Genomic DNA, 144,179 nt, shown 5'->3' on the forward strand with positions numbered 1-144,179 from the left:
CATGGGGCATCTGATCCTGGTCCCTTCCCCTACAGCCCAACCTTGATGCTCTGCCGTGTCCTCAGTGAGATCAGAACTTCCTCAGACTGAGTTTCTGTACAACCAGAGGATGTCCCCCTGGACAAGGGACAGAAGAAAGAAGAACCACAAAGCAGAATCAGGGGATGGATATCTTCCCTAGTCAAAGAAGAAATTAAGTTCCATGAGCCAGGTATATACAGTTATGGTACATCAGAGCTGGGAGTGGAGGGAGGGATGCCACAGGCCTTGGGCAGCTGGGAAAAAGCACTGGACAGACTTGGAGGACTGTGATGTTGGGAGAACAGGTCTGAGCTAATTAAGTGTCCTCTGGAAAAGGATCTAGGAAGATGAGTTTTATCTAAGCACTTGTCACTGAATGGAGTAGAAAATGGCCATTCCATATTTCCTTCCTTCTGACTGATATCTCCCCCAGGATGGAGGGAGCATGGATGCTTAATCTCTTTAACATCAGTTAATATTAAAGGGACTAGGGTTAGATAACAGGAATGACTTTTTCTGGGATAGGTGATCAGGAAAAGCATATTCCAACATCTCTGTGAGCCTGGGCTGATGAAGAGAAGACTGTTGGAAGAGCATCATCTTTAGTCAGATGAGTTTTGCTTCAAATTCCAGTTCCTTTATGTACCAGATGTATGACTTGGAGTAAGTTTTTTAGCTTCTCAGAAACCGATTCCTTGATCCATCACACAGAGGGGAACATTGACAAACTCACAGACAATTAGGGAATTTGTAGGTTGTTCAGTTCAGTTCAGTCGCTCAGTCGCGTCTGACTCTTTGTGACCCCATGAATCGCAGCAGGCCAGGCCTCCCCGTCCATCACCAACTCCTGGAGTTCACCCAGACTCATGTCCATCGAATCAGTGATGCCATCCAGCCATCTCATCCTCTGTCGTGCCCTTTTCCGCCTGCCCCCAATCCCTCCCAGCATCAGAATCTTTTCCAATGAGTCAACTCTTCGCATGAGGTGGCCAATTAGTGTATGCCAAAGCCCTAGAACAGTGCCAGACACAAAGATAGCTCTCAGCAAATGCTGTAGCATCCTTAGTCCCCATCCTCACCTCCACCTGTCTAAAATCTCTGTATACTTGGTGATTACCTCGGAAAGATCTCTTTTGTTTCCTACAGTGACAGAGCCAAGTGGAACCAGGAGATGGAGCTGGATCCCACACTGCCTGTTCTCAACCAGACCTGGCTCAGCTTGGGGCCTGGGACCTTTGTCCTGCTGGGGGTACCTGGAATGGAGGCCTTGCATGCCTGGCTTTCTGTGCCTGTGTGCCTGCTGTACCTGGCAGCTCTGATGGTCAACGCCCTTCTACTGGGGCTGGTGGCAGCTGATAAAGCACTTCAGAGACCCATGTACCAGTTACTGGGGCTTCTGGCAGCAGCTGACTTGGTTCTGGCTACATCCACAGTGTGCAAAGCTCTGGCCGGGCTGTGGGGCCTGTCAGGTGAGATCTCCTTCCAGTCCTGCCTAGCCCAGCTCTTTGTTGCCCACGTGGCCTTCACTGCGGAGTCCTTGGTGCTGTTGGCCATGGCCATGGACGGCTACGTGGCCATATGCCAGCCTCTGCGACATGGGGCGCTGATGACTCTGCGTGTGGTAGGCATCATGGCTGTAGCTGCTGTGGCCCGTGGGGCCTGTGTCATGGCACCCCCGGTGGCCCTGCTCCAGAGAACTGCCTTACTGTGGGCAGCGGGCCCTGCCCCACACCTACTGTGAGCACATGGGCATGGCTCGATTGGCCGGTGGCGACACGTGCCCCAGTGTCTGGTACGGGCTGGCCACTGCGCTGCTCTCTCCAGTCCTGGACCTAGGGCTCATAGGTGCTTCCTACGCCTTCATCCTCCACGTGGTCTGTCACCTGCCCTCCCACAGCACCCGGCACAAGGCCCTGGGCACCTGCGGGGCCCATGCCAGTGTCATCACCCTCTTCTACACACCCGCTCTCTTCTTCCTGGCTCACAGTTTTGGCCGCCACATGGTGCCCGGCCATGTCTACATGCCCCTGGCTAACTTCTACGTGGTGGTGCCCCCTGCCCTCAACCCCATGGTCTACAGAGTGTGGACCCAGCAGATCGCTCAGAGGCTCAGGCACTTGTTTTGGCTCTGCTGGGCAGGACCAGTGAGGGATGTGGGCCCTGAGAGGGCCTCCCCCAGGAACAAATGAGCACCCTGTTTTCTGCAGCATTTTCCCTCAGTTGGTCAAGCTGGCCTGTTCTAACCAAGGCATTGCCATCATCTGCCACTAGGTGGCCCTATGCTCACCCCAGCCCTCTTCCCATAAAGGGAGAGCGCGTGGTACTGAGTGCACATTGAACTGACCTCTCCCTGCCTGAGTCTACGATGCCAAGACTATTCCTCCTCTCTCTAACTCTGTATGATCTCCATAGATGCATAGCATACGTTGGGCCTGGATTGTGGCAGACAGAGAGGCCTAGGACTCAGGGTCTTGTCTTTTTCTATCATTCTATCCAGCCAGAACCAGATAAATGAAAGAAAGGTGGCTCTGAATAGGGCCTGTGTACACGGTGTGACACTGAGCAGGAACTCTGTGTTGACTGAAGGGATGAAGACAGGGGAAGCTGGGGAAATGTCACAATAGGAATAAAATAGAGCTCAGCTCTGGAAACTGACACAGTTTCTGACCTGGGTGATTCATATCTAAATCTTGAGAGACATTGTCTCTGGGAGCGGAAGGGAAAGGACAACACTGTGGCTGTCTCCCTAAGGTGTTTCCTAACTTTACTCAGAGGCTTCTCCTGCTTTTCTGTCTAGTACCACACATCAGCTTTAGCACTAAATACAGGGAGATGATCCAGCACAATTCGTCCTGTTTCACACTCGATTTCTTCTTCCACTTTTCCTGGCTCCCCAAAGCTCTGTTAACATCTTCCTAGACACTGATTCTGGATAGGTTTCCCACTCCATGCAACTTAGGGCTTTCAACTCATTCCTCTTTTATCTCCCTAACCTCTATCGTCCCTCTGGACCCCATGGTTATAGCAAGGCCCAGCCAGGGGAGTTGATGGGAGATGGATCCCTGGCCTTGGTCAGAGAGCCAGAGGATGATAATCTATAAGTGAAATTTGAGGGTATGATCCCTCATTGAAGATTTCCCAACAGAGCCCTGAGCATGTCTTTCTGGAGTTATGCATTCACCTAAGCTCTTGGATCCTTTCCTTAAAGGGGAAGTGGTTCCTCCATAAGCTAAAGCAGTCTTCCCAGATATGCAGCTTGGCCCTCATCCAAGAGTGCATGGCTAAGTAAATGAAGTCAATAGGAAGACCATAATCTCCTCTGAAAATAACTCATCTCAAGGCCCCCAGAAGATGTCTCAGGTTTGCCTTAATCTTTTTGAGCAGGAGGGCCCAGCAGGACTGGTCAGATCTCAGCTTGGAATGGATGAGAAAGACCATGTTTTTAGTGAGAAACTCACTCCCACCCCGTCTTTGGAGGCACTTATCTGGCTGTCACAGCCCTTTTCGTCCACACCGTACCCCCAGATCCTCCCCACACCCTCACTTACTCTCAGTGCCTTCAGATGCCCAAACCTGGACCCCTCCTTCTGGGACTGTTTACTCTGACCAGAGATAGAGCCTAGGGACGTTCAAAGGTCTTACTCCACTTCTACAGCTAGTGCAAGAGGCAGCCTATCCCAGCCCTCCCGACCATGATGCTGTGGCTGCCACAGGTGTCCCCAGGACAGCCTCAGGTATAGGTGGAGGGGAGAAATGTCACAAGCAAGTAGAAACAGGGCTCTGTGCTTTGGGATTGCTTTCTCCACTGCCCTGATCCTTTTCAAGAAGCTACAGGTTGTGGGAGAAAGTGAAGGTGGAGAGACCTAGGGACATATGGGAAGGGGTATGAGATACCCTGCCTGCTCTGACTATCCTTTGGTTTGTGTGGGCATAGGGTGATAGAGGGAAACAAGGAGGAAGCGGGCAGAGAGAAGGATTCTGCTTTGTACTCCTGCCATTTTCTGAGGCCCTGTCTTTTGCAGAGGTCTGCCGCCCCTTCCCTGAGCTCAGGATGCTGGACATAAAGGAGGCTCCCTGGGCTATTGTAGGCTATGTAACCTCTGCTTTATTATCTGAAAAAGCCAAGCTACTGGGTTAGGGTTATAAGCTGAAGACATAGCCAGATTAACTACCAGGGCCATAGAAGCCTTGGGTGTGACTATCCAGAGAGCAATGGCCACACATGTTAATTTTTAAAGGTTCTGTAAGGAAGCTCCAGCTGGCAACACAGGCCTAACCAACAATTTGGGAAGGAGTTTTCCATCTAGTTCTGGTCCATCTAGCTTCAAAGTGGGACTGGAGAGATGAATATAGGGAATTATAATAAATGACATAAATGACTCCAGAGTCTTTTTTAAATTGGAGTGTACTTGCTTTGCACTGCTGTGTTAGTTTCTGCTGTACAACAAAGTGAATCAGCTATATGTATACCTGTATACTCTCCATCTTAGATGCCTCCCTCCCCATCCCACCTTTGTAGATCACAGAGCACAGAGCTGAGCTCTTTGGGCTATGTAGCAGGTTCTCACTAGCTATCTATTTTACACATGGTAGTGTATTTGCTCAATCCCAGTCTCTTAATTCATCCCACCCTCCCCTTCCCCTATTGTCTCCACATGTCTATGTCTCTATTCTTGCCCTGGAAATAGGTTCATCTGTACCATTCTTCTAAATTCCATATATGTATGTGTCAATATATGATATTTGTTTTTCTCTTTCTGACTGACTTCATTCTGTATGACAGTCTCTAGGTCCATCCATGTCCCTGCAAATGGCCCAATTTTGTTCCTTTTTATGGCTGAGTAGTATTGATTGTATATATGTACCACACCTTCTTTATCCATTCATCTGTCAGTGGACATTTAGGGTGCTTCTATGTCCTGGCTATTGCAAATAGTGCTGCAGTGAACACTGGAGTAAATGTGTCTTTTGGCGTTATGGTTTTCTCAGGGTATATGCTCAGTAGTGAAACTGCTGGGTCATATGGTAGTTCAACAAAGATAGTCTTTACATACATTTATAATTCTTAAAATAAAAGTAATCATCCTCATTTACACACAAGGACACTGGAGCACAGAGAAACTAAGTGATTCACACAGTGTCATGGAGCCAGATGTTGAACCCAATCGAACTGGCTCTGGAGTCAGTGGGTTTGGACTCTGAGTGACAATGTAAGTAAGATGATAGGCAAGGGAGATAGATACACATCTCTCATCACTAGAAAATTCTCCTTTCTCCCTATTCTGCTGAGGCAAGAGAGCTGCCTCCCACACTCACCATGTCTGCTACATCACACACCTCCCTTAACAGAGCTTGGAGCTCTGCTCCTCAGGAGTACAGGGCCTAGACCTGGGGGCACTTGTAGGCTGGCCACCTACTAATCATGTGGTTTAGTAAAGTTGTTTTTTAGATTCTCAGCACCTCAGTTCATTCAGCTATAACATGTCAATTACAAGTCATACCTTGTCACTTTAACTCTGGTGCCCCATGATGCTGTTAATATTTACTTTCCTTCTTTGACAATAGAGAACTCCTGCCATCTTCAAGACAAAGTGAGTTTGTGGGAATGTACTAAAACTCTATAACGGGATTGCTGAAGCCCTAACACTAGATAACTTTCGGTGAACGGTGTTGGATTCATGATCTTTGAAGAAGATTTAGCTTTAGGACCAGGGACCAGACTTGGTCACTCAAGAGCTTTTGTGTAGCAGAGTTTTATTAAAGTGTGAAAGGAGACAGAGAAAGCTTCTGACATAGACATAAAAAGGGGGCCAGAGAGTGCCCCCCTTGCTAGTCTTAGCAAGGGAGCTATATACTTTTTAAATTGGTTATTACAATAAATCAAAAGAGTGTCTCAAGGTTTTAAAGATTTTATGAGACCCACTCCCACAATATACATTTTAAGATAATAGGATTAGAACTAACAATAGAAAGATCTTACCAGAGCCCCTCACACAACATACACTTTAAGATGACAGGATTATTCAGAAGGTTCTTAAGAAGAAGAAAAATGTCCTCAAGCAGCATACATTGTTGTCATATAATCCTTGGTACAAAGTTTAAGGGAAAACATATCCTTGAGCAAGATGAGTTGTTCGTTCTGCAATTATCAGCTCTGGATTTATTTGTTTCTTTCTCCTCCTCGAGAGCCCCAGACCCCTTTCTGCACCTTGGGGACCCCAGACTTCTTATCAACCTGTCTAGGAATTGACTCTCTCATCAGGTCACTTCAGTTCAGTCGCTCAGTCGTGTCCGACTCTTTGAGACCCCATGAATTGCAGCACGCCAGGCCTCCCTGTCCATCACCAACTGCAGGAGTTCACTCAGACTCACATCCATCGAGTCAGTGATGCCATCCAGCCATCTCATCCTCTGTCGTCCCCTTCTCCTCCTGTCCCCAATCCCTCCCAGCATCAGAGTCTTTTCCAATGAGTCAACTCTTCGAATGAGGTGGCCAAAGTACTGGAGTTTCAGCTTTAGCATCATTCCTTCCAAAGAAATCCCAGGGCTGATCTCCTTCAGAATGGACTGGTTGGATTTCCTTGCAGTCCAAGGGACTCTCAAGAGTCTTCTCCAATACCACAGTTCAAAAGCATCAATTCTTTGGTGCTCAGCTCTCTTCACAGTCCAACTGTCACATCCATACATGACCACTGGGAAAACCATAGCCTTGACTAGACTCTCTCATACTCTCTCATACTGGTCCCCTAAAACTTTTCTTTAGATCAGTTTTCCACTCAACTACAAAGCATCAGGAAAAAGTCTGCTTCCATTATGTGAAGATCCAGCCAGTACATGAAGTAGGGTGAGGGTGGCCCTACCAATAAGAGCTGGAAGGGAACTGCACTTTAATTCCAAGAAATCAAGGCAAGGATCTCTCCAACCCATGACAGAAGGATGCCTGGATAGTCAAGAGTAACTTCCTATGCAGAGAAAGGCACTTCAGAGAAGGGCAGCCTTCTCTCCCACTTTTTTATGTTTAATATACTGCTGCTGCTACTGCTGCTAAGTCACTTCAGTCGTGTCCGACTTTGTGTGACCCCAGAGACAGCAGCCAACCTGGCTCCACCGTCCCCGGGACTCTCCAGGCAAGAACACTGGAATGGGTTGCCATTTCCTTCTCCAATGCATGAAAGCGAAAAGTGAAAGTGAAGTCACTCAGTCGTGTCTGACTCCTAGCGACCCCATGGACCGCAGCCCACCAGGCTCCTCTGTCCATGGGATTTTCCAGGCAAGAGTACTGGAGTGGGGTGCCACTGCCTTCTCCGATTTAATGTACTAGTGGCCATGTTTTACAATGGCTGAGTAGTATACCAGTCTGTGTGCATGAGGATGGCTTATGCCATGGTGTGGTTTACCCTCCAAACTACCTCATCCCCCTGAAGCAGTTGGAGCAGCTATAAAGTACAGCGCAGAAGCTTATGGGCATGTATGAGCAGGAGCTGTCCAAGGTGAGTGCTGGAGGCTCGAGTTGGGGCTGCCAAACTGTAAGTTATACAAGCACAGCCTCTCCTGGACCCAGCATGGGTATGAGCCTGGATGATAGAGGAAGAGCTGAGGATGGATCCTGAGTACTGTTTTGGGATCCTCATTGGTCATATTTTATAAAAAGTCTCATGCAAGAAGTACTTTCTATGCTAATGAATAAATTAATTGCTAGAACCACTGGGAAATGGGAAGAGCATATAGAACAAGAGGAGGCTTGGAAATGGAAGGACCAGTACAAAGGAGGGGCTTCCCTGATGGCTCAGACAGTAAAGAGTCTGCCTGTAATGCAAGAGATGTGGGAGACAGGAAAGTTTGAGCTGAAAAGTTAAAATAGGGGCAATATGTTGAGAAACTTGTGATCCAGGCCAGTGAGCTTGGAATTGATGCTGTGAGGATGAGTGTAAAAATATTGCATTAGCAGTGTGATATGGGCAGTCGCTTTCTGTAATGGTTACCCGTGGACCTTCTGGGAAAGGCTGCTGGAATAGGATCAGATTGCAAGCTATGAGTCAGTGCATTCATTAACTCAACAAACTACTCCTGAGAGTGGGGCTCTAACCAGGTAAAAGAACAGAGAATGTGGGTGGTGCAGGATCGAGCTTTTTAAAATTTTTTCAGTGAAAAGAATATGACTGTCCTCAGCTATGAGATGGGGATAGCACCTTGGGCTCACCTCGAGGGCTCTTATTGGAAGCAAATTAGGTGGCAGATATGAGGGTGTTTTGTAGACTGTGTGGCACCAGGAGGATGAGCCACAGTGTTCCTCCCTCCATGTCCAGGTCAGTGAGCATGCATTCGCCACTGAAGATCTGAGTAACCAGGCCTTGGAGATGAACCACATCCTAGAATCCAGGAATCCTGCTGCCCTTGCTGCCTGCTGTGAGACTCCAGCTTTCACTCTGCTGTGTCTGGAGCTGGAGGGAGTCCAAGAGTTGGTTTTCCAGCTTAAAGTCAGGGGAGAAGTGGATGGGACTATGGACCTCCTCTATCAACTGGAGAGCCAAGTATGTGGATGGATGAATAAATGTTTGTTGCCTCTACAGCCTTCCATTTGATCTAATCTCAAGAATCTGACAATTTCTGAAATCTCCTTTCTGGAGCTGAGAAATAAGGGAAACTGAGTTCAGTTCTGAGTAACACTGTGACCCACATCCCTGGCTTTGCATTTCCATAGGTAGCTAATGCCAAGCTCACACTCAGGCTTCTGGCTGACTCTGACCAGTGCAGCTTTCATGTTGTCCATTAAGACGTGGATGTCCTTGAGAACAAGCTACGGGAGTGTGAGAGTGAGAAGGAACAAGAAAAGACCTCCAGACACCTTGGTTCACCCCTGCACCCTAGTGAGGCCTCAGACTGAATTTCCCAAGGTCTCCTCTCCCCAAGGGCAGAGTTGGGGATGCAGGATTCACTATGGTGTACTGAGGGGACTGAAAGGTGGGCAGTAAAGATCCTGATGGAGAATAAAGCTTTCATTTCCTTGTTGGTATGTCTCAAAGGGATGCAGACTGAGACAGATGTACTCTTGAACGTAAGCATACCTATACACAGACATATAAACACACCCATAATCAAGAGTTGGACACAACTGAGTGACTAAGCACAGTATAGCAATCAGACATACACACTAACCTTTATTCTTGCAAATCATTTCTCTTATACACATATAAATGCATTCAAGTATATGGACACTCACTCAAATGCGCACATAGTTATTATACTTTCATAGTCTGATTCCAGTGTGCTATATGCTTCACTCCTAGCTCATACCTTACCTGAACTCTTCTCTAGGTTCCTGTGCCCATGGAGGCCTCCAGAAAGTCAGCAAACCCCTTGTGGTGGTGGTTTAGTCACTAAGTCGTGTCTGACTCTTGTGACCCCCCTGGACCTTAACCTGCTAGGCTCCTCTGCCCATGGGATTCTCCAGGCAAGAATACTGGAGTGAGTTGCCATTTCCTTCTCACGGAGATCTTCTCAACCCAGGAATTGAAACTGGGTCTCCTGCATTGAAGGCATATTCTTTACCAACTGAGCTATGAAGGAAGTCTGTCAAACCCCTTGTGGTACAGCTTAATTGGAGAGACTTCTTATACAAGACAAGTGCCTGGGACCAAGACTCGACACCCAGCCCAAACTCTTCCCTCTACTGGGTGGCCCCTCTGCCTGCAGACTCCAGGTGAGTCCAGGATAATTTCTCTTCTGCACCAGGTTTATTCCAAAGGAGCTCTACTCTACCCTAAATGCAGGTTTCTTTGTGGCCCCAGCTCAGCTTCCTCTACTTTAAGCATGCCCCTGGATAGTCTTGGCCAAGATCTGACAGGTCACCTCCTAATGCTCATTTCATGAGTTAAGGATGGTGCAGACTGCCCCAAGCTTCCTTCATAAACCCACTGTCTGGAATTTCTAATCCCATCATAATACAAAGCAGTTGTATCCCCAGCCTGGTCCTATCTCAAGAACAAATTCTTCTATACCCAGGGCTCTTTAAACTTTCCTTACAGTGCTTTTACTATAATTAAATGAGATAATGCATGTATAGTGCCCACTGGGCATCATTGTAGTTGATTTTAATATTATTACTGTTATCACATTTTTTTTTCTTTACAGATATATGTTGTCATAATATATTATAAGTAAAAGAAGGGAGATTATAAGTCAATTCTGGTTGACTCCCAAAGCCCCGACTGTTAGGACACTCACTGGTCTTTTTATTTTTAGTATTTTACTTATTTATTTATTTGGTTGCATCGAGTCTTATTTGGGGTCTTTCATTGTGGCGCTTGTGCTCAGAAGTTGTGGTGCACAGGCTTAGCTGCCTTGGGGCATGCGGAATCATAGTTCCCTGACCAGGGATCAAACCCATGTTCCCTGCATTAAAAGGCAGATTCTTAACCACTGGACCACCAGGGAAGTTCCAGGCTTCTCTCTCTTGCTCTCTCTTTTTTTTTTTTTAAACTTTTTTTAACCCTGATGATCTTGGTGTGAGGCTTGGCCTAGGTACTTTGACTACTATTGGCTATACAAATCCTGTGAAGGTCTGGTACTGCTGCAGAACTATGAGGAGAGGAAAATGGGCTATGGCAATGGCGGTGGCAATACTTTGTACAAGAACTTCATGTACTTTAACTACTATGGCACAGCCGCCATGGCCAAGGTGGACCTTTCTTCTAACACCCTGGTCAGCTGTGCAGTGTCAGCTGTCCAGTGCCACCTACAACAACTGCTTCTCCCACGCTGCTGTGCCCTGGAAAGATTTATATTTTGCTAGTGATGATAAGGGGCTGTGGGTGCCCTGTGCCACTCAGGTGGCCAAGGGTTACCTGGCATGAGTCATTTCAATGCCAGCACTCTACAGGTAGAGGAAATGGTACACCAGCCAGTGCAAGCCAGCCGTGTCAGGGACCTGCATGGCCTGCAGGCGCTATATGCCTTACGCCCACTGAGCATTGGCCAAGAGGAGAGTTTTTATGCTTTTGATACCACTGGGGTGCCATCTCAGCATCATTCTGGATAAGATGCTGGAAACACCATAAGGCATTAATTACTAACCTTCTGATCACAGGTTCTATGTCTACAGCGATGGTTTCCTGATTATTTATGCTTCCTGGCTTCCTGGGACTGAAGCATAGGTTACCAAGACCACCATCCAAAAGGCCCTTTGGGGCTTGGGCACCTCCCAAAGCTGTCAAACTGAAAAAACCCTCCAGACCCTGAGACCTCAGGAGAGAGTGTTTATAGAAGTGTGGCCTTTACCTCACCCTCCAGGGGGACCATTCCTCAAAATGGCCATCAGCTCTAATGATTGGGATATATTGATTATATCTAGTTAGTTCTTGACAATAAATATCTCAATCAGCACATTAAAGTGCTCTTTAATAGTGGTCTGGGGAGATCTGATTGAAGTTTCATTGGGAAATGAAACATTAGCTGGGCAATGTTACCCCCTCTTTACCAGAAACCTAGTGTAGGAGCTGGATTCATAGTTTTTTAAACAAATCTCATCCGTGTTTTGAAAACTGTGATTCCAACCCTTCCAGTTGTGGAAGTCTGTTGAGCTAGGTTTAGAATTCTCTATGTCTGAGGCTGAGATCCTCTGGTTCCAGTGCTGAAGATACAAGGGAGTTGATCATTAAAGTGAGATGGGCAAGTTTCTTATCTTATCCCCAACCTCCTATGCTGTACCTGGGGAGAAAAGAGGCAGTATCTTAGTGTGAACATTAATGTTTCACTGTCCTGATCAATTTCACTTCGAATGCAGTTGAGAGATGGCCTTAGACCTGAATCCTGCTCTAGGAATTAAGCAATGGAAGGCTGAGACATGACCTCTGACATGGTCTGGGCTAAAGGCCCAGACCTTCTATATAAGGAATCATTTGATATGATAGCAGAAAGTCTGCTAGCTGACTGTCATTAGTTTCTTTGCTCAGACTAAGATCGTCTGCTTGTACTTATCTGATGTATGTATCTGATGATGATATGATGTACCTTCTGTCCATGCAGGTACATGGAATGTTCAAGATTTCAGACTCTAAAGTCTTCTGAATCACACAGAGGATACCAGAATACTTCACTCACACTGTCTCATGCTTACACTTTCACGTATACATACATTTACAAATCTTGTATCCAAATCAGACATGCATTCCCACTCTTACATATACAATATTTCCATCCATACCCAAATATCAATAAACAAAAACATTTTAATTTGTCCTTTAACAGAAAATTCATCTGCTAGCCAAATAAAAAAGAAAAGATGTTGGCTTATAGATGCCTAATCCTGCCCTGTTAGGAATTTCACTGCTAAACCAACTCTATGCTCACTTCTTGATTTACAGACAAATTTCCCCCTTAATGCTTCAACACAAAGGTAGGCAACTCATGACTGGGCCAGGACATTGAAAGAAATTATTTTAAAAGTTCTGCTGTAGCACTGTGTAGAAAAGACCAAGTGATAAGCAAATAAAAAATACTTAGCAAGGAAGGATTCATTCACCTTCAGTGTGTAATGCTTCTAGGAGGATTTTCCCTGTTTAGCCCTACTCCTACTTCTAGGATAGAGGAAATCTTTTCCCACTGCATGGGAACACTCTCAGTTAAGTCTAGAATCCCAGAATCTTGACACAGAGAAAAACACAGCCTTCTCTTCCACTTAAGAAGCTTTTGTCTTGCTCCATTTTCCTTTCTATGTGCTAAGTCGCTTCAGTCATGTCCGACTCTTTGTGACTCCATGGACCATAGCCCGCCAGGTTCCTCTAACCATGAGATTCTCCAGGCAAGAATACTGAAGTGGGTTGCCATGCCCTCCTCCAGGGAATCTTCCCAATCCAGAAATCAAACTCGGATCTCTTACATCTCCTTCACTGGCAGGCAGGTTCTTTACCAATATGCCACCTTTCCTTTCTAAGGCTTCACTTTTTCCAGATCTCCAAAAAAGGAATAAACTCCTTCTTGTGGAAGAAATTTCTTTCTTACCTACAGGTATATGGTTTTACCTATGGTTTTAATAGACCTAGCTTTTCATTCACAAGCCTGATATCCCCACAAGGGACTCACACACAGCACCACAGAGAAACATATGGACTATGTAAGCAGTCTGTTGGAGAAGGAAATGGCAATCCACCCCAGTATTCTTGCCTGGAGAATTTCATGGGCACAGGAGTATGGTGGGCTACAGTCTATGGGGTTGCAAAGAGTCGGACATGACTGAGCAACCATGACTAAGCAGTCTGTACTTTTAATAGCTGTATTCTGAGAACTTTGCCCTCTATTTCCTGTAAAAGTGTCTTATTTTCTTTTATTATGAAGACCCAGAGTCCCCAAATAGGTTTCCTTTCCCAACTAGTTCAGCCAGAGACTGTGAGGCTTGGGTTGACATCACAATATCCCTTTTCTCAAGAGCTGTGCTTTTGGTGGGTGGGGCTGGGGGAGGGGCAGCCCTGGCATGAGTCATCTCCACTTAGCCTACTTTATATCAAGAATGAATTAGTAGCCACAACAGGCCTCAGCTGGGCCGTATCTGGAGAACTGGGGTGGGGGTACAACATCACAAAATACCTGGCCCCAGTCTGGTCACTCATCCCCTTTGGGGCAACGAGGAAACCAGCCTGTGGCCTGAGAACGCAACACCTGAAACAGAGGCCAGAGGAAGTATTTGCCCGCCCTCACCCCTCTGCCCCTGCTTCCACCTGCTCCCCATCTGCCCACCCACTAAGGTCCATGCCGCATGTCATCGCTCGAACACCCAGGATGGCCCAGTGTGGGCATCATTCAGGGCTGCCTGCAGAGAAGAAGATCTCTCCGGTTGTCACTAGGGTGATAGTGAAGACACCAGGCAAGCAGGAAGACTTTGTGATAGCCAATGATACCTCGGTGAGGCAGTTCAAGGAGAAGCTGTCGGCTCACTTTAAATGTCAAATGGACCAACTAGTGCTTGTCTTCATGGGCCGCCTTCTCAAAGACCATGATGTGCTGAGCCAGAGGGGCATCCTGGACGGTCACACCATCCATGTGGTCATCAAGTCCAAAAACGGCTCCAGATCCCTAGCCCATCCCTGCCACCAGGACAAAAACACAAAAGGAAACAGTAGTGGGGTATACCAATCTGTTGGTGTGGGTTACACACCAGTGGAGTCAGCTCTCTCAGAGGATGTGCCCAAGGTGCATACCCAGGACTTGAAAGTGGGTAGTCCAGAGCGCATAGCACAGATACTGGAGAATCCTAGCATCCAGCAACTCCTGTCCAACACAGACTTCATGAGACAGTTCATCTCAGAACACCTAGACACTCAGCAATTGATGCAGCAGAACCCAGAGGTCTCACACTTCCTTGACAATTCTGAGATCCTGTGGCAGACTCTGGAGCTGGCCAGGAACCTGGCAGTGATTCAAGAAATAATGCAGATCCAGCAACCTGCACAGAATCTTGAGAGTCCACCGAACCCACAGTCATATGTAGGCTTAGAGACTGTCCCAGGATGGGACAGTGCCTCAGGTCAGAGTTCTGCTGATTTCAGTGATCAGATGCTCAACAGCACACAAGATCCATTTGGGGGCAACATTTTCACAGCTCTTCTGGGAGGACAAGTGCCAGAGCAAGTCCAGTTTTCACTCCCATCTCCACCACCATCCCAGGAACAACAGGAACATCTCCCACAGCCCCCTACAGCCCGAGTCATCTATGCTAATTCTCGAGGTGTATCTTCAATCACTTCAGTCAATTCTACCCTCAACATGGCAAATCATACTTCCAGGGCCAGTACTTCTAACTCCACTAATGGTCAAAGTCATGCTAGTGCTGTGGAGCAGCCAACTGGGATACCAGCCTTACCTAGCAGAGAGCTCAACCAGCTGCCCCAGGCAGAAGACAAAGATGCCACCATTTCTCTAGATAGCTCTAACCAGAAATTAGATGATCTCCAGCAATCAAATGAGCAGACCAGCTCCCAGATCCAAGGAAACATGATGCAACTGCTCTTGAACAACCCTTCCCTGGCAGACCAGATGATGTTGTTCATGAGTGTGCCCCAGCTGAGTGAACAGTGGAGGCAGCAACTGCCTGCATTTCTGCAGCAGACTCAGTTTTCCGATATGCTTTTAGCTCTAGCCAACCCTAAAGCATCACAAGCAATACTGCAGATTGAGCAGAGTCTGCAGCTGTTGGCCACTGAGGCTCCTGTTCTTCTACCCTGCGTTGCTCCCTACCTATGGGGCCTGGGTTGGCTTCCTGCACCCAGCTGCAGCTACCCTGACACAGTGCCCTGGACCTGGGATGTGTCCAATATGGCTGAGCCTAAAGGACCTGAGTCCTGTCCCAAATCGGGAGCAGTCCTACAGAGGCTACAGTCCCTAGCTGGAGACCCCTCCCACCCTCTACAAGCCCCTGAGACTCGTTTCAGCAAGCAAATGGAATATCTCCAGGCCATGGGATTTGCAAACCATCATGCCAATCTGCAGGCCCTCATTGCCACCGAGGGAGAGACCAGCGCTGCCATCCAGAAGCTCAGGAGATCCCAGGGATCCTAACCACTGGGCATACCTATTTGCTTTGCTACCTGCCTGCCAACCCATTTGACTACCTCATCTGCCTTCATCTTTTCTGGTGCTTCTGGTTAGGAGAAGTCCTAGAATGGGAAAAACCAAACAGTGCTTTCTTTACTGAATAATAGACCATTGGCCATAGCTGAGAGATCTGTCAATAAAATGGCTACATCAACTTGACCCCATCTGAAGTTTGGCCTTTTTTTTTTTTTTTTTTTAATGAAAAATTCAACTGTCAATGTGTAATAACCCTACCTCATGTACCATACATGCGTGAGCACACACACACCACAACCACATGCATATGTTAAAATAGAAAAGCATATTTGCACCCACAGAATTATATGTCAGACATCATGTCATGCTCACATATCCAAGAACATGCACATATAACCTCAAACACATATGCACACATGGCTAACAGCCCAAGATTCACATATATAGGCATATAAAGTCACCACACAGTACACATAATCATGTGTATAGACAGCTGCACACAAATGCTTAGAGACCAAAATAGACCCACATGTAGGGAAGACAGTCATAACATACTCATATGAAAAGAGGGAAATACGTGTATGTGTGTCAGTGGTGTCCAACTCTTTGCAACCTCATGAACTACAACTTGCCAGGCTCCTCTGTCCATGGAATTCTCAAGATAAGAATACTGGAGTGGGTTGCCATTTCCTACTCTAGGAAATACAGCTGAATGTATAGCTACATGAGGTGTTTATAAGTGCTATAAAGAAAAATGCAGTGGATAAGCTGTTCTAAATGGGGGATCATAAAGGAAGGCTTCTCTGAAAGGAGACAGTTGAGCAGAAATCACGACTTGGGAGAGCAAAACATACAATTCCAGGCATTGTTCCAGGCATTGTTCCAGGCAGAGAAGGCTGCATAAGAGGAAAAGCTGTGAGATAAGAGTACTCTTGTTGTGTTTGAAGAATAACAAGGGACAGTGTAGCTGGAGAGGAGTGAACTAAAAAATAAGGGGGAAAAGAGAATTATTAGAAATCACGAAGAGCTTTGTAGATCTGGTGATCACTTTGGATTTTACTATGAATACAAAAGAAAATCATTGCTAGGTTTTAGCAAAGGAATAGAGTAGTTCAGTATGTCAGTCTGGCTGCTGAGAGTGGAACACTGTTGTAGAAGAGAAAGCTGGAAGCAGGAACACTAGTTCTAGCATGTGGGAGACAGTGGTGTCTGGGAATAGGGCAGGAGCAGTGGAGGAGGTGAGGGATATTCAGATTTGTGTGGTCCTCACAGGTCACCCATCCTTCAGCCCCGACGTGACCATCAGCAAGAGTAAAGAAAGCTCCATTAAGCTCCCAGTGCTTCAGTAAATCTGCTGCCAAAGGTCCCACTCCACCACCATGACCTATCAAAAAGAAACAGGTCAAAGAAATGAAGTGAAGTGATAGTCACTCAGTCATAGACTGTAGCTGGCCAGTCTCCTCTGTTCATAGAATTCTCCAGGAAAGAATCCTGGAGTGGGTAGCCATTCCCTTCTCCAGGGGATCTTCCTGACCCAGGGTGTCCGTCATTGCAGGAGGATTCTTTAACTATCTGGACCATCAGGAAAACCTGACTCAGTGGGTAAGGAATCTGCCTGCAATGCAAGAGACACAGGAGATGTAGGTTCAATCCATGGATAGGGAAGATCCCCTGGAGAAGGAAATGGCAACCCACTCCAGTATCCTTGCTTGAAAAATCCCCTGGACAGAGGAACCTGGTGGACTATAGTCCAAAGGGTCACAAAGAGTCAGACACAGACACAACTGAGTGACAAAGACTAGAGTTGGAGAAATGCAGGACAAGTTCCAATCTAACTGAGAATACTGGAGCAGATTGCCATTTCCTTCTCCCAGAGATCAAACCTGGGTCTCCTGCATTGCAGGCAGATTCTTTACCATTTGAGCCACAGGGAAGCCCCCTCAAGAAAGAAAATTATAGCTAGAAACAGATTTTTCACTTCCCCATTAAGATATCTCTATTAATCCAATTAAATATTTTATCCTCAGTTTACATAAGGAGCCAAAATTCTCCAGATTATCTTCCTGATTCTGTCAATATGCTCTGAAATTCCCTCATGTGACTCAGTTTCCACTTGTCGGTTTTTCCCACTCTACCTTTTAGGATTCAATTTAGCAACAGTGAAACTCATACCTACAACCTTATCTCTCAATGTTCCCTCACCTTTTTGCTGTGATTAATATCTGAGTGTTCGCTGAGAAGACTGCTTCTCCAGCAGTGATGACTGTTTCTTTCCTTCTCTGTGAACTTAGAAGTGGGGTACATGTTCTTCATGTACCTACTTTAGGTTCCCAAACATAGTTTTCTAGCTTCAACACTACTCAATCTATCATAATTATTCTGATATAATACCCACTTAGCAAACTCACGATGGTTATAACATTTATATCCAACCCTGCCTAATCTCTGTGTGCTGCTAAGCCGCTTCAGTCGTGTTCGACTCTGTGGGACTCCATAGATGGCAGCCCACCAGGCTCCCCTATCCCTGGGATTCTCCAGGCAAGAACACTGGAGTGGGTTGCCATTTCCTTCTCCAATGCATGAAAGTGACAAGTGAAAGTGAAGTCGCTCAGTCATGTCCCCATGACTCAGTCTTAGCGACCCCATGGACTGCAGCCTACCAGGCTCCTCCGTCCATGGGAATTTCCAGGCAAGAGTACTGGAGTGGGGTGCCATTGCTTTCTCCAATCTCTGTGTAGGCAAAGAAAATCATATAACTGTGCTGACTAGTCTTATTTAAATTCATTACCAAGGCTTTAGTTGGTCTGTTTGTATGCCTAATACATTTTCTTATTTTAATGCTTTTTTTCTAGAATTTACATCAGAAATCACCTGGAGGGTGTGTCAAAACCCCCAGATTTCTGAGCTTCATTCCAAGGGTTTTCAATTCTGTGGTTCTACAGGAAGGCCCCAAATTCTGCATAGCTGACAATTTCCAGGTCATGCTGATGATACTGATTTAAGGACCACACTTGGAGATCCAATGCTCTAGCCATATTCTTTGAGATGATTATTTCATACCTTATATGCTCTTCTAAAACTTTCAACAGCCCTTTAATATCTATTCTCAGTCTCAGATGATATTTTCCTTATTCCAACAAGAAGACAAAAGTGATCAAAAGTGACTTTCACCTTTGTCTGCCACTAATTCAACCAACTATCTTGCATCTATACCTGTATACTCCACCCTGCATCCTCTTTTAATGAATAAACTGTCCATGATCCTAAATCAAGCTCTTCACTTGGGCATTTGATTCCAATCCCTCTATCTTCTCAACAATTTGCTCTTACAACTGTTTCTCTTTCTCCTGCATCACTGTGCTCTTCCTCACTGGATTGTTTCCATTAAAATAAAAGTATATTATAATTGTCTTGTCTTAATAAACAAAGAAACAAACACACACAAAAAGATTTATTCCCCATTTCTGTGCAGCCATCAGCCTTTTCTCATTTACTCTTCTTGGATCCACTTCCTTTCCAACCCATTTACTTTAAAACCCACTCCAATCAGATTTTCTGGCCTCACTACTCTTCCAGACTTGGTCTCATCATGGCCCTCAGTCTAACTGGTCTCTCTTGTTCAAACGCAGTAGCCAATTCTCAGTCCTCACTTATTACCTACCAGAATCATTTGACACATTTGTTTACTTTCTCTTTTTTTGAAACTTTGTCCTTTGACTTCTTTCTCTAATTTCCTTTTCTGACTTAATGTTTTATTTCTTTTCAATTTCCTTTGCTGAATTCATCCAATCTTTCAGACTTCTAAATATCGTACTGTCCACAATTCAGTCTTTTTACCTCTGTCCTTTTACTATATATACACACACACACCGCTCCACATACTCTGTTGATGCTGATGAAGTCAGCCTCACAGTGTAGAACTACCTTCTTAACATTTTCATTTGGATATGAAATAGACTGAACTTAATTTTCTATTTAACAACCTTATTTCCTGGTCTTTTACCTCAACAAATAGCCAATACATTCCTTGAATTTTTCTGGGGGATAATAATAATAGGGGAAAAAAGGTAAAATAAAAGTTTATTTCATCTTGAACCTCTCTTTTATACTCTACATCCTACTCATCAGAAAGTCAATATGTTGATTGATTTGTCGTGGCTAATGTTGAATCAGAGAGGACATAGGAACATAACAATGCCAAGAAGAGGCTCAACTAGCAAGTAGCTGAATTGGGGTCTTCGTGGGGACATAAGGGCTCAAGAAGCCTTTCTTAATTGTCCACCCCCTGTCTGAATTTCCACATACCACCTACCAGGTTGTGTGAAAGCAGAACACTTGGCTTGAGAAAGAAGGGTCAGCCCAGAACCCTCACTATGAAGAAGGCAATTGAGATAAAGGAAGTAGAAGAGTTGAAGGGTGGGGGGAGATGAAGCCCCTAAGAATCCCAAGTACCTTGGAAAAGTCTCAAGAATCCATTGTATGAGGCCGTGATGTCAGTGCTGAGGTCACAGAAGTGACCTGGGGGAGTGGGCTCTGGTGTAGAAGGCTTCAGGGGTGGCTGTTCAGCAAGATGAGGGCAGTTTGGAGTCCTATTTAAGAGGAAGGACGGGGCCACAGCTGATCGGTATGTATTCCCCAAACCAGGTCCTTCAGGCTGCCCTTGCCCTTCATTCATCAACTATCAACCTCTTTCCTAGGGCTCAGATTTCCCTCCCATGATCCGCACCGTCTCTCCAACCCCAAATCCTCCTAAGGCATCCTATCCCATGCCCTCATAGCCCCTTCTATGTGGACCCTCTAGTTCCCCCACCCTGAGACCCCAAATCCTCCCCCTGCTCACCTTTCCTTTCACCACTGCCCAAAAGGATGATTTCGGTCTCCCCTCCGCCTCCCCGCAGCTGTGTCCCCTGCTGGGCCTCCTGCTGCCCACTATGGCCAAAAGTGGAGAGGCCCTGCCACAGGGCAGCCCAGCACTGGTCCAGGATCCCCACCTCATCAAGGTGACAGTGAAGACGCCTAAGGACAAGGAGGATTTCTCAGTTACAGACACTTGCACCATCCAGCAGCTGAAGGAAGAGATATCCCAGCGCTTTAAGGCCCACCCTGATCAGCTGATCCTAATCTTTGCTGGCAAAATCCTCAAGGACCCTGACTCGCTGGCACAGTGTGGGGTCCGAGATGGCCTCACCGTCCACCTGGTCATCAAGATGCAGCGTCGCACCATGGGCAACGAGTGCCCAGCTGCTTCAGTCCCTACCCCAGCCCCGAGCCCTGGGTCACTCCCTCAGCCAAGCTCCATTTACCCAGCAGATGGGCCACCTACCTTTAGCTTGGGTGTCCTCACAGGCCTCAATGGGCTAGGCCTGACCTTGGGTGGTTTCCCTGACCAGCCAAGCTCACTGGTGTGGCAGCATGTATCTGTGCCTGAATTTGTGGCTCAGATCATTGACGACCCCTTCATCCAGGGTCTGCTGTCCAACACAGGCCTGGTGCGCCAGTTGGTTCTTGACAATCCTCGTATGCAGCAACTGATCCAGCACAACCCCGAGATTGGGCACATTCTCAACAATCCTGAAATCATGCGGCAGACACTGGAGTTTCTACGTAACCCTGCCATGATGCAAGAGATGATGCGCAGCCAGGACCGGGCACTCAGCAACCTGGAGAGCATCCCGGGTGGCTACAATGTGCTCCGAACCATGTATACAGATATTATGGACCCCATGCTCAATGCAGTCCAGGAGCAGTTTGGTGGCAATCCCTTTGCCACCACTAATGCTAATGCAACCAGCAGCAGCAGCCAACCCTCAAGGACGGAGAACTGTGACCCTCTCCCCAATCCCTGGACTTCCACATATGTAGGCTCAGCTGGCAGGAGGGGCAGAAGGCCTGGGGACCAGGATATATCTGAACTTAGAAATAGGGTTCCCAATATTCTAGGGAATATAGGGCTCTATGACTATCTCCAACAATTGCATGAGACCCCCCAGTCCCTGGGAACCTATCTGCAGGGGATGGCATCTACCCTCAGTCCAAGCCAAGAACAACCACCTCCACCACCAGGAAACCAAGTTCCTCCAGCTTCACCCTCATCCCAGGAACCTGAGTCAGGCCAGGCTCTCCCCAAGGAGTCAGTTGCAATCAAGGGAAAGCCCTCCTGCCCAGCCTTACTGAGATATCCCACGGAGAGCAGTGCTAGAAAAGATGGAGGTCAAGATGGTGCAGGGAATGGTTCCACTGGCCACAGCATCCACATGCCTGATCTTGTCTCTGGGCTGGGGCCTGCTGCCAATAGGACCCAAATTGTTCCTTCCCCACCTTTGCCCACAGCAGCTGCTGCTGGAACCCCTGAGCGTGTCTGGCCACCGCCACTGGCTTATCCAAGATCTCTGAGGCCAACCAGCATGAATCAGGCCCCACAGCTGCAGGATGAGATGCACTGGCAACTGCCACTGCTGCTGCACCTTCAGGCAGCCATGGCAAACCCACGTGCCATGCATGCCCTGCTGCAGATTGAGCAGGGTCTGCAGATCTTGGCTACTGAAGCCCCTCGCCTCTTCCTCTGGTTCATGCCTTGTCTAACAGGGCTGGGAAGTATGGCGGGAGATACAGAGCCTCGAGAGAGTCCCCTTGTGCCTGAGGATCCTTTGCCTCCCCCAGCTCCTGAGGTTCCCTCAGCACAGGGCTCTATGGAGCTGGGCCTCCATTCTACCCCCTTCCTCCAGATGTTGCAAGCCTTGACAGGCACCAATCCTCAGCAGCCGACACCCGAGACTCACTTCCGGGTGCAGCTAGAGCAACTGCGGGCCATGGGCTTCTTGAATCCTGAAGCCAATCTCCAGGCCCTCATTGCCACAGGAGGTGATGTGGATGCTGCTGTGGAGAAGCTAAGGCAGTTGTAGGAGCCGTAGTTGTTCAGACCGTATCTTTCCCTCTGTGCCTTTCCTCCCATAGCTCCAGTCCCTAACTTCCCCCGCCCCCAGCCATTCTTGAATGCAGCTGCACTATGAAGCAAATTTACTATGATACTCTTTACTGCAGAGACAATGTTGTTCCAGAGTCAGTGAGGAAGAATGAGAGCCAGAACAAGGTGGGGGTGCTATAAGTGACCCAACCACCCCTGTCACTGTACCATCCTGGGGTCACAGTCTGAGTTCTGCTAATGCCTATCTTGAGATGTAATTACATCCAGTCTCCAATGTCGTCTGCTGCCTGAGTCTGATTCTTTGTGGGCTATGGGAAAAGAGGGACTGTATAGGAGGAAAGGTGGTGATAAGAGCTAGCTCTGCATGGATGGGAGGGCTTGGAGGGGAAACTGAAAGGTATGAGGTTAGAAGAAAAAGGCCCAGGGAACACAGGAGGGTGAGCTGAGAACTGCAGCCTTTCATGTGCCCTTCCAAAGGTTCCCCAGATTTGGTGTCCTGTTCGAGCTGCCACCACATTCTCTGAGGCTCTCTACCACCAGCCAGACTGAAAAGTGGACACAGCTTCTTATTTTTATTGTCCATGAACTCTATCCTACAGTTGGCTCTCAATTTTTGGATTTGATCCTGATCCCTGAGACAGCAATAGAGCAGGAATCAGGCTGAGTTCTAAGATTCCCTGATCTCACCGTGTTTACAAAGCTACTGTCCTTGGTAGCCAGATTTGTAGTTGATTCCACTGCCATGGATCCAGATTGTCCTGGGTTTTGTCTTTCTTATACTACTGCACTCAGAAATTGATTACCTAACCTGTGCTAGGCATTCTGCCAGGGGTTGGGAATTCAATGTGAGTAAAAGAGGCATGATACTGACTTCATAAATTTATGATGGTAGCTGGAACTGTTCAAACAGTACTCATTATATATAATCACAAGCTATGATAAGTGTTATAAAAGATGGGGATCTGTGAAATAGCAAAACAGAGGCTTGATCTACTCTATGGGGACAGGCAAGGCTTGTGAGTGTGAACTCTAAGCTAAAAATCTAAAAAAGTGCTAAGAATTAAGTAGGTAAAGTTTTGAGGGAGGAGGGAAGAGTATTCCAGTAAAAAAGTCATTATGTACAAAGGCGCTGAGGGAGGGTGCGCATAGCACACAGGAGGTGCCTTCGGTCTCTCAGACCCATTTGTACTCGGGGATGCTTCCCGATACCCACATGCTTCTGGGGCAGAAGTGTTACAATTCACTTATCAAGTGAGTAAACCATGGCTTCCAGCCCATAAATGTGCCCGTGGGTTCACATGGGTAAATACATCATGGAGTAATGCACTAACATAAAATGCATATTCACACTTTAGTACACTTTCACATGGTCAAACTTTTAGGCATGTGTCTGAGCATACACACAAAACACAGTCTGTTAGAGTTTTATCATAGATGTGTTAAAAAAAAGATAATGCTATATTCCTGTCAGGGCTTACCAGGTGGCGCTAGTGGTAAAGAACCCTTCTGCCAATGCAGGAGACATAAGAGATGTGGGTTCCATCCCCATGTCAGGAGTATGTCCTGGAGGAGGGCATGGCAAACCACTCCAGTATTCTTGCCTGAAGAATCCTGTGGACAGAGGAGCTTGGCAGGCTACAATCCATAGTGTCTCAAAGAGCTGGACACAACTGAGTGACTTAGCAAGCACACATGCTTAATCCAGTCAAGGAAAGAAAAGGGTCTTTGAAAGAGAATATCACTATAATAGAAAGTGGCCATGGTGTGTATATGTGTTTAAATGTCAGAGATTCAGTATTCAGAGTCCTTTTAGGGAGAAACAAAAGCTCTGCCTGGAACCTAGGATACTTGGATCAAGCTGCTTTTACCTGTTAGCTACCATCTTGTGCCTTAGAGATAAAATAAGCTTTGAGGGCAACTTTCTCCCATTGTTTTAGGTTTTAATCTCCAGTGGAGCATGAGGCTTCAAGACTCCTTTCTACTCCCTCTTCACTCCCCATGAGTGAGGGGTTCTTGTCCACATCCAATGAACTGTTGTTTATGGTGGTGCTAGGCGAAAGGCAGAGGAAAGTCTTATTTCTTGTAACTAAGAAGGCTCTGGGCTGCTTTTGACTGCCAGAGTTATACATTGTAATCTCTAATTTCAACCCTTGGAAGTCAGACAGGTCTGAGAAAAAGCTCAGGGAGAGAAATGTTGCTTTTATCTGCCTTTCATATGGGCCAAGAAAAGCCTGAGGGTTCATATGACATAAATTCCAGCTTACCAGAGAAGGCTGTAGGTGGAAATCTGGGTCTAAAAGTTCTGGGTAGGGAAAAGAGTTCTCATTTATTGGATTGTTTTATTTTCCTGGACTATGGAGAGCCCTTTACAGTTGACTGGGTGTTTGGAATCTTTGCTCGGGTCTCATCAGAGACTGAACTCATCAGCCTATGTTCTGCTCCATGGTGAGTCCAAAGGAAGCAGATTCCTGGGGTGGGGAAGGTCACTGTCCACCCAGTAGCTGATGTAGGAAACATTCAGTAAATTATTGAATAAATGAATGTTGAATGATGAGTGAAGAAGTGAATGACCCATAAAGTGGTTGAGGAGGCTAGGTAGATAGGAATCAAATAAACAATCTTAGAGGAACAGGCCTTCTGCTAGGGAAAAATACAGTTTTAGAGTTTGAGATAGAGGAGATGCCTGCAGGCTGAGGTTACTGAAAGGGCAGGCCCCCAGAGATGTCATAGTTGCAGTCTCTGCTCTGACTCTCACACTGCATCAGCTGGGCCTTGGAAGGACTCTATCTAAGAGGTTGGGTGGAAGAAAGAGAAGCAGACTCATAGTTTTGGTTATACTGGGCCTAGTATGACCTGAATATTCTTGAAGAAAATGTACCCCTTCCTCAGACCAAGAGGTTTTCTAGAAGGCCAAAGAGCAGTGAAGCTTGAAATGCTGATCTGCATCATAAATAGCCAGCCAGGTAGCTGGACAGCAATTTAAGAGAGAAGTATTAAAAACCAGAAAGTGTTTTTATGCATTTATGTTTTTTTATCATTTGATGATGTTTCCCTAATATCTCTGTTATAAATACATGGGTACATTTTTTTCTGGATATCTTAAGGTTTTATTACTTACATTTAGTTTTAAACAACAATTGATGTTATTGAGGCTTTCCTCTAGCCAGCCCCTCATCCAAGCTCTTTACATCTGAATCCACACAATTATCTTTTATTCCTAACTTCAGATGAGAAAAACTGAGGCATAGACAGAGAGGAAGTATAGTGCTTAAAATTGTACAATTTTTGCATAATAGAGCCAGGATTTGAAATTAGACAATGTACTTCCAGAGTCTACAATCTTAGCTGCTGTAGTAAATCAAGTTAATTAATGCTTTAATTCTTACCCATGGAAAGTGAAAAGGGGCAGGATTTGTGGTATTTGATTGGAATTTTTACACCTCTGACTCCTGCCACTATCTACACTGGATTGAAATATTTTCATTACTATATCCAGTGTATGTGTACATGTGTATTTCTGGCATAAAAAAATGAACAACATGAGAGTCACAAGATAGCCGGGGACACAGCATTTCAGATGTTAATCACTCTGAGAAACTGCTCCAAAGAGGTAGGGGGAAGGCAAGTGTATAGGTGATTTTGGTGAATGGGTGAATGGTGAATTTGGTGAATGGTACATGCAAAATCAAGAACATATTTTTACAGAGGGTCTGATAAGGGTTTCTGCTAGTCCTGAGGAACAGACATCATCGTGAAGAAATTTAGTGCTTTTCTAGGTATGAGGAGATGCAAAAACTGGGCTAATTGGCTCCAGAAAATAGTTATCTGAAGACCTGTCTTGCCACTTTTTCCAGAGCACAGAGTGCCTCATTTCTGTTCTCCACCCTGAACTCCCTTCAGGAGCTGTTGCAGGTCAGCAGCAGCACACAATTTAATCCTTGTAGAGGTAGATGACATGTGCCAATGGCAAGTGTCCATTTGTAGCTGACTATGTTTTTTTTTTTTTTTTTTTAAATTTAATCTGCTAGTTCTACATGAAAGAGTTAAAGTTTAAGCAGGCAGTCCAAGGCCTTTTAAGGAGAAAGTGAACATCCTCACTCATGCTTTCCTAGCTTTGTGCAGCAATATATCTTACCCAAGAAGTGGCCTTTCTTTAGCTTAAGTCACACAGCACACTAATGATCACACAGCACAATGTCTTACTCAGGGAAATGCTTTTCTTAGGCTCCATGCTAATGATTATAATTGTAACAACCCTTGTCTGGGAACCTGTTTCTTAAGACTTGTACCCCTGATTATACAGCAACAGTATATCTAGCCCAGAAACATTGCCTGGAACCGTTCTCCTTGGCTAATCTTGTGCCAAAGTTATCTCAGGATATATGCCTTGGGAAAGGGTCTGGTGGGATTCTTACAATCTTGAGGTATTCTTTTTATCTATTCTCAGCAGCTAGTTGAAAAGTATATAAGGCCCTGCTTAAACTAGTGAGGCAGGTACTCTCCTGCCCCCTTCTGATGTCTGTGTCAGAAGCTTTCTCGGTCCTGTCACTCTAAATAAAATTTTGCACACAAAGCTCTCAATGACTGAGACCTGTCTTTGGTCTCGGAGTTATATCTTCTTCAGAGATCACGAATGTAGTGGCACTTTCACAATTCACTGTAAGCTATCATCCTGGGGACTCATCCAGGATCTTCAAGACAAGGTAAGACTACTCAGAGCTGGGACTCTTTTGCTCTTTTACTGTAAAGTCTCTACTAACTTGGAAGCATACGCACTGAACTTTTTTCCCCATCAGCTTTACCTGGTTTCTCTGACCATTTCATAACTGCTTGGGGAATTAAAGCTACTGACCTAATGTGCCAGATTACAGACTTTCAGGGGACTTGCAATCCATGCTGTTATTGTGTTTTTCTAGCAAGACCCTCATTCCAAGTTTTATAGGACACTGCAGGCAGGAACACATTAGGGAACTAGCTGGAGCTCTAGTTCCAGGGTCATCTCTCATCTGAAATCACCATCCTGACCCCAGAGACCCAGAGGCAAATTCTCGTCATGGCTATGCCTCCGGACTGCATGGAAGGAGACATTACTGGTGAGCATGAGATTCCTGAGGACACAGATCAGGGAACCCCAGATTTGGGCAGATTGGAAATGCAGCAGGCTTTTTCCCTTGGTAGCACTAGCTCTTAGAGGACCACAGAAAGCCCTCCAGTGGCTCTTGTTTCAACTCATTAGGTATTCTTTTTGTACAATCTGCTGGACAGGAATAGAAAGATTGGCCTTGAAACTTCATGAACATGAAAGATTACTTTTTCCTCACAGGCTGGCCTTCTATCACCTCCTTTGTTATCACATAGACTCATGTGGCAACTCTCAGAAGGGACATCTTGGGTTTTCTCTTCATCCCTTTGTGACTCCCTTTTTGACTTACAGCTTCGACTGTGGTCAGGAATATGCTCAAAGACATGCTGCTGCTGCTGCTGCTGCTAAGTCGCTTCAGTCGTGTCCGACTCTGTGTGACCCCATAGATGGCAGCCCACAGGCACATAAAAGACGGATGTTTCCCCTAGTGGTGTTAGCTTGGGAGACATTCCAGAAGGCTACTCTGTTCCACCCCGGGTGGCACCAGAGGAAAAGAGGAAATCAAGGCAAGGTTTTAATAGTGAGAAACTGGACATCAATCTGGGATGCCATCAGGCCTACCCCTGGTGCATCTCCACCCCTCCTCAGTGGTAGAACAGGGAGGGATGATAGTGAGACACCTGTGTCAGTAAGAGACAGGTTAACTTTGGCCAGGGAAGGAAGCTTGGTGGAAGACCTGTCTCCACACCATCTAGAGCGTGGAGGGACGCCTCTGGTAGAAAAAAGCCACGGCACTGGGCACTGCTTTTTTCTCTCATACAAATGGGAACTAACAGTTCCAGAACCACCCCTTTGAATTGTATCTTAGAAAAACTGGGGTAAGTTTGATCCCCGGAGCCGAAGAAGTCCCTTATATACAGGCTTTCTTTGTTATAAGAGAAGACCTCACCTGCCCAGAGAGACAACCCCTGCTGGTACAACATCTCATCAGCCAGTCTACCCCTGTCATCAGAGCCAACTTGAACACACTCTGGTTTAAAAATTTTAGACATGAAATTATGACTACAAAAAGGAAGGATGACATTTTTGACATTGAATGGCCATGATATTCTTCAGCCTCTGGAGAAAACTGGTTAAAATGAAATCTTTTTGAAACTGCAAAGCAAGTATTTTTTGCATGTGTAATTAGGAAAAAGCTGGCTTATTAAAATACTTTTTTTGGAGCTCCAACCCTGCCTGAGAAACAGAAACATACCTGGGAAAAAACCTGAAGTTAACTCTTGTCATGTCCTTGAGATACATAGCCCACTCTGTCTGGGACTCCTGCCATGACCAAATTGGTAGAACTTCAAGCCAATGGGAAAAAAAGCAGGGGGGAGGGGGGGGCATGCAAAGAGACATTTTAAATTTTAAGCAGAAAACTGTGAGGTCTCTGTCCAGATTTATGTGTCTTAGTGTATCTCCATCCTTGGACAAAATTGCTTAAGGTTAATTGATCAGTGAGCTGTATTTAATTGGCCTAAGGAGAAGAGCTTAGAAAGCAAACAGTTCTAAATTCAAGAAAATTAAACAAAATGAATTTCAGTCTTGTATGAACTGGGAAATATTCACTATTGAATTGACACCTGGTATTGATGTCTGTTTATTGATCTCGTTAACACAGATTGTGAAGATACTTTTACAAATGACATAACTTTGGGTGATTTATATTTTCCAATCTACAAAATGATGATATAAAGTACTGTTCATGATTGCTAAAAGAAAGTAAGATTTGTGTTTTTAATAAAAAGGTATAAGAAATGGAATTACATTCTATTAAGGAAAAAGAAAGTAAGTCTAAACCTACAGGTGACTCATCTCTAAAACTGGCAAAGGATGTAATAAGTGCAGAAAGTATTAAAAAAAAAATGGTTTGTGACAAGTGGAAGAGAGTTTTGTGCTTGGTACATGTTTCTTAAGACATTAACCTGAGCTTTGAATTCTTATTGTTACTTTAACTAATGAATAACTATTGCTTCACAGTGAATTAAGCTGGAATTTGGTTTTCTCTCCCTGTTAAAAGAACAAAGTTTTCTTGAAATATGGCTTTTGATAACAAACTATGTCACACATAGAAAAAACTCACTCTGCTTCTACAAAAATTAACCCCTCATCAGGGAGCTTAAAATGGATAAACAATGGCTATAAACCAAATAGTTGGGGCTATGGGAAATCCAAGATGGCCACTTGGCTTTTCCCAGCTCCCTGACAAACTCACTTTCGTTTGACAAGAAAAAGCCTTTCCTGGCTTCAGGGTTAATGTCTCACAATGGAGAAGACATGGTTAAAATGTGTTTTCTATAATCTCCAGTGATTGGAGCACCCACTTTGCTGGACAGGTCATACCGACTTTGGCAAAAAAACTTCACAAGTTGAGAGACTATCGCTTTCACTGGCATCCTCTGTCATTGGGCAAGGATGGCAGAACAGAAGGATCAGTTGCATGAGATTAAATAGATGCCTAAATATGATGGCAAGTTTCATGATTTTTTGTCTGACATATTGCTGGCTTCTAATCTTTGTTTTCACATATAAAGAAATTCTTCTTAAGTCACTGATGGCTTAAAACAGTTCAGTGATTTGCACCTGTGGGTAAAATTAAAGTATTTTTCTTCTCTCTGCCTTGTCCCTCTAGAAATTGAGACACTTGGGTTCTGAACAGCCTCATCAAGGTAAAAAAGACTGTCTCCCAACATACACAAAAATCTCAAAGTATACTGGGGACCTCTAAAAGAAAAATCCACCCAACTGATATCAGGCCAATAGCATCTATTATGTTTCACTGCATATTAAGTTCTAGTTTTATGAGTTAAGGACTGCATTTACTAAGATTCACTTTTGAGTTCCTTGTGGTTCTGTTATATTGCTAAAAGGTTTAATTCAGTTATTAAAAATGACACCCTGAGTTTGTTTCTAAAGCTTATTTCAGTAACCCATCTTTGAATAAAGGTCAGATGCTCCAGGATCTACAACCAGAAGAATAACAGCAGGCTATAGTCATTTAACAAACTTAAGTCGGATGACCCGGAGATGTCACTAACCTATACCTAAGTTCTTGACTTAAGTTCTTACTCATGATTTTACTATTGCTACCAGCTATATTGTTTTCTATATTGCTTGTTTCAACGTGTTGTCCCTTAGATGATCAAGTATGTGACTGAGCCACTGATATAATGATGGTATACAGTTCTATATGAAATCCATAGCTATAATGGTGTGACTCTGTATATAAGAAGAAACAACAAGCGGGAATATTTTCCTGGACCAAGAGACTAGTGAGACAGGTGCTGTCCAGAGACTTTTGCTAGTTACAGGGCCTAGTCTGGTAACAGGACATTGAGTGGTCTATCGATGAAATCTGTGATAGACTTGGGAACTAGCCTTCCCAGCACCATAGGACAAGATGGTCATGAAATGCCCCCAACCATGGTCAAACTCATGGCCATAAAGGGGCCCTATGACTGGAAACTGGCACTTGCCATCTGCCTCTACAAAGATTAATCATGGACACTACAGCTGCTGACCATCAACATCCCCTGAAAGGGGTTCAGGGTGAAAACCAGAAATTAGGCACTCAGTCTGTGTTCTGGAAAAAAAATGGACAAAGCAGGCCTTTGGATGGTTAAGTATTTTCAGATAAAGATTTTCTTGCACCCAAATTCTTGCATCTTCTCATACTTAGAAAAACACTAAAATTGTTAATGGTGACAGCTACTTTGGCTTATACGTTAATACCACAATAAGAGGCTAAAGCCTACTTGGACAAACTTAGACAACTGGCTACCTGGCTATGCTGCTAAGATGTTAAGTCACTTCAGTCGTGTCCGACTCTGTGCGACCCCATAGACGGCAGCCCACCAGGCTCTCCCGTCCCTGGGATTCTCCAGGCAAGAACACTGGAGTGGGTTGCCATTTCCTTCTCCAATGCAGGAAAGTGAAAAGTGAAAGTGAAGTCACTCAGTAGTGTCCAACCCTCAGCGACCCTATGGACTGCAGTCTTCCAGGCTCCTCCGTCCATGGGATTTTCCAGGCAAGAGTACTAGAGTGGGGTGCCATTGCCTTCTCTATGTCTCCTTAAAACAGCTGTGTATGTTGTGGTTCAGATTAATTCTCCTAAAATGAAATGGTAAAATTTATTTTGTCTGTTAAGGCTCAGGTTGTCACTCTTTCAACTACTAACTGGGTTTGTTATACCTCTATTCAAAATGTATATGAACATGCCAAATGGCTCCATTCTTATAAACAGGGAAGCCCAAATGTTGACTGTATCTAGACCAAGATCAAAGTTACTACCAAATGTAACCTGATTCCTATTCTTGCTTGGACTGATGATTACAATAATTCTTTTACTGATTTTTGGTCTCTGCTTTTTAATCTACATGTCTAGTTTGTTCCTTCTAAAGGATACAATGACTTCAAAGACAAAGTAATGGTGATGTAGAGATTCTGGTATGGACTCTCTTGGTATGGACTACCTTGATGTTTCACTCTGGTCACAGATGCAATCATGGTTTACAAGCTCTCCTTGGTGGAAAACTATCTTGAGTGTAGTAATTGTAATCATCTTATTCTTGCTGTTTGCTCCTTATATCTGTAACTGTATAATGGATTTTGTATCTAAGCAGTATGAAGCATTTAAGGTTACAAATGATTATTCAAGCTCCTATGATTGTCACAGACTCTTCCAGCTATTACTTGGGGCTCCTGGATCAGAGATCCTCAATATAAAGGCAAGGAGAATATGCTGCCTCAACAATTTATTGTCTGTGCCCCTTACCAGCAGGAAGAAATGATAGAATGATTTCTCTACCCCTTTCCCTGCCAACCGTATTCTCCTAAATAAAAAAAGGGGTGAGGAAAGAGTTAAAGCTTAGGCAGGCAGTCCAAGGCCCTGTAAGGAGGAGGTGAACATTCTGGCTCATGCTTTCCTTAAGCCTTGTGCAACAATGTATCTTACCCAAGAGCTGGCCTTTGTTTCCCTAAGGAACTAATGATCACACAGCACAACCTCTTACTCATGGAAATGCTTTTCTTAGGCTCCATGCTAATGATTATAATTGTAACAAACCTTGTCTGGGAACCTGTTTCTCAAGACTTATACCCCTGATTACATAGCAACAGTATATCTCACCCAGAGATGTTGTCCAGAACCATCTTCCTGGCTAATCTTGTGCCAAAGTTATTTCAGGACATATGCCTTAGAAAAGAGTCTGGTGGTAGTTTTAGGAGGATCTAGCTGTTCATGTTGCCCACATCTAACAATATTCTAGAGGTGGGCGTCTAGGCAACCAAATCCTACCTTTGTAGTCCTTTGAAACTCTAGAATCGGAAAAAAATGGTCAAGTATATAAAGGAAAAAGGCTCAGACAGCTTGATGTACCCATCTTCACAGTGAAAAAACATTATTTTTGCAGGTATTAGAATTTACTCTTGGGGCTCACCCCAAGCATAAATTCTTGGGGTGAATTTACTCCCCAAGTAAACGGGACAGTCAAAACAGTGCCTTAGACAGTCACTGTTACCTGCTTTTACAGCTGAAATATGTACTCTCCCTAGGCACAATTCTATTTGTCATATATACCTCAAATTACGTAACTTCAGTCAAAGATGAGGATCCATCCAGTCCATCCTAAAGGAAACCAGTCCTGAATATTCATTGGAAGGACTGATGTTGAAGCTGAAACTCCAATACTTTGGCCACCTGATGCAAAAAACTGACTCATTTGAAAAGACCCTGATGTTGGGAAAGATTGAAGGCAGGAGGAGAAGGGGATGGCAGAGGATGAGATGGTTGGATGGCATCACCAACTCAATGGACATGAGTTTGAGTAAACTCTGGGAGTTGGTGACAGACAGGGAAGCCTGGTGTGCTGCAGTCCATGTGGTCACAAAGAGTCATACATGACTGAGTGACTGAACTGAACTGAACTGAAGTCAAAAAGACCTTAAGTCAAACCGTTACTTTTTCATTAATTTCTCTTGTTTTAGCTCTGACCCTCTGGGATTTGAGATCATAGTTTATCTCTCTGGGAACAACTGCATTTCCAAGTTCTTTGCAAACATTATGCCGTCTTACTTAAAACCGTGTATAACAGATGGGTTACCCAGCCTGGGGAGCCTCAGAAATGCAAGCTGCCTCAAGACCCCTGTGAGGCTGAGTGGATTAATTATACATATTTTGAGTCTCTTCATATAGAAATAGAAACTTTATGCCTGACTAGGGCATAGGTAGTATATAGTGACTTAGTAGAAGTTGTGTGTGTGTGTGTGTGTGTGTGCGTACACACATGCTCAGTCTTGTCCAACTCTTTACAACCCATGGACTGTGTAGCCCACCAGGCTCCTCTGTCCACGGGATTTCCCAGGCAGGAACAGTGGTTTGTGGATTGTCATTTCCTATTCCAGGATATCTTCCTGACCCAGACTGAAGCTTTGTCTCTTTGGTCTCCAGTATTGGCAGGTGGATTCTTTACTACTGTGCTACCTGGGAAGCCCTAGTACAAGATAGGTGACTAGAATTAGCCCTTCCTAAGCTAATAACTAGATCATTCAGGTATGACCTAAATCAAATCCCTTATGATTATACAGTGGAAGTGAGAAATAGATTTAAGGGCCTAGATCTGATAGATAGAGTGCCTGATGAACTATGGACTGAGGTTCGAGACATTGTACAGGAGACAGGGATCATGACCATTCCCATGGAAAAGAAATGCAAAAAAGCAAAATGGCTGTCTGGGGAAGCCTTACAAATAGCTGTGAAAAGAAGAAAAGTGAAAAGCAAAGGAGAAAAGGAAAGATATAAACATCTGAATGCAGAGTTCCAGATAATAGCAAGAAGAGATAAGAAAGCCTTCCTCAGTGTTCAACGCAAAGAAATAGACAAAAACAACAGAATAGGAAAGACTAGAGATCTCTTCAAGAAAATTAGAGATACCAAGGGAACATTTCATGCAAAGATGGGCTCGATAAAGGACAGAAATGGTATGGACCTAACAGAAGCAGAAGATATTAAGTAGAGGTGGCAAGAATACACAGAAGAACTGTACAAAAAAGATATTCATGACCCAGATAATCACAGTGGTGTGACCACTGACCTAGAGCCAGACATCCTGGAATGTGAAGTCAAGTGGGCCTTAGAAAGCATCACTACGAACAAAGCTGGTGGAGGTGATGGAATTCCAGGGGAGCTATTTCAAATCCTGAAAGATGATGCTGTGAAAGTGCTGCACTCAATATGCCAGTAAATTTGGATAACTCAGCAGTGGCCACAGGACTGGAAAAGGTGTTTTCATTCCAATCCCAAAGAAAGGCAATGCCAAAGAATGGTCAAACTACCGCACAATTGCACTCATCTCACATGCTAGTAAAGTAATGCTCAAAATTCTCCAAGTCAGGCTTCAGCAATATGTGAACCGTGAACTTCCTGATGTTCAAGCTGGTTTTAGAAAAGGCAGAGGAACCAAAGATCAAATTGCCAACCTCCACTGGATCATGGAAAAAGCAAGAGAGTTCCAGAAAAACATCTATTTCTCCTTTATTGACTATGCCAAAGCCTTTGACTGTGTGGATCACAATCAACTGTGGAAAATTCTGAAAGAGATAGGAATACCAGACCACCTGACCTGCCTCTTGAGAAATCTGTATGTAGGTCAGGAAGTAACAGTTAGAACTGGACATGGAACAACAGACTTGTTCCAAATAGGAAAAGGAGTACGTCAAGGCTGTATATTGTCACCCTTCTTATTTAACTTCTATGCAGAGTACATCATGAAAAACGCTGGGCTGGAAGAAGCACAAGCTGAAATCAAGATTGCCGGGAGAAATATCAATAACCTCAGATATGCAGATGACACCACCCTTACGGCAGAAAGTGAAGAGGAACTAAAAAGCCTCTTGATGAAAGTGAAAGTGGAGAGTGAAAAAGTTGGCTTAAAGCTCAACATTCAGAAAATGAAGATCATGGCATCCGGTCCCATCACTTCATGGGAAATCGACGGGGAAACAGTGGAAACAGTGTCAGACTTGACTTTTCTGGGCTCCAAAATCACTGCAGATGCAGACTGCAGCCATGAAATTAAAAGACGCTTACTTCTTGGAAGAAAAGTTATGACCAACCTAGATAGCATATTCAAAAGCAGAGACATTACTTTGCCAAAAAAGGTCCATCTAGTCAAGGCTATGGTTTTTCCTGTGGTCATGTATGGATGTGAGAGTTGGACTGTGAAGAAGGCCGAGCACCAAAGAATTGATGCTTTTGAACTGTGGTGTTGGAGAAGACTCTTGACAGTCCCTTGGACTGCAAGGAGATCCAACCAGTCCATTCTGAAGATCAGCCCTGGGATTTCTTTGGAAGGAATGATGCTAAAGCTGAAACTCCAGTACTTTGGCCACCTCATGTGAAGAGTTGACTCATTGGAAAAGACTCTGATGCTGGGAGGGATTGAGGGCAGGAGGAGAAGGGGATGACAGAGGATGAGATGGCTGGATGACTTCACTGATTCGATGGACTTAAGTCTGAGTGAACTCCAGGAGTTGGTGATGGACAGGGAGGCCTGGCATGCTGCAATTCATGGGGTCACAAAGAGTCGGACACGACTGAGTGACTGAACTTAACTGAAGCTAGTTATTAGATTAGTATCATTTTGGCTGAGCTATATTCATCTATCAAACTCCAGGTGGTATGATTTTCAATAGTGAGATAGATTGGCACCAAACATGTTTTTAGACGTGCTGCATGCTGTCGCTTCAGTCGTGTTTCAGTCTTTCCTATGGATTGTAGTCCTATGGCTATGGACTGTAGCCCTCCAGGCTCTTCGGTGCATGGGATTTTTCCAGGCAAGAATACTGGAGTGGGTTGCCATTTCCTCCTCCAGGGGATCTTCCCAACCCAGGGATAGAATGCCCATCTCTTATGTGTCCTGCATTGGCAGGCAGGTTCTTTACCACTTGTGCCACCTCGGAAGTCCTGTTTTTAAACAGGAGCATTTAAATTATTTTTACTGTTTTTTAAATTAAATCTGATAGAAAGCCAACTTTAGACAGGTGGTAGAGACTACTGCCCTTCCCCCATTCAGGTCTACTTCTCAACTGTGACCTCATCACTGACATCATCTCCCCTGAGCCTGCTCGGGAGAGGGCAGCTGCCACCCCATGGGAGCTGGGTGGCTCCGGGACTACACTTGGAGGTGGTGTCCACAGGACTTGGGTGAGAAGACATCACGGGACACCTACTGGTCTCTGTGCTCAGGTGTGCTCAGTGCTACATCTAGATTTCTTAAGGTCCTCGGGGGGCCTTGAATTCTGCTCTCGAGGAAATATGTCACGGGCTAGGGAAGAAGCAGGGGACAGTCAGCTGGTGTCTGGTCGGGAGCCACCATCACGCATCATCAGAGTGTCTGTCAAGACCCCACAAGACAGCCAGGAATTTATGCTGGCAGAAAATAGCAGCATCCGCCACTTTAAGAAGCAGATCTCCAAACGCTTTCACTGTGATACTGACAGACTGGTGCTCATCTTCACTGGAAAGATCCTCCGGGATCAAGACATACTGAGCCAAAGAGGCATCCTTGATGGCACCACGGTCCACCTGGTGGTGAGGAGCCGTGGGAAAGGCATTCTGCCCGGTCCCAGCACTCTGCCCAGCCCTGCTGGCCACTGCACCCATCGTCCGGATCCATCCACCTCAGAGAGTACTAGGATGCTAGCCAGGCTGGGCCAGCTGGCCCGGACCTCTCCTGAATTAGCTGACTTCTTTGGCCAGCTGGCTCAACTCCTCATGGTTGTGCCTGAGTCCATGGGGCCATCACTGGAAGACCCTGTGGTTCAAGGTCCGGTGAGTGAGAAACCAGCCAATGCCAGCTATGTTCCTGAATCCTCAAGGCCAGTACCGAAACCTGAGCCAGCTCTCAAGGCTCTGGAAAACTTGCAGAACCCGGCCCGGCAACAGGAACTCCTGCAGGTGGACAAGCGGGGGCTGGAAGCCTTGAAGGCAGTGCCAGGTGGGGACAATGCTATGCATCTGGTCTGCTCTGATATCCAGCATCTCATGCTGTCCACTCTGGCCCCTCTGGTTGCCTCCAAAGGCCACAACCCAGATTCAGAGCCTTGCAGAAGGGGCATCAATCCTCACAGTTGTCCTAACATCACCACCACGGCACCCACAGTCTCCATACCTGCCAGGCCACTGGCACAGGAAGTCAGTGCAGGAGTAGCTGCTCAAGCAAGGGCTGTGATTTCAAACCAGGCCAATGCAGTTTGTAGGACAGGACTATCAGACTTATACTCAGGCCAGGATCTTCCCTCCCAGGAGAGCCAGCAGCCCATCGGGAAAGCCACTCCAGCAAGTCAGCTGAGACCATCACCCTCTGTCTTGCGCAGAGGCTTACATGTCCTGCAGCAGAATCCAGCTCTGCTACACCAGCTGACAACAGGCAGCCCTCTGCGACATCATATGCCACTCCTTCCCATACTCACTAACCCACGGGCACTGCAGGCATTGATCCAGATAGAAAAGGGCCTGCAGATATTGTCCAGGGAGGTACCTGGGTTGGGACCATGTTTATGGTGTCCAGGTAGACCACATGGGGCCAGAGGAATTTCTGAAACTAGGGGCGGAGGACAGGGTCACAGAGCAGACCCTGTGCAGCCCACCTTGGCTGTTCTTCAGCTCCTCCATGCTCTGGCTAATGCCTGCCCTCAGTCTACCCAGTCCTCATCGTCCTCATGTCCCCTCGCTGAAGACCACTACCAGCAAGAACTGGAGCATCTGAAGGCCATGGGCTTTGCTAATCGTGATGCCAATCTTCAGGCCCTCATGGCCACAGGAGGAGACATTCATGCTGCCATTGAGAGGCTTCTGGGAATACCGGAGGCCTAGGTGCCTCCAGCTGATGTGCCAATGCACCATCCCATGGAGAGGAGGGGGGAAAGGAAAGGGAAAGAGAGGGAGGGGGAGTAGCTTATTTTGGGAATTTCTCCTGTTCAGATCACGTGCACACTTACACAGCCTCCCCTCACATCCCAAGCCTATTCCACATTAAAAAGGATTGCATGGATCTTGTGTCTTGTGTCAGTTTCGGAGCAGGTGGGCAAAGAGAATGTTGTTTGGGGGAGCGATGGATCATGTTACATAGCCTTGGGTCTGGGCTTCACCTATTCTCATAACCATCTCCTCAGAGTAGGGGGAAACCCTGAGTTCTTTTTAGTATCTACTCCTGTCCAATGGGCAATGCAGTTTTCCACCAACATTACCATCATCACCACAATTCCAATTCCACGGTGATTCTGAAGGAATCCTGACGTTTGCTCTCCCTGGAAGCCATGGGTTTCTTCACAGACTCTGAAAGCCACCTATTCTTTGACAATGTTTCTCTGTCTTGAGGTTGTCTCCGATATGTCAGAAAAGTTGTTTAACTTGCCTTTCAGTTAGGGCTTCTCCTTTGCTATCCACCTCAATGGAATAACAGACCTTAATAATAATGTTGGCAGTTCTCCTGGGAGCTGGACTTGGCTACCTCCCAGCTGGTAGCAGCTACTGGTTTCTATAAATTAATTTCTCCTTCTAGGAACTATTGCATTCTATCCTTAGAATACTATTAGAACAACAGAAACCCCCACCCCCCACCACCCAAACTCCTAGAAGAACTTCAAGGAGTAGAGTTTGCAGCCAGGGCTGCAGAATCCTCTGTCTGTTACTTATTGTATGTGAAAGCTGAACTTTGGTCAGAGATAGGAAACTATGGAGAATAGTCCTGTGCTACATCCACAAGTCATCAGCCCAGAGTAAAGGCCATAGCTAGATCCATGTACCCGGCTATTAACAAGTGCGTGGTCCTTGCATCTCGTATTATTTCTGTAGACAAAACATGGGGAGGTGAAATGCTGCTGAAAAAGCCACAATTGGAGAAGAGGGTTGGATGGAGGGTCTTTGCTGAAACAATTCCTCCTTTCTGTAATATCAGTGTTGGAGTGAGATTAAAGGTTTAGGGAAGAAGGAAGGGTGCTGGGCAGAATGGGTGAATCAATTCCCACAGTGTTCACATGAGCATATACCAATCCCCAGAATAACACAAGGAAATATACAGTTCATGAGATGTATAGTTGAATCCTAAAGTCAGACTAGAACACATGGAGGATATCACACAGTCCTATCATCATAATACTGTAGAAAATAAGCTTGATAGCCCTATGCATAAATTTTCAGTCAGACACAAGAATTAGAGGCACAAAGATAAATGATCTGTACTCAGTACCAGCTATTGATTGGATGTCTACCAGTTGTAGATGTGTATCACAAAATCATACACAATTTCAATCTGACACACAGCCAACACACAGACCTCTATTCACACACAGAAATGTAAAAAGAATTGAAAACCACAAATTAAGATAAACTGGCTTTTCAGTTTTTCTAGGAAATGAAACTAAAATTATTGACTGTATTGCTTAATATAATACAGTTAAGGACTTAAATGTCAGTGTTAGTTTTCACTGGGAGTAAAATATTGAGAATTTCAGAAGTTACTCCTTGGATTTCTTTCAATGTAGAGTACTTGAGGGAGTACTCAAAAACCCAGGGAGCTGGGGGATAAAAATAAAACTAGCAACCACTCTGTCAGAATGAGAAGCCATTCACTTTTGAGAGAGTATAGCTATTCCTTTGAAATTCCTGAAAGATATGAAAGTTATTTTCATCTTAAAGCTAGAGAAACAGACTCCAAGGGGTTAAGTGACTTCCCACACACCTGTGGTTGAAATTCTAAGCTGATTTTCCTGGTTCCAGCATCCTTATTCTGTGCACAGGATAGTCAGATGATGAGAGTGTGGGATTCAGAGTGACGATTAAGGGAAAAAAGATCTGGTCAGATTGGAAAGGCTTGAATTTATTTTATTATTTTTAAATTAATATTAATTTAATTTTTATTTGATATTGGAGTATAGTTGATTTGCAATGTTATGTTAGTTTCAGGTGCACAGCAAGTGATTCAGTTATACATATACATATATCCATTACTTTCAGATTCTTTTCCCAAATAGGTTATTACAGAGTATTGAGTAGAGTTCCCTGTGCTGTATATGAGATCCTTGTTGATTATCTATTTATATATATAGTAGAGTGTATATATCAATCCTAAACTAATGTATCCCTCCTTGCCACATTTCTCCTTTAGTAGCCATAATTTTGTCTTCAAAGTCTGTGAGTCTATTTTTATTTTGTAAATAATTTCATTTGTATCACTTTAATCAGGGTGATGGAAAGACTTAAGGTTCTGCCCAAAGTGTGGAATCTTATGACTGCTAAAATCAATGGATCATAGTTGTGGTCTGTGGAGTAACTTCTTCAGAAGGATCACTAGAAACAAGACCAAGGGTTGAGCAAAGGACAGATATTCAAAGGAATAATGCAGAAGGCTGGAGTAGGTCAGCTACACAAGGGAGCTGAGGAAAAAGTAAGAGATATATGTTGAACTTATTTAAAAGCATGTAGATATAGAAGTGAGAGAATATAATCCAAGAATAAAAGTGTAGTGATTAAAGAATTAAGATGTGTGTATCTCCCTGCTGTGCACTTCTATCTGCTCTATGTGGAGAATAATATCTAGGCAGATATCTTCCAACTCGACTTTATATAAAAAAAAAAATTATAGGGGCTATGCAACATTGGATAAGAGAGTAGACAGGAATGAATATCCAGATCACTGCCACTGGAGTGGATATACCTTATACAATTCACTCAATTTCTTGGATTCCACTAAAGTCAAAAGCATCCAGTTCCCATTTTACTGAGCTGCTGATTTTGCAGAAAATGCAGTTTAATGATCACTATTCATATCCCAAGCACTAAGCATTTTAATATAGTTATATAGCATAATTATCACAATAAGCCTGAGAAGTAATATAAAAAAGTCCTAAATATGCTTCAATGTAGCTAGCAATATTAGAGAGATTGCATAGCTTTCTCATATTTATTTAGTGAGCATTTTACATGTTAGACACTGTCTTAACTTTTTGACATTCATTGATTTCTCTATTCCTCACTGCAACATTGAAGTGAAGTGAAGTGAAGTGAAAGTCACTCAGTCGTGTCCGACTCTTTGTGATCCCATGGACTATACAGTCCATGGCATTCTCCAAGCCAGAATGCTGGAGTGGGTAGTCTTTCCCTTCTCCAGAGGATCTTCCCAACCCAGGGATTGAACCTAGGTCTCCCACATTGCAGGCGGATTCTTTACCAGCTGAGCCACAAGGGAAGCCCAAGAACACTGAAGTGGGTAGCCTATCTATCCCTTCTCCAGCAGATCTTCCTGACCCAGAAGTCAAACTGGGGTCTCCTGCATTGCAGGTGTATTCTTTTCCAACTGAGCTATCAGTTAGATGTTAACATTATTCTCTATTTAGTCATTGCCCAAACTGAGGCACAGATATTTAGCAGCATGCTCAAAGGTCAAAAAACTAGTAAGTGGAGAAGGAAGATGAAAACCTAGATATTCTAATGTAATTTATTTATTTTTTTGTGTGTGTATGCACACACATTTTTTTTAGTCGAAGTACAGTTGATTTACAATATTTCAGGTATGTGGCAAAGTGATTGGCACATGCATTATTTTTCATGTTCAAAGAAATCAAAGAGGACACTAATAGATGGAGAAATATACCATGTTCATGGATTGGAAGAATCAATATAGTGAAAATGAGTATACTACCCAAAGCAATTTATAGATTCAACACAATCCCTATCAAGCTACCAACAGTATTCTTCACAGAGCTAGAACAAATAATTTCACAATTTGTATGGAAATACAAAAAACCTCGAATAGCCAAAGCGATCTTGAGAAAGAAGAATGGAACTGGAGGAATCAACCTACCTGACTTCAGGCTCTTCTACAAAGCCACAGTTATCAAGACAGTATGGTACTGGCACAAAGACAGAAATATTGATCAATGGAATAAAATAGAAAGCCCAGAGATAAATCCACACACATATGGACACCTTATCTTTGACAAAGGAGGCAAGAATATACAATGGATTAAAGACAATCTCTTTAACAAGTGGTGCTGGGAAATCTGGTCAACCACTTGTAAAAGAATGAAACTGGACCACTTTCTAACACCATACACCAAAATAAACTCAAAATGGATTAAAGATCTAAACGTAAGACCAGAAACTATAAAACTCCTAGAGGAGAACATAGGCAAAACACTCTCTGACATACATCACAGCAGGATCCTCTATGACCCACCTCCCAGAATATTGGAAATAAAAGCAAAAATAAACAAATGGGACCTAATTAACCTTAAAAGCTTCTGCACATCAAAGGAAACTATTAGCAAGGTGAAAAGACAGCCTTCAGAATGGGAGAAAATAATAGCAAATGAAGCAACCGACAAACAACTAATCTCAAAAATATACAAGCAACTCCTACAGCTCAACTCCAGAAAAATAAACGACCCAATCAAAAAATGGGCCAAAGAACTAAATAGACATTTCTCCAAAGAAGACATACAGATGGCTAACAAACACATGAAAAGATGCTCAACATCACTCATTATCAGAGAAATGCAAATCAAAACCACTATGAGGTACCATTTCACACCAGTCAGAATGGCTGCGATCCAAAAGTCTACAAATAATAAATGCTGGAGAAGGTGTGGAGAAAAGGGAACCCTCTTACACTGTTGGTGGGAATGCAAACTAGTACAGCCACTATGGAGAACAGTGTGGAGATTCCTTAAAAAACTGGAAATAGAACTGCCTTATGATCCAGCAATCCCACTGCTGGGCATACACACTGAGGAAACCAGAAGAGAAAGAGACACGTGTACCCCAATGTTCATCGCAGCACTGTTTATAATAGCCAAGACATGGAAGCAACCTAGATGTCCATCAGCAGATGAATGGATAAGAAAGCAGTGGTACATATACACAATGGAGTATTACTCAGCCATTAAAAAGAATGCATTTGAATCAGTTCTAATGAGGTGGATGAAACTGAAGCCTATTATACAGAGTGAAGTAAGCCAGAAGGAAAAACATACAGTATACTAATGCATATATATGGAATTTAGAAAGATGGTAACAATAACTCTGTATACGAGACAGCAAAAGAGACACTGATGTATAGAACAGTCTTATGGACTCTGTGGGAGAGGGAGAGGGTGGGAAGATTTGGGAGAATGGCATTGAAACATGTAAAATATCATGTAGGAAACGAGTTGCCAGTCCAGGTTCGATGCACGATGCTGGATGCTTGGGGCTGGTGCACTGGGATGGCCCAGAGGGATGGTATGGGGAGGGAGGAGGGAGGAGGGTTCGGGATGGGGAACACATGTATACCTGTGGCGGATTCATTTTGATATTTCGCAAAACTAATACAATTATGTAAAGTTTAAAAATAAAATAAAATTAGAAAAATAAAATAAAATAAAAGTTAAAACAAAAAAGAATTTAATTTTTATTCTTTCCATTCTTTTTCAAATTCTTTTCCCATTTAGGTTACTACAGAATATTGAGCAGAGTTCCCTGTGTTATACAGTGAGTCCCTGTTGATTATCTATTTAAATAGAGCAGTGTATATATGTCAATCCCAAACTCCTGTCTATTGCCACCTCCAACCTGTCCCCTCTGGTAGCCATAAATTTATTCTCTAAGTCTGTGAGTCTATTTCTCTTTGTAGATAAGTTCACTTGTATAATTTTTCAAGGTTCTGAATACAAGTGATATTATATAATATCTGTCTTTCTCTGTGTGACTTACTTCACTTAATATGATAACCTCCACATCCATCCATGTTGCTGCAAATAGCATTATTTCACACTTAAAAATTTTTTTTTCTTTTGAAGTTCTTTTATTTTATTTTTTTATTTTTTAACTTTACAATATTGTATTGGTTTATTTCACACTTTTTTATGGCTGAGTATTATTCCATTGTATGTAAGTCAGATACTCTGACTTTAGACCATGTGTTTTTAATCACTGCCCAAATTTCTTGGATTTGGATTAGATATACATTAAATGTTCTTGTCCTTTTCTACTAGGACTCACAGAAGATAGTCCCACCGTGGCACCTAGACACTTTTTAAGAACAGGAACTGCTTTGCTTTCTAGTAAATCACAGATGCGTTTAAGGCAAAGGTAAAAATATTAGGAGTTTTGTGCAGTAGCAGTATCATAGCTAATGAGGTTTATGCAACACATGATTTTTTCTATTTAAAAACTTCTTCTAAAAGTAAAAATATTATTACCTTTCTGGGTTATTCATAATTGCTCAAGGAGCCTCAGAAGTAAGGTATCGTCAATGTGATTATCAACAACTTCAGTTCATTCCACCTTTCTTTAGCCTTCCAGGGCTTCCTCCCATGGAAACACATTCCACTTATATCAGAGGTCTCCATCCAGGAAAATGCATTCAGATAGCCATACATACTTTTTTCCCCCCTCATTTCTGATCTCTGCTCAGAATTCATTTTGAAATTTTCCCCAAGTGAAGCAGTCTTGGAAGTCGACTCCGAATCTCCTTGGTCCTAGCCCCATAGATGATTGGGTTGAGCACAGGAGGCACCAGAACATAGAGATTAGCCAGAAAGATGTGCACATGCCTGGGGACTCGGTGTTGGCCAAAACGGTGGGTGAGGAAGGAGAAGAAAGCGGGGATGTAGAAGACCAGGATGACCCCAAGGTGGGAGCCACAGGTACTCAGAGCCTTGTACTGGGCATCACGGGATGGAAGGTGAAAGACAGCATGGAGGATGAAGCCATAGGAGACAGAAATAAGAATAGAATCCAGACCCATGGCCAGAAGGGCCACGGTTAGCCCATAGACTATATTGACAGTGATGTTGGCACAGGCCAGTCGAGCAATGCCCATGTGCTCACAGTATGTGTGTGCCATGACATGGTGCTGACAGTAGGGCAGTCGTCTCAACAGGAAGATGAAGGGGGAGACAATGGCCACACTACGAAGTATCCCAACAAGGCCGATTCTGCCTATGACAGTGTGGTTGAGGATGGTTGTGTATCTCAGTGGGTTGCAGATTGCCACGTATCGATCAAAGGCCATGGCAAGAAGAACCGAGGACTCTAGAGCATAAATAGAATGGACACAAAACATCTGGGCCAGGCACCCATCAAAGGAAATCTCACCTGCTTGGAACCACAAAATGGCCAGCATTTTTGGCACAGTGGTGGAGCTGAGAGCCAGGTCAGTGAGTGAGAGGAGGCAAAGGAAGAGGTACATGGGCGCATGAAGGGCACTGTCTGTCACTATGACCAGGATGAGGGTGGCATTCCCAGCCAGTGCTACCATATACATGGCACAAAAGGGGATGGCAATCCAGACGTGAGCCCACTCCAGCCCTGGGATGCCCGTCAGGAAGAGAGTGGCTGGGAGACGGTCATCACTGATGTTGGAAGCTGGCATTCTGCTTGGCAAATAAAAGGGGTGATGGAACACCTGTCCTGTAGCATGAGAGATCTGGTTCCTTCACATAAAATGATGACCTTTCTGTGAAGTAGTCTTTCTTAGGCTGAGAAAAATATTTGTTATTAACTTGCTTAAGGATCTTAAAATACTCCTCCACATATTTTATGCTTTGCCTTCTGCTGATTTCTATACTCATCAATCATATTTTGAATTCCATATCCCAAGCAGCAAGCTAAGTATTTAAGCATCTGTTCAACCTGATGCTTCAGGGGTCATCTCCTGTGTTCTTTTCCCACGCCTACAGAGACTTCTTTATTTTCCTTTTTTTCTATGTTTTTTAAATTTCAGTGAAAGTTTCCCTGTCTTCCTGACACCCTTTTATTTTTTATGTCCATACTTGTCTCATTCTTTTTTCCATTCTTCTGCTTACAAAATTCCATTGAGTGAGAGTATGTCTTCGCTATGGTATCTTCTACACTGGCTGTAATAGTATATCTAGTCATTTTGGTCACTGTTCATTAAGCCTCAATTTTGACAACTTAATAACATTGCATTGCTTTTTAGACTTAATGATATAATAATGTGTTCAGTTTTTGTGTGTGTGTGCTTGTAATGCACCTTCCCAGATATATACCCAAAGAATCTCTTTGTATATCTCACTTGAAATGCCTAGAAAAAATATAGGAAATTATGAATATGCTTATATATCTCATGATTGAATATGTACAGCAAGTTGAATATTCAAGAAGTATAATAGAATAAAGCAAAATATACATCAACATGCTAGTTGGCAAAACAGCCCTCCCCACTATGGCAAAGCCAGCATGCCCACCAGTGTAATGTCTGGATATCCTGGCTAGATCAGAATACCAAGTGCTCACAGAGGCTGACTAAGGGATAAAATCTGTGGCCCCAAGGTTGCTAACAGTGAAGATATCCTGAAAGAGAATCTGTTTCTGGCTGTTGAAGGCTAGCGAGTATTTACAGACACTCTTCCTTGATAGCATACTGTTGACCCTTGAACAATGAGGGTGTTATGGATGCCAATCATCTGGGCAGCTGAAGATTCTTATATAATTTATTACCTGCCCTCCATATAAGAGGTTTCTCATAAAGTGGCTCATCATATCTACTATTTAGCATTCACGAATTCAACCAACCACTGATCAGTAAGTAGTACTGCAGTATTTATTATTGAACAATCCACTCATAAGTGAATCTGCACAGTTCAGACCCTGTTATTTGTATTGTGTCCTTAAGTCTGTGTAGAATTTGGAAAAGCTTGAATTTTAACCCTGCTTCTGTAACAAAGTTGATATGTGAGTGGAAACAAATCTCTCTCTTTCCTAGCCAGTCTTCATTTGGAAAGAACAATGACTCTCTCTTTTCTATCTGCTCATGTTGCTGCATTGGAACAATCGCTGCAACACTTTTTGCCTTTAGTTTTTTGTCTCTAAATTGGAAATGGCATCACTTGATCTACCAGCTTCACAAGATTTTATGGTAGAGCTTAAAATAGTATTTATGTGATTACAAATTTGGACATCCCAAATAATCTTCTCTTCCTTCCTTTCTTTGTTTCTTTAACACTTTCTGTATACTACAAAGATAATAGACTATACTTATCATTTGAACCCCTAATCACTGGGAAGACCAAGTCCAGAGAGGTGAATATATGTAGTCCAGATTTCAAAGCATGTTAATTGCAAAACTAAAATTAGACTTTATGTGTTCTGATTCAGAGTTGCAAGCTTTTACTTCACCCAAATGTCCATTAATATGAGCAATATCTGAATTCCTATGTCTTTTGATCAAGGCATTATGTCAATAATTCAAAACGCTGCAATCACTTTATTACTTATCTGAATTCCAAAGTGGCAAAGAGAATTAGGAAGCCCACCCTATTTGTGTAGAGGCTTCCACTGAAGACACCAGATGCTTTTGGGCTCCGTACACAGGACTGAGACACCAGGGGAGAGAAGCTTGGATGGTAGAGGGCAGAGGGCTGGAATCACTACCGTCTTCCTGCCTCCTTTCTTCCCAGCTTTTTCATGGCCCCCTAAGGAAGATATCAAGTGGTTACAGTAAGACAGCCATTACTCTGTGTCCATCTGTGGGTCTGAGGATGAAAAAGATTGAGATAAGAATTCAGCTGGATTTTTCCTCCTTGGGAAACAATGGGATAAGGATATTGGACTGGAGCTTCATTCTAGCCCACAGTGCGAGCATCCTTCCCAGATTGTCCAGGATCTGGTTCTTTGAGGTTCCTTTCTCTCATAAGACCTCAATAATTATGCTCTGTGTCTTTCCACTGAGCACAGACACCAGGCAATCTGATTTCAAGAACTGTGTGGCAGGTGTGCATTTGCAGGTAGACCACACTGAGTTTGAATCCTATGAGCGTGTGTACTATGTGAGTGTGAGGCTGTATGGATAGAACGCAAGGTTGTGCAGGTGTGTATGTGAATACAAAATGTTACTTAAGTGTGTAAAAGCTGTTTCTGTGCAGGTGCAAGTGGGAGCAGTAAGGAAGCAAAGGGCTCTGAATGTGCAATCTGGGCTGAGATGTGTGACCTTTTATCTGATGTGTCTGGGCTCAGTATATGTCCTCAGCTCATCTCTGTGTTCCCACCTCCTCTGGCCCAGGGACTTGTAAGTAAGGTTATTTATTGATTCTCCCCGTGATGCTCAGGTGTGAAATCAAAGAGGACTCCTCTAGGGATTTGGTGCACCTTTTGAGAGACAGAAAGAAAAGGAAGGTAGATAAAGTAACTGAGGTAAGAAAGGGAAATTTTCCTTCATGACTTTTCAAAGAAAGTGGAAATTAAGCATCTAGTGTATGATGGATTATATTTTATCCTCCCTTCTAATTTTTTGCTTCCCTCTCCCCCATCCTCTCATTCTCTTCTCTTTGCTTTATTCCTGTGTGTCTCCTTGAACTCCCTCTCTTGTGGGTACACCAGAATTCTGTGCTTATGAGGCGTGGTGAGATAATCATGAGAAAGGGACAGCAGGTAATGGTAGTGGGCCTGTGCACACATCATTGTGCTATCAGATTTCACTTACAAACACAAGTTCAAAGGTAAAATTATCATGAATTTCATGATGATGACAGCAGAGTGGTCAGGAAAGCCAGAGGCCATTCTGAGCATGGATGTTATGTAACTGCCCAGGTCATATGCCCATGAAGCCAGTCCTGATAGGGAATGACATCAGTGCTGCAGGTAGATTACCTAAGATCCCTTGACATCAACCATCTGTCATGTCCTGCACAAGCATCGCTTCCATCAACCCCTTCCAAGACTAGTTATTCTCTCCTCCTAACTTCAGAATACTGTAACTTTCCTTCTAATAGACCTCTCTTGAATAACTTTAAACTGTGGTCTTCATTGGAGTGTCTAAAAGAATATTCAAAACACTATATGCCCCCTTCAGAACTTTGACAACTAAAAATTATCATTCAAAGTTTAAAAGGTAGAAATAGACATAATTTTCAGTATATTGTGAATATTGACATTTAAAACTCCCATATGACCATTTAAAGTGGACCGTATGGACTCTTTATGCCCTAGAAATTGTTAACTCACCATTATTTATTTCAAAGTAAATAAACAAGCTTTTCTTAACTGTCAGGAATTTAATATACTGCTTTGTTTCCTTGACTCTGCTTCATTTTCCCACATATATTTTTACACGAGTCTTTCATGATAATTACTCTTTTATTCATGTAATAGTAATTTTTATGCGTGTTGGAATTTTTGTTTCCTTTAACATTAGGCTCAAATGTTTAGCCAAGTTGCTCAGTCATGTCTGACTCTTTGCAACCCCATGGACTATACAGTCCATGGAATTCTCCAGACCAGAATACTGGAGTGGGTAGCTTTTCCTTTATTCAGGGAATCTTCCTAACCCAGGGATCAAACCCAGGTCTCCTTCATTGCAGGTGGATTCTTTACCATCTGAGCCACCAGGGAAGCCCTAAAATGCTTAAAATATTATTAATTAAAAAAACAGATATTATTGATTTATAGCCTATATAAGTTTCATGTGTACAACATTATATTTCAACTTCTGTGTACACTGCAGCTTGCTCAGCATCAAACTTTAGTTTCCATCTGTCAGCCAACCTTTTCCAGTCACTTTCCTCTTTGGTAATCACTATTCTTTTCTCTCTATATATGTGTTTGTTTTAGTTTGTATTGGTTTGCTTCTCTGGTTGTTTATTTATTTGTGTATTTCACATGTGAGTGAAATCATATGGTATTTATCTTTCTCCGTTTGGTTTATTTCACTTAGCATGATACCCTCAAGGTCCATCCATGTTGTCACAAATGGAAAGATATTATGTTTTTTTATGACTTAGTAGTATTCCAGTCGACATACACACTGCATCTTCCTTATCCATTCATCCATTTATCAGAAGTTAGTTTCTATATCTCAGCTGTTGTAAATAATACTGCAGTGCACTTAGTGGTCTATGTATCTTTTGGTCACTCAAACGGGAAAGAATCTGCCTGTAATGCGGGACACCCAGGTTCGATCCCTGGGTCAGGAAGATTCCCTGGAGAAGGGAATGGCAAACCACTCCAGTATTCTTGCTTGGAGAATTCTGTGGACAGAAGAGCCTGGTCGGGTATAGCCTATGGGATCGCAAAGAGTCAGACACAACTGACTAGCACACACATATCTTTTCAAATTAGTGTTTTTGTATTCTTTGATAAATACCCATATTTGAAAAGCTGGATCATATGGTCTTATTATGTCTTTGAAGAATTTCCATACTGTTTTCCATTGTGACTGCATCAATACACATTCCTAGAAACAATGCCCCAGGGTTCCCCCTTTCCCTGTATCCTCACCATGTTTATCTTGTCTGTTTTAGTTTTTAGAACAACTTTTTACTTGTTACTTGATTCATCCTGAAGCTTTTTATAAAGGTAAAAATAATTTTAAGGATAAATATTATCATCATTTTATTTGATCTCTTTTGATTTTCTATGAGCCTTGGGAAAACAGACTGTGTCTTTTTTTAAAAAAACATGTATAATATCATATATGAAACAAGTCGCCAGTCCAGGTTCGATGCACCATACTGGATGCCTGGGGCTGGTGTACTGGGAGGACCCAGAGGGATGGTATGGGGAGGGAAGAGGGAGGAGGGTTCAGGATGGGGAACACATGTATACCTGTGGTGGATTCATTTTGATATATGGCAAAACCAATACAATATTGTAAAGTTAAAAAATAAAAAAAAAATTATCTATAATTGATATACAATGCTGTGTTAGTTTCATGTGTACAGAAAAGTGAATCTGTTATACATATGCATACACAATACATATATCAACTCTTTTTAAGATTATTTTCCCATATAGAGCATTGCAGAGTATTGAACAAGAGTTCCCTGTGGTACATAGCAGGTCCTTATTAGTTATCTATTTTATATGTAATAATGTCTTGTCATTTTTTATATTAATCATCCTAACAAGTGTGATTGATATCTCATTGTGTTTATAACTTTTATTTCCCTAGTAATTAAGTGACACTGAACTCTTTTTGTATGCTTGAAGGCCATCTGAGTCTCTTCTTTGGAAAAATGCCCATTCAGAACCTCTGTCCACTTTTAATATATTTGTTTGTTTTTCTGCTGTTGAGTTGTATGAGTTATTTATATACTTTCAATATTAACCCCTTATTGGATATATGATTTGCAGATATCTTCTCATTTTGTAGGCTGTCTTTTGTTTTGTTTGCTGTGCAGAAGCTTTTTAGAGAAGCTTTTAATCATTTATTTGTTTATTGAGCATTTTCAGGCATTGTTCTACATGTTGTACATACATTCAGTAATTTACTTAATCCTCACTGTAATTCAAGTGTTAGATATAATTAATCATTGTCCCAATTTTACAGTTCACCAAAATAGACATAGAAATGTTTAGTAACATGCTCAAAGTAGAAAACCAACAATAAAGGAGAAAGCATTCAAACTCAGGCCCTCTGATTTCAGATCTTGTGCTCTTAACTACTATCCAAAGTTTTGAAGTTCAGATTCAAGTTCACTCCAGATGTTTCATCTTTGGTTTTCTTTTTTTGTCACTTAACATTCCAATAGAAAAACCCACTGTGAGATGCAGTGTCCACTCCAGAACAGAACTGACTAGCATTTTGGAAAGCTACTGTCCCTTCTGAGATGATACAGAAACTACCTTATTACCTTGTTCTGAGCAATTCAGAATTGCTCAAAGAGCATATTCAGTGTAATCCTTAACAAGTCCCATTTATCTGATCATTCTTCATAAAGCGCTTCCTTCCATATCACCATTTCTCTCACATCATAGGCTTTATCTATGTAAATGTAGCTGGATAATTATCCTTCCCATTTACCTTTCATTTTCATTCCCAACTGCTGCAAGAACTCATACTGAGACCTTCCACAAGTGAGGCAGTCTTGGAAGTCGACTCCGAATTTCCTTGGTCCTAGCCCCATAGATGATTGGGTTGAGCACAGGAGGCACCAGAACATAGAGATTAGCCAGAAAGATGTGCACGTGCCTGGGGACTCGGTGTTGGCCAAAACGGTGGGTGAGAAAGGAGAAGAAGGCAGGGATGTAGAAGACCAGGATGACACCAAGGTGGGAGCCACAGGTACTCAGAGCCTTGCGCCTGGCATCTTGAGATGGAAGACGAAAGACAGCATGGAGAATAAAGCCATAGGAAACGGCAATGAGGATGGAATCCAGACCCACAGCCAGAAGGGCCACAGTTAGCCCATAGACTATATTGACAGTGATGTTGGCACAGGCCAGTCGAGCAATGCCCATGTGCTCACAGTATGTGTGTGCCATGACATGGTGCTGACAGTAGGGCAGTCGTCTCAACAGGAAGATGAAGGGGGAGACAACAGCTATACTCCTGAATATACCCACAAGGCCGATTCTGCCTATGACAGTGTGGTTGAGGATGGTTGTGTATCTCAGTGGGTTGCAGATTGCCACGTATCGATCAAAGGCCATGGCAAGAAGAACCGAGGACTCTAGAGCATAAATAGAATGGACACAAAACATCTGGGCCAGGCACCCATCAAAGGAAATCTCACCTGCTTGGAACCACAAAATAGCCAACGTTTTGGGCACAGTGGTGGAGCTGAGAGCCAGGTCAGTGGGTGAGAGGAGGCAAAGGAAGAGGTACATGGGCACATGAAGGGCACTGTCTGTCACTATGATCAGGATGAGGGTGGCATTCCCAGCCAGTGCTACTATATACATGGCACAAAAGGGGATGGCAATCCAGACGTGAGCCCACTCCAGCCCCGGGATCCCTGTCAGGAAGAGAGTGGCTGGGAGATGGTCATCGCTAATGTTGAATGCTGGCATTCTGCTTGGCAAATAAAGGGCTTTGTCCAAGGGCTGAAGGTACACCTGTCCTGCAGCATGAGAGATCTGGTTCATTCACATAAAATGATTTTTCTGTGAAGTCATCTTTTTGAAGCTGAGAAAAATATTTATTGTTATAACTTGCTTAAGAATCTTAAAAGTTTCTATAACATAAATCAATTTTTCATCTGCAAATTCCTATACTCATCAATCATGCTTTGAGTTCTAAATCCCAAGAACCATGATAAAGATTTAAGCATTTGCTCTGTCTAACCCCTCTAGACTTATCTCCTACCACATTCTGCTCATCATTCAGTTGTTTTTTTTTGTCCCGATACATCTAGGAATATTTATTCTCTCTCTCTCTTCTCTTTTTTAAAGTTTACAATATCAGTATTTCCTTTGCCCAAGGAGACTTTTTCTTTTTCTTTCTCTCTAATTTTTAAACTCTGGGCAAGTCTCTTTGCCTTCCAAAAGCTTTTCCTCTCTAACTTAGTCCTTAGTTGTCTATTTCTGTTCATTCATCACTTTCCAAAATCCTATTGAGCTAAGACTGCATCTTCATGCAATTGCAACCTCCAGACAACATGACTGTGTGTCTGTACCTAGAAAGTTTGATCAATATTCACCAAAAGACTTAATCCTAGTAACTTCTTAGCAACATAGTATTGACTTCTTGTCTTAATGCTACAATATTTTGCTTACTTACTCTGTTTTTATAAGATAACTGCCCAAATACACACCAAATGACTTATTTTTATGTCTCACCTGAAGTGCCTATAAAGAGATTGAAAATGAAAGTGAAAGTGAAGTCGCTCAGTCGTGTCCGACTCTTTGCGACCCGCTGGACTGTAGCCTATCAGGCTCCTCCATCCATGGTATTTTCCAGGCAAGAGTGCTGGAGTGGATTGCCATTTATTAGGCAGCCTGAATATACACAAATACTCAATAACTGCATATCTACATTATTTTGAGTACATATGTGAGTTCAGAGGAAGAAAGCAAGAGGTGTAGTCGGCATGCTATCTAGGGAGACAGCACTTCAAACTATGCAAAGGCAGCCTGAAATCTTATAGTCCCACCAGTTAATGGTTGCATGTAACAGCCAGATCAGAATGCCAAGTGCTGATAGAAGCAGATTGAGGGAGGGAGTAGAGTGTCCTAGAATTCACCCACGGTAGACATCCTGAGTGAATACATGACTATTATAGAGTGATAGTATTATATACATCTTCCCTCAGTAACATTGTACACCTAAAAACATCCTTTGTAAAAGGCCAGGAATCCTGAGCTTTAGTTCTGAGTTTGTCACAAGAGTGTTACTTAATCTTAAGAAAATCCCTTCCCTTCTCTGCTGCTGCTGCTGCTGCTGCTAAGTCGCTTCAGTCGTGTCTGACTCTGTGCGACCCCAGAGACAGCAGCCCACCAGGCTCCACCGTCCCTGGGGTTCTCCAGGCAAGAACACTGCTCTGGGAAGTCTCAATTTATAAAAGCAACAATTCTGGAATCCTCATCTTAGCTTTTCTGCCTATTCACTATTTAGCATTAAAAAGTACCACAACCTTTTTGAGACTCAATTTTTATATTTATAAATTAGAAATGGAAACACCTGGCTGACTTTTTAAATGGGTGGTAAAGAGTAAAGCGTATAGTCTTTTAAAAATTTATTTATTTTTAATTGAAGGATAATACATATAGTCTTATTAAGTTTGTACACCAAAAACAATGTGTTCCCCATTTTTTACAAGCTCTTGGTCCCATAGCCACATATAGGAGTGATACAGAATATAATAATTGTATCTCTGTCTTAGCAAAATGAAATCCAAGTTCAGAGAAATGAACTGATGTAATTCAGATCATAACATATCTTACTTTAGAAGTGAAATTAAGTCTTGGGTCTCCTGATTCAAAGTATGGTGTTTTTCCCTCACTTAACTGTCCATTTATATAGCCGATACTTTACTTTCTATCTTTTTCTTTCAAGGCACTCCAGTGTCATTATCTGCATTGCTATACCATTATTTATTACCTGCACTCCAAACAGTCACATAAATGTGAAAAGCCCCTCTTATCTAATTTGAGTTTTTCACAGATGGCCGCAGCCACTAAAGGAAAGAAGCTTGGGTACCACACAAGGGAGCTAGAGTCTCTTCTCTTCCTTTCTTTACCCAGTCCAGTCTTGCCCATAGAGGAAGATTTCAAATAGTTATTTTAAGGCACCTGCTACTCTGTGATCATCTATAGATAGGATGACCAGAGAGATTAGGTATAATCAAGATTGCTTTCCAGGTAAAGTCATAGAAAAGAGACATTGTGCCAGAGCACCACTCTGGGTGGAATGAGGGAATTGTCTCCAACTTTTCCCGCTCAGCCTTGTTTCTGGGTCACTATGATGGCTATGTGTTTGAGGTCTTCTTCTAAGATATAAAATTCAATCACTGAACTTGGAGTTCTTTCTCAGAACATAATATTTTCAATTCAAAAACATACCTGTGTGATTAGCATGCATTCACAAGTGAAGCGCACTGAAGTTGAACTCTGTAATGCATGTCATAAATGAGTGTGAGGTTCTGTTGGAGGGTGTGTGGAGGTTTGTGCAGGTATTATGTTCCAGAATGTAATTTTTTTTGAGATGTGAAAGTTGTGATTTCATGCATGTGTGCAAGTATGATTTAGAGGATGGTGGGATCTGAGTATGACATCTGAAGTTTGATCTCTTCTCAGTTTTAAGTCTTATCTGTCCTCAGTGAGTGTGTTCATCTTAGCTTGGGGATTCCAGCCTCCTCATGTCAACAGCCTTGGTAAGTGCAGTTATTTATTAACTCTCTGTGACTCTCAGGTATGAAAACCCAAGGGGATTGCTCTAGGGATTTGGAAGAAGCAGGGATAATTGGATATCCATATGCAAAAGACTGAAATTGGGCTCCTCTCTCAAACTTAATTCAAAATGAATCAAACATCTAAATGTAAGACGAATCTACAACATCTTTAGAAAAAACCTTAAGTGTAAGTCATTGTGTGCTTGTGTTACATGGTGATTTTATGACACACCAAAAGCACAAGGGACCAAAGGGGGGAAAAATAGATAAATTGGACTTTATAAAAAATATATTTTTAGTATTTAGTCAGTGTCAAGAAAGTGAAAAAGACAAACCACAGAATGGGAGAGAAGTTTTACAAATCATATACCTGATAAGTACCATGGTTGATTCATGTCAATGGATAGCAAAAACCACTACAGTGTAAGAGGGTTCCCTTTTCTCCACACCCTCTCCAGCATTTCTTGCTTGTAGACTTTTGGATCGCAGCCATTCTGACTGGCATGAAATGGTACCTCATAATGGTTTTGATTTGCATTTCTCTGATAATGAGTGATGTTGAGCATCTTTTCATGTGTTTGTTAGTCATCTGTATTTCTTCTTTGGGGAAATGTCTGTTTAGTTCTTTGGCCCACTTTTTGATTGGGTCGTTTATATTTCTGGAATTGAGCTGCAGGAGTTGCTTATATATTTTTGAGATTAATTCTTTGTCAGTTGCTTCATTTGCTATTATTTTCTCCCATTCTCAAGGCTGTCTTTTCACTTTGCTTATAGTTTCCTTTGTTGTGCAGAAGCTTTTAAGTTTAATTAGGTCCCATTTGTTTATTTTTGCTTTTATTTCCAATATTCTGGGAGGTGGGTCATAGAGGATCCTACTGTGGTTTATGCTGGAGAGTGTTTGCCTATGTCTTCCTCTAGGAGTTTTATAGTTTCTGGTCTTACATTTAGATCTTTAATCCATTTTGAGTTTATTTTTGTGTATGGTGTTAGAAAGTGTTCTAGTTTCCTTCTTTTACAAGTGGTTGACCAGTTTTCCCAGCACCACTTGTTAAAGAGATTGTCCTTTCTCCATTGTATATTCTTGCCTCCTTTGTCAAAGATAAGGTGTCCACAGGTGCATGGATTTATCTCTGGGATTTCTATTTTGTTCCATTGATCTATATTTCTGTCTTTGTGCCAGTACCATAGCGTCTTGATGAAGGCAGGTTGATTCTTCCAGTTCCATTCTTCTTTCTCAAGATTGCTTTGGCTATTTGAGGTTTTTAGTATTTCCATATAAATTGTGAAATTATTTGTTCTAGTTCTCTGAAAAATACTGTTGGTAGCTTGATAGGGATTGCATTAAATCTATAGATTGCTTTTGATAGTATACTCATTTTCACTATATTGATTCTTCTGATCGATGAACACGGTATATTTCTCCATCCATTTGTTTCCTCTTTCACTTCTTTCACCAGTGTTTTATAGTTTTCTACATATAGGTCTTTTGTTTCTTTAGATAGATATATTCCTAAGTATTTTATTCTTTTCATTGCAATGGTGAATGGAATTGTTTCCTTAATTTCCCTTTCTGTTTTTGCATTGTTAGTGTATAGGAATGCAAGGGATTTCTGTGTGTTGATTTTATATCCTGCCACTTTACTATATTTATTGATTAGCTCTAGTAATTTTCTGGTGGAGTCTTTAGGGTTTTCTATGTGAGGATCATGTCATCTGCAGACAGTGAGAGTTTTACTTCTTCTTTTCCAATCTGGAAGTAGAACTGCCATATGACCCAGCAATCCCACTGCTGGGCATACACACCGAGGAAACCAGAATTGAAAGAGACATGTGTACCCCAATGTTCATCGCAGCACTGTTTATAATAGCCAGGACATGGAAGCAACCTAGATGTCCATCAGCAGATGAATGGATAAGAAAGCTGTGGTACATATACACAATGGAGTATTACTCCGCCATTAAAAGAATATATTTGAATCAGTTCTAATGAGGTGGATGAAACTGGAGCCTATTATACAGAGTGAAGTAAGCCAGAAAGAAAAACACCAATACAGTATACTAATGCATATATATGGAATTTAGAAAGATGGTAATGATAACCTGTATGCAAGATAGCAAAAGAGACACAGATAATATAGAACAGTCTTTTGGACTCTGTGGGAGGGGGCGAGGGTTGGATGATATGGGAGAACGGCATTGAAACATGTAAATTATCATATGTGAAATGAATCGCCAGTCCAGGTTTGATGCATGATACAGGGTGCTTGGGGATGGTGCACTGGGATGACCAAGAGGGATGGGATGGGGAGGGAGGTGGGGGAGTGTTCAGGATGGGGAACACATGTACACCCATGGTGGATTCATTTTAATGTATGGCAAAACCAATACAATATTGTAAAGTAAAATAAAAAATAAATAAATAAAATTAAAAAAAAACACTACAATATTGTAAAGTAATTAGCCTCCAATTAAAATAAATTAATAAAAAAGAATTTAATATCCAAAATATATGAAGAGCTCTTATAACTCAACAACAAAAAGACAAATCAATTAAAAATAGGCAAATGATTTGAACATACATTTCTGCAAAGTGAGATAGACAAATAGTGAATAAGCACAAAAGAGATGTTCAGCTTCATTAGTTATTGCTGCTGCTGCTGCTAAGTCGCTTCAGTCATGTCCAACTCTGTGTGACCCCATAGACGGCAGCCCATCAGGCTCCTCTGTCCCTGGGATTCTCAAGGCAAGAACACTGGAGTGGGTTGCCATTTCCTTCTCCAACGCATGAAAGTGGAAAGTGAAAGGGAAGTCGCTCAGTCGTGTCCGACTCTTAGCGACCCCATGGACTGCAGCCTACTAGGCTCCTCCGTTCATGGGATTTTGCAGGCAAGAGTACTGGAGTGGGTTGCCAGTGACTTCTCCATCATTAGGGAAATGCAAATCAAAACCACTATGAGATATCACTCCATGCATTAAAAAGGTTATAAATGAAAATAAAATAAAAAACAAAATCAGAAAATAACAAATGCTAGAAACATATGGAGAAAATGGATTCTTCATACTTTGCAGGTGGGAATGTAAATTTTGGTGAAGCCATTTTGGACAATAGTTAGGCTTTTTTTCAAACAGATATACATTTCAAACAGTTACTAGTGACTCAGAACTTTTATTGCTAGGTATTAATAAATACTCTAAAGAGCTAAAAACCTATTTTCACATAAAATTTGTTTACAAATATTTTAAGAAGAATTATTTCTAATAAATAAATAATTTGCATTTAAATAAAATTTTCAGAATAGACAGGCCTACAAAAACTGAAAGTAAATTAGTTATTGTCAGGGTCTGGGATAAATGAGAATGAGGAGTGACTGCTAATGGTAATGGGATTTCATTTTAGAGTGATTAAAAATGTTCTGCAAACTTTGCAAATATGCTAAAAAAAACAGTGAATTTACAACTTTTATGGTATATAAATTATATATTAATAACAAAATTTTAAAAAATCATAGAATTGTGTAATCATTGAAACTTGAAAGTTCAACTGCCTAGAATCCATTTACATATGTGATACTACAGACAAGGCAAGCCCTGGATCTGGGTGAAGGGTACAGAGGAAGGGGCCAGGTTTGTATTCCACATCTTAGCTGGTAGCCCTGTGGGAAAGCCAGAAATTTATGGTCATGAGAATGAGAAAGATTGATTTAGCTTCTTTTATTCTTTTCCTTTTTAGTTTCCTCTACTTTTGAGGGATGTTGCAGAGAGAGGCACAAGCAGAAAGACAATCAATTAAGTAGGAAAAAAAGGATAAAAAGGAAAAAAGGTAGAGATGGTAAAGATTAACAGGTAGATGAAACATGTTCCAGGGTCTTTACTGGATAAAAATTCTTATTAGGTTTTCTGAAAATGTTAAGTGATTAAATGAGTGATCTATGTTTGAATGCAGTTCTGCTTTTGCTCAGTCACTTCAGTAATGTCTGACTTTTTGTGACACCATGTACTGTAGTTCCCCAGGCTCCTCAGTCTGTGAGATTCTCCAGGCAAGAATACTGGAGTGGGTTGACATTCCCTTCTCCAGCATTTCTGCTACACTATGGTATTATAACTTTGAACTTAATTTGACCTCCTGGGCAATTAATTTCTCTCACCAGTAAAATGGGAAGATAACATTTCTCTCCAAATTTGGTTTTTAAGATTGAAAATGACAATGCTTAAGAACTTCTTGATGGAGTCCAAGGAAAATTATAAACACGGAGTATTATTGAGGATTATTGTGTTTCTATCACTTACAATTCTAACCAACTCTACCTTTTGGCTTCTGAAAATTCAGAAGAGAAGGGAGACTTAACATGGAGAAAAGAAACCCCAGAGCTGAAGGTCAGGAGGAATTAGTTATATTCTTGGCACCCATACTCTTCATCTTTCAGAGCCCTTGGAACCCATCCTGGAGAAGATCTAAGGGGTCATGAGGACCTGGTGTGGGGGCAGCTAAGCCCTGCTCAGCTGGGAGGAGAGAAGGTGTTACTGAAGGTAAACTTAAGTGCACTTGCCTACAGGCAGTAAAGCCAGTCCACTGATACCTACTGACACTGGCTGGTGGTAAAGGAAGGTTCAGCATTTATTGTTGGAGGAAGATGCCAGGCAGGAGTCTGGGGCAGCTAGTGCTCAAAACCCAGAACTCCCCGATGGGTTTCAGCAAAGCATTTTTAAAGGCAAGGTGAGGGAGGGGGATTGCAGGGTCTGTGATCAGCTTGTGCCCAATTCTCTGATTGGTTGATGGTGAGGTATAAGATGGTGTCACAGTGTTAACATTATCAGTCTTTGGGCTCCAACCAGTCTAGGGGCTACATGCTCATGGTCATCCAGTAGTTAACTTCCATTTGGTGGGGGGTTTAGCATCTGTTTAACCACTCAGGAAATGTGCATCAGATACAGTTGTCTGTGTATTTCAGGGAGGAACTAAAGATTCTGTAATTGCCATAGGACTGATTGAACTGTTACCAGTTCTCCTGGCCCAACTGCTACTTTTGTCACTGCATGCTCATATCAATTATTATTATTAATTCTTGAGCCAAATTTTTTGTAACTCAGGGGAGTCCTGGGACACTACAGCTTTTGTACAAAAAAGAAGCAGGCAAAGGACATGGGGGAGGAGTCTGCCCTAGGAAGGCCCCACAGGGTCCTGCTCAGTTACAGTTGTGTTGCCTTGGCCTTTGCAGACAGGTCTGAAACAACCTTGGGAATAGATTGCAAGAGGTGTCTACTGGGATCCCACTGTGAGGAGCCTATTCCCAAATGGGTTTAGCTGGGGACATTATGGCTTTACTATAGCTCTTCCATGGCTCAGAGCCTGAGAGGCAGTTCCTGTAAAATGTGGTGTGCGTAGCATCTTCTACAGGCTTGCCCTTGCTTGGAGAAAACATAGCCCAATCCTCTTGGAGCACCAGAGTCCAGCTGGGGCATTTTCCTATCACTGTTCTTCTGTCTTCTTTTTTATTTTCTTTTTCTTCTCCCTCTCTAGCTTTAATTTTCCAACCACTGTCTACCTAAAATCCCTTCTCTGGTCTTACACTTCCTTTCTCTCACCCAAGCTGTCCCTTTTCTGTGTTACTTCTCCTATATTTACCCTCTGTTCTCTGCCTCCTCCTCATTCTCTGTCTTTCTTCCTGCCCTTCAATCCTTCTCCTTCTATCACTTCCCTCTCCATCTTCTGCCCCCACTTTCTATTTGGCATGAACGTTGAGAAAAAATATTAAGGAACAGAGATGAGCACTTGCTGAACTCAAGCAACATCTCTAATTAGGACAGGAAAGAGGTACTAAAACTGGCCCTATTCTGGAGCAGGAGGTTTTTAGTTAAGGAAATTCTATACTTCCTTATAGTAGAACATGTGACATGATAAAGTGGAACTCAAGAGTGGGGTGCTCAAGAAGTGGGTGACCCACGCATGTCCTTAAGATTGTCTCCTCTAAAATCTTCAGTGACAGTTTCTCTATGTGTACTAGAGAGGTCATTACATTATACAGGTTTCCAAGGGCTTATCTGGCTCATCTTCCCTAATTCTTCAAACCCAATGCTGCTACTCAGCATCCCCATTCTTCAGCAGTAATTCCCTGAAAACTTTGTTCCAGACACTTATCACACTGATAGAGAATTTCTCTCTGATTTTTTTTTTTTTTTTTTTTTAAGAGTTAGCAAGCAGTCCCCGCCCAGTCTGAGCTCCACCTCCTTGGTTTAAGGCCGCGCTGCCGCCAGGCCGGTTGCTGGGAGGGAGGTACGCAGCGTGCCATGCGCAGTCTTCTCTCTGATTTCTAATCTGATTGTTCATTGATGTGATACTAAGCTTCTGGAAGAAAAAAAGCAAAATTTCCCCCAGGGGTCACTTAAAATAATAATCAGTGGTGGGTAATTACACTTAAGTGTTAGAAATGATCCATGAGAGACAAAGGGGAACTAACAAGTTCTAAAACAGATAGGCAGAGTCACTTATCACAGTGTATTAAAGGGTTTTGGACATGTCACAGAAATATTATAAAATATTCCTAAATATAGTTTCTTTCCCAGATAGTTGAAACTCCCCTGTGCGAGAGACCAAAGGAAAAAATGCAAGATGCATTGATTACCCTTTTAGCACCCCTTCTCACAACCTTATTTGGTCCGGCGTCAAGGAAACATTTCTCATCATCTACTCTGGTTGAAATTTGAAAGTCTGTGAGATGAAAAAATATGATCTATTGTGGAAATTAAAGAATGCTGTTTTTAACCACCCATAGGAAAAATAAGTTAATGGATAGGATGTTTTTAATGTTATAATTTTTTCTCTCCTAATTTTTCTCAAACTTTTACAATTTACTTTTGCTTGTCTCTACCATAATTTATTATGTGATAATATGTGACTTAAAAATGCATATTTAAGTTTAATGTAAATATATTCCATGAATCTTGTCAAAGGAAGCATACTATATAATTTATTTTCCATCTAAAAATGATTTTAAATGATAATAATAGCAGTACTTCTATAATTCTTACTATGGATAGGACATGTTCTCAGTTCAAGTTTTTTTTTTTTCTCTCTCCTTTTATCTTATATAGCATATATGCATATGCATAGGGCAACTCTATTTTATCTTTATCTAAAAAATAAAGAAACCTAAGAAGAGAGTTTAAGAAATCTACCTAATGCCACAGTGCTATTAAGTGAAAGCATTAGAAATCAAACCCAGTGTGTTCTGATTCTATATGCTGTACTAATAAAGCTATGATGCCTTTTGAGACATGCTGACTTCCCAGGCTTCCTTCATGTATGCTTCCAGTGTGAAATGTGGGACTCTGGATCACAAAGTCACCTCAGGATGGGAACTGAATTACTAAGTTACAGCTCTAGCCATGTAACTGCTTCCCAAGAAAACCTGGAGTAATTCCTTTTCCTTCCTTGCACCCTTGGTTCCTAGTCTGTCAGGCTGGATATTAAGTGTTTACATCTCTTGGGAGGTACCTAAGATCATGACTGTGAAATTTGGGGACATTTGAAGGGGAGCTGTGATAATGATCATAAGGAAGTCAAGTAGAAGACTACCAGTAAGACTTAAAGAGCTGGTCAACCACCTTGAGTACTTATTGACTCTTTTCTGAAAGATGTCTAAGAAAGAATTCTTTTTCTCAGCTACTAGCATTTCATGACCTCCTGGTCATCCTCCCAGTGTATTTTAAGAATAAAATCTATGAATAATCATGATTTATGAACCTAAGTGTTTCTTTTCCTCCCTGGGAACAATATAGTCTTAGACATATGATGTAATTTCTCCAAAAAGTCATACTGGCTGATGACAGTTGTCCCCAGCCTCTCATGGGCAACTTCAAGATCAATGTCTCTGATGCTCCCTTCTTTATCTTGACGGGCTTCCCAGGAACGGAGGCCATGGAGCCCTGGCTATCTTTTCCTCTCCTTCTGCTCTATGCCATCGCCATTGTGGGAAACATCCTGATCCTCCTCATTGTTAAGGAGGAGCCGAGTCTGCACCAGCCCATGTACTACTTCTTGTCCCTACTGTCTGTCAACGACTTGGGGGTATCCTTTTCCACACTGCCGACTGTGCTGGCTGCCCTCTGCTTCCAGGCCCGGGTGATTGCCTTTAATGTCTGCTTAGCCCAGATGTTTTTCATCCACCTCTTCTCTTGGACAGAGTCTGGCATCCTCTTGGCCATGAGCTTCGATCGCTACGTCGCCATCTGCAACCCACTGCACTATGCCGCTGTGCTCACCAATGCCCGCATTGTGGCCATGGGCCTGTGTACTGTCCTACGAAGCTTTGCTCTCATCCTGGTCTTCCCACTGCTGCTGCACAGACTACCTTTCTGCCATCCCCAGAACATCCTTTCCCATGCCTACTGCCTTCACGTGGATATGATTAAGCTGGCATGCACTGATGTCTCCCTCAATAGCCACTACGGACTGTCTATTGTGCTTTTCACCTTTGGCCTGGACTCTGCCCTCATTCTTCTCTCCTATGTACTTATCTTTCGCTCAGTGCTAGCCATTGCCTCCCCAAGGGAGCGCCTCAAGACACTCAACACATGTGTGTCCCATGTCCTAGCTGTGCTCATCTTCTATGTGCCTATGGTGAGTGTGTCCATCGTACATCGCTTTGGTGCTGGCCTGCCCCATGCTGTTCACACCCTCATGTCTCTTATCTACCTCTTTGTGCCTCCCATGCTCAATCCCATCATCTACTCCATTAAGACAAAGGAGATACAGCGCAGGCTTTTAAAGATGCTCTTCAGGGTCAGGTCCTGACTGGTTTATCTAGAAGCCCTGAAGGATTTGGTGTTGGGGGGCAAAATCATTTGGATACCCAAAGAGGAGAGGGCCACTCTGGAGGATGCTGGTTCTGCCCTTTACATGTTATGATCAAACTTGTAGTATATTGGGCCAGTTCTTGCCTGGACCATCTTGGGTTTTATCCAGAAATCAATTATATCAATGTTCTCTAGAGACATAAAAATGGTCTCTTTTTAAGAATAAACTAGAGAATGACAAACACCACTACAAGGTAGGGGATTTTTTCCTTGGAACTCATTTCAGGACACTTGGTGATATGGCTGAGATTTCTGGTTATGGGCCTGCACAATTCTGAAAAGGACAGAGGCACAGTTGGAATAATTATGGGCTGTTTATCATTTCATTACCAGTATGCAAGTTAGGCTTGGGTGATTGATTTTCAATGTTGTCAGAAACCAGAGACCTTGTTATGGTGCTGTTTGAAAAGTTTTAGAGTACGACAGTTGTGATGGTTAATTTTATTAATTTGACTGGGCCTCTGCCGGGGTCCAGCCCCGGCTGATCCAGGGTATTCGAAGGAGAGACAGCATCGGCAACCTATTATTTAAATATTCATCAAAGATATAAAGAGTAATAGAATGAGGATAGCTCAGTGAGGAAATTCAGTGGAGAAAAGAGGCTGAATAATTCAGCCAGAAGATGAGAGAAAGAATGACATGGGGAGACCAAGTTTCGGTGAACAAGGCCCGCACTTTATTTTCCAAAGTAGTTTTTATACCTTAAGTTATGCATAGAGGATAATGGGGGAAGGGGTAGAGTCATGCAGTAAGCCAGGCTTTCTTCCTGCAAACTTATCATATGCAAAAGTTTAGGTGATTTGCATCATCTTCTGGCCCAGAGGCCTGTTAACATTTTAAGACCCTTTCTTCAGAAAACTTATTTTTCTCTAAAGGTGATTATTCTAAAGTCAGGCGCCAGCCTCCAAAAAAGCATTGGATAAAGTTGCATTCCTATAGGGCAAAGGTGAGGTGGGCTCAATCAAGAAAAGAATTAACTCAAGGGTCCAAGGTTACAAACATTAAAGCTACTACTTACACCAATTATATTAATCAATACACTGCCAGGGACACAGCAGGTAAGGGATATGGAGACTTAGCAGCAAACATTGGCCCAAAAAATGAAAAACCCTTCACCAATACAATTTCTAATCAATCTTTTAACTGCTCAAAGGACTCTGTATTTAGACAGTTTAGAACATCTCATGCCTCTCCCAGTTGGGAGGTTCTGAGCAATCACATGTGGCCAGAAAAACCTATTCAGGCAGGATGGAGGACTTCCAAAGGAGTTTGTAGGTTGAAACACTATCACACCCAGGAACTTTATTAACTGGAGCTATAAGTCAACTCTTTTTTCAGAGAGAGGTAGTGGGGGACAGCCCCCTCCGTAAAGTCAGAGGTGTAGGTGAAAGCACAAAGCAGAAAGTAGGCAGACTCTGGTTTTGGGGGTAGATGCTCGAGAATTTCCAGGGGGACTCCTGAGGCTCGATCCCGCCTTTGCATAAGCCGAGCCTCCTTCCTCATGACCTTTGCCATGGGCGGAGTTCCTCACGCTGGCTCCCGGCAGTGATAGAATTCCAGTTGAGCTATTCCAGATCCTGAAAAATGATGCTGTGGAAAGTGCTGCACTCAATATGCAATATGCCGGGAGATGGCTCCTGGCAGGCCTCAAGGTTAGGTATTTGGTTGAACATTATTTATGGGTGTTTTAGTGAGGGCATTTCTAGATGGGTTTATTATTTGAATTGGTAAACTGAGTAAAGCATACTGCCCTCCCCAGTATGGGTGGGCCTTATGCAAACTGCTGAATTCCTGAATAGAATAAAAAGCAGAGTATATAAGAAAGGAATCTCTGTCTGAATGTTTTTGAATTGGGACATTAGTCTTCTCCTGCCTTCAGTCTCAGATTTGTACTGAAACTTACACCATTGGCTCTCGGATTCTCAAACTTTCAAATTTGGACAGGAACTATACCATTGACTTTCCTGGGTCTGGACTTATTGGTCTCTGTAATTGTGACAGCCAATTCATTATAATAAATTTAAGATATCTAGTTACACACATATTCTATTGGTTCTGTTTATCTGGAGCACCCTAATACAATGTTACAATATTTAGGCAGTCAAAATTAGATTTTAGGATTCCTGGGCATGTTCTTTTCACATGGGAGACCCTGAAATATGTAGGCACTTGACCCTGCCAAAGTCCATTGAACTTAATGACCCTTTGTTTATATCTCTCCTGAAACTTTCTCCTACTCTTTAATATCTATCTGCTTCCCTTCAAGAAATCTGAGCTCCCTAAAGGAGCAACTGTGTCAAAACCTTTGTCCATCCACACTGGACCACTATAGAGCCTTCATTAAAATAGTGTCTAATGATGTGACAGCAATATAAAAGAATAAATGAAAAAAAAGGATGAGTAAACAATAATGAATGAATAGCAGAAGGAAATCAAGAGTGAAAAATTAATAGATGAATATATGAATTATTAATGAATTTCCTTAAGTCAGAATCTCATATTAGGAAATGTTTCCTCTCCTTCTGTGCTCCATAATTCCCTGCACGGAGAGAAATGCAAATGAAAGGTGACATATTTTCCCCTTATTCTTGTATTCTCCCAGATTTATTGAGATGTAATTGACATATACTTGCAGTAAGTTCAAGGTGTAAAATGTGATGATTTGCTGCACATATGTACTGTGAAATCTTCACCACAGTAAGGTTACTTAATCCATCCATAGAGGTGACGTCTTGAATAAGTGAACTAAACTCAGTCTTAATTTCCTCATCTGTAAAATGGGATCTCTGATTCATCTACCTAACATGTTTGTTTTAAGGAGTACATAAAATGAACTGTTTTAAAATTTTTAATTTTAAAGTAATAATAATAATTTTAATAATACACATGACTTATTGATTCATTATTTTTATTCAGCAAGAATCAATGTAAAATTCAATGTTTGGCTTCAAAATATCATGTGCATCAGCCATAGTCTGAAGAGGTATTTTGTCTAAGATTTTCTTGAATCCCGAGTAGAACTGTTCTATATATGCTTTCTGTCTCCATTGTACTTGAAATGTACTATAGTCATGTCAGATAGTTTGGGTACTTTGTCTCCTCAACTAGATTGTAAGCAATTTCTTGGCAGGGACTGTTTTATTTATCTTTGTACACTTCAGTCTCTAACAAAGGGCTTGAAACATACCTAACATATAAGGTAGTTGAGGAATGAGTTAATAAATGATTATATTTGCATACCAACCATCTCTTTATGCTTCACTGAATTACCATATGGTACAATGTTTTACCCTAAAACTGATCATAATCTCATTAAAGAATAATTTTATATAATGATCATATTGTTTATTATATAAATACTATATGCATTATAATCTGAATATAGTGAATAAAAAATAAATTGTACTTGAAATCTTCAAACATGTCATAAATGTATCTTATATTTTTATATTGCTCAGACTTTATATACTATAGAGAGTATATCCATAGATTAATAGAGTGCTAATATTGTGTCTCACCTTTAATAGGTGCATCAATAAATATTCTTTGAAAGAATGTTACTGTATAGTGATTTTGGCTCTGTTACAAGTATGACTTATAAAGAAGTTGCTGCCATAATAAGTGGATGATATGTTTTTAGTGCCAATATTTTTCTTGCTTCTTTAAATCTGAGGGACTTGAAAGCAACACTTTGGCTCATTTAGGTACCTGTTTGGTTGTAACTGGGCCATTACAGTTACAGTTCCCAAAGCTGTTTGGGAACTTCTGGGCTAATATTTTCCACATCACATTCTATAAATTAAGATACTCAGTATCCTTCTCTTGACTTTAGAAATCTGCATCATCTGAAAGAGGAACAACAGATGATTTCTGGTGACAGTCTTTATCTATTTAGCACATTAAGTAGGAAGTTAATGGCTCTGCCTGGATTTATAACTTGCCAGCATGGAGAAAAGGCTCAGAGTCTGTTCCACTTTCGCTGGTGTGGACTGTGATTACAGTGATTTGCTCACCATCATAGGGCTCTGCTCACCCAGCTCATCAGATACATCTGAAGAGAGCTTTGGGCTTCTTTGCTGCTGCTGCTTAGTCACTCAGTCATGTCTGACTCTTTGTGACTTCATGGACTGTAGGCCAGCAGGCTCCTCTGTCCATGGGATTCTTCAGGCAAGAATACTGGAGTGAGTGGCCATTCCCTTCTCCAGGGGATGTTCCTGACCCAGGGATCAAACGCAGGTCTCCCACATTGCAGTCAGATTCTTTATCATCTGAGCTACCAGGGGAAGACCCTGGGCTTCTTTAGCCTCTTCCTATTATTTAACTTCCACTGTTCATGTAGTTTTATTGGCTTAATATTCCATTCTTTTAAAGTTATAAGATGAATTATACCTAGTCTCTTTAAGCAAGATTAGGGTCACCCATCTTTTATGAGCTGGAAGTGGGTCCAGAGTCCATCTAGTCTATGTGTCTGCTTGAGCCACTGGAAGCAAATGCCAGAATATTTACTTTATGGAGCAGAAAGAGAAGACATTTTCTCCATTGCTGCTGGTTCTTGGAGAGCCTTCAGGAACCACAAGATTGGAGGAGTATAGAGCATAGGAGGAATTAGTGTATTGGAGCTGGGTCCTGTGGAGGGTTATTCGACCTTTTGCCTTTTTGAATATATAGCTACACAATTCTATACCCACTCTTCTCTGGTGTTTCCTTTTAAGGTCTCATACCTATGTTCATACTTTTACATCTGCCATATTTTGACATCCTTTGACATTCTTCCTACTGCATTTACTTTAAAAATATCTGCCCATTCTTTGAAAATCAGGAGAGCTATTACATGCACCTAGAAATCTCATCTGATTGCCCTAGAATATTGCAGATTCCCTTCCTTTGTTCTTCTCTAAAATCTCCTTGTATCTATTATTATCGCTTTCACTGAGATATTATAAATGTTTCCTTAGAAGTCTCCCAGACCTGACTATGAATTATTATATTGATTCATCTATAAATTCCCAGGAATAAATTTGTGTCTAGTACTAAGCGAATAACTTGATTTATAGTTACTTTTGTTAACATATATCTACTGTAGACCTGTAGGGTAGGGATTGTGAACTTGTCATAAATAAAAATGAAGTATATATATTTTTTTAATTTGAGAAAATTAAAAAAAAAGACCAATGAAAAATGAACAATAGAGAATTCACATAAATCCATGCCTGTTGATTAGGGCTTGGGTGGTTCCTGACCTTTTCCCATGACAATCAGTGTGACTATGAGAAAATCTAGGGGTATATTAGGTGATGCGCTAAGTCCTTTGATCTGACTTATGTATGAGTGGGATTGTTGAGAAGCTATTGCATTTTCCCACCTGTTTAGTTTCAGATCAATATTAGGTATATGAGAGGTTCTTTCTAATCCCAACCCTTTATACCCTCCCTGATCTGGTGCAAGTATGCATCTCTTGCTACTAATTACTATTCCTTCTAGGTATATCTGCCAGTATCTTCCTATAACTGGGCTATTTAAGCTATTCAATAACTTATTGTTTGGTATACTTAGGTTAATACCCACTCTCAGTGGTTTTACTTTCAGGACATAATGTTTGAGTTTCTTTTTATATTATATTTTATTTTTAAACTTTTTATTTTGTGTTGGGCTATAGCCAATTAACAAACAATGTTGTGATACTTTCAGGTAGACAGCAAAGGGACTCAGCCATACATATACATGCATCCATTCTCCCCCAAACTCCCCTCCCATCCAGCCTGCCGCATAACATTGACCAGAGTTCCCTGTACTATACAATAGGCCCTTGTTGGTTATCCATTTTAAATAGAGCAGTGTGTACAGGCCCATCCCAAACTCCCTAATTATGCCTTTCCTCCTGGCAACCGTAAGTTTGTTCTCTAAGTCTGTCTCTATTTTGTAAGTTCATGTTGTATCACTTTGTAGATTCCACATGCAAGGAATATCATATGATTTTTCTCCTTCTCTATCTGACATACTTCACTCAGTATGACACACTCTAGGTCAATCCGTGTTGCTGCAAATGGCATTAGCTTATTCTTTTTTATGGCTGAGTAATATTCCATTGTATATATGTACCCCATCTTCTTTAAAATGTTTAGGGTTTAAATAACCACTTGTTGTTCAGTCACCTAGCCATGTCTGACTCTGTGACCCCATGGACTGTAGCACACCAGGGCATCTTTGTCCCTTACCATCTTCTGAAGTTTGCTTAAGTTCATGTCCATTGCATTGGTGATGCCATCCAGACATCTCATCCTCTGATATCCTCTTCTTCTGCCCTCAGTCTTTCCCAGCATCAGGGACTTTTCCAGTGAGTCAGCTGTTTGGATCAGGTGACCAAAATACTGGAGCTTCAGTATTTTGGTCACCATCTATTAAGTGTTATATGGCAGCCAATAGGTTAAATGTTTTTGCCTATTTTCTGTTGCTTAGTCATCCTGATCAGTCTGTGACTAAAGTATAATTACAACCTATTTTACAGGTGAAGAAATGAGGCTGCATGTATGTTGGAAACTTTCTCAAGGTAAGTGGACTGAAGCTCAGGTACAGTGAGCTCAAAACCTTATCAGTTAATCCTCATTACCTGTGTTGTCACCCTAGTAGGTGTCCAATAAATATTTGTGAAGAAGGCAGCTGTATACATTAATACTTTCTTAATCGAGCTAAATATATTTTATAATTTTACCTGTAATTATGCAATGCGTGTGGTCAGCCACAGTGAACCAGTGCTTCTTATCATGCTTGGGGTCAATTTCAAGGATAACCCAGGAGAGAATTTCACAAGATATAATAAATCCAAATGGCTAACTTACATGGGTTTTAAGCACTTTTTATAGGATATAGCATTTCTTGTAGGTATTGATCATAGTTGTAAAGTGGAAAGGCCATAAACTAACCTAGAAGATCTAGTTTTACATGTTCTGCCACTAACAAGCTGTATAAAATTGAGATGCCTCTTTTCCTTTCTAGGCTCTAATGATCTCTTTTATAAAATGAGCAACTAGATACAATATCCTGCATGTCATTTCCAGTTCTGATCATTCCTATTCCCACATACCCATGTATTAAGTCAGAGAGGAAAGAACACTGCAGATGCTCCATATTCCCAGCAGTCCACGAGCTCCTGAGCTGATAAATACTCAAGGGACTTCCTGGATGCAGCCTTATATTGCTCAGCCCAGGGAGTTGGCAGAAGAGGCAGGGGTTATGGGCAGGACCTCCACAACTGCTCTTGCTTCCTCTGCACCCTCCATGAACTCTCTCAGGTAGGTAAGGTGGAGTGTCAGACACTCCAGACTCAGGCACTAAGGCACTCTGGCTCAGCTTAGAAATCCTGAGTGTTATGACAATCTGAAGACAGAAAGGCTGTCCCTATAGGAGTCAGGTGTTTTTATTTTTTTATTTTTTTATTTTTCTGAATATTTTCACTTTCCTGGTTCTATATTTTCTCCTTAGTCCTCTTGTTCTCTGAAACCTTCCCATGCTTTCAGATTCAGACATTCATTTCTCTGCAGGGATACTACAATGGGCTATAGTTTGGAGGTAGATGTTCTGCAATAAATAAGCACTCTTACTCATTTCTCAAAACAAACTGGTATGGCGGTGGGGAGGGGGGTGGTCTATACAAAGACACTGGCTGCTTTGGAAGCCACTTGGCAAGATTCTATTTAGTGCTTAAAAAATTATCCAAATCAGGGATATTGCATATTGCATACAGAGGCAAACAGAAATGTTTAGGAAGAGCTTGCATATAGGAAAAACAAAGAGATTTTAAGAATGCAGAATGGAGGGAAAAATGCACCCTGAGAAAAAAGGATAGAGGAGTCCTAATACAGGTGGAGAGACAAAGCCAGATGAAAGCCTGGAGGTGTGCATTTAGAGCAGGTTTAGAACTCAGAGTTGCAAAGTATTTGATCCTAAGGGTTTTCACAGTAGTTTACTTTTGGATCTTCACTACCCCATTAGCAAAGTTCCTTAGCCTCTCCAATTTACAAACAAAGAGAATCAAAATCCTGTGGGATCAGTGACTTACTGAGTGCATCTCCTGTGTTTGGCCTTGCACTGAGCACAGCAGGGACTGAAGCAATGAATAAGTGTCATTGTTGATCTCTTGCAGCTGGTGAGTCAGAAGGGGAGATAAGTTTCATAATTCAACAGGAACTATCATAACTCCATAACAGGAAGCTCTAATGCAGAACAGGCAGAGAAATAGGCACAAAAAAAGATGCAAATCTACAGCTTCTGAGAGTGGTGAGGAGAGAAGAGCAGTTATCTCCATTACAATGACTGGTCAGATTTTAACAGAAGAGGAGGGCATCGTTGATCCTTGGCCACAGATGATGGGTTAAATAGATATGTTCAGACATTCTAGGAAACTCTGGGAGCTGGGGAGCCGTAGTTAATGTTTGAATAATAGTAAAGAACATTGCTATTATTAATATGGATAACCAGTCTGGGTGTTTGAGGTACAAGTAGGAAGTTCTGAGAATTGCGACCAAAACTATTGATATAGTACTGGACTACAGAGTGCCTTTAACTCTAGACTTGTGAGTTTGGTTTTGACACTTTGGTAGTGAAGAGGCATTCAAACTTTCTAATCAGAATGGTCCCATTTGCAGAGCTGCCCTTTGAAAATATTAGACCTATTCCAGATTAGAGAATGACATAGAGGAAAGAGATTCATTAAGAGGGCATTATTATGGGCATACGAATGTAATGTCTTGGATACAAAGTATAAGAATGTAAGTGGAAGGAAATGCAGAAAAGTGCTGGCAGATGCACTTAGGGTTCAGTATTTTCATTGACTGTGGTCTAATTTAATGTAGTAAGTAAAGGAAAGACAGAAACAATATAATGTTTGGATTTCTGAGTCTTAGTCTCAGGCACAGTTACAGTATTACTCAAAGAAATGGAGAACACAGTTAAGAATCAGTTCCATGATATATAGAACTGATTATTAATCCTGTGGTTTTCAGGAGCTAGATACAATTCAGTTGGAAGGAAGTTATTAAGAAAAGACTTCCAGTATACTAAGTTATTCAGGCAGAAACTTAATGCCATAGGATAAATGGATAGAAGGATGAAAAGATAAAGTGGGGGCATCTAATGCATCCTGATGAAAGTGTGACAGGTTAGTGCTGTAGACAGTTATCTTTCTATTCATCTACCTCCTAACTAGAGGGATGGAAGGAAAAACTGGGAGACTAAATATGAGTGAAAGAGCTGGGGAGTCATGATAAGCAGCATATTCAGTAGAGTGGAAATAGAAAAAGTTTACAGCTTGATAAGTAATTGGAATGTTCAGAACAGTCCAGGAAGTAGTCATCAGGAGAATGATGTCTTAGGTCTTGCACAAACTGATGCCTGTTGATTGATAACAAGTTCATAGCTTTGAATGTGAAGAAGAGCATGGTGGGGATAGGCACAGGTACAGAGGAAGGTAATGTGACCTGTTGAGCCAACTGGATAACCTGAAAACACTTAGACAATTCCAGAAACCACGGGGAGCAAGAGGGGTAAGGAGTGATGTGGTAAACAAAATTGATTAAGCTCTAAAGTAAGGGTCTGGATGGCATAAGAGAGACTTAAAATAGGTCATCAATAAACTGTACGTCTGTCTTCTCTACAGGTGGTGGTCCTACAGTACAAGTCTTACAGTACAAGTCCCTCCAGCATGGGAGGTATCCTCTACAACAGCTCAGAGTTGCCAACGTTCACCCTGACAGGCCTCCCAGGGCTGGAGAACTCCCAACACTGGATGTTCTTGCTCCTTGGTACCCTCTACATTGTCTCCATTGTGGGCAATGCCCTTATCCTTTTCATTGTCAAGGAGGAGCAGAGTTTGCATCAGCCTATGTACTACTTCCTATCCCTGCTCTCAGTTAATGATCTAGGTGTGTCTTTCTCCACACTGCCCACCGTGCTAGCCACATTTTGCTTCCACTTAAGGAAGATCAGCTTTGATTCTTGCATGGCTCAAATGTTCTTTATCCACTTCTTCTCTTTCATGGAGTCTGGGGTCCTGCTGGTTATGAGTTTTGACCGCTATGTGGCCATCTGTAACCCTCTGCGCTACACCACCATGCTCACAGATTCCCGTGTTGTATGCATGGGCTTGTGGGTAATTACCCGCAGTTTTTGCATGGTTTTCCCACTGCCTCTCTTTCTGAAGAGGTTGTCTTTCTGCAAGGCCAATATACTGTCCCATGCCTACTGCCTTCATCCAGATCTCATCCACCTTCCCTGTGGTGACATCACCATCAACAATATTTTCGGTCTCTTCATTGTCATGTCTACCTTTGGCCTGGACTCTGCACTCATTCTCTTCTCATACGTGCTCATCCTGCATTCTGTACTTGCCATTGCGTCTCGGGAGGAACGGTTAAAGACACTCAACACGTGTGTGTCACATCTGTGTGCTGTGCTCATATTCTATGTTCCCATGGTTGGTGTGTCCATGACTGCCCGCTATGGGAGGCATGCCCCCCAATTTGTGCACACGGTCATGTCCCTCATTTATCTCTTTGTGCCTCCCATGCTCAACCCTGTCATCTATTCCATCAAAACCAAAGAGATTAGAAGGAGGCTTGGTCAAATGCTAGTGGGAACCAAGTTTTAAGCCAGAAACATAGAATGTCCAAACCTCAAAGGATATTTACTATTACTCCATAAATTGGAGTTTCCATAACCTGTTTTGACAATTTTTTAAACTTCCTTTTCGTATTTCTGCCACCAGATATATGATGACCTTGTACTAGTTAAGATCTGCCAAAAGGTTTTGGCGAGGTACACTGGGTTATAATTTAGAAAAATAATTGTTCAATTTTCTTTTTTAATCCCAAAATGCACATCCTGAAAATTAGTCCTTCATTTTATCACAGTGCGTTTCTATTATCTATGGTTAAAGTGAATCATCACAGAAAAAATAACTAATTACAATGGGACCACTGTTATAATGGTTAGTGAGTCTTTCCCCCCAAGTCTATGTTGAAGGCAGTTCTATTTTTAATTCTTTGTAGACTCTTCATACTGCTTTCCATAGCAGTTGCATTATGTTGCGTTTCCAACAACATTGTGCAATGGTCCTCATCAACACCTCTTGTCTTCTGTTGTTGTTTTTAATAGCCCTTGTGCTTTCATAGGAGCTTCCCTGGTGGCTCTGCAGTAAGTCCGCCTGTAATGCAGGAATGGCAAGAGATGTTGGTTCAGTTCCTGGGTGGGGAAAATCCCCTGGAGGGGGAAATGGCAACCCACTCCAGTATTCTTGCCTAGAGAATCCCATGGACCAAAGAGCCTGGTGGGCTACAGTTCATAGGGCCGCAAAGAATCAGACACGGCTGAAGTGACTGAGCACAGATGCAGACATACAGGCACATGTTTTAAATATGCATTTTCCTGATGATTAGTGACACTGAGCATTTTCTTTCCTATACTTGTTGCCTTTTGTATTTTTTCTTTGGAGAAATTTCCATTCAACTTCTCAGTGCATAGTAAAATGTGATTACCAGGTATGTTTCTGTTTTTGTTTTTGCTACTGTAGGAGTTCATTACATGTTTGGGAGGTGAACCCCTTATCAGATGCTTACTTAGAAGTAAAATTGAATGAATGGACACATTCATGAATGCCTTGGTGGAAAGATATTGAAAGTGCAATTCCTGCCCCTCCCCTCACCCCCCCACCCCCCCCCCCCAGTAAATTTGACTTAATTCTGAATAATCTGGGTACTACAACATGATTTAAACATTACTTTAGAACTCTTGTAAAATAGAGATCACACCCCCCCCAACATTTCTAAAAAAAAAAAAAAAAGAAGAAATGAGACAGAATTAGAGTAGATTTCCCAAATGGGCTTTCCTTGTGGTTCATCTGGTAAAGAATCTGCCTGCAATGCAGGAGACCTGGGTTTAATCCCTGTGTTGGGAGGATCCCCTGGAGAAGGGAAAGGCTACCCACTCCAGTATTCTGTCATGGAGAATTCCAAGGGGGTCGCAAAGAATCAGACATGACTGAAGCGACTTTCATTTTCACCTCCCAAACGTTAAAATATGAAGAAAAAAAAATTACTAATCAAAAAAGGAGATCTGGCTGCAACAATAGTTTCTAGGATAAGATAGCTTAGAAGAATGTATAAACCACTGTAAAGTGATGTTTTAAATAAAACATTTTATGAAAAGTTTTTATACCATACTGTCAAGATATTTTGTTGGGAAACATTCTAAGATATAATATTGTTAAACATTCATATATTTCCATAGAAAAAGTATTTGGAACATGTAAAAAATATTAATAGTTGTTTCTGGTTAGTGAGCATTGAGAAGATTTATTACTTATTTATCTGTGTTTTCTACTTTGCTAAAGAATGTACACAAGTTTTGGTAAAAACAGAGTGAGAGTGAGGGGGTGGGGAGAGAGAGAGAGAGGGAAGGAGGCAAATAAAAATAACCTGAGAGTTATAGAAGGTGAGCCTCATAAGGGAGAAGTCTGAGTGTTGGTGCCTGTGCTGACATCCTACCAAAGTGCTTTCCACATGGCCCTCTCAAGTGATAAATGGTTCTATCCTGGGAGAGCTATTCCCTTTCAGATGTGACTACGGGCTGTGATGGGCCCATGTCTCTGTCTATGGGGCCTGATTCTGGGCCCCAAGAGACTCATCTTCCTTGGTGCATAGTGGAAACACTTCAAACTTTTGCTCCATTTATCCAAATTCACCAGAAACCTACTCTGCAGTCAAAGGATAATATAGGATAATTAGTTTAAAACAAAATAACAGTATATCTATCTGTTGCAGGTCTAACTGTCAGGCAAAGGGTCTCTCTATTCAACTGGACTAACAACACCAGTCATTTAAAGTAGTCTAAGCACAGCAAGGACCATGCTCATTTTACCAGCTGCAAAGTATACTAAGGATAATATTTCTTGGTAGCTTATTATGTGACAGTCAAGGTTCAAAGGTTATTTTATTATATGTTTTATTATTAACACTCATTATGTCTTATCCTCAAGTCTATGAAGTAGCTAAATTATTATTCTTGCGTTAGAGGTGAAGATGCTAAGATGCACAGTACAGATTAATTGACCAGGATCACATAGCTAGTCAGTGAAGGACAGGAGGTGAACTCAGACATTTTGATTCCCAAATCCAAGTTGGTGTGATTTCAATCAGTGGTGCTGCTTTGAAAAATGTTGCAATTCTTATCCTTTATGTGTATTGCTTTCTCCGGTTAAACATATGTGACATCGATGGTCTTAGTTTGACTGGAGACCTGGGAGATACCAAGTGACAAAGAAGTCATGTCTACTCATTCAGTGGCTGTTTATTGAGCATCCTTGGTGTGCCAGTCCCATGGTAAGCTAAGAAAAAATCCATGGAGAAGGAAACAGAGGCACTTACCATCTGAACTCACAGCATGGCCATACAACATAAGGGTTCAGAGCACCTATGTTCAAATGCTAGTCCTGCCACTTATATATTTTGTGACTGAAAAATTTACTTAATTCACTGGGCCTCAGTTTCCTTATGTGCAAAATATAGACAATAATAATATCTGCCTAAGACACAGATAGGACACAGCATTTCTTGTGGGTATTGGTCATAGTTATAGAGTGGAAAGGCCATAAACTAACTTAGAAGATGTAGGTTTAAATATTCTGCCACTAAAAAGCTGTATAAAATTGCAGTAACTCTTTTTCTTTCTACGTTTTAAGGACATCTTCTATAAAATGAGGGACTAGATACAATATTCTTGCATGTCACTTCCAGTTCTGATCATTCTGTTTCTAAATATCCCTTTGAGCAATGAACTACCAAGTCAGTGAGGGAGGGGCACGGCAGATGCTCCATATTCTCAGCAGTCCATGATCTCCTGGGCTGATAAATCTCAAGGGACTTCATGGATACAGCCTTATATTGCTCAAGCCAGGGAGTTGGCAGAGGAGGTGGGGGGTATGGGCAGGGCCCCAATTGCCCTTCCTTCCCTGCAACCTCCATGCACAGAGATCTTTCAGGTAGGTAAAGTGAAGTGTCAGACACTCCAGACTCAGGCTCTGAGGCACTTTGACTAGCTTAGAAATTCTGATTGTTATAATATGACAATATGAAGACAGAAAGGCTGTTTTTACAGGAGCCAGCTTTTTAAATTTCTTTTCTGCATATTTTCACTTTAAAGAATCACTATATGGTTCTCTATTTTCCATTTGTTATTCTTGTTCTCTGAAATCTTGCCATGATTTCCATTTCATATATTCCTTTCTCTGCAGGGATTCTCCCTTATTAGGCTGTAGTTTGGATGTAGATGTCTTCTAAGAATAAGCACCCCCTCACTCCCCCACTCATTTCTTAGAATAAATGAGTGGGGCGGATGGTTATAAAAAGACTGATTGCTTTGGAAGACACTTGGCAAGACCCTAAGTATTGCTAAAAAAACCCCTCCAAATCAAGGATATCTGCATATTGTATACAGGGGCAATCAGAAATGTTTAGGAAGAGCCGAAGAATTGATGCTTTTGAACTGTGGTGTTGGAGAAGACTCTTGAGAGTCCCTTGGACTGCAAGGAGATCCAACCAGTCCATTCTGAAGGAGACCAGTCCTAGGATTTCTTTGGAAGGAATGATGCTAAAGTTGAAACTCCAGTACTTTGGCCACCTCATGTGAAGAGTTGACTCATTGGAAAAGACTGTGATGCTGGGAGGGATTGGGGGCAGGAGGAGAAGGGGAAAACAGAGGATGAGATGGCTGGATGGCATCACTGACTCGATGGACATGAGTCTGGGTGAACTCCAGGAGTTGGTGATGGACAGAGAGGCCTGGCGTGCTGCGATTCATGGGGTTGCAAAGAGTCGGACATGACTGAGTGACTGAACTGAACTGAACTGAAGGAAAATGTTGAGAACCGAGAACAGAAATATTGATTTAGTACTGACCACAGAGGACCTTTATTCCTAGGCTTATGAGTTAGGTTTGAACTGTTTGGTAATGAGAGGGCATTCAAGGTTTCTAATCAAAAAAGTGCCATTTTCAAATCTGCCCTGTGGAAATATTATCCTAACCAGAATAAAGAATGAAATAGAGCCATGGCATTCACTAGAATAAGATTGTTATGGTATAAAAATGTGATTTCTTGGTTCTGAAGTGTGAGGCTATCAGTTCAGTTTAGTCGCTCAGTCGTGTCCGACTCTGCAACCCCATGAATTGCAGCACACCAGGCCTCCCTGTCCATCAGCAGCTCCTGGAGTTTACTCAAACTCATGTCCATCGAGTCGGTGATGCCATCCAGCCATCTCATCCTATGTCATCCCCTTCTCCTCCTGCCCCCAATCCCTCCCAGCATCAGAGTCTTTTTCAATGAGTCAACTTTTCACATGAGGTGGCCAAAGTATTGGAGTTTCAGCTTCAGCATCAGTCCTTCCAACGAACACCCAGAACTGATCTCCTTCAGAATGGACTGGTTGGATCTCCTTGCAGTCCAAGGGACTGTCAAGAGTCTTCTCCAACACCACAGTTCAAAAGCATCAATTCTTTTGGCGCTCAGCTTTCTTCACAGTCCAACTCTCACATCTATACATGACTACTGGAAAAACCATAGCTTTGACTACACGAACCTTTGTTGGCAAAGTAATGTCTCTGCTTTTCAATATGCTATCTAGGTTGGTCATAACTTTCCTTCCAAGGAGTAAGCATCTTTTAATGTCATGGTTGCAATCACCATCTGCAGTGATTTTGGAGCCCAGAAAAATCAAGTCTGACACTGTTTCCACTGTTTCCCCATCTATTTCCCATGAAGTGATGGGACCAGATGCCATGATCAGTTTTCTAAATGTTGAGCTTTAAGCCAACTTTTCCACTCTCCTCTTTCACTTTCATCAAGAGGCTCTTTAGTTCCTCTTCACTTTCTGCCATAAGGATGGTGTCATCTGAATATCTGAGGTTATTGGCATTTCTCCCAGCAATCTTGATTCCAGCTTGTGTTTCTTCCAGTCCAGCATTTCTCATGATGTACTCTGCATATAAGTTAAATAACAAATGGGCTAAAGTGCTGGTAGAGGCTGTTGGGTCATTGTTTTCCTTATCTTGACCCATTTAATATAGTAGCCGAAGGAAGTAAAGAGTCTCTTGATAAGGGTAAAAGAGAACATGAAACTAAACATTAAAAAATAAAGATAATGGCATCTGATCCCATTACTTCATGGCAAATATATGGGGAAAAGTGAAAACAGTAACAGATTTTATTTTCCTGGGCTCCAAAATCACTGTGGATGTCATTGCAGCCATAAAATTAAAAGATGCTTTCTCCTTGGAAGGAAAATTATGACAAACCTAGACAAGGTATTAAAAAGCAGAGACATCAGTTTGCCAACAAAAGTCTGCCAGCCAAAGTTATGATTTTTCCAGTAGTCATGTATGGATGTGAGAGTTGGACCATAAAGAAGGCTGAGTGCTGAAGAACTGATGCTTTCAGATTGTGGAGAAGACTGTTGAGAGTCCCTTGGACAGCAAGGAAATCAAAACAGTCGATCCTAAAGGAAATCAGTCCTGAATATTCATTAGAAGGACTGATGCTGAAGCTGAATCTCCAATACTTTGGTCACTTAATGTGAAGAGCCAACTCATTGGAAAAGAACCTGATGCTGGGAAAGATTGAAGGCAAAAGGAGAAGAGGGTGACAGAGGATGAGGTGGTTGGATGGCATCACCAACTCAATAGACATGAATTTCAGCAAACTCCAAGAGATGGTGAAGAACAGGGGAGTCTGGCATGCTGCCTTCTTTGGGTCTCAAAAAATGGGCTGCAACTTAGTGACTGAACAACAACAATAACAACAAAAAAAGAAAGAACATGGCAATGTGATCTTTAAATTTTGTGTCTCGAACTTAGTCATAATAATATTATTCAAAGATATGGAAAACATAGATAAGAGCCAATTATCTGTATAGCCATGGATAAGAGAACTGATTATTAGTCTTGTGACTTACAGGTTCTATTTAGATCTGAAGGAAATTATTAAGAAAATACTTTAGTATATTAAGTTATTCATGGTGAAAATGAATGCCATAAGGTGGACTGAAGAATGAATAGATGAGTGGATATAAGGGGGTCCTAGTGCATTTTGATGTATGTCTGGAAGATTGTCTCTATGGAGCTATATCTTCCTGTCCATCTATCTTCTGTATGGATAAATGCAAGAAAGAACTGGGACACTGTGTAGAAGTAAGAAAGCCCGAGAGTCATGATAATGAGCAAATGTTACTTATCAGTAGAGACAGTAAAGTGAGAGAATGGAAAAAGGAAAAGTTTACAGTTTGATGAATAATTGGAATGCACAGAACAGTCCAGGAAGTAGTCACCAGGAGAATGATGTCTTAGGTCTTGCACAAACTGATGCCTGTTGATTGATAACAAGTTCATAGCTTTGAATGTGAAGAAGAGCATGGTGGGGATAGGCACAGGTACAGAGGAAGGTAATGTGACCTGTTGAGCCAGCTGGATAACCTGAAAACACTTAGACAATTCCAGAAACCACAGGGAGCAAGAGGGGCAAGGAGTGATGTGGTAAACAAAATTGATTAAGCTCTAAAGTAAGGGTCTGGATGGCATAAGAGAGACTTAAAATAGGTCATCAATAAACTGTACGTCTGTCTTCTCTACAGGTGGTGGTCCTGTAGGACCACCACAGTACAAGTCTTACAGTACAAGTCCCTCCAGCATGGGAGGTATCCTCTACAACAGCTCAGAGTTGCCAACGTTCACCCTGACAGGCCTCCCAGGGCTGGAGAACTCCCAACACTGGATGTTCTTGCTCCTTGGTACCCTCTACATTGTCTCCATTGTGGGCAATGCCCTTATCCTTTTCATTGTCAAGGAGGAGCAGAGTTTGCATCAGCCTATGTACTACTTCCTATCCCTGCTCTCAGTTAATGATCTAGGTGTGTCTTTCTCCACACTGCCCACCGTGCTAGCCACATTTTGCTTCCACTTAAGGAAGATCAGCTTTGATTCTTGCATGGCTCAAATGTTCTTTATCCACTTCTTCTCTTTCATGGAGTCTGGGGTCCTGCTGGTTATGAGTTTTGACCGCTATGTGGCCATCTGTAACCCTCTGCGCTACACCACCATGCTCACAGATTCCCGTGTTGTATGCATGGGCTTGTGGGCCATCATCTGCAGCTTCTGTATGATTTTTCCACTGCCTCTCCTTCTGAAGAGGTTGTCTTTCTGCAAGGCCAATATACTCTCTCATGCCTACTGCCTTCATCCAGATCTCATCCATCTTCCCTGTGGTGACATCACCATCAACAATATTTTCGGTCTCATCATTGTTATGTCTACCTTCGGCCTGGACGCTGCACTCATTCTCTTCTCATACGTGCTCATCCTGCATTCTGTATTTGCCATTGCATCTCGGGAGGAACGGTTAAAGACACTCAACACGTGTGTGTCACATCTGTGTGCTGTGCTCATATTCTATGTTCCCAAGATTGGTGTGTCCATGACTGCCCGCTATGGGAGGCATGCCCCCCGATTTGTGCACACGATCATGTCCCTCATTTATCTCTTTGTGCCTCCCATGCTCAACCCTGTCATCTATTCCATCAAAACCAAAGAGATTAGAAGGAGGCTTGGTCGAATGCTAGTGGGAACCAAGTTTTAAGCCAGAGGCACATGGAAAGGAAAAAAGTCATTGGATATTTACTATTACTTCACAAACTGGGGTTTTCAAGACCTGCTTTGACAACCTTTTAAACTTTTTTTTGCTCAGAAATCTACTCTTAGGATTTTTTCCACCAGATATTTGATGACAGCCTGGCACTAGTTAAGACTGAAGTCAGAAGGTTTTGGCAAGTTACACTGAATTGTAAAAAAAAAAAAAAAAAAAAAAAAAAAAAAAAAAAGCTCAAATTTTACAAAAAATCCACAAATGTGTCTCCTTAAAATCAATCCCTCATTTTGTTCCATGTGTTTATTTTATCCATTTTTAAATTGAATTAGCATAGAAAAAGTTACTTATTACCTTGGGAACACTGTCACAATGGTCAAATAATTCTTTTCCCCAAGAATATATGACAAGTAGTCCTACTTTTAATTTTGTAGAATTTTTTTAATTTTGCAAAATTTCTGCAAAATTTTAATTTTGTAGCAACTCTGTACTGCTTTCCATCGCAATTGCGCTATTTTACATTCCAAAAAACTGTGTGCAAGTGACTGACATCCTTCCCAACATTTGCCGTCTTTTGTTGTTATTTTTTATTATTATTATTATTTAATAGCCATCTCGACAGATGTGTGGTAATGTCTCATTGTGTTTTCAATATGGATTTTCATGATGATTAATGACATTGATCTTTTTTTTTCATATACTTGTTGGCCATTTGTATATCCTCTCTGGAGAAACTTTCATTTAACTCCATAGCACATAGTAAAATGAGTTTATTAGACTTGATTTGTCTTTGTTTTTAGCTACTGTAGGAGCTCCTTAACATGATTTGGGGATGAACCCCTTATCAGATACTTATTTAGAAGTAAGCTTGAATGAATGGACACAAAAAGCACATGCCTTGGTGGAAAGATTAAACAAATATTGAATATGTTGCTTTTCCCCCCAGTTCACTTGACTTAATTCTGAATAATCTGAGGAATAAAACAACATGATTTAAAAATTAATTTTGAATCCTTGTACAATTGAGATTACTCTCCCTCAAAATTACTTAAAAAAAAAAGGAAAAAAAATGGACAGGCATAGAGTAAACCTCCCAAATGTTAAAATATGTAGAAAAAGACAAAAAAAATCTATGTGAGTCAAAAGATATATGGCTGCCACAATAGATTTCTAGGATAAGATAGCTTAGAAGAATGTAGAAACCACTATAGTTCAAATAAAACTCTTTACGAAAACTATTTATAGCATGGTTGTGGTGTGTGTGCTCAGTTGTGTCCAACTCTTTGTGACTCCATGGACTGCATAGCCTGCCACGCTCCTCTGTTCATGAGATTCTCCAGGCAAGAATACTGGAGTGGGTTCCCATTTCTTCCTTCAGGGAATCTTCTCCACCTAGTGACTGAGCCTGTATCTCCCATGTCTCCTGCATTAGCAAGCAGGTTCTTTACCACTGAGACATCTGAAAAGCCCCCTATTTATAAAATACTGTGAAGTATACTCTGGGTAAAACCATAATATATAATATTATTGTTAAACATTCATATATTTGCATACAAAAAGTATTTGGAGGAAGTAATAAAAATTTGGGCATTCCTGGTAGCTCCTGAGTAGATTCCTGGGTCAGAAAGATCCCATGGAGAAGGCATAGGCTATCCATTTCAGTATTCTTGGGCTTTTCTGGTCGCTTAGATGGTATAGAATCTTCCTGCAATGCAGGTGACCTGCATTCGGTCTCTGGGTTGGGAAGATCCCCTGGAGAAGGGAACAGCTACCCACTCCAGTATTCTGGTCTGGAGAATTCCACGAACAGAGGAGCCTGGCACGCCATAGTCCATGGGTTCGCAAAGAGTTGGACACGATTGAGGGACTTTCACTTAACAAGAATGCATTAGTAGTTGTTTCTGGCTAGTGAGAATTGAGAAGATTTATTATTTATCCGTGTTTTCTACTTTTCTATAAAATGTACACATTATGTTTTAGTAAAATGAGAGTAACTGAGAGAGAGGGGAGAGACAGGGAGGCAAACAACAATAATGAGAGTTGGAGAAAGTGAGCCTCATAAGAGAGAAACCTAAGTGTTGATGCCTCTGCTCTACCAAGGTGCTTTCCAAATGCTCCTCTCTGCTCCTCTCAAGGGATAAGGAGTACTTTTCTTGGGAGAGTTATTCCCTTCTACATGTGACTATGGGCTGTGGCAGGCTCATGATACTATCTATGGGGGCCTGATTCTAGGTCCTAAGAGACAATTCCCCTGGTGCATATTGGAAGCACATCACACTTTTGCTCTCTTTATCCCAATTCAGAAGTCTGTGCTATCCAGAATGTTCGCTCTGCAGTCAAAGGCTAATATAGCATAAATAGTCTAAAAGGAAATGACAGAATATTTATTTTTCACAGGCTTAATTGTCAGGACTAACTGCACAGGATCTCTTTATTCAACTGGACTAACTACACCAGTCACTGTATTTCACCAGCTGTAAAGTAATACTAAGGGTAACATTTCTTCATAGCTTATTACATGACAGTCAAGTTTCAAAGTTTATTTTAGTATATATTTTACTATTAAAGCAATCATTAGGCCCTATCAGCAAGACTAGGATACAGATAAAATTATTATTCTGGTTTTAAAGGTGCAGACACTGAAGTGCATAGAATAGATTAATCATTTAGGATCACAAAGCTAGCCAGTGGAAAGGCAGGAGGTGAGTGCAGGTAATGTGACTCCTGAGTCCAAGTTAGTATGATTTTGAATCAGTGATGCTTCTTTGAAAAATGTTGCAGTTCTTGTCCTTTATGTGTATTGCCTTCTATGGTCATATGATCATTCAGTGGCCATTTCCTGAGCACCCATTATGTGCCTGGCCTCATATTAGACATAGAAGCAATCTGTGAAGAGTAAAGCAGAGCAGCACTTACCTTATGAACTCACAGTGGGGCCTTACAGTTTAAAGGTTCAGAGCACCTAGATTTAAATGTTAGTTCTGCCACATATATTTTTTTGTGACTTTGAAAAAGTTATTTAATTCACTGTACCTCAGTTTCCTTATGTGAAAAATATAGATAATAGTAATACCTGTTTGATAAGGCTGTGGTGAGGTTTAGCTGAATTAAAGTTGACCATCACATAAAATGCTCAGTAAGTAAACATAAATGTTAGCACTGAGTGAGAATAGCTCAGATGGTAAAGAATCTGCCTGAAATTTAGGAGACCAGGGTTTGATCCCTGGGTTGGGAAGATCCCTTGGAGAAGGGAATGGCAACCCACTCCAGTATTCTTGCCTGGAGAATTCCATGGACAGAGGAGACTGTCAGGCTACAGTCCATGGGGTCGCGAAGAGTCAGACATGGCTAAGTGACTAACACACACAAAAGGAGATAAGATGCAATGATTACTGTTTGTGGTAGCCCAGAAAAGGGGCATGTAACACAGACTTTAGATTTCTCTAGTCACATTGGTTCAAGTTAATTAATGTAGAAAATAATGCAGAAAAATAATAATATAGAAAATCAGATACTTTACAAAGATCCTACCCAGGAATGAAAACAGGGTTTAGATTGGGAACAGTTTGTTTAAAAAAAATGAAGTAGTGAATCAAGTTTGATGCATTCTCTAGGACGGCACTTTGGGGCTGATAGGTAACTAGGTAAACTGACAAAAAAGCAGAGATAAATAGACATGTGTATGTCATATGTTCTTGAACAGGTGTTTCACTAAGTAGCATGGTAATCCATTTTGCAGAAACATGGAAAGATGACTCATGGTGTTATGCTGATAGTGTAATTATGGTAAAGACATTAGGTTACTATTTGCTAATCATTAGGCTTCCAGGTGGCACAGTAGTAAAGAATTTCCCTGCCAATGCAGAAGACTCCGATTTGATCCCTAGGTTGGAAAGATCCCCTGGAGAAGGAAATGGCAACCCACTCCAGTATTCTTGCCTGGGAAATTCCATGGACAGAGGAGCCTGACAGGCTACAGTCCATGGGGTCACAAAAGAGTTGGAAGTGATTTGGTGATGAAACAACAACAACAAACATTGTACTGGAATTTTGAATATATTAAAAAAATAAGAAGGCAGAGACATCTTTCATGAAACATACATATTGATGTAGGAAAGAAGCATGTAATACATAATTTACTGTTTATTTTAAATCAATTTATCACGACTCTGCAAGGTATGTATTAAAAAAATAAGAAGGCAGAGACATCTTTCATGAAACATACATATTGATGTAGGAAAGAAGCATGTAATAAATAATTTACTGTTTATTTTAAATCAATTTATCACGACTCTGCAAGGTACTAGAAAAGATCAACAGAGAATGTAATATAACCTTTATTAGGTTAGGAGGTTAGGGGGATCTTCCACAAGCCAATTTAAGCTAGGAGATGGTGGTAGGGATCCAGTCAAATGAATGGAAGGTGAGTAGGAAAAAGCTTCTAAGATTTTGGGAAGAGCACTTGTGAAGGCCGCATGGAAGGAGTAGCTTTGCACATGCAAGAAACTGGAAGATTACTTTAGTTGTAATAGAAAGAATGTAAGAAAAATGGCTCAAAATAAAGTTTGGAAGGAAGGTATTTATCATATCACATGGGGTCATTTAAAGGTTGGACTTGATGGAGTAATGTGATGGAATTTTACTTAAATATATTTCTGCATTTAGAAAGTGAATTGGTAGAGGGCCGAATAATGTAGGGGAATGCATTAAGACACTTGTAATTATCTAGGGTTGACATGTTGATATGATGACTAGAGAGTGGGAATGGAAATAAGTCAATTAAATAGTAGTTAGGAGGTAGAACTGAAAGAACTTCATATTTCTGCAAGTAAAGTTCATAAATCCAACACATTTATTGAGCTCTCTTCTCTCTTCCCCCGAACATCTCTTATTTATCCTTCAGGATTCAGTCTAAACTAACCTTTTTAATGATTCCTCTTCATAGCACTCTAAACATTTTTTCTGAAGATGATTAACACATGAAATTATTTGTTTAGTCTATTGTCCTAATCACTGTGAGAACGGAGAGAAGGCTCATCCTCTTCACTGTTATATCTCAGACTCCCTTTGGTGTGGTTCTTTCTCTTAGGGATGAACTCACACTAAGCAAGGCAATGACATAGATTCATAATGTTATCAATTAACATTGAGAAATAGAATTACTACACAGGCAGAAATTATCTTCTTAACTTGACTAGCATATTCTACCTGGTGAGAGTCATCATAATTACATTTGAGGTGAGCAAAGAATAAGGGGCATAACCATAAAATTTAAGGGGCACAATCATAAAACTTCCTGTTTTAAGTTCAGATGGACAAGTGGCATCCTTCTCCAAATCCCCAACCTTAGCCTCTTAGTCCCTGGAATTTAGTAGGCCAGTCTAGTCTTCTTATAACTGCTTGATTGATGCTGTCCTACAAGTCCCTTTTTCCTTCTTCCAATTAAAATCCCTTTAATCTCTTCTTCCAATTGATGATTGTGCTTGTGTGAATGACTGTATGTGAGTATATTTGTTTATAATTGTGGTTTTGCATCCAGATTGGTATCTTGGCTACTCCAATAACTTTACGACTTTGGCAAGTATTGTAAAATCCCTAATGTCATTTGTAAAAAGAAGACAAAAAATATAACTGATAAGGATCTTGTGAATATTAAACATTAACTATACGTTAGTAATAAATAAATAATGCATGCAAAGATTTTAGTAAGTTTATAGCATATAGTAGATGGTCAATTAATGAGAACTGTTTTTCACAGTCTATGTTTTAATTTAGGTCAAGTTCGTCAAATCTTAAATGTCTGGTAATCATTATTCAAGCTGGTTTTAGAAAAGGCAGAGGAACCAGAGATCAAATTGTCAACATCCGCTGGATCATGGAAAAAGCAAGAGAGTTCCAGGAAAACATCTATTTCTGCTTTATCGACTATGCCAAAGCCTTTGACTGTGTGGATCACAATCAACTGTAGAAAATTCTGAAAGAGATGGGAATACCAGATGGGAATACCTGATCTGCCTCTTGAGAAATTTGTATGCAGGTCAGGAAGCAACAGTTAGAACTGAACATGGAACAGACTGGTTCCAAATAGGAAAAGGAGTACGTCAAGGCTGTATATTGTCACCCTGCTTATTTAACTTCTATGCAGAGTACATCATGAGAAACGCTGGGCTGGAAGAAACACAAGCTGGAATCAAGATTGCCGGGAGAAATATCAATAACCTCAGATATGCAGATGACACCACCCTTATGGCAGAAAGTGAAGAGAAACTAGAAAGCCTCTTGATGAAGGTGAAAGTGGAGAGTGAAAAAGTTGGCTTAAAGCTCAACATTCAGAAAATGAAGATCATGGCATCCGGTCCCATCACTTCATGGGAAATAGATGGGGAGACAGTGGAAACAGTGTCAGACTTTATTTTTCTGGGCTCCAAAATCACTGCAGATGGAGACTGTGGCCATGAAATTAAAAGACACTTACTCCTTGGAAGGAAAGTTATGACCAACCTAGATAGCATATTGAAAAGCAGAGACATTACTTTGCCAACAAAGGTTCGTCTAGTCAAGGCTATGGTTTTTCCTGTGGTCATGTATGGATGTGAGAGTTGGACTGTGAAGAAGGCTGAGCACTGAAGAATTGATGCTTTTGCACTGTGGTGTTGGAGAAGACTCTTGAGAGTCCCTTGGACTGCAAGGAGATCCATCCAGTCCATTCTGAAGGAGATCAGCCCTGAGATTTCTTTGGAAGGAATGATGTTAAAGCTGAAACTCCAGTACTTTGGCCACCTCATGTGAAGAGTTGGCTCATTGGAAAAGACTCTGATGCTGGGAGGGATTGGGGGCAGGAGGAGAAGGAGACGACAGAGGGTGAGATGGCTGGATGGCATCACTGACTCGACAGACGTGAGTCTGGGTGAACTCTGGGAGTTGGTGATGGCCAGGGAGGCCTTGTGTGCTGCGATTCATGGGGTCACAAAGAGTCGGACACGACTGAGTGACTGAATTGAACTGAATCATTATTTATAAGGGTATCATCTTTTTATGTCTCTTTTTGATTTCTTGTGACTGGTTTATTGATTAATTATAAAAGATCTGTTTTTCTCCTTTCTAAAAAAATTGGAGGTACATTCCTTTGCCTGCTCTTTCTCCATTCTCATACACACATTTACACTGTCACACATGCATACACAAGCACAGACTTTACAGACAGACACTAATAATGACCTTTAGAGATACTAAATCCTAAAGAACTTTGGTGTTCTGTATACATTAAATTGTTTCTAAATGAGACCCTAAGATTAATGTATTAAAATCCAATACATTTCCAGTTTTTTGTGAGGAAGACATTGATGCTTTGATGTTTTAAAAATTATCTAAATATAAAATACATAGCTTTTTATTTTTTATTCCTCCACAGCTCTAATTCTGTTTGTTTAGTCTGTCTACTGAAAAATCCAGTATTTAAGCATAATAAAAGGTATCCTTCAGGTTTTCTCTATTGATTAAATGAGTTAATCTAAAGCAAACAAAAACTAGCAAGGCCCCCAAAACTCTACAGGTGCTCAGGAAATATCAGTATTTCTCTTCTCCTTTCCTCAGTTCTGGTAATTGAGATTGCACGGGCAATGGAGATAGACTCTGGGGACTAAATCTAGGTAATTATTTTCAAGTCCTGACTTTATAAATGATTTCACAGTGGATGGCAACAGGCCTCTTGCACCTTAAAGTCTTCGTTTCTTCATTATGACAGTTTGGGTGTGATACAAGATGATCCAAAAGCTCTCATAATTTTAAGATCTTTTAATAAGCATCTTGGGAATCAACCTGCCTTCACAGCGCTCAGAGCTCTTAGAGCTAATTGCCTATCCCATCTTCTCAAATTCTTTTCTAGCCAATGGAAAATTGGCAAGTCATTGTAATAGTCCTTGTTTTATAATCATTTACCATGGTGATATGAAGTTTCATAGTCATCTGGATTTATAGACATTTGTGTTCCAAGTTTCCAAATGAGGAATTTGGAATTTGAGCAAACTAAATAAATTTATTAAGGATAGTCACTTAGACAGGGGAGTGGTTGTTTTTTACTCAAGTCTGGACAGACTGACAAACCGTCTGAGTTTGCAGCTGCAGAGAGGTTGTCCCCAGTGCAGGGTCCTCATTGCTAAACCCAGTACAGTTCCAGGCAGACCAGGATTGTCACTGTGGTTTCTGGCTATGATTACTGAAGCTCTTGGTGGTTATATTTATTGTTTCTTGAAATCTGCTTGGGTTGTGACACAATTGGTGGAAAGGTCGCTAACTTGGGAATCAGTGAGTCAAAGGGTCTGAGATTCAGTCTGTATTTGACGAACTGAATGGATTCTTTCATGAAGGACACCAGAGTTATAACTCAATTTTTTTTTTTTTTAATGTCTGTAAGGAGGGGAAACACCAGTGCTCAGAGGAGCCATCATTCAAGATTTTTCATATTCCCTGCTGCTCCAGCCATCTCTTTAAGCCCTAAGACTTACCAGGCCCAGGGGACATTGAAGAGGCAGGTTCATTGCTCAGGGCAGGGAGGTTGGCTGGGAGGTCGTGTACGGAGGAGTCCTCAGAGTTCCTCCTTAGGAGACTCTTCACCTGTCCTCTTCTCACTAGAGCTGCCCTGAGGAGGTAAGTTGGGACTTCAGCCCTTCCCTCACAGAGGTCTGTAGGAACCTCATTCATAGCTTCAAAATCCTGAAGTGATTATAATACACATATCTGAAGAAAAGTTTGTTTGCGATGTAATTTTAGAGATTTTCTCTGTATTCTACTTCTGCCCTACACCAATAATCCTCAATAATACCCCCTGATGCCTGAAATCCCAAAGCTTTTGTGTGGTGTGAGTGCTTCAGTGTTATTAACTCACACTCCGGTATTCTCACTGGGAAGTGGATACATGGCCAACACAAAAGGAGAGAGCCTTTGTTTGGGAACCTGGAAGAGCAAGGCAGTATGGGAAGAGGACCTGGGAACCTCGGCTCCAGACGTCCCTCTTCCTCCCCTCTTTCCTGGTTGCCATTTATTCAGTACATATCTTGCACAACAGTGCTGAATATCAATTTTATGTGTTTTACTCTATTTTTTCTATACTACAGCTGTAAAGATAAGGTGTAATTAAGTAAACTAAATCCATAGCTGGTGTGTGCTAAAGCTGAGATTAAAAGTTCGCTGTTTTGGATGTTAGCAGAGTTATTTAACTTTTCTAAATTTATGTTACACCTCAAAACTGGGTCATAATACATTCTTCCTAAGATAGTTTACCTATTTAATCAATAGTTACTGGTTAGAATTAAGACTGGTAATCTGAATCCTTATCCAGGACTATGCCCAGCAACTTGGATAAACATTGAGACAACTATAGGATCTTATAATTCTTTGGGGAACAAAGATACTAATCAAATGACCAAACAGATACATAATAATTCACTGTAATTCAAAAGTGTGATAAAAGTCATGAAGAAAAGTATGTGTGAGGATACATAATAGGGCCATACAATGATATGTAGAGAAGTAATGAATGGTCAGAATAATAGGAAGGTAACAAGTTCTCGGGTAGTTTATATGCTGCCTCATGCCTAGGTAAGACTGTTTGAATTCTTACTCTAATCCTTATTTTAAGAGTGAAGGGAAGCCACTGAGAGGTTTTCCATAGAAGTGTAACATCATTTTGTTTATATTATCAACAGATAATTTGGCTTCTTTGTAAAAGATGGATTAGAGAGGATCATGACACTGAGCTGGGTGATCAGCAAGAAAGGGCCCATAGACACTCTGATTAAAAATGCTGAGGGATAGATCCGTGCAATAGACTGGATGCTGGACTAGCTGGAAGTGAGAGAGACAGGAGTGCCAGTGTTAAGTATATTTTGGAAAGGTAGTAATAGATTAATTAAACCTGGAAATGGGAGAGGGTGAAAAATTCTTCCTAGGTTTTTCTGGCTTTAGTGCATGGATAAATGCAGATGGACTTTTATATGAGGAAAATATTGCAAAGGACCAAGTATGGTGATTAACAGAAGTTCAAATTGGCATATATTTATGTTGTGCTGATGAGCCATTACAGTTGATACTCCAGTAGGGAGTTGGATGCTTGACTCTATAGCTAGAAGAGACATCTGAGCTAGAGACATGAATTTGGGATAACTGACATACAGAGAAGAGGTAAGAAAGACATTATGAGTAGAAAATAATTTTGAACATAGTGTGAAAGAGCAGATAAGTCAGTGATTACTGGCAGAATATGTGGGGGCAATAAAGCAATTTTTGTTGTTGTTATTTATTTTCTTTGACTGTATATCCTGAAACTGATCCTCAATAAGAAAAAAGTTGGTTTTGGATGGGAAATAATCTAAACCTCTGATTCTCCAACTTTACTTTGCATTGGAATTTCCTGGGTAGTTTTTTTTTTTTTTTTTAATGTATTGATTATTGAATCCAACTGCTAGAGATTTGGATTGAATTGGTATTATTGGGGTCCAGACAAAGGAATTTTTTTAAAAGCTCCTTGGGTGAATCTAGCATACGCACAGTTTGAGAATCCTTAATCTAAACAGAGGAAAACACATAAATGTGCAAGATAGAAAAATCCAGAGCAATCAGGAATGGATGAGCATGAGGCTCTGGATCCTTGGTGAATAAGAGAGGAGCTCAAGCGACAAAGATAGGATGGAGAGCTGGAGTGAGATCTTCCAGTGTAGGCAGGAGAAAAGACACAGCTCAGAGTACAGATGAAAATGTTATCCCTGCATACACGGAGATTCATGAGTAAGTGGAGAGCACTAAGATAAGGCCCTGAGGAGGGTATACTGTACTTCACTTCTTGAAGAAGGTAGTGGCTAGAACTTGGAGAGAAAGGGCTAAATCATTTTCTGCTACTGGAGAAAGATTTTAATATTTCTGCAAAGAATACAGAAACAGGAAGAATATGATACAGTGTTCAAAATAGACTCAAAGGATTTTTGTGGGGAAGGAATTGGAGCCCATGACCCAACTATAGAAATGATCAGATGGCAGAAGGCCTGAGATGTGAGCAATGATACCTAGCTTGCTTCCTTCTAATTTTTCATGATCTTTGGTGTTCAATCTAAGTAGCCTTGTCCCTTCCATTCTGGACAGTGACCATTCTTTCCATTGTCTGACCTCACTTTACTCTGATTGTGTTTCTCCAAAAGATACTCAGGGACTCCATGGGAAATTTTGAAACTAACATCTCGAGCGTGACCAGCTTCACCTTAACAGGCTTCCCAGAGATGGAGGGACTGGAGCATTGGTTAGCAGCCCTCCTCTTGCTGCTGTATGCTGTCTCCATTCTGGGCAACAGCCTCATTCTCTTCATCATAAAGGAGGAGCAGAGCTTGCACCAGCCAATGTACTACTTCCTATCTCTGCTGTCTGTCAATGACCTGGGTGTGTCTTTTTCTACCTTGCCCACTATACTGGCTACCTTGTGCTTTCACGCACCAGAGACTGCCTTTGATGCCTGCCTGATTCAGATGTTCTTCATTCACTTTTTCTCCTGGACAGAGTCTGGAATCTTGCTGGCCATGAGTTTTGACCGCTATGTGGCCATCTGTAACCCCTTGCATTATTCTACAGTGCTCACTGATACCCGTGTGGCTCACACCGGCATATCCATCATCATCCGCAGCTTCTGCATGGTCTTCCCACTGCCTTTCCTTCTGAAGAGATTGCCTTTCTGTAAAGACAACATACTGACCCACTCCTACTGCTTGCACCCAGACCTGATCCACCTGCCCTGTGGAGATACCACCATCAACAGCATGTATGGCTTGTTCATTGTCGTCTCTGCCTTTGGTGTAGACTCAGTGCTCATCCTCCTTTCCTATGTGCTCATATTACACTCTGTGCTGGCCATCGCCTCCCAGGAAGAGAGACTTAAGACACTCAACACATGTGTGTCACACATGTGTGCTGTGCTCATTTTCTACGTGCCCATGGTTAGTGTGTCCATGGCGCATCGATTTGGGAAGCATGCCCCTGAGTATGTGCACAAGTTCATGTCCCTAGTATATCTCTTTGTGCCTCCAATGCTCAATCCAATTATCTATTCCATTAAGACTAAGGAGATTCGTAAGAGGCTACATAAGATACTGAAATCTAAGCACTGATCAGAGATAGACCTTCTAAAAACCCAGATACCCTAAGAGTTTGTTGTTATTGCTGATGCTTGGGTTTTCAGGCTAGTCAGTTGAACTGTGTCATTTCTTTCTATACATGGGCCTCTGGTTGGGTACCTGTTACTAGCTATAGAGTATAGCCTGGCTATAATTCATAACTTAAAATATCAAGATACTTTGTAATTAACCAAATTACAGGTTGCCAAAATGACTTCTCTCACAGTAAGGAAGAGGGTCTTAAACTAGACACTTCTATTTATCCAAGTATGCTAATATCAACTAATTTTTAAAGTAAATCTCAAAAACACAAAGCCTAACACATTCATATGAAACATTATAACTGGGGATTATGTTACTTAAGATCATAAGTATCATCCAATGCTTTTTATAGCAATAATGGTTTTGAGCATCTTTTAGCTTTAAAAATTAAAGATACACAATAACTGTGACCAATTTTACACTTCTGAAATAAGTAAGAGTATTCATGAGACTGATAAAATGGAACATATATGATTGTCACAGTGACACTGCAATATAAACCATGTAAGACCAGAAATTCCAAAATTTAAAAGCAGGAGAAAAGTTTTGTGGGAAAAAAAAATCATATGTTGCCATCTGTTGGGCATTGCTGATGGAAGGATCAACTCTCTTCTAGGGAGCTAGTTAGAACTCTGAATGGAAGGGAAATAGATATTAGTGACTGATGGTAGGGTGAATCTACTTCAAGAGCATAAATAGTTGCTCTCACCATCTGCTGCAATATGGATTTTCATGGCCTATACTCATCACCCAAGCTCAGAGACATCTGTAATGTTGCTAGAGCAACAGGGGGATTTCCTTGTGGCTCAGAGATAAAGAATCTACATGCCAAGGACTGCCAATGCAGGAGATGCAAATTTGTTCCCTGGGTCAGGAAGTTCCCCTGGAGAAGGAAATGGCAAATTACTCCTGTATTCTTGCCTAGGAAATCCCATGGACAGAGGAGCCTGGCGGGCTACAGTCCATGGGATTGCAGAGTTGGACATGACTTAGCAACTAAACAACAACAAGAGCAGAGGAGAGGTAGCCGAAGAATATTAGGAAATTCAGAGCATAATTCCTGGAGAGTAACAATCACGAAGGTAGAGAATTCTGTGCAAATTTATGCAAAGCACGTACAAAGTCACAGCAGCTTGCAGACTCTCAGCAGAGGTAAGTAGATTAGTGTGAGGATTTCTTCACTGGGTGGTGGACAGACTACAGCATAGTTCAGTCCTTACAGATGATTTGAGATGCAGATGGTAGTGAAAAACGTTATACATTCATACATACACACACACACACACACATATATATATGTATATATGTGTGTGTGTTAAGTTGCTTTCAGTCAGTTCAGTTCAGTAGCTCAGTCATGTCCAACTCTTTGTGACCCCATGAACCGCAGCATCCCAGGACTCCCTGTCCATCACCAACTCCTGGAGTCCACCCAAACCCATGTCCATCGAGTCATGATGTCATCCAACCATCTCATCCTCTCTCGTCCCCTTCTCCCCTGCCCTCAATCTTTCCCAGCATCAGGGTCTTTTCCAATGAGTCAGCTCTTCGCATCAGGTGGCCAAAGTACTTGAGTTTCAGCTTCAGCCTCAGTCCTTCCAATGAACACCCAGGACTGATTTCCTTTAGGATGGACTGGTTGGATCTCCATGTTCAACTCTGCACCCCTGTGGACTGTGGTCCACCAGGCTCCTTTGTCCATGGGATTCTCAAAGCAGGAGTACTGAAGCAGTTGTCATTTCCTCCACCAGGGGATCTTCCCAACCCAGGGATCAAACCAGTGTCTCTTACACCTCCTGCATTGGCAACTTCTTTACCTCTAGCGCCACCTGGTGCTAGTACATATGTGTATATATATTTAAATAAGCATTATTTTCCATGTTTTTTTCTCATAGGGTCATGAAATACTTTTTCTAAAATAAAACCAGAGAGGATGAGTGACATGATAATCCCCTAAAACATAGAAGCAATATAGAATTTGATCTCTCCCAAACATCACCTGGCTGTCAAATCAAACAGACATTAGAAAACAACAAAACAGAGTAAAATCCGAGTTAATATCTTCAACAATGTTAGGTGTCAGGGAAATCTCAAGTATCCTTGAATAAGGTCTCTGGTGTTCTTCCCTGGAGAAACCCAGGAACGGGGGAGCCTGGTGGGCTGCCGTCTATGGGGTCGCACAGAGTCGGACACGACTGAAGTGACTTAGCAGCAGCAGCAGCAGCCAAACCACAAGATTGGAAAATGTGTGGTGAGGGTCAGTGCAGTGAAGGTGACTAACAAACCCTACTCCAGTATGGAATGAAAACCCCTGTAAAACCACAAACACACCACAATAGGCTAGGACAGCACCGAAACCTTGGCAGATGGCTTTGACATTGACTAGTAAAACTGGGGATAGTCCTGCCAAGGTCCAGGTACTTGTACACGTGACAGGATCAAGCAATACCGCAGTGCATGCTGTGTCGCTCTAGTCATGTCTGACTCTGTGACCCCATGGACTCTCGCCCACCGGGCTTCTCTGTCTGTGGGATTCTCCAGGCAAGAATACTGGAGCGGGTTGCCATTTCCTCCTTCAGGAGATCTTCCCGACCCGGGGATTGAATCTGCATCTCATCATGTCTCCTGCACTGGCATGCTCGTTCTTAACCACTTAGCGCTACCTGGGAAGCCAAAATAAACCAAAACCTAACCAGCTGGAAAGTCACATTAGCATGACTTCCCGGTTCCAGTGACCTTTCTCTGAAGTGCCTTATAAACAGTTTCCCTTCACAGGGAGAACACCCCAAATTGGAGCCAAACCCCGCTAGATGGGAATCAAAGCTCCCCAGTTTGGACAAGGTCAAAAAAGGCCCTGGTGGGACCTGATGCCAACCTGTTCTGGAGAAAAGCTTATTTGCGTGTTTAATTTACAAAGCAGAGTAGTATCTATTATAGAGCCTATCAACTTGTTCCCTCCCCACTGTGAAAGTTACTGGAGCTCCTGTAGCACAGTGGTCTACAGCATTTAAGAATCTCAGAAATGTTCAGCAAATAAGTCTTTCCAAAACGATATTGCCTTAGCATGAAGGGAACCACATACCCACAGAAAGATCATTGAGTAAGGGACAAAGAAGGTTGTGATAACGGGTAGAAAGGCTATAAAGAAAGCATAAACAAGAAAGTACTTCTACAGCTACACAAACCTTCAAAGCTGAGTTCCCCTGGGAAAAAAGGTCTGTTGAATTCTGGGGCTGAAACAGAGGGAGGGAGTCAAATGTCTTCTGGAAACAGACTTAGCTCTGAGTCACAGAAATGGCCTCAAAGAGAGATGCTACTCTGAGCTGTTCACATAAGAGGAAGTCTTAGAGACATGAAGCTGGAAAAGCTACCCTGTGCTCCCCTCTCAATCCAGAGAATCATTTTCCCAGTTGTCCTGGAGAATCATCCTTCTTTGTATGGATATAAGTTAATGCTGTACACAGTTCAGTTCAGTTGCTAAGTCGTGTGCAACTCTTTACTACCCCATGGACTCTAGCACACCAGGCTTCCCTGTCCATTACCAAATTCTGGAGCTTGCTCAAACTTGTGTCCATCGAGTCGGTGATGCCATCCAATCATCTCATCCTCTGTCATCCCCTTATCTTCCCGCATTCCATCTTTCTCAGCATCAGGGTCTTTTCCAATGAGTCAGCTCTTCACATCAGGTTGCCAAAGTACTGGAGTTTCAGCTTCAGCCTCAGTCCTTCCAATGAACATTCTAGACTGATTTCCTTTAGGATTGACTGGTTTTATCTCCTTGCTGTCCAAGAACTCTCCAACACCACAGTTCAAAAGCATCAATTCTGAAGCACTCAGCTTTCTTTATATTCCAAGTCTCACATCCATACATGACTACTGGAAAAACCATAGCTTAGACTATACAGACCTTTTTTGGCAACTCCATACACAGTTCTGAGCAAAACGAAAGGAAAAACAAAACAAGGAAAAGATTAACCCATGGCCCTGAGATTCCCGTGCTTACAATGGAGATCATCTTTAAAGAAAAATATTTATATCCTAATGTTTTTTTTTATTTTTTACAACATTCAGAAAACTAAGATCGTGGCAAATGATCCCATCACTAAGACCATGGCAAATTTCCCATTATGGCAAATAGATGGGGAGACAATGGAAACAGTGACAGATTTTATTTTCTTGGACTCCAAAAATACTGCTGATGGTGACTGCAGCCATGAAATTAAAAGATGCCTGCTCTTTGGAAGAAAAGCTATGATGAACCTAGACAGCATATTAAAAAGAAGAAACATTACTTTGCCAACAAAGGTCTGTATAGTTAAAGGTATAGTTTTTTCAGTAGTCATGTATGGATATGAGAGTTGGACCATAAGGAAGGCTGAGTGCTGAAGAATTGATGCTTTTGAACTGTGATGTTGGAGAAGACTCTTGAGAGTCCCTTGGACTGCAAGGAGATCCAACCAGTAAATCCTAAAGGAAATCAGTCCTGAATATTTATTGGAAGGACTGATGCTGGTGCTGAAGCTGAAGCTCCAATACTTTGGACACCTGATGGGAAGAATTGTCTCGTTGGAAAAGACCCTGATGCTGGGAAAGATTGAAGGCAGGAAGAGAAGGGGCCAACAGAGGATGAGATGGTTGGATGGCATCACCAACTCGATGGACATGAGTTTGAGCAAGTTCTGGGAGATGGCGAAGGATAGGGAAGCTTAGCATACTGCAGTCCATGGGGTTGCAAACAGTTGGGCATGATGAGTGACTGAACAGCAACAACATCCTAATACTTTATATCTATTAATTCACCTGACTATTAGAAACTGCATTGACTTCAGTATTTTTTTTTGTTTAAATACTTCCTAATCTCAACTACAAAATTGAACAGTCAGAGAATAAGGCATGAGAATAGGAAGACTGCATACTGTGTAACTGTGAACATTTTTCATATTTTGTGTGGTGACTCATTTATTCACTGAACACACCCACATGGAATGACTTCTCTAGGTTTCGCTCTGGGCTAAGCAACAAGGATGTGGAGCTGGATTGTGTTTGATACCAAAAAATACTTGAGACACTGGGAGATGTGTCCTTGCCTATGTCTCATCAATTGCATACTAATGGGCTAAGTTCTGAACAAATAAGGGATCAGTGCATAAAATGGAGATAGAAATTTCTTCCTGTGTTACATTAGCACTCAATTTCCAGTCTTGGTTGGATAAGAACCCCTGGGACATGTGCATGCACACTCACACATAACCTGTTTATAGTGACTATAGATTATAGAGATAATTGTTTAGGAGGCATAAAATTAAAAGCTCTTGTTTTCTTAATAGAGAAAAAATCCATAATATATATCTGTATGTCTTTATGTAAGTATGTATATGTGTTTGTGTTTTACTGCTGTATAATAAATATTGATCAATTCCCTAAATAGCAGACTTGTGAGTAAAGGCTTTTTCTCTGAGATAAATTGTATTTGTTCAAACTGTTAAAATAAGTGTTCAGTTCAGTTCAGTCACTCAGTTGTGTCTGACTCTTTGTGACCCCATGGACTGTAGCACACCAGGCTTCCCTGTCCATCACCAACTCCTGGAGCTTGCTCAAACTCAAGTCCATTGAGTCCTGATGCCATCCAACTATCTCATCCTCTGTCGTTACCTTCTCCTTCAATCTTTCCCAGCATCAGGATCTTTTCCAAGGAGTCAGTTCTTTGCATCAGGTGGCCAAAGTATTGGAGTTTCAGCTTCAGCATCAGTTCTTTCCAATGAATATTCAGGACTGGTTTCCTTTAGGATTGACTGCTTTGACCTCCTTGCAGTCTAAGGGACTCTCAAGAGTCTTCTCCAACACCACAGTTAAAAAGCATCAAATCTTCAGGGCTCAGCTTTCTTCACAGTCCAACTCTCATATCCATACATGACTACTGGAAAAATCGTGGCTTTGACTAGATGGACATTTGTTGGCAAATTAATGTTTCTGCTTTTTAATATGCTGTCTAGGTTGATCATAGCTTTTCTTCCAAGGAGCAAACGCCTTTTAATTTCATGGCTGCAGTCACCATCTGCAGTGATTTTGGAGCATCCCCAAAATGAAGCCTGCCACTGTTTCCATTGTTTCCCCATCTATTTGCCATGAAGTGATGGGACCAGATGCCATGATCTTAGTTTCCTGAATGTTAAGTTTTATAACAACTTTTTCACTCTCCTCTTTCACTTTCATCTGAGGCTCTGTAGTTCTTTGCTTCCTGCCATAAGGGTGGTGTCATCTGCATATCTGAGGTTACTGATATTTCTCTTGGCAATCTTCATTCCAGCTTGTGCTTTATCCAGCCCTGCATGGATGTACTATGCATATAAGTTAAATAAGCAAGGTGACAATGTACAAACTTGGCGTACTCCTTCCCGATTTGGAACCAGTCTGTTGTTCCATGTCCAGTTCTAGCTGTTGCTTCTTGATCTGTATACAGGTTACTCAGGAGGCAGGTCAGGTGGTCTGATATTCCCATCTCTTTGCTATCTAAATAAATTATAAATTCTGAACCTGTTTATAGTATTTTTGTGTAAACTAAATGTTAAAAGGGTTCTTTAAGAAATTATGATGAAAACCTGTTAGAATGAGTTTAAAATTAACCAATTGTCCAGTTTATACCTAAGTTGTGTCATAAAAATCTTTTTTCCACTAAACAAAATCTGTTTTTTTTTGTACAATACTTGTAAAAATATTCTTGCAGTTATTGAGTTTCCAAATGTTGAATGGTATTTCCTATTAAATGTAGCCATTAATCTCTATATCTACCTGAGTAATTGACATGAGCAATATTTCCAATATTTGAAGATAATTGTTTAACAGGAATGTCTTTGAGTTTCAGGTTTATTTATTTGTCTCTTCTATATTTAGTCAAATTTTGTTTATAAAATTGCTGACTCTCAAATTTTGTGTTAATATATACAATAGATTTTTTCCCACACAATTTCATATCAAATACATAAAAAGTCACTTAGCACTCTATCAATTCTAATCTGTTTAATATTTACAAAAGAATTTAACTCAGAGACATTGGACAGGTTTGATTGTAAAAACTAATAATTAAACTTGACTCTAATCCATTGCTGCCTAGAATCTGTCTTTCATGTAAACACAGACTGTCACCCTGGAGGTTTGCCTCTCCCAGTTAATAATATGGGATATTTGCCTTAGTCACATACATAGCCTTGGCACAGTTTAATGAACACTGACCACATTTCCACCAGTAACACTTCTCCTTCACACTGCAACCATTCAAACATGGTGAAGCTTTGTAAGAGGGTATTTGAAAAGGGATATGTAGTTAGTAAACATGGAGAAGACAATGGGACCCCACTCCAGTACTTTTGCCTAGAAAATCCCACGGACGGAGGAGCCTGGTAGGCTGCAGGCCATGGGGTCGCTAGAGTCTGACACGACTGAGCGGCTTCTCTTTCACTTTTCACTTTCATGCATTGGAGAAGGAAACGGCAGCCCACTCCAGTGTTCTTGCCTGGAGAACTGCAGGGACGGGAAGCCTGGTGGGCTGCCGTCTATGGGGTCGCACAGTGTCAGACACGACTGAGGCGACTTAGCAGCAGCAGCAGTTAGTAAACACATCCCAGGAGACTTTGACATCACCCTTCCCCTCTCTCTGGGTAGGTTTCTCACACAAACTGTATGAGTAAATCATGTAATCCCCAAGCCCTCAAAACTAACACCATGCTCACCACATTGTAGGTTTCAATAATTATTGTAGACTGGATGAATAAATGAATGAGCTATTATGTTTGGTATGAGCAAAAAGGCAAAACTTGTAAGAAATATAGCTTGCCACCAGAATTAATTTCATTTCCCCCCAAATCACCACAATTTTATTAGACTTGACATTGAGCAAAGGACAGTGACTAAATATCTCTGCTAGAAGGAATGGAAGCTGAGAATCACTTTAGGGAGAAATTCTCCTGAGCAATGTGACTGACAGTAAATGCTGAAAGATCAAAATTTTTAATAAACACTTCTTTTTTTCTTTGGCATTTCTATTAGTTGAGATTTGTTTGTCATCTAAATTGTTAATAGAGTCTACTACACATCAGTGATTTGGGTGATAGATACATGACTCCAGAAATTTATAGAAAGTTTTGGCTGGCAGTCATACTTTTCACTTGAAGATGTTGGAGGCTTTTAAAATTCAGTGAACTATGAAATGTTTAGATAATTCACTTGATTCATGAGTTATTTATGTTCAAAACAAACATATTAATTAAATCAATAATTTAATGGATAATTTACTTCTATTTTATTACCTATATGTGATAAGCATGTTTTCCATGGGAAATAGAAGAGAAAAAGGAAAATATTTTATATTATAAATATGAACACAAACCACATATACCCAATTCTAGAATAAGAAATCCATGGAATCAAACCTTATTTTCTGACATTTATATAGAGTTACTACCTGTTTAGCACTCCTCCACTTTTCCTGCAGAGGGCAATCCCTTGGCAGTGACTTCTGATTAACTGCTTGAGGTCAGGGAGACGATAATTCACAAAATAATTGCTGACTCTATAAGCTGTTTGCTGTTTCTATGAAACCTGAAAGGTTTTAGGAGCACATAGTTGACTCAGCTGTCTGGAGGACATCTGAATGCCTGTGTTTAAGTGGACAACCACCTCCAAATAGATCCTTTCTTACTGAAAAATTAAACACAACAATAATGAATCCTGAGCCCACATTGCATCAGCATAAGTAGAAAATATATTCAGTTTATAATGAAATATTAGATAGTCTCCTGTTGGGGAAATGTCCTTATAGAAACTTCTATTACTAGGAAGACAGACCCTCTGAACCCTTGATCCTGTTTATTTGTAAAACAGCTTCTGGGAGGAGAGCATGTCTCATCTAACTGAAGTGTAATTGTGCTACACAGCTGTCTCTTCCTAGCAGAGCAGGAGTGGAGACGGCCTTGAAGAGATTAGGCAGGACCTCTGTGCAGTACCCAGGAGGTGAGACTGATGGTGAATCATGCCCAGGGCCCCATCTATGGCTCTCTTTTCACCACACTCTGCTTTCTGAAAGTTCTCCTGTTCCTAGGAGAAAAGGAGCATTCTCCTGTTCCTAGGCTCACAAAGACATTAATTCCATACCAACTCATGCAATGTAGATTTTTTTTTTTTCAGTTCTGTATGCAGTTCTAGTCAAGCTCACTTTGTATGAGACTATATGAAGCACAGAGATCAAGGATCTTATCCTACTATAACTCTTGTTCTTGTCTTTTCTCTCTTTTTCTCTCTATGTAAACAACCCAGCCCTGGCCCTGGAGGAAGAGATAAGTACCCATGACAAGGCAATACAAAAATATGACCTTTATTACTCAGAAAATTTTTCCACAGACTTCAAAATAGCACCTCACCAGCTTAGCTGCATCATATTCAGTATTTAATTTTCTTAGAGGCAGACCTAACAGGCCCCAAATAAAGAGCATAAGAATTTATTTTCTCTTTTCTATTTGGCTGGAATCCAAGTATTTTCTATAGCAAAAAAATAGCTGAATTAAAAGAAAATCTTGTTTAAAAAAAAGAGATGAAAGGGAATTTCTACATAAGAGCAAATAGCAGGGCTTATTGTAGATCTTCTCAGGATGGAAGCTGAGGTTGTGGTCATATGCTATTCTTTCTTGTGGCACCATCTTCATAAGAGGAGATGAAGCCTAAAAATTCATTTTTCCTTATTCCCTGCAAACAAGAGTCTAGCTGAGCTATTTCAAGTTCTAAAAGATGATGCTGGTAAAGTGCTATACTCAATATGCCAGCAAATTTATAAAACTCAGAAGTGGCCTCAGGACTGGAAAAGGTCAGTTTGCATTCCAGTCCCAAAGAAGGGCAATGCCAAAGAATGTTCAAACTACCATACAAAATCCTTCAAGATATGCTTCAGCAGTACGTCAACCAAGAACTTCAGATGTACAAGCTACAGTTAGAAAAGGCAGAGGAACTAGAGATCAAATTGCCAACATCTGTTGGATCATAGAAAAAGCAAGAGAATTCCAGAAAAAAAACAAAACAAAACAAACATTTACTTCTACTTCATTGACTAGCCTTTGATTGTGTGGATCACAAAAAATGTGGAACATTCTTAAATAGATGGGAATACCAGACCACCTTACATGCCTTCTGAAAAACCTGTAGGCAGGTCAAGAAGCAACAGTCAGAACAATGGATTGGTTTAAAATTGGGAAAGGAGTATATCAAGGCTGTATATTGTTACCATGCTTATTTAACTTATTTGCAGAGTACATCATGTGAAGTGCCAGGCTGGATGAAACACAAGCTAGAATCAAGATTTCCAGAAGAAATATCAACAATCTCAGATATGCAGATGATATTGCTCTAATGGCAGAAAATGAAGAGGAGCTAAAGAGCTTCTTGATGAGGGTGAAGGAGGAGACTGCAAAAGCTGGCTTAAAACTCAGCATTCAAAAAACTAAGATCATGGCAAATAGAAGGGAAAAATGGAAGCAATGACAGACTTTCTTTTCTTGGACTCTAAAATCTCTGAGGACAATGACTGCAGCCATGAAAATAAAAGATGGATGCTCGCTTCTTGGAAGAAAAGCTATGACAAAGCTAGACAGCATATTAAAAAGCAGAGACACCTGATGCTTTCAAACTGTGGTGTTGAAGAAGACTCTTGAGAGTCCCTTTAACTGCAAGGAGATCAAAGCAGTCAATCCTAAAGGAAATCAATCTTGAATATTCATTGAAAAGACTGATGCTGAAGCTGAAGCTCCAATACTGTGGCCATCTGATGAGAAGAGCCAACTCACTGGAAAAGATCCTGATGCTGGGAAAGACTGAAGGCAGGAGGAGAAGGAGATGACAGAGAATGAGATGGTTGGATGGCATCGCTCAAGGGGCATGAGTCTGAGAAAATTCCAGTATATGGTGAAGGATAGGGAAGTCTCGCATGCTGCAGTCCATGGGGTAGCAGAGAGTCAGACATGACTTAGTGACCGAACAACAACAGCTGAAGAAAAGAGCATTTCTCATTGCTGATGAAGCACAGAGGGGGAAATAAAGAGGAGAGGAGCCCCAGGCTCTTTCAGGAGGTTTGCATTCCCTGTTTCTTGTCATTTCCCTTGGTCCACCAGTGGGTTTCAAAGTTAGGTGTGTGGTTAAAGGATGTCTTCATCTCTCTGCCTGGGGTGAGACTAAGGGAGTGTTTACTGCATTTTCACATCTAGCAGTTTCTCTAAACCATCTTTTTGTATCTATATATAGACTTAAAGGGCTTCCCTGGCAGCTCAGCTGGTAAAGAATCTGCCTGCAATGCAGGAGGCCTTGGTTTGATTCCTGGGTTTGGAAGATCTTCTGAAGAAGAGATAGACTGCCCACTCCAGTATTCTTGGGCTTCCTGTGGCTCAGATGGTAAAGAAACTGCCTGTAATGCTGGAGCCCTGGGTTCTATCCCTGGGTTGGGAAGATTCCCTGGAGGAGGGCATGACAACCCACTCCAGTATTCTTGCCTGGAGAATCCCCATGGACAGAGGAGCTTGGTGGGCTACAGTCCATGGGGTCACAAAGAGTCGGACATGACCAAGTACAGCACATCACAGCTATTTAAAACTAAACTCTCAAGGCATTGTGGATTACCATTATAATTATTATTTGATGTTGAAATAAAGAACTTCCTTTACAAATCAGAAAGGTCATAATTTAAGTTGACTGATGACCATAATCTGACTCTGAACCAATCACTACCATTTTATTTTCCAAAAAAATTATTTTCCATTTTAAAACATACTATGCTATATTATTCAATCATGCCCCTAAAACAATTTATTTAGTGGAAAGGGGCACAGATATTATGAGTCTTTTGTTGTACTTATGGATATTTTTGGAGACTTGGATTTTATTACATTCTCTCAATTCAGAAATATTTTTCTGTCTCTGGAACCTCACTTCATCTCTCAAGACTGTACAGAAAGGGAAAAAAAAAAGCTCTAATAACTGTATGGAATACTGCTTTAAGGTCTCTAGCCCAGTTTCCTTGGTGAGTAGATTAGTCTCTGTCGGGCATCCCCTTAAATATGGTATAGGTCTATGTCTAACTTAGTCTATAAGCACTAAAATGAGGCTAACAAAATTTATATTATATCTTATCTCCCTTGTATCAAGGAAACAATAGGTTAAAAAAACTATATGAGAGAAGTTCCAAAAATATTTTCTAGTATATAAATTATAAAAACTCTACTCTGCCTATGCTAGGAATTTTGGAGCTAGAAATTCTAAAAGAAATAATTTCTGATGTCATTATGTGGAAGAAATATATAACCTTTAAAAAATTGTGAATCACTATGCTGTATGACTGAAACTTAAATAATATGGTAAATCAAATATATTTCAATTAAAAAAATCCAAGAAGGTAATAGAAATAAAAATTATACACTTAGTAAAATTTTCTAAAAAAAATTATGGCTCAGATATTAAACATTACTTTCCTTGTTGGGGTGGGGGGGTGTGATTGAATGGTAGACACATAAAATAAGCAGAGAGGAATCTGGGGTTTCTTTTTGAAGTCAATCTTTATCATTTTTCCTGCGTCATACACATACATCTTATGGCAAGTTCTGAAAATAAATCAAAGCTCATTTTTTAAAGTTAAAACAATTCATGATTATTTGAGGATGATAATGGTGATGAAAGTTGCAATGTGAATAGTGATGCCAATTAGGCAGTATTTGTATCAGTTCAGTTCACTTCAGTCGCTCAGTTGTGTCCAACTCTTTGTGATCCCATGAACTGCAGTACGCCAGGCATCCCTGTCCATCACCAACTCCTGGAGTCCACCCGAACCCAAGTCCATTGAGTCAGTGATGCCATCGAACGATCTCGAACCCAAGTCCATTGAGTCAGTGATGCCATTGAACGATCTCATCCTCTGTCATCCCCTTGTCCTCCTGCCCTCAATCTTTCCCAGCATCAGGGTCTTTTCAAATGAGTCAGCTCTTCGCATCAGGTGGCCAAAGTATTGGAGTTTCAGCTTCAACATCAGTCCCTCCAATGAACACCCAGGACTGATCTCCTTTAGGATGGACTGGTTGGATCTCCTTGCAGTCCAAGAGATTCTCAAGAGTCTTCTCTAAAACCACAGTTCAAAAATATCAATTCTTCAGTGCTCAGCTTTCTTTATAATCCAACTCTCACATCCATACATGACCACTGGAAAAACCATAGCCTTGACTAGACAGGCCTTTGTTGGCGAAGTACTGTCTCTGCTTTTCAATATGCTGTCTAGGTCGATCATAACTTTCCTTCCAAGGAGCAAGCCTCTTTTAATTTCATGGCTGCAATCACAATCCACAGTGATTTTGGAGCCCAGAAAAATAAAGTCAGCCACTGTTTCCACTGTTTCCCCATCTATTTCCCATGAAGTGATGGGACTGGATGCCGTGATCTTAGATTTCTGAATGTTGAGGTTTAAGCCAACTTTTTCACTCTCCTCTTTCACTTTCAAGAAGCTCTTTAGTTCTTCACTTTCTGCCATAAGGGTGGTGTCATCTGCATAGCTGAGGTTATTGATATTTCTGCTGGCAATCTTGATTCCAGCTTGTGCTTTCTGCAGCCCAGCGTTTCTCATGATGTACTCTGCATATAAGTTTAATAAGCAGGGTGACAATCTACAGCCTTGATGTACTCCTTTTCCGATTTGGAACCAGTCTGTTGTTCCATGTCCAGTTCTAACTGTTGCTTCCTGACCTGCATATAGGTTTCTCAAGAGGCAGGTCAGGTGGTCTGGTATTCCCATTTTTTTCAGAATTTTCCACAGTCTATTGTGATCCACACAGTCAAAGGCTTTGGCATAGTCAATAAAACAGAAATAGATGTTTTTCTGGAACTCTCTTGCTTTTCCCATGATCCAGCGGATATTGGCAGTTTGATCTCTGGTTCCTCTGCCTTTTCTAAAACCAGCTTGAACATCTGGAAGTTCACAGTTCACATACTGCTGAAGCCTGGCTTGGAGAATTTTGAGCATTACTTTACTAGCGTGTGAGATGAGTGCAATTGTGCCCTAGTTTGAGCATTCTTTGGCATTGCCTTTCTTTGGGATTGGAATGAAAACTGACCTTTTCCAGTCCTGTGGCCACTGCTGAGTTTTCCAAATTTGCTGACATATTCAGTGCAGCACTTTCACAGAATCATCTTTTAGAATTTGAAATAGCTCAACTGGAATTCCATCACCTCCACTAGCTTTGTTTACAGTGATGCTTCCTGAGGACCACTTGACTTCACATTCCAGGATGTCCGGCTGTAGGTGAGCAGGAGTGATCACACCCTCGTGATTATCTGGGTCATGAAGATCTTTTTTGTACAGTTCTTCTGTGTATTCTTGCCACCTCTTATTAATATCTTCTGCTTCTGTTAGGTCCATACCATTTCTTTCCTTTATTTAGCCCATCTTTGCATGAAATGTTCCTTTGGTATCTCTAATTTTCTTGAAGAGATCTCTAGTCTCTCCCATTCTACTGTTTTCCTCTATTTCTTTGCATTGATTGCTGAGGAAGGCTTTCTTATCTCTCCTTGCTATTCTTTGAAACTTTGCATTCAAATAGGTTATCTTTCCTTTTCCCTTTTGCTTTTCGCTTCTCTTCTTTTCACAGCTATTTGCAGCTGTGATGACAGCACATGAGCACTGCGGCTGCGACGGCAAACAAGTGCTGTGGCTGCGACGAAGCATGAGTGTGGCCGAGAGGAGCTACCCCAGATCCAAAGTAAGGAGCGGCGGCTGCGCTTTGCTGGAGCAGCTGTGAAGAGATACCTCATGTCCAAGGTAAAAGAAACCCAAATAAGATGGTAAGCACTGAGAGAGGGCATCAGAGGGCAGACAGACTGAAACCACAATCACAGACAACTAGCCAGTCTGAACACATGGACTACAGCCTTGTCTAACTTAATGAAACTAAGCCATGCCATGTGGGGCCACCCAAGATGGGCGGATCATGGTACAGAGGTCTGACAGAATGTGGTCCACTGGAGAAGGGAATGGCATTCAGTATTCTTGCCTTGAGAACCCCATGAACAGTATGAAAAGGCAAAAAGATAGGACATTGAGAGATGAACTCCCCAGGTCACTAGGTGCCAAATATGCTACTGGAGATCAGTGCAGAAATAACTCCAGAAAAAATGAAGGGATGGAGCCAAAGCAAAAACAACACCCAGTTGTGGATGGGACTGGTGATAGAAGCAAGGTCTGATGCTGTAAAGAGCTATATTGCATAGGTACCTGGAATGTTAGGTCCATGAATCAAGGCAAATTGGAAGTGGTCAAACAGGAGATGGCAAGAGTGAACGTCGACATTCTAGGAATCAGAGAATTAAGATGGACTGGAATGGGTGAATTTAACTCAGATGACAATTATATCTACTACTGTGGGCAGGAATCCCTTAGAAGAAATGGAGTAGCCATCATAGTCAACAAAAGAGTCCTAAATGCAGTACTTGGATGCAATCTCAAAAACGACAGAATGGTCTCTGTTCATTTCCAAGGCAAACCATTCAATATCACAGTAATCTAAGTCTATGCCCCAACCAGTAACGCTGAAGAAGCTGAAGTTGAACGGTTCTATGAACCTACAAGAACTGCTAGAACTAACACCCAAAAAAGATGTCCTTTTCATTACAGGAGACTGGAATGCAAAAGTAGGAAGTCAAGAAACACCTGGAGTAACAGGCAAATTTGGACTTTGAATATGGAATGAAGCAGGGCAAAGGCTAATAGAGTTTTGCCAAGAGAACGCACTGGTCATAGCAAACATCCTCTTCCAACAACACAAGAGAAGACTCTACACATGGACATTACCAGATGGTCAACACCAAAATCAGATTGATTATATTCTTTGCAGCCAAAGATGGAGAAGCTCTATACAGTCAGCAAAAACAAGACTGGGAGTGGACTGTGGCTCAGATTATGAACTCCTTATTGCTAAATTCATACTTAAATTAAAGAAAGTGGGGAAAACCACTAGACCATTCAGGTATGATCTAAATCAAATCCCTTATGACTATACAGTGGAAGTGAGAAATAGATTTAAGGGACTAGATCTGATAGAGTGCCTGATGAACTATGGATGAAGGTTCATGACACTGTACAGGAGACAGGGAGAAAGACTATCCCCAACAAAAAGAAAAAAAAAAAAAAAAAAGCAAAATGGCTGTGAGGAGGCCTTACAAATAGCTGTGAAAAGTAGTTGTATGGTTGAATACAAATACTGGAGACAAACGTTTTGAAGCTCATTTGGATCCCATATTATCTGTGTTACTCTGAACAATTTACTTAATTTTATATATCTCATAAGATTGTTACAAAGATTAAATGAATTTCAACAAAAATAATTTAGAACAAAAAGCTTGCACTTTTTAGGACTCCATGTATTAATTAGGAATTATATTAGTAATACGTGTCATTATAGAAAATGATTTCTAGCTTAGATCAATCCTCTTTGTAAACTTTTGTCTAATCATTCAATTGCCTCTAATATTTATATTTCTATGGACACCATTAATGTTTGCCAGTTGTACTATTCATTTGTTTTGTTTTATAAGATTTGCTGCTCCATTCCTGATCTTATACTTCCCTCCAGTACACACATCTATCATATTCTTGATGATAATGTTGATGACACCATGAATGACAGTCTATGACTACAATAAGCATTAGATTTTAAAACCAAATGTCGAAGTCACGTTTTGATGCGGTGAAACATGCGAACGATGGCTTGGCGGATCTCCTTTGTCTTGGCACTATAAATGAGAGGGTTGAGCACGGGAGGCACAAAGAGGTAGATGTTGGACAAAAGGACATGTATGTAGCGTGGGACATGCTTCCCAAAGTGGTGCACTGTGGAGACTCCAATCATTGGTACATAAAATGCAAGTACAGCCAAGATATGTGACACACATGTGTTGAGAGCTTTGAGGCGTTCCTCACGGGAGGCAATGGCCATGACTGAGTGCAGAATGAGCACATAGGAGAGGAAGATAAATAACAAGTCCATGCCAAACGTGGAAATAAGAACAAAGAATCCATAGATGCTGTTGATAGTGATATCAGCACAGGCCAGCTTCATCATGTCTGGGTGGAGGCAGTAGGAGTGGGAAAGGACATTGGTCCGGCAGATAGGCAGCCTCTTGAAAAGAAAGGGAAGAGGAAAGAGGATGATAAAACTCCGAGCAGTCACTGCTAAACCCATTCCAGCGATGACTTCGTTAGTGAGCACAGTGGCATAGCGCAAGGGATCACAAATGGCCACATAGCGGTCAAAGCTCATGGCCAGCAGAATGCCTGACTCCATCATGGAGAAGGAATGAATGAGGAACATCTGGATTAGGCAGGCATCAAAATCAATGGTGCGGGCATTGAGACAGAAGGTTCTGAGAACGGTAGGCAGTGTGGCCATGGACATGGCCATGTCGCTGAAAGACAGCATGGACAGGAAGTAGTACATGGGCTGATGCAGGCTGGGCTCCACTCTCACAGCTTGCAGGATCACTGTGTTGCCCCCAAGAGCCACAGCATACATCACACAGAGGGGTCCTGCTAGCCAGAATTGAGAGCTCTCCAGGCCAGGGATACCAGTCAGAAGGAAAAAGGCAGGGTGAGTGATATTGAACAACCCCATGGCAGGAGGAAACCAGAGAGCTTTTCAGGGTCAGACCTTCTGATTTAGTGATTTCTGAGAGCTGCACTTACTGGAAGAGGAGGAACCAGAGAATAAAAGACAGAGCAGATGGTGTCTACACAGTTTAAACTGATGCATTCATGAAATCACTTGCGTTGGAAAAATACAGGCAAACTTCTTTTCTTCATAGTTCATGATCATCAAGTCATAGGCTGGGCTACTGTTTCTCTCAGTTTTATGGAATAAGGAAGATATTGACAAATGTTTAAATATATCAGTTAGTTTGCTATGTTTATATCAAACCTATATAGTTTTATCCACAATTTTCGTGTGCTTTAAAAGAATCAATGAATGAAATTATGTTAACTAGAATTCATAGATAGTTATTATAAAAGAACAGTGAGCGTTTAAGTTATCACTAGCTTTTTTGAAGTATTTACATTGTCCCTTGAAAATGCTGTTTAATTCAGACATGTCACTGAGTAATGAAAGCATTCCCCAGAGCTACTTTGAACTATAATGTGTGTTTGCTGAGAGGGGGGAAAAGGCAGTGGGACCTGGATGAAAATGATTGCCTCTTTACAGGAGGCAGAATTGCTGCAAAAAATAAACAAAGAAACCGTTTATTTGTGCAAAGGCACCAAGCAGTTCTGGTTTTTGGAAATATAATGAATTCTTCCCTAAATCTGCTACAGGTACAGTGCCATTCAGTCTTTGGGAAAGGATTGTTCCAAACAGAAATTTTCCACACCCTTAGTCATATATACTCTCAAAATATGCTTATTCTCATAGACACATTCCTGTACTTTCAAAACAGTCTCATCGTGGATCCCATTCATACTCTTTATAAAACATTCACACCTCTCTTTCTCTCACCAACTTACTCTTATTATACTAATATATACTTAATACTCCCTCTTGATCTTTATAATTTTTAATGCACATACCCTCTCAGGCTCATTCCTTCAGTCCATGTTGACATACATACAGTATTAATACCTGAATAACATTCAGGTGTATATGTAGATTTGTGTACTCATACAACAAATGCTTTGACCTACCTGCTCATATACTCCTTCTTACTCACTGATGTTCATCCCCTAATCCACCTAGACTCTCTTTTTACTCTCATGCATTGCATTTACTCACAATTTTTCTTACAGTAGCATTTATGTATTACTTATCCAATTCCTAGAGACTAACCCACAACTACTTCTCTGTAACAGTAATTATTTTTTTATTTGTCTTTATTCTCATGTTTTCAAAACTCTTCCAGATTCATATTTCATGATGGGTGAAGAAAGAAGGTTAGAAGCCTTTTCACCTGGTGGACATGTTTCAGGCTTCTAAGGCATCCTCCTTTGGGGGAGGAACTCCAGAAATATCTGCTACTATTTTCCCTTTACCTTCCTCTCTAGCCTCTAACAAAACAAGGCCAGAAAATAATGGCAGTGTCCTTTCTGATGCGAATGGAGGAACAAAGGAGCCCTAGGTACCTGAAAGTCACAGAGATGCTAGGATAGTTTGTAATGCAGTATTAACACCTTGGGAAAAACTCCTGAATTTGCTCTGGCAGGCTAGAACTCAGACCTTCCTGTGGTTCCCAGAAAATTAGGGGCCACTTCTCTATGTGATTGGTTACCTCCTCTGGTCTTAGGGATCAGTCCATGCATGCTCATCTCCCCTTCAGAACTGTGATTCCTTTGGGTATGGGACTGATTAAACTTCTCCATATCTTTTTTCTGTCCTATGACTAGAATTTTCTTGCTTCTTATGCAGCCTTCTAGAAGGTAATAGAAAAAAATTCAAGAACTGAGCTAATGTAAAGAAAGAAAAGGAGAAGAAAACAGGCTTATTTTGTGCAGGGCAGAGACAAAGCCATTCTGGGTCTGGCTATCCTAGCTCTAGTGTTTATGGGGAAAAGGCTTCCTGACCATCCCAGGATCCCATTGTTTACTATATCCAGCAGCCACTGAATTTGTGGGTGGTGTAGATGCAGGCAAAGACAAAAAAATGTAGTTAGAGAAAAACCAATATTTATGGAGCATATGCTATGTGCCAGATACTCTGCAAGGAAATTTACAACTATTTACTCATTAATTCTTGGCAGAAGTGGAAACTAAGGCTCACTGATGATGATGGACAGGGAAGCTTGATGTGCTAGTCTATGGGGTCTCAAAGAATTGGACATGACTGAGCAACTGAACTGACTGACTGAAGGTTCAGTAAGGTGAGCTTGCCTCACAGAGTATGCAAGTAGCTGATAAAACCTCAAGTAAAGATATGTAAGACTCTAATATTGTACTCTGCATATAAGTTAAAAAGCAAGGTGACAATATACAGTTTTGACGTACTCCTTGATGTACTTGTGTATTTTGTCATCCTGCTTATTCCACTTGTGTGAGAAATGCCGGGCTGGATGAAGCACAAGCTGGAATCAAGATTGCCAAGAGAAATATCAATAACCTCAGATGTGCAGATGACACCACCCTTACGGCAGAAAGCAAAGAGGAACTAAAGAGCCTCTTGATGAAAGTGAAAGAGGAGAGTGAAAAAGCTGGCTTAAAACTCAACATTCAAAAAACAAAAGATCATGGCATCTGGTCCCATCACTTCATGGCAAATAGATGGGGAAATAGTGACAGACTTTATTTTCTTGGGCTGCAAAATCACTGCTGATGGTGACTGCAGGCATGAAATCAAAATATGCTTGCTCCTTGGAAGAAAAGCTATGACCACCCTAGATAGTACATTAAAAAGCAGAGACATTACTTGGCAGACAAAAGTCAGTCTAGTCAAAGCTGTGGTTTTCCAAGTAGTCATGTTTTGATGTGAGAAAGTGAAAGTGAAAGTCGCTCAGTCATGACCGACTCTTTGCATCCCCATGGACTATACAGTCCATGGAATTCTCCAGGCCAGGATACTGGAGTGGATAGCCTTCCTCCTCTCCCGGGGATCTTCCCAAGCCAGGAATCGAACCCAGGTCTCCCACATTGCAGGCAGATTCTTTAGCAGCTGAGCCACAAGGAAAGTCCAAGAATATTGGAGTGGACTATAAAGAAAGCTGAGCACTGGAGAATTGATGCTTTTGAACTGTGATGTTGGAGAAGACTCTTGAGAGTCCCTTTGACTGCAAGGAGATCAAATCAGTCAGTCCCAAAGGAAATCAGTCGTGAATATTCATTGGAAGGATTGAAGCTGAAACTCCAATACTTTGGTCACCTGATGTGAAGAATTGACTCATTGGAAAAGACCCTGATACTGGGAAAGATTGAAGGCAGGAGGAAGCAAAAGAGGGTGAGGTGGTTGGATGGCATCACTGACTCGATGGACATGAGTTTGAGCAAGCTCTGGGAGTTGGTGATAAACAGGGAAGCCTGGCATACTACAGTCCATGGGGTCACAAAGAGTCAGACATGATTGAGTGACTGAATTGAACTGAATATTGCACTGATGCCTTTGAAGCATTATGAAGTGTTGGGGAGGAAATTGGAAAAGAAAACGGAGGTACATATTTCTGGGTGGAGATTTCTTAGATACCCTTGAAGAGAGAGAGGGTTTCAAAAGGCAGATTCTGTGGCGGATTCATTTTGATATTTGGCAAAACTAATACAATTATGTAAAGTTTAAAAATAAAATAAAATTAAAAAAATAAAAATAAAATGCATTTAAGTTCAAAAAAAAAAAAAAAAAGGCAGATTCACATGAGACAGTGATACAAAAAAACAAAAACAAAAACGAACACACCCTGTATTCAGTGCTGGACTCTATTTCTTCTGCTCTTGGAACCCAGAACCTTTTCTTCAACTGAAGATTTATAGGAACCAGAATGGTTTAGGGTAACAGTTCTTGGGCTGAGCATCAGGAGTCCTGTGATTTTACTGTGCTCTGGCATGCCCTGGCTGTGTGAGACAGAAAAATTTCTTTTTCTCTCTAGACCTCTGTGTCTTCTTCTTTATATCAATTTTTGTGGACATTTTGTAGTATCCTTTATGGCTCTGTTGTTCTGATGGGATTGGAGAGCTGTATAGAGAGTCTTATAAAGACCATAATTTTTTATCTATGTGATGGATAATAACAAGTTAGAAATGCTTGTCTATTCATGGCTCATCAAAAGTTTACCATTAACTGATTTTTCTTACTGTTTAATCTCCTTGGTGATCTTACATATTGTGTCTCAGAATTCATAAGATGAAAGCAAAGTTAGACCATGTGTGCTGGCTCAGCGGTTATCTGAGTTATAGAATTGGTGGTGACCACTTTGCTCCTGTTTTTCTGAACCTTTCTTGTGCCCTGAGTCCTGCTTTCCTTCTTCAACTTGCAACAGTGTTAGTGAATCATGCAAATATTAACCCCAAGGAAACTGCCTCTGGAAAGTGATAATCTGGAGAACTACAGTGAATCACCCAGAGTTACACAATCAGTTAGAGGCAGTGCCAGGACAAGAACCTCAAGTCCAGGGGCATTTCCACCTGCTCTGCTCACCCAGCTAAGATGCTACAATCTGATAACCTCCCCTCAGTCTCTCCCTCTTCTCACCCTATCCCTTTCCCAGTTAACCCTTACTTGGGGCAAGGTTAAGCCATTTCAGGACAGTCAGCTAGCTCACCCCTTTGTTGTTGTGTTAGTCGCTCAGTCGTGTCTGACTCTTTGCAACCCCATGGACGTGTAGCCCACCAGGCTCCTCTGTTTATGGGATTCTTTAGGCAAGAATACTGGAGTAGGTAGCCATTTCCTTCTTCAGGGCATTTTTTTCTGACCTAGAGATTGAACCCGGGTCTCCCCACTAATTGGGTTCAGAACTCACCAGAAGACAGGCAGATGAGAGACACCCACAGAACAACATATTCTTCTATCTACTAAAGGGCATTCATGCTTGCCTTTTTATATCTCATTCTAAGCCCCGAGAGAAAGAGCGGTGATGCTGACTTTTTGTCTGAAAACTCATCAGGAAGGTTTTATTCTCTTGAGGTCTTTAATGACTACTGAGAATAAAGCATATACTCTTTTAGCTGAAAAATAACTCAACAATCTGCCAGACTGATTCTTACCCAATCCAAGACACTATCCACTGAAGGCTGGATAGGCATGTAAGACAGGAGCTCAATACCCTCTAAAAAATTCCAGAATTATGTGATATGCTGACCAAGCCCAAGAAAGAAGGTATAATCAAAAATGATTAAGATCACTTTTCTTTTCCTCTTAAATATATTGAAAACGCTAGTTCTTCCTTTACTCCTAGATGAAAAACAAGTTCCTTAATATTTCTGGTCACATTCAGATTATAAAATTTCCTCCAGTGAGTATCTGGACAACCCAGACTCATGTATAGCTTCCCTATAGCTCAGATGGTAAAGAATCTGCCTGCAATGTGGGAGACTGGGTTCAATGCCTGGGTGGGGAAGAGCCCCTGAAGAAGAGAATGGTTACCCATCTAGTATTCTTGCCTGGAAAAGTTCATGGACAGAGGAGCTTAGTGGGCTACAGTCCATGGGGTCACAAAGAGTCAGACATCACTAAGCAATAACAGACTCATGTAATAGTCGAATCTTCCAGTGTTCAGAATTGCAGTCTTTTATTTTCTGCTATCCTTCCCTTGCTAACAATGGTACCTGACTTCTCACCCAGAAAGGAGCCAGAAGGGAAATGGCAAGATTCATGATTCATTATGATTCAGTTACCTGATATCATGTTTCCTAGGTTTGTTAAATACTTAAAACAATACTTAAAGCTGATTCTTTCATTGGGTGCTTTCATTAATTATTTGAAGAAATTTCTTTCCATCTTTGACCTCTCCACTTGATTTTGATCTTGAAGAGACAGCAGTGAGTAGTCTTGAATCTTAGTTCCCTGCCTAGAAATTGGATTTAGGTGGCCTGGATGAAAACCAGGAATCCTAGCTGCTAGTCCACCAGCAGCTGGAGACTAGAAACAGTTTCCCTGGCTCTTGCCTCTTGTGAGAAATGAATTTCTCAAGGAAGCAAAAACTGCAAAAATAAGTACAAAGTTTATTATCAGAGATACAGCATAACATGTGGGAGAGCACACAGAGACATAGTTTGCTTATTTAAGACAAAATCAAGCCAAAAATACACAACCAGAGAGAAAGGATGTGAGTGTCCTTCATAATGAGGAAGATCGCAGTAAGAGGTGATTTAAATCACTTACATAGGGTAGTTCTCCCCGGTCTTTGTTTAAAAATGAAACTGTTAATTGCTCAGTCATGTCCAACTCCCTGAGACCCCATGAACTATAGTCCACCAGGCTCCTCTGTCCATGGAATTCTCCAGGCATGAAGAATTTTCAAGAATACTGGAATGGGTGGCCATTCCCTTCTCCAAGGGATCTTCCTGACCCAGGGATTGAACCTGGGTCTCCTGCACTGCAGGCAGATTTTTTACCACTTGAGCCACCAGGGAGTCCAGTTTTAGTCTATCTTTGCGCAATTATCTTGTTTTCTTTTTCACACCTGTCCTGCCCTAAGACCCTCCCCAATATGCTTGTGCAACTTTTTCCTAAGATGGATTCTACCACACAGACCTGTGGGAGTCTCGGCATCACGTGCCATGGGGCAGCAACCCCTCCTTTCTGTACCCTTTTTGCTGTCAGGGAAGTTTCCTTGATCTTAGGAAACTTCTGCATGTTATCTCTTTACTCCAGCAAAGCTCAGCGTTTGCCACTAGCTTTGTCCTTGGAATCTCTGAGGGAAAACAAAGCTTCAGTTGTACTCCAATTGACAAACACTAGTTGTCCAGCCCAGGAGTCCATCTATTTCCTACATCAATTTTAACTAATATATTTTTATGTGATTGCTTTTGACTCTGTCTACATCCCAGATCCCCTTTACATTCTTCTGGTCAGGATCTACAGCCACATCACACCAGCTCTCTCTAACATGTAGCCATTCAGGAAATAGGCAGCCTTTCTGTGTGAAACAAATGTCCTACCTCAAAACAGCAATAGTCTCCTACTCAATCCTGCTATCAGAACAGCAAGGTAACTTTCATTGCTCTATTTAAATTTCCAGGGGTAATAAGGAACTGATCTTCTGTGTCTCTTTCTCCCCACAACTTAGGGGACCTATGATTTCTGAGTAGAAACCTTGTGGAAACTCTCCTTTCATTCAGGGACAGTGGGATGCACCTCTGTATTCCTTTCTTTTGTATGAGGGGTGGGGGATGGGATAGCTCTTTCCAGGGGGTCTCTTCAGAAACCTTTATTTAAATCCTCTAATTTAACTCTTTTAAATCTTTGATTAGAACAGAGTTTCTTAACCTCAGCAGTGCTAACAGCTGAATACAAATGTGCTGATCTGAGTTCTGAATAAGTAAGGCATCACTGAACAAAATAGTGATAGCAATTTCTTTCAGCGTTTGGAAGCACTCACTTTCCAGCTCCTGCTTGGTTAGGGACCTATGGGGCACATGCAGGTGTGTACACACAGCCTGTTTACAGTGACCATAGATTATAGAGACATTTGTTGAGGAGGTTGAAAATGATAAGCCCTTATATTCTTAATAGAGAAAAAAATAATCCATTATATATGAGTATGTATGTAAATTTGTATATGTATTGCTTTAATGTTGCTGTTGTTTAGTCACTCAGTCGTGTCTGACTCTTATGACCCCATGGACTATAGGCCACCAGGCTTCTCTGTCCATGGGATTTACCAGGCAAGAATACTGGAATGGGTTGCCATTTCATTCACCAATGTATATGTATTATTTCTGACTAATAAATGTTGACCAATTTCCTAATTAACAGACTCATGGGGAGAAAGAAGTGTTTTTTCTGAGATAAGATGTATTTGTTTAAGCTATTAATATAAGTTTTTAAGTAAGCTATTGATATCTAAGTAAATTATAAACTATAAACTCGTTTTGATATTTATTGGAAATTAAAAGACACTTATTCCTTGGAAGAAAAGCTATGACAAACCTAGATAGCCTATTAAAAAGAGAGACTTCACTTTGCCGACAAAGATCCATGTAGTCAGAGCTATGTTTTTTCCACTGGTCAAGTACAGATGGGAGAGTTGGACTATAAAGAAGGCTGTGTGCTGAAGAATTGATACTTTTGAACTGTAATGCTGGAGAATACTCTTGAGAGTGCCTTGGACAGCAAGGAGATCAAACCAGTCAATCCTAAAGGAAATCAACCATGAATATCCATTGGAAGGACTGATGCTGAAGCTGAAGCTCCAATAGTCTGGCCACCTGATGTGAAGAACCAACTCATTGGAAAAACCCCTGATGCTGTGAGAGACAGAGGGCAGGAGGAGAAGGGGATGACAGAGGATAAGATGGTTGGATGGCATAACCTACTGAAAGGACACAAGTTTGAGCAAACTCTAGCAGACTGTGAAAGACAGGGAGGCCTGGCATGCTGCAGTCCATGGGGTCACAAAGAGCAGGACATGACTCAGCAACTGAACAATGAACAACAAGTCTTTTTCTAGAGCCCACATTTAAGCAATGTCATATGATATTTATCTTTCCCAGTCTGGCATACCTCAAGAAGTTGTAATGCTAATAGTGATGTCAGTTAGAGAAGCAGTATTTGCAGTGGTTGGGTACAAACACTGGAGACAGACTAGTATTGAATCTCACTTGGATCATTATGTGAGTTACTTTGAACGATTTATTTCATTCTCTATACTTCATAAGATTGTTAGAAAGATTAAATGAATTAATGCAAAATAATTTAGAACTGAATCTGGCACTTTTAGGAAACAGATACTACAATTAGTATTATATTAGTAATAATTATTATTATAGAAAATGATTCCTAGCTTAATCTTCCTCTGCAAAGTTTTGTCTAATCACTCAATTGACTCCAATAGTTATCTTTCTATGAATGAAATTGATTTTTGTTAGATGTATTGTTACACATTTGTTCTGTCCTATACGTTTTGAATCTCCATTCCTGATCTTTTACTTCCCCCACCCCCCAGTAAATCTACCTTTGTGATGATAATTATGATGTTTAGGATAACAACATCAACAATGATGATAATAACAACACTGTGGGTGATAGTCTAGGACTACAATGATCATTATAGTTTAAAGCCAAACGTGGAAGTCACATTTTGATGTGGTGAAACATGTGAACAATGGCTCTACGGATCTCCTTTGTCTTGGCGCTATAAATGAGAGGGTTGAGCACAGGAGGCACGAAGAGGTAGATGTTGGACAAAAGGACATGTATGTAGCGTGGAATATTTTTCCCAAAGCGGTGCACCATGGAGACCCCAATCATTGGTACATAAAATGCAAGTACAGCCAAGATATGTGACACACATGTGTTGAGAGCTTTGAGGCGTTCCTCACGGGAGGCAATGGCCATGACTGAGTGCAGAATGAGCACATAGGAGAGGAAGATAAATAACAAGTCCATGCCAAACGTGGAAATAAGAACAAAGAGTCCATAGATGATATTGATTGTGATGTCAGCACAAGCCAGCTTCATCATGTCTGGGTGGAGGCAGTAGGAGTGGGAAAGGACATTGGACCTGCAGATAGGCAGCCTCTGGATGAGGAAGGGAAGAGGAAAAAGGGTGATGAAGCTCCGAGCAGTCACTGCTAAACCCATTCCAGTGATGACTTCGTTAGTGAGCACAGTGGCATAGCGCAAGGGATCACAAATGGCCACATAGCGGTCAAAGCTCATGGCCAGCAGAATGCCTGACTCCATCATGGAGAAGGAATGAATGAGGAACATCTGGATTAGGCAGGCATCAAAATCAATGGTGCGGGCATTGAGACAGAAGGTTCTGAGAACGGTAGGCAGTGTGGCCATGGACATGGCCATGTCGCTGAAAGACAGCATGGACAGGAAGTAGTACATGGGCTGATGCAGGCTGGGCTCCACTCTCACAGCTTGCAGGATCACTGTGTTGCCCCCAAGAGCCACAGCATACATCACACAGAGGGGTCCTGCTAGCCAGAATTGAGAGCTCTCCAGGCCAGGGATACCAGTCAGAAGGAAAAAGGCAGGGTGAGTGATATTGAACAACCCCATGGCAGGAGGAAACCAGAGAGCTTTTCAGGGTCAGACCTTCTGATTTAGTGATTTCTGAGAGCTGCACTTACTGGAAGAGGAGGAACCAGAGAGTAAAAGACAGAGCAGATGGTGTCTACACAGTTTAAACTGAGGCGTTCATGAAATCACTTGCGTTGGAAAAATACAGGCAAACTTCTTTTCTTCATAGTTCATGATCATCAAGTCATAGGCTGGGCTACTGTTTCCCTCTGTTTTATGGAATAAGGAAGATATTGACAAATGTTTAAATATATCAAGTCATAGGCTGGGCTACATATTCCCTTTGTTTTATGAAAGAAGGACAATATTGGCAAATACTTAGATGTGTCAATTAGTTACAAAGAAAATGTTCACACTATGGTATCTACAATTTTAATCACATCTTTGAATGGAAATAGGTTAATTAAACTTCATAGAGAACTATTACAAAATGACATTGGGAGTTTGACTCATTAGTAACTTTACAAGTATTTAAATTTTTCCTTCACAGTGTTGATTCTTACATGTCACTAATTAATGATAGCGTACCCCAGAGCTAGTCTGAACTATGATATATGTTTGGTTAGGGAGGAGACGGGCCAGTGGGACTTCGATGAAATTGACTGCCAGTGGATATCAGCTTTTTACTAGCAGAGCTGCTGCAAAAAAGCAACAAAGAAACCTTGTATTTATGCAAAGGTGTGAAGTTGTTCCTGTCTGGGGAAAATTTATGAATTCTCCTCTAAATCTGGTATAGGTATACTAACATTCAGGTTGTCTAAAGACCATAGTTTTTTTATTTATTTATTTTTTTTCTAATTTTATTTTATTTTTAAACTTTACATAATTGTATTAGTTTTGCCAAATATCAAAATGAATCCACAGGTATACATGTGTCAAACATGGATGACTATGACATAGATTTAAAACTATGATCCTTACATCAGCTATATTCAATTAAAAGCTGATGAATATAGCTGATCATAGATCATTTTAAATCTATGTCATAGTCATCCATGTTTAGATACGCTCATTTATTTATGGCTATAGTTTATGACTAACTGATTTATTTTTCTCTGGGGACTTTTGTATACTTTTTTATATATCCTGAGAACTTTTATATATCTTTTTCTCAGAATTAATAAAATGAGAACAAAGTTAGATCATGTGTGCTGGCTCAGCTGTTAGTCTGAGTCGTGGAATTGGTGGTGATCACTTCTCTCCTATTTTTCTGAAACTTTCTTGTGCCCAAGTCCTGCTTACCTTCCTCAACTTGCAGCAATGTTAGTGAATCATAGAAACATTGATCTCAAGGAATCTGACTCTGGAAAGGGACAGTCTAGAGAAGTACGGTGAATCACTCGGAGTTACATAAGCAGTTAGTGGCTGTTCCAGGATTAGAACCCCAAGTCAAAGGAGATATTCTGTTCACCCCCTTATTCTGTTCACTCAGCTAAGATACTGCCTCCACGCAGTGTCTCTCTCTTCTTCACCCTCCCCTTTTCCCAGTGTAACCCTTTCTTGGGGCAGGGTTAAACCCTTTCAGGACAGTCAGCTAGTTCACCCCTACTGGCTTTCAGAACTCACCAGAGAACAGAATGACAAGAGACATCCATGGAACAACACATTCTTCTCTCCATCTGCTCAAGTGCGTTCGTGCCTGCCTGTTTTATATCTCACTCTAAGCCCCAGGAGGAGAGCAGTGGTGCTGACTTTGTGCCTGAAAACTCGTTAGGAAGATTTTATTCTCTTGAGGACTTTCATGACTACTGACCATAAGCACTTTTAGCTGAAAAAGAACTCTGCAATCTGCCACACCAGTTCTCTCCCCAGTGCAAGACGCTGCTTGGTGAAGGCTGGGCAGGCATGTAAGACAGGAGCTCATTATCTTTAATGAAATCCCAGAATTATGTGACATATTGACCTAGCTGAACAAATAAGGTATAATCAGAAAATAACTAAGTTTTCTTATCCTGGTGAATTTATTGAAAATGCTTAGTTCTTTTTTAAAATTAATTTTTATTGGACTATAATTGATTTACAATGTTGTGTTGGTTTCTACTGCACAGGAAAGTGAATTAGTTTATATATATATATATATATATATATGTATGTATATATGCATGTATATATATATATATTGCCTCTCCTTTGGATTCCCTTCCTATTTAGGTCACCACAGAGCACTGAGCTATATAGTAGGTTCTCATTAGTTATCTGTTTTATACAAAGTATCAATAGTTCTTTGCCTTCACCTTTGTAGAACTATATATTCTTCTGATTAGAAGCGACACCACCACCATGAAAACTCTCTCTAAAATGTAGCCACCCAGGAAAGGGTTAACTTTCTTGTGTATAACTAATGCCCTACCTCAAAATGGCAATAGTCTTCTATTTAGTCCTGCTATCTGAAGAGTGAGATGGCTTTTATCACACTACTTAAATTTTCAAGTGTAATAAGAAACGAGTCTGCTATGTCTCTTTTCCCCTACAACTCAGAGGACACATGCTCCTGAGTAGAATCTTTGAGGAAACTCTCTTTTTATTCAAGAACAGTGGGATGTACCTCCATATCCCTTTCTCTTGCATGTAGGATGTAGGATGTGGGATGGGAGACAGCTCTTTCCAATGATTCTCTTCAGAAATCTTTGTTTAGATCCTCTAATTCATAACTCTTTTACACCTTTGATTAGGGCAGAGTTTAGAGGATAAAACGTCTGCCCACAATGCGGGAGACCTGGGTTCAATCCCTGGGTAGGGAAGATCCCCTGGAGAAGGAAATGGCAACCCACTCCAGTACTCTTGCCTGGAAAATCCCATGGACGGAGGAACCTGATAGGCTATAGTCCACGGGGTCGCAAAGAGTCGGACACGACTGAGCAACTTCACTTCACTTCACTTCTCAACCTCAGCAGTGTTAACAATTTGTTGTGAATAATTCTTTATTGTGATGTGATGTCTTGTGCATTGTAAGAATTCTAGCAGTATCACTGGCCTTCACCTAACAGATGCTCCCAATATGCCCCCAATATGACAATAAAAGATGCCACCAGGCTTTGACAAGTGTGCCATGAAGTACAAAAGAACTTTTGGTTGAGAACCACTGAATTTTGCAAAGGAGTGTATAAGTCAGCTAACTGGTTCTATGAAAATCAAAATTTCCCATGATTGTTCATTAAAAATATAATAGCCATTATCTTCACATGTGAACCAGTCTAAGATACACAGGATCCATTTAAAAATTCTGTGTCATGTACAAAGCATCTCAAACTCTTAGCACATTAGAATTTCTCATCTCAAAAGTGTGGTTTGTGCATGAATTAGAAAAGAATTTCCAGACATGAGGCAGAATGAGAGGTGAATAGAGCTTATTAGAGAGAGAGATGCTGTTAGAACAGTGGGCTGTCTCAAAGGAAAGCAGACCCCTTTCAAGGGCTACTAGCCAATTTTTATAGCCTCAAGACAAAATTCCTCCAGGAACAGTGGCATTAGGTGATTGGTTAGGATGCTATAGAGTGGGTATTTTACTTAATATGGTGTCAGAGAGTTGGCTGGGGTAAGTCAGGGGGCTTGGTAATTGTTGCTATGGGGCTTGGTCAGTTCTGGAGAATTTTGTCCTGTAACTTTGGTAAAGGGTTCCACATCTGTGGCCTTAGTACAAGGTTCCCCACCTGTGACCTTGGTGTAGGGTTCAACAATAATCTCTCAGCTCAAATCCTTATTACATTTCTTTCTTTCTTTTTTAACTGAACCTCTTGCAGATTTTCAAACAAATATGCCATTTCATGACGTTGTGCTTCTGTATTTGGTCTTTATCATGTCCTCTGCTGGGAATTTTTACCACCTAAAACATTTCCTAGTGAACCCTACAGCTGTAAGAACCTTACCTGGTTATTTAATTATTTTCCTAATTTCTTGTGCTTTTTTGTGATTGTTTATGAACTTGACATTTCCCTATTTCTGGTTTTATCAAATGCTACTGAAACTTTACATAAATCACGCATTTTGTGTCTTCAGTTCAGTTTGGTTCAGTCGCTCAGTCGTGTCTGACTATTTGTGACCCCAGGAATCGCAGCACACCGGGCCTCCCTGTCCATCACCAACTCCCAGAGTTTACTCAGATTCATGTCCATGGAGTCGGTGATGCCATCTAGCCATCTCATCCTCTGTCGTCCCCTTCTCCTCCTGCCCCCAATCCCTCCCAGCATCAGGGTCTTTTCCAATGAGTCAACTCTTTGCATGAAGTGTCTTCCTCATTACATTATCCTCAATACCTAGCTCAGGGCCTGGGGCTTTTTTGACCCTTAGCAAGAATGAATAGAGAAAATTATTTTCAGCTTCATAGTCACAGAAACTATGTCTTATCCAGAGTCTCGCTTGACTTCACATGATGTAGACATTTAGAAATTGATTTTGGAATGGAGTCAGTCCATGACAGTGTACATAATCACAGAAATAGCTAAAGGTTTCCTCACAAATAAGCAGTTTTTTAAACATGTAACCTAAGATAGAGTCATCCACATTCAGTGCCATTCATGAGTTTTCAAAATTTCTCTAAAAAGAAGTTGAGGGAAATTTCTAAGGTGAAGAAATAATATGGAATGCACAACTAACCATTTTAAGGATATTAAGTGGTATTTGGCCTCTTTTAACCCAGAGTTTGACTCTTCTTCTGGTACCAGTTATTTCCTCCTAAATACTGCCTACCTCTTAACATTACCAGGAATGTTTTAGGTACTGTTAATGAATTTATTCACAATTTCCTCAGACTATCATCACAAAACTCAATATGGGGACTATAAAAAAGGAAGGAGTCTGGTTACTCTTGTTTCCCCACAGTATATATTGGGTACTCAATTTATTTGTTAAAATATAAAATTAATGAATAAATAAATTAGCCAAATACCATTTTTAAGTAGCAAGTATATGCTTAGACTTGATTAAATTTTTAGATTATGATGTATGAATCCTGTATCTATATTAGTTATAAATTGATATGTAACAAATTACCAAAAAAAAAAAAAAAACCCTCAGTAGCTTAATACATATTAACTCATTAAGTTATGAACTTTGTGTCTTATTTATGAAGGACCAGTGATTGGCTCAGTTGAGTGGTTCCAGCTAAGATTCTCTCATGAGGTTACAGTCAAACTGCTGGTTAGGGCTCCAGTTCATGAAGAATTGACTAGGTCTGGAAGACCCTCCCCCAAGTTAACATGGGTATTGGCAGGAGGCTTCAGTACCTAGTTGCTTAACCCTCTCCACAGGACGGTCTGTGATATACCTTCCTCCAGAATGAGACAAGATGGATGGTGCAATCTTTATCTCTAATCTGAAAGATGGATGATGTGATGTTACATCTGCTCATTAAAAAAAAAAATCTAGTTTTTGTTTCACACATGATCATTTACTTCTTATTTTATTACTTATAAGTGTGGAGTTTTGTTGTTTAGTCACTAAGTCATGTCTGATTCTTTGTGACTCCATGGACTATAGCCTACCAGGCTCCTCTGTCTTTGGGATTTTCCAGACAAGAATACTAGAGTGGGTTACCATTTCCTTCTTCAGGGGATCTTCCAAACTAAGGGACTGAATCCAGGTATCTTGCATTGACAGGCAGATTCTTTACTACTGAGCCATCAGGGAAGCTCTTGGAAAGCTATAAAATGGAACCAGCTAATGCATTGGAAAGAATCATTGTCACTCAAGTGCAAAAGTGTTGCTGCGGTAACACTGAAAGCAACAAAAAGCAATCCTTCTTCTTGCTCGAGTTTCCTAGGACATCCTATTTGCAGATCTGGGGAACTGATTGGAAAGTGATAAATGGAGTTTACAGAGACCCAGTACCACAAGGAATAATGTAAATATGTAATTGAGACTGAGAGACAATAATAAAATAACTAGTACAATAAAACAGAGTGAACTTAATCTTGGAAATCATTTATACAGATTACAAAAGATCCAAGAAATGGACCTGCTGTTGCTAATACAACTTAGAGATTTGCCACTATGATCCACAGGCTGAAGACTCGAGGTGGGATCACCAGAACTGAAGCCAGTATGATTCCAACTGGCAAAAGCTGGAGCTGTGGAAGAAACGTAACACATGCCAGAGATTTCTTTAGGCAGGAGAATAGAGGGAGTGACATAATCTCTGTGTGTACCTAACCACTGAAGGTATCTGGAATCTAGCTGATATTCAGTTCAGTTCAGTTGCTCAGTCGTGTCTGACTCTCTTCAACCTCATGGATTGCAGCATGCCAGGCTTCCCTGTCCATCACCAACTCTTAGAACTTGCTCAAACTCATGTCCATTGAGTAAGTGATGCCATACAACCATCTCATCCTCTGTCATCCCCTTCTCCTCCTGCCTTCAATCTTTCCCAGCTTCAGGATTTTTCCCAATGAGACAGTTCTTTGCATCAGGTGGCCAAAGTATTGGAGCTTCAGCTTCAGCATCAATCCTTCCAATGAATATTCAGGACTGGTTCCCTTTAGCATTGGTGGTTTGATCTCCTTCCAAAGGACTTTCCTTGCAAAGGGACTCTCAAGTGTCTTCTCCAACACCACAGTTCAAAAGCACCAATTCTTTGGCACTCAGCTTTCTTTATAGTCCAACTATCACATCACATCACATCACATCACATCACTACTGGAAAAACCATAGCTTTGACTAGATGGACCTTTGTCAGCAAAGTAATATCTCTGCTTTAAAAAAAAATTATTTTTTATTGAAGGATAATTGCTTTACAAGGTTCTGTTTGTGCCCTCCAAGAGTCTATTTCCCAGTCCTATGTAGGTTCTGGCAGCTCCATGGTGGGGTTAATGGCGACCTCCTCCAAGAGGGCTTGTGCCATACCCAAGTCTGCTCCACCTAGAGCCCCTGCACCTGATCAGTCCACTGTTGACCCGTACCTCCACAGGAGATGCTCAGACACAGTTTTGTCTTCGTCTCTGTGGGGTCTCTGAGTCCTGGTGCACACAAAGTTTGTTTGAGCTCTCTGAGCATCTCTGATGGGTATGGGGTTTGATTCTAAATGTGATTTCGCCCCTCCTACCATCTTGCTGGAGCTTCTCCTTTGCCCTTGGACGTGGGGTATCTCCTCACAGTCACTCCAGCACCTACTGTCTTACTGGGGTTTCTCTGACCTTGGATGTGGGGTATCTCCTCATGGCCGCTGCTCCTGACCTTGACCGTGCAGCCACCTCTCCAGCTGCCATCCCATCACTTCATAGCAAATAGATGGGGAAACAGTGGAAACAGTGGCAGACTTTATTTTTGAGCGCTCCTAAATTGCTGCAGATGGTGATTACAGCCATGAAATTAAAAGATACTTGCTCCTGGGAGAAAAGTTATGACCAACCTAGACAGCATATTAAAAAGCAGAGGCATTATTTTGTCAACAAAGGTCCATCTAGTCAAAGCTATGGTTTTCCCAGTAATCATGAATGGATGTGAGAGTTGGATTATAAAGAAAGCTGAATGCTGAAGAATTGATGCTTTTGAACTGTGGTGTTGGAGAAGACACTTTAGAGTCCCTTGGACTGCAAGGAGATCCAGCCAGTCCATCCTAAAGGAAATCAGTCCTGAATATTCATTGGAAGGACTGATGCTGAAGCTGAAATTCCAATACTTTGGCCATATGGTATGAAGAACTGACTCATTTAAAAAGCCCCTGATGCTAGGAAAGATTGAAGGCAGGAGGAGAAGGGGATGAAAGAGGATGAGATGGTTGGATGGCATCACCGACTTAATGGACATGAGTTTGAGTAAACTCTGAGAGTTTGTGGACAGGGAGGCCTGGTGTGCTGTGGTCAATGGGTTTGTAGAGTCAGACACAACTGAACTGAACTGAATTTCTTTACAGAATTTTGCTGTTTTTTGTCAAACCTCAACATGAATCAGCCATAGGTATACATATACCCCCTCCCTTTTGAACCTCCCTCCCATCTCCTTTCCCATCCCACCCCTCTAGGTTGATACAGAGCCCCTATTTGAATTTCCTGAGCCATACAGCAAATTCCCATTGGCTATCTATTTTACCTATGGTAATGTAAGCTTCCATGTTATTCTTTCCATACATCTCACCCTCTCCTCCCCTCTCCCCATGTCCATAAGTCCATTCTCTTTGTCTGTGTCTCCTTTGCTGCTCTGTAAATAAATTCTTCAGTAGTATTTTTCTAGATTCTGTATATATTCATTAGAGTACAGTATTTACCTTTCTCTTTCTGACTTACTTCACTCTGTATAATAGGTTCTGGGTTCATCCACCTCATTAGAACTGACTCAGATGCATTCTTTTTAATGGCTGAGTAATATTACTTTGTGTATATATACAACTACTTCTTTATCCATTCATCTGTTGATGGACATCTAGGTTACTTCCATGTTCTAGCTATTGTAAATAGTGCTGCAGTGAACAATGGGATACATGTGTCTCTTTCAATTTTGGTTTCCTCAGGATATATGCCTAGGAGTGGGATTGCTGGGTCATATGGTGATTTTATTCCCAGTTTTTTAAGGAATCTCCATACCATCTTCCATAGTGGCTGTATTAATTTACATTCCCACCAACAGTGCAAGAGCATTCCCTTTTCTCCACATCCTTTCCAGCATTTATTGTTTGTAGACTTTTTGATGTTGGCCATTCTGACTGGTGTGAGGTGATATCTCATTCTAGTTTTGACTTGCGTTTCTTTAGTAATGAGCAATGTGGACCATATTTTCATGTGTTTGTTAGCCATCTATATGTCTTCTTTGGAGAATTGTCTGTTTAGGTTTTTCCCCACTTTTTGATTGGGTTGTTTGATTTCTGGTATTGAGTTGTATGAACAGCTTGCATACTTTAGAGATTAATCCTTTGTAAGTTTTTTCACTTCTGTTATTTTCTCCCATTCTGAGGGTTGTCTTTTCACCTTGCTTATAGTTTCCTTTTTTGTGCAAAAGAGTTTAAGTTTAATCAGGTCCCACTTGTTTACTTTTGTTTTTATTTCCATTACTCTGGGAAATGGGTCATAGAGGATCTTACTTTGATTTACATCATCAAGTGTTCTGCCTATATTTTCCTCTAAGAGTTGTATAGAGTTTGGTCTTACATTTAGGTCTTTAATCCATTTTGAGTTTATCTTTGTGTATGGTGTTAGGAAGTGTTCTAATTTCATTATTTTACATGTAGCTGTCCAGTTTTCCCAGCATCATTTATTGAAGAGGCTGTCTTTGTCTGGGAAAAGGAGACTTCAAACACAATAAGTTAAAAAATAGTAATAATAAGGCAGATGAAGGAACAAATGAAGGAACAAACTAGAAACACAGAAGTCTAAATAAATGAAGAGCAAATAGGCAAACTACTTGAAAAAGAATTCAGAATAATGATAGTAAAGATGATCAAAAATCTTGAAAACAGAATGGAGGCAATGCAAGAATCAATCAACAAAGACCTAGAATAATTAAAGAATAAACATACAGAGACAAATAACACAATTACTGAAATTAAAAATACTTTAGAAGGAATCAATAGCAGAATATCTGAAGCAGAAGAATGAATCAGTGAGTTGGAAGATAAAATGATAGAAATAACTTCTGAAGAGCAGAATAAAGTAGAAAGATTTAAAAGAACTGAGGACAGTCTCAGAGACCTCTGTATAATATCAAATGCACCAATATTTGAATTACAGTGGTCCCAGAATAAGAAGAGAAGAAGAAAGCATATAAGAAAAATTTTGAAGAGATTATAATTGAAAATTTCTGCAACATGGAAAAGGAAATAGTCAACCAAGTCCAAGAGGCACAAAGAGTCTCATACATGATAAACCCAAGGAGAAACACACCAAGACACATACTAATCAAACTAAAACAGACTAAACACAAAGAAAGAATATTAAAAGCAGCAAGGGAAAAGCAACAAGTAACATACACTTAAAGTTGATTTTTCAGCAGAAGCTCTGCAGGCCAGAAGGGAATTTCAGGATATATTTAAAGTACTGAAAGGGAAAATCTACAACCAAGATTACTGTACCTGGCAAGGATCTCATTCAAAATTGATAGAGAAATAAAAAGCTTTTCAGACAAGTAAAAGTTAAGAGAATTCATTACCACCAAACTAGCTTTACAACAAATGTTAAAGGGACTTATATAGTCAAGAAATACAAGAGAAGAAAAAAGATCTACAAAATCAACCCCAAACAATGAAGAAAATGGCAATAGGAATATATATATCAATAATTAGTTTAAATGCAAATGGATTAAATGCTCCAACCAAAAGACACAGACTGGCTGAATAGACACAAAAAGAAAATCCACATATATGCTGTCTACAAGAAACCCACTTGAGACCTAAAGACAAATAAACACTGAAAGTGAGAGGATGGAAAAATATATTCCATGCAAATGGAAAGCAAAAGAAAGCTGGAGTGGCAATCCTCATGTCAGACAAAATAAACCTTAAAGAAGATTACAAGAGATAAGGAAGGACGCTACATAATGATAAAGGGATCAATCCAAGAGGAAGACATAACAATTGTAAATATCTATGCACCCAACATAAGAGCACCTCAATACATAAGACAAACACAGACATAAAAGGAGAAATTGACAGTAACACAATAATAGTAGGAGACTTTAACACCCGACTCACAACAATGGACAGATCATCAAAACAGAAAATTAAGAAGGAAACACAAGTCTTAAATGGTACATTAGATGAAATGGATCTCATTGATATCTTCAGGACGTTCTATGCAAATGCACAATACACCTTCTCAAGTACACATGGAACATTCTCCAAGATAGACCACATCTTGGCTCACAAATCAAACTTTGGTAAATTCAATAAAATTGAAATCATATCAAGCATCTTCTCTGACCACAATGCTATGAGACTAGATATCAATTAAAAGAAAAAAAAGCTGTAAGAAACACAACCACATGGAGATAAAACAACATGTTTCTAAATAACTGACAGGTTACTGAAGAAATCAAAATGAAAATAAAAAATTTCTAGAAACAAATGATAATGAAAACTCAAAACCTATGGGATGCAGCAAAAGCATTTCTAAGAGGGAAGTTTATAGCAATACAATCCTACATCAAGAAACAAGAAAAACATCGAATAGAGAGCCTAACTTTACACCTAAAACAACTGGAAAAAGAAGAAGAAAAACTCCCCAAAATTATTTGAAGGAAAGAAATCATAAAGATCCAAGCAGAAATAAATGAAAAAGATATGAAAGAAACAATAATAAAGATTAATAAAAGCTGGTTCTTTGAGAAGATAAACAAAATCAACCAACCTTTAGCCAGACTCATCAAGAAAAAAAGAAGAATCAAATCAGCAAAATTAGAAATAAAAAAGAGGTTACAACAGACAATGCAGAAATACAAAGTATTATAAGAGATTATTATCAAGAGCTATATGGTAATAAAATACATAACCTGGAAGAAATGGACAGATTCTTAGAAAAGTTCAATCTTCTAAGACTGAACCAGGAAGAAATAGAAATTATAAAGAATCCAATTACAAGCATTGAAATTGAAGCTGTGATCAAAAATCTCCCAGAAAAGAAAAGCCCAGGATCATACGGCTTCACAGGAGAATTCTATCAAACATTTAGAGAAGAGCTAATAATGCCTATCCTTCTAAAACTCAAAGAACTGAGTGGAAGAAACACTTCCAAACTAATTCTACAAGGATATCATCACCCTGATACCAAAACCAGACAAAGACTGCACAAAAAAAGAAAACTACAAGCCAATATTACTGATAAACATAGATGAAAAAATCTTGAACAAAATTTTAGCAAACAGAATTCAGCAACACATCAAAAAGCTCATACACCATGATCAAGTTGGGTTTATTTGAGCGATGTAAGGATTCTTCAATACACGCAAATCAATCAATGTGGTACACCATATTAACAAATTGAAAGATAAACGTCATATGATAATCTCAATAGATATAGAAAAAGCCTTTGACAAAATTCAGCACCCATTTAAGATTAAAACTATTCAAAAAATGGGCATACAAGGAAGCTACCTAAACATAGTAAAGGCCATGTATGATAAGCCTATCAGATCAGATCAGATCAGATCAGTCGCTCAGTCGTGTCCGACTCTTTGCGACCCCATGAATCGCAGCACACCAAGCCTCCCTGTCCATCACCAACTCCCAGAATTCACTGAGACTCACCTCCATCGAGTCAGCGATGCCATCCAGCCATCTCATCCTCTGTCGTCCCCTTCTCCTCCTGCCCCCAATCCCTCCCAGCATCAGAGTCTTTTCCATTGAGTCAACTCTTCCCATGAGGTGGCCAAAGTACTGGAGTTTCAGCTTTAGCATCATTCCTTCCAAAGAAATCCCAGGGCTGATCTCCTTCAGAATGGACTGGTTGGATCTCCTTGCAGTCCAAGGGACTCTCAAGAGTCTTCTCCAACACCACAGTTCAAAAGCATCAATTCTTCGGCACTCAGCCTTCTTCACAGTCCAACTCTCACATCCATACATGACCACTGGAAAAACCATAGCCTTGACTAGACGAACCTTTGTTGGCCAAGTAATGCCTCTGCTTTTGAATATGCTATCTAGGTTGGTCATAAATTTCCTTCCAAGGAGTAAGCGTCTTTTAATTTCATGGCTGCAGTCACCATCTGCAGTGATTTTGGAGCCCAGAAAAATAAAGTCTGATACTGTTTTCACTGTTTCCCCATCTATTTCCCATGAAGTTGTGGGACCGGATGCCATGATCTTCATTTTCTGAATGTTGATTTAAGCCAACTTTTTCACTCTCCACTTTCACTTTCATCAAGAGGCTTCTGAGTTCCTCTTCAATTTCTGCCATAAGGGTAGTGTCATCTGCATATCTGAGGTTATTGATATTTCTCCCGGCACTCTTGATTCCAGCTTGTGTTTCTTCCAGTCCAGCATTTCTCATGATGAAATCTGCATAGAAGTTAAATAAGCAGGGTGACAATATAGAGCCTTGAAGAACTCCTTTTCCTATGTGGAACCAGTCTGTTGTTCCATGTCCAGTTCTAACTGTTGCTTCCTGACCTGCATACAAATTTCTTAAGAGGCAGATCAGGTGGTCTGGTATTCCCATCTCTTTCAGAATTTTCCACAGTTTATTGTGATCCACACAGTCAAAGGCTTTGGCATGATCAATAAAGCAGAAATAGATGCTTTTCTGGAACTCTTTTGCTTTTTCCACGATCCAGCAGATGTTGGCAATTTGATCTCTGGTTCCTCTGCCTTTTCTAAAAGCAGCTTGAACAGCAGGAAGTTCCCAGTTTACATATTGCTGAAGCCTGGCTTGGAGAATTTTGAGCATTACTTTACTAGCGTGTGAGATGAGTGCAATTGTGTGGTAGTTTGAGCATTCTTTGGCATTACCTTTCTTTGGGATTGGAATGAAAACTGACCTTTTCCAGTCCTGTGGCCACTGCTGAGTTTTCCAAATTTGCTGGCATATTGAGTGCAACACTTTCACAGCATCATCTTTCAGGATTTGGAATAGCTCCACTGGAATTCCATCACCTCCACTAGCTTTGTTCATAGTGATGCTTTCTAAGGCCCACTTGACTTCACATTCCAGGATGTCTGGCTCTAGGTGAGTGATCACACCATCGTGATTATCCGGGTTGTGAAGACCTTTTTTGTACAGTTCTTCTGTGTATTCTTGCCATCTCTTCTTAATATATTCTGCTTCTGTTAGGTCCATACCATTTCTGTCCTTTATCGAGCCCATCTTTGCATGAAATATTCCTTTGATATCTCTGATTTTCTTGAAGAGATCCCTAATCTTTCCCATTCTGTTGTTTTTCTCTATTTCTTTGCATTGATCGCTGAAGAAGGCTTTCTTTTCTTGCTATTCTTTGGAACTCTGCATTCAGATGTTTATGTCTTTCCTTTTCTCCTTTGCTTTTCACTTCTCTTCTTTTCACAGCTATTTGTAAGGCCTCCCCAGACAGCCATTTTGCTTTTTTGCATTTCTTTTTCATGGGAATGGTCTTGATCCCTGTCTCCTGTACAATGTCACGAACCTCATTCCATAGTTCATCAGGCACTCTATCTATCAGATCTAGGCCCTTAAATCTATTTCTCACTTCCACTGTATAATTATAAGGGATTTGATTTAGGTCATACCTGAATGGTCTAGTGGTTTTCCCTACTTTCTTCAATTTAAGTCTGAATTTGGCAATAAGGAGTTCATGGTCTGAGCCATAGTCAGCTCCTGGTCTTGTTTTTGCTGACTGTATAAAGCTTCTCCATCTTTGGCTGCAAAGAATATAATCAATCTGATTTCAGTGTTGACCATCTGGTGATGTCCATGTATAGAGTCTTCTCTTGTGTTGTTGGAAGAGGGTGTTTGTTATGACCAGTGCATTTTCTTGGCAAAACTCTGTTAGTCTTTGCCCTGCTTCATTCCATATTCCAAGGCCAAATGTGCCTGTTACTCCAGGTGTTTCTTGACTTTCTACTTTTGCATTCCAGTCCCCTATAATGAAAAGGACATCTTTTTTGGGTGTTAGTTCTAAAAGGTCTTGTAGGTCATCATAGAACCATTCAACTTCAGCTTCTTCAGCATTACTGGGTATAGACTTGGATTACTGTGATATTGAATGGTTTGCCTTGGAAACGAACAGAGATCATTCTGTCATTTTTGAGATTGCATCCAAGTACTGCATTTCAGACTCTTTTGTTGACCATGATGGCCACTCCATTTCTTCTGAGGGATTCCTGCCCACAGTAGTAGATATAATGGTCATCTGAGTTAAACAAGCCTATAGCAAACATTATTCTAAATGGTGAACAACTGAAAGCATTCCCCCTAAGATCAGAAACAATACAAGGGTGTCCACTTTTGCCACTATTATTCAACATACTTCTGGAAGACCTAATTACCACAATCAGAGAAGAAAAGGAAATAAAAGGAATCCAGATCAGAAAAGAAGAAGTACATCCCTCACAGTTTGGAGATGACATGATACTGTACATAGAAAACCCTAAAAATAGTATCAGAAAATTATTAGAGCTAATCAGAGAATTTTGCAAAGTTTCAGGATACAAAATCAATACACAGAAATCACTTGCATTTCTATATATTAACAATGAAAAATCAGAAAGAGAAATTAAGGAATCAATCCCATTCACCATTACAACAAAAAGAAATATCTAGGAATAAACTTATCTAAGGAGAAAAAGAAAACTGTATACAGAAAATTATAAGACACTAATGAAAGAAATCAAAGACAATATAAATAGATGGAGAGACATTCCATGTTCCTGGGTATGAAGAATCAATTTTGTGAAAATGATTATACTACCAAACACAATCTACGGATTCAATGTGATCCCTATCAAATAACCAATGGCATTTTTTCCACAAAACTAGAACAAAAATTTTCACAATTCATATGGAAACACAAAAGACCTAGAATAGCCAAAGCAGTCTCGAGAAATAATATTGGAGCTGGAGGAATCAACCTTCCTGACTTCAGATTATACTACAAAGCTAGAGTCATCAAAACCATATGGTACTGGCACAAAAACAGAAATGTAGACCAATGAAAGAAAATAGAAAGCCCAGAAATAAACCCATGCATCTATGGGTACTTTATTTCTGCTTTTTAATATGCTGTCTAGGTTGGTCATAGCTTTCCTTCCAAGGAGCAAGCGTCTTTTAATTTCATGGCTGCAGTCACCATCTGCAGTGATTTTGGAGCCCAAGAAAATAAAGTCTGTCACTGTTTCCATCGTTTACCCATGTATTTGCCATGAAGTGATGATACTGGATTTCATGATTTGCTGATATTAGAGTCTGGGATATCCTTCAAGTAATAAGTGGAGCCCTGTGATATGGAGAAGAATCACAGAGAGTGAGAGGTGAATCCTTGGTATAGCACAGAGGCAGAATTCATCCACTCACCTCAGTCTTGTTATATCACTAGAACTGTAAAATACATGATCTCCTATGGACTTTTACCTTCATAGTGAGAACGATGTAAGGTATCAAGTCACTGTAGTCTGAAAAATCACAGTTGGACTTGGTTTTTAGAAATAGAGTTTCTATCGTATATAATAATCTTTTCTCTCAAAGCCAGATAGCCAGATTATCTTGGAGTTATTTCAAAATTGGCATACATTCAAAACATAACCTATAACCTGACTCAAGTAGAATCGATGATTCTTTATTCATAACGTTGTTCATTTCTGCCATAAAAGCAGCAATCATAGTGTTATAGCTGTTCCTGTGTGGTTCTGTAGCCTTGATTGCAGAGAAAGCAGTGTAGCGGAAGAACCAGATACCCCTACGATGGAGCACAGGTATGACCCAGAGTACGGATTTGTTCACCATAAATGGCTAACCTTGGGATAAAACGAGCTGCAGTTGAGAAATTTGATTCTTGTCTTTAATCATATGAAAAGGTATCAGTTATGTTAAATACATAAAATTGATCTCATAGTTATATAGACGATGTTCAGGGTTGGTTTAAAATAGGTCTTGAGATCATTTATATCAGATTGAATTTTCCTTGCAGTTGAATGGGGTTTGTGCTTGCTGAAGAATGGTCTATGTCCAGCAAAATCTTGTGTGTGTGTGTGTGCACAGATGTGGGATCAGTGACTATTGCATTGGAGAATTGTAGGAACATATTTGTTTCTATCTGTTTGTATATATATATGGACCTAAAAGAGACAATGTAAATGTTAGTAAATAAATGGCTGAATGTGCCTAAGGGTGTATCTGTGGGGAGGAAGGGTCTCAGAATGTCTATGATGCATCTTTGTATGCATAAGTAAGTGTGCATTCCTTGGCCAAGGAAGGATTAACATAGTAAAGGATAACATAGTAACGGATATAGATAGAGACATTAGTGCTGTTGAGGCTGAGAAGCTTCTCCTGGGAGCAGTCCTCCTATGGCCAATCCATTACTCACTGACACCACCCTCCCCATTATTTTCACTCTCCCTCCTCCCATCATAAACAAACAAGCTTAGTGGTTTGATATATTTATGAGTCACAGAAGACTGGGCTGATGCTGCTCAGCCTGTGGGATCCACAGACCACTGCCTCCAGTTACAGGGAAGAGTTGTCTGCTATCCAGTGAGTGCCACCTCCTTCAGATTGCTCATCAGGGCTCCTTATCGAGAACTTATGCCAAACTTTAACACTCTTACTGTGACTCCAGGCAGACTCAGACCCTCATACTCTCTAGACATTAGATAACTAGCTTCTCTTCCAAAGCCCATGATTATAAACCCTGATGCCTGGTTGCCATCTGAATGAAAATCCTAGTACCAAACCACACGTTTAGATTAAGGGACTGATTCATCAAATCTAGATTTTGTGTTGATGGTATCCATATTTTTTCCCCTACAATTTGAATTATTGTGTCCTATACCTAACTCTTGGGTGTGCAGCTGGTGAAAATCAAGAACCAAATGAACTGAAGTCATTGAACAATGAAGTCAATTTTAGCTGGATTTTCATAATTAAGTATACCATGGGAACATAACTGATTAGGATATTACTGTGAGTCTGTTAATGCACTTATAGCACTGTGTGTGTGCACATGTGTACTTATGTGTATACCTTCAGGTGGGTATAAACATGGGAGGATATCTGCAACATACCATGTAATACCATTGAGGTATTATTAAATTTTGTGATTGTGCTAGTGTTATTTGAGCAAGGGACTACGCAATAGTTTCTATCTGTGTGGTGTGAGGTAGTGCTTATGACTACCTGGGGGTATACATGTGCACAGGAGTGTATTCATTGGTACCTTTATGTGACTGTGTATAAGTATACATGCTCATATACATGCTGTGCAAAAGAAGTACATTGCTTATACCTGTTTTTTTTTTTTTTACATTTATGCCTAGATTAGTTATATTTAGCAAGACTTAACTGACACCTCTTTGGTCAAAGCAAAGAAAAATTTGTCGCTGGGTGGTGACAAATCATGTTTTCCTTGGGGGAGACATTTTCAAAGTTACCTTCCATAGTGAGGAAAATCTGAAACATTGTGAAATATGCCCTTCTGGACTACATAAATTTGCACACCAGGGATTAAGGACAGTGGGGTAAACCTGTCTTATGAAGAATCCTGCATGTTTGTTGATCCTCTAAGAGTTTTTCCATTTCCCCAAGATCTAGAAATAATCTTGGAATGAAGATGATAAAAAAGTAGATACAAGAGAGGTTGTATCTAAGATGATTTTTTAGAGACATCAACTTTTAAACCTAGGTGAGGAGGAAGAGAAAAGTTTACAGGAGAAGTAAGAAAAAGAAATCCTATTTATTAAAGGTTTCCTGGCAACCCACTCCAGTATTCTTGCCTGGAGAATCCCATGGACGGAGGAGCCTTGTGGGCTACAGTCCATGGGGTTGCAAAGAGTCGGACACGACTGAGCGACTTCACTTTCACTTTGAATTCTCAGTTGAAAAGGAGGGAAACCAAATGAATATAATTCCGTCTTATGGTCCATGTACTTTCATGATTATTACTGATATCAGGGCATCTCCATCCTCTAGTCACCATCTACTTTTACTGATTTTACTAAGAGGGATAGGAAGATGATGGAAACAAGAAAAGCCAAAGAAATATGGGACTTAACCATTTCTAAATTTCAAAGCAGTTTTATCTTATTTTTTAATTTTAAATATAGATTTTCTAGCTTTATTGAACTATTACTGACATATTACATATGTAAACTTAACACAATGTGAGGATTTGGTAAGCAAATGTATTGCAAAATGATCACCATAATGAAGTTAGTTAGCACCTCTATTTCCTTACATAATTATCAGTTTTTTTAATGTGGTGATAATATTTAAGATCTACTTTTTTAAAGGCTTTAGTATGTATATTTGTAGTAATGGTTTTGTCACTAAGTCATGTCTGACTCTTGTGACTCCATGGACTGTAGCCCACCAGGCTCCTCTGTCCATGGGATTTCCCAGTCAAGAATACTGAAGTGGGGGATCTTCCAGACCCAGGGATCAAACTCCTGTCTCTTGCATTGTAGAAGTATCCTTTTATGCCTGAGCTACAAGGGAATCCTAAGTATGCCTATTACAGAATTATTAATTATAGTCAACATGCATTTTATAGCTGGAAGTCTGTACCTTTTTATCAGCATCACCCATCTTTCCTCCAACACTGCCACAGACCTCTGGAAACCACTGTTCTACTCTTTACAGAGTGAACCTTTAATTTTGAGCTATCTGTTCCAGAGAAATATAGTTACAGAGATATTTTGGATAAAAACTGGAAAGAAGTCCTTTATGACATGGTTTCTTAATTTTTACTGTTCTGACTATTGATTTCTTTTCCAGGAGTTAGGCTGGAAAAGGACAAAGACAGAGAAAGAGGAATCAATAAAGAAGGTAGAGATGAAAATGCCAAGGAAGGAGGAAAATTAGGGAGATGCTTCTGAAGTAAGAAGGCAGTTCTAAAAGGATGAGTTACCAACAATGTTAACTCTCATAGGAAAGTCAAATAGATTAAGAAAGAGAATGTTTTCATTAGATTTGGTGACACAAACGTGGAGCGTTCTGAGCCCTACCCGTCATGAGTCTGGGGCTTGGTGTCCCCCCCGACACTGTTCCTTCTTTTTGTAGAGCTATATTTTAGCCGTCAGCCAAAATGGAACCAGTGGAGGCATAGCCGCAGTCTTGTTAGTTAACAAGTTGGTTCAGTGAGTAAAATCAAATAGCTCAACTGAAAATCCAGTCAAATCATTGTAGACCATAACAGAAGACCCTCAAGTGCCTAATAACATAAAGGAACAAGAAAGTAAAAAGCACTGAATTTGATAAAAAGTGAAATAATTTCTATAAATGTCACATTAAATGAATAAAATTAAGGAAAATTCAGAACAATCTTTTTAAAAAAACTTTAATAATATATTTTTGTTTCCTTCTAACATTTTTCTGCATACATGTATTTATTGAGTAATTGCAATTGAAATATTTTATATATATACCATTTTTTCCAAATAAAATGCTAATGTGTTATATTTTAAAAAAAAAAAAAAAAAGATTTGGTGACAAAGAGGTCACTAATGACCATACAGAAATTAGTTTCAATTGGGAAAGTGCAGTGTGGAAGCCACAATACAGTAAATCAAGCACTGATAAGGCAGTCATTAAGATCAAATCCTTGAATCTGGGGATCTCAGAATGGATTGGAAAAACAGACATACAAACAAGCTCCCCTCCTTGGCATCTAGAGAGACAGGGTCTCAAGAAGTTTGACTATGAATTGAGAAAGAATAACAGCATGGCAGCTAGAGAAGGAAAGTTATGTTTCTATGACGGGATAATCTTGTATGTGCTTATTGGTTGATGGGAAAGAGATAGAAAGTGAGAGGTTGAAGGTACAGTACAACAGCCTAATGGAAGAGGTCTCTGAGTGAAACACAGTCCTAAAGGTGGAGGGCCTGGGCTTGGGAAAGAGACACCTTTTTCTCAGAAAACAAGGGCTAGCTGAGAGCAAGTTAAAGTTTTTGGTAGTGGGA

The 144,179-nt window shown here is 41.1% G+C and overlaps 11 protein-coding genes across 11 annotated transcripts; 7 read left to right on the forward strand and 4 right to left on the reverse strand.

Moving 5' to 3' along the window:
- The first annotated feature begins 13,764 nt into the window (after positions 1-13,764).
- UBQLNL (ubiquilin like) lies at positions 13,765-15,570 on the forward strand. The gene has a single exon (XM_005906883.3). The coding sequence runs from the start codon at positions 13,765-13,767 to the stop codon at positions 15,568-15,570; it is 1,806 nt and encodes a 601-aa protein (XP_005906945.2).
- Positions 15,571-20,513: 4,943 nt separating this feature from the next.
- Positions 20,514-22,323, forward strand: UBQLN3 (ubiquilin 3). Its single transcript, XM_005911672.3, is given in 2 exon segments — positions 20,514-22,295; positions 22,297-22,323. Coding segments are annotated over 2 exon segments (1,809 nt in total).
- A 14,622-nt stretch (positions 22,324-36,945) lies between these two features.
- On the forward strand, positions 36,946-38,505 carry LOC102274418 (ubiquilin-1). The gene has a single exon (XM_005906882.3). It carries the CDS (start codon positions 36,946-36,948, stop codon positions 38,503-38,505), a length of 1,560 nt encoding a protein of 519 aa, XP_005906944.2.
- Positions 38,506-45,088: 6,583 nt separating this feature from the next.
- Positions 45,089-46,045, reverse strand: OR52D1 (olfactory receptor family 52 subfamily D member 1). The gene has a single exon (XM_005906875.2). The coding sequence runs from the start codon at positions 46,043-46,045 to the stop codon at positions 45,089-45,091; it is 957 nt and encodes a 318-aa protein (XP_005906937.2).
- Positions 46,046-52,464: 6,419 nt separating this feature from the next.
- LOC102271662 (olfactory receptor 52D1) lies at positions 52,465-53,433 on the reverse strand. Its single transcript, XM_005906874.2, has one exon. It carries the CDS (start codon positions 53,419-53,421, stop codon positions 52,465-52,467), a length of 957 nt encoding a protein of 318 aa, XP_005906936.2. The 5' UTR covers positions 53,422-53,433.
- A 10,650-nt stretch (positions 53,434-64,083) lies between these two features.
- On the forward strand, positions 64,084-65,031 carry LOC102271381 (olfactory receptor 51I2). Its single transcript, XM_005906873.2, has one exon. It carries the CDS (start codon positions 64,084-64,086, stop codon positions 65,029-65,031), a length of 948 nt encoding a protein of 315 aa, XP_005906935.1.
- Positions 65,032-74,790: 9,759 nt separating this feature from the next.
- Positions 74,791-75,735, forward strand: LOC102271098 (olfactory receptor 51I2). The gene has a single exon (XM_005906872.2). It carries the CDS (start codon positions 74,791-74,793, stop codon positions 75,733-75,735), a length of 945 nt encoding a protein of 314 aa, XP_005906934.2.
- A 7,083-nt stretch (positions 75,736-82,818) lies between these two features.
- On the forward strand, positions 82,819-83,763 carry LOC102270812 (olfactory receptor 51I2). The gene has a single exon (XM_005906871.2). The coding sequence runs from the start codon at positions 82,819-82,821 to the stop codon at positions 83,761-83,763; it is 945 nt and encodes a 314-aa protein (XP_005906933.2).
- An 11,210-nt stretch (positions 83,764-94,973) lies between these two features.
- On the forward strand, positions 94,974-95,863 carry LOC102274129 (olfactory receptor 51I2). The gene is given in 2 exon segments (XM_005906881.2): positions 94,974-95,807; positions 95,810-95,863. Coding segments are annotated over 2 exon segments (888 nt in total).
- A 16,836-nt stretch (positions 95,864-112,699) lies between these two features.
- Positions 112,700-113,638, reverse strand: LOC102270526 (olfactory receptor 51I2). Its single transcript, XM_005906870.2, has one exon. It carries the CDS (start codon positions 113,636-113,638, stop codon positions 112,700-112,702), a length of 939 nt encoding a protein of 312 aa, XP_005906932.2.
- A 9,081-nt stretch (positions 113,639-122,719) lies between these two features.
- Positions 122,720-123,658, reverse strand: LOC102270236 (olfactory receptor 51I2). Its single transcript, XM_005906869.2, has one exon. It carries the CDS (start codon positions 123,656-123,658, stop codon positions 122,720-122,722), a length of 939 nt encoding a protein of 312 aa, XP_005906931.2.
- Between the last annotated feature and the right edge of the window lie 20,521 nt (positions 123,659-144,179).

Source organism: Bos mutus, unplaced genomic scaffold, assembly GCF_027580195.1.
Source record: "Bos mutus isolate GX-2022 unplaced genomic scaffold, NWIPB_WYAK_1.1 CTG200, whole genome shotgun sequence".
NCBI classification, from domain to species: domain Eukaryota; kingdom Metazoa; phylum Chordata; class Mammalia; order Artiodactyla; family Bovidae; genus Bos; species Bos mutus.

Bases quoted from the DNA above. Each gene is read 5' to 3' on its own strand.
- UBQLNL (XM_005906883.3), top strand. From the start codon at position 13,765: ATGCCGCATGTCATCGCTCGAACACCCAGGATGGCCCAGTGTGGGCAT.
- LOC102274418 (XM_005906882.3), top strand. From the start codon at position 36,946: ATGTCACGGGCTAGGGAAGAAGCAGGGGACAGTCAGCTGGTGTCTGGT.
- OR52D1 (XM_005906875.2), bottom strand. From the start codon at position 46,045: ATGCCAGCTTCCAACATCAGTGATGACCGTCTCCCAGCCACTCTCTTC.
- LOC102271662 (XM_005906874.2), bottom strand. From the start codon at position 53,421: ATGCCAGCATTCAACATTAGCGATGACCATCTCCCAGCCACTCTCTTC.
- LOC102271381 (XM_005906873.2), top strand. From the start codon at position 64,084: ATGGGCAACTTCAAGATCAATGTCTCTGATGCTCCCTTCTTTATCTTG.
- LOC102271098 (XM_005906872.2), top strand. From the start codon at position 74,791: ATGGGAGGTATCCTCTACAACAGCTCAGAGTTGCCAACGTTCACCCTG.
- LOC102270812 (XM_005906871.2), top strand. From the start codon at position 82,819: ATGGGAGGTATCCTCTACAACAGCTCAGAGTTGCCAACGTTCACCCTG.
- LOC102270526 (XM_005906870.2), bottom strand. From the start codon at position 113,638: ATGGGGTTGTTCAATATCACTCACCCTGCCTTTTTCCTTCTGACTGGT.
- LOC102270236 (XM_005906869.2), bottom strand. From the start codon at position 123,658: ATGGGGTTGTTCAATATCACTCACCCTGCCTTTTTCCTTCTGACTGGT.